Below are 121896 nucleotides of genomic sequence, written 5' to 3'. Positions count from 1 at the left end.
AGTAAGTGTTTACATTAGTCCCTACTGAGTGAACTGAAGAGAAAGTGATAATGGAGCCAACTGTGAAAAGGGTGGTCTTGGGGGTGGGGTGGGAGTATCTACATCCCAGTTCCCCCACCCCAGGTAGCTTATCTGAGCCCAGGCAGGACACCACAACTTGCAAAAACCTTGGAGTGGGAGGAGACTGTGGCTGGTGGCTAACATAAGATGGGGGAGGTGGTGCCTAGTGCACCAGTAATGAGAGACTTAAGGAGCAGCCCCCCCCCAGGAGTGACCCCCTTTTCTCTGAAGCCAGCCCCAGCCTCAGACTGTGTAAGGCCCCTCCATCAGAGCGGAAGCTGGTGACAGGAGACTGCCACCAGCCATAGACAGAGCTGCTGTGCCATGAGAGGGATGCTATATAACTTTTATTTCAGGAAATTAAAGTAGATACAGCAATATACAAAAAAAAAACAATATAAATTTTTACACTATTAAGTATACACTGGAATTTGAATGCAGTGGCCAAGACAGCAGCTTCCAAACCACTGCGTAGGGAGGTTAAGCGATCCAGGGGAGTCCCTAGCTAGGCTAGGATCAGGCTGGGACAGGGACGTGGGGGTTGGGGGGGTTGAATAGTGGGGAGGAAGCAGGCAGGCCCAGGAGGGCTCAAAGGTTCATCTCAGCTCCTCTCAGAACTTTTGCTACAATCAGAGCTAAAAACCAGAGACACATGCTACCTACAAGCCTGGAACTTTATAAGACCTGTTCCAGTGAAGCCCGGATCCTTGCCCCAGGTCCTGTGATGGGAACCGTTAAGCTAATTATGAACTAGAGTATGTGGCTGCAGCAGGGAGAGCTCTGTACCTATCAGCATTTCTAGGTGGGAGGATGAGGATGGGGAGAGGATCCTCACCCTCATAATTCAGAAACTGGTTGATCTGGGCATAAGGAATAGCACTTCACAAAGACCAGTCAACTTGGACAGGTGGTTTGGGGACACACCATCTCACCATGACTGTGAGAGGAGGCCCTCATATCAGACACCACCTCATGCACTGTGAAGTGTTCCAAAAATGTACACTAGATGTGAGCAGTTCTGCTTCATTCAGGGGCCTCAACTGGGGAGGCTGGGTGTCCACTCATGTAGGAAGCAGGCCTGGAGTTTATCAGTGGGCCTTTCAGCTGGGTTAACTGAGTGAAGAGGTGATTACAGGTGCCACGGGAAATCCAGAAACTAGGGCAAGAACCATATTCCCTGAGCTCAACCAGACTCTTGGCTGGGGCCCCACAGTCTGACTCATGTTCCATCTGTAATTCTCTCTTATTGGGGGAGGCGGGGATCTGAGACCAGGATTCCTAAAGCAAACAGGGATACTGGGGAGGGGTTGCCAGGTGGACTGGGGTTAAAGAAAAATAATGATTTCATCCCATATAAGGCACCCACAGAAAAACTCAGTCTCTGAAACAGGAGTTAAGGTCTAAGGACAAAGGGAGTGCAGGTCATAAGCTCCTTTGTCCAGCCTTATCCTCTAATAAGGCCAACAACATGAAAGGGGAAGGTAACTAACTATTAACAAATGTCTAGAATGTTTAAGTTCTCTTTAAACCTTCCTGTTTTGAAACCAAAGGCCAGGCCTCTGGAATCTTTTAAAGGTCAGATATGAAGCCCATTTTAGGGTTTACATAAATTATCAGCCTCAAGAAAGCTGAATGCCTAAAGCACCAAGGATACTAAAACTGAATTTTCTTAAATACAGAAAAGGCTAGGCCAATACAGTGTTTTATGCCCTTATTATTATTATTTTTTAATTTAAAAAGAAACCTAGGGGCACTGAAAGTCCTATGTTCTATTTGGACATTAGCTAGGTTAAAAGTGCAATGCCAGGAGTATGTAGCTAGAGGCAGCCTGTGGCTTTAGCTGACAGAATAGGCAGAGGGCGGCCCCTGGCACTGGAGGCACTTGTCTAACAACTATGGAAAGTCTGAGAAAGAAGGGTGGCGGGGGAGGGGCGACGACATCTCCTTTTTCTCCCTCTCGCCACCCTTCCACATCCCCTGATCACAGTCTCAGCTTTCGCATTCTTATTCACACTTAGATAGAAGCATATCACCCACATACACTCATTTCTCTATTTTAAAAAGTGCCCAGATTGTTCAAAGATAGCAGAAGTAGGAGATTTAAAAAAAAAAAAATCTGGAACCACAAAGTTAGGAGTTTCAGATGATCTGGGGTTTGGCTGGTTAAGGGTTGGTGGAACACAGGCAGGTGCCTCCGTCCTCTCTCTCTGCAGCTTCTGTCCTTGGCTCCTCACATGGGGGAGGTAGCACACTCTGAGGTCAACTCCATGTCGAATGTGAGGGACTCTGCAGGGATAAACAGGGAGAGCTGGTTCAGTCACCTGGCCCCTATGGGAGACGGGAGCCACACCTGAGCCCTTCATTGGACAGAGGCTCGGGCCACACTGCCATCCGGTGCTCTGTCCCTAATGACTAAGACAGTGAGGCTACCCAGGCTTACTCTCTTCCCTAGAGTCTTACCCCTGGAAGGCTTTTGCCTCTTTCCTGCCATACCCCATTCCCAGCCCTTCACATAGCAGCTTCAAACCACAGGTGGCTACTGAGCACTGAGATGGCTCATAACTCAAAAACACTTGGCAGATTTCTTCTAGGTACAAAAAAAAAAAAAAATTAATGGTTTTTTCTTTTTAAAAAATTTTTTAAAATATTTATTTATTTTCCCTTCTGTTGCCCTTGTTTTTTTATTGTTGTGATTATTATTGTTTGTTGTTGCTGTCATTGTCATTGGATAGGACAGAGAGAAATGGAGAGAGGAGGGGAAGACAAGAGAGGAGGAGAGAAAGACAAACACCTGTAGACCCGCTTCACTGCTTGTGAAGCGACTCCCCTGCAGGTGGGGAGCCAGGGGCTTAATCCAGATCTGTATGCTGGTCCTTGTGCTTCACACCATGTGCACTTAACCCACTGCGCCACCGCCCAGCTCCCATTAATGGTTTTTCTGTTTTGAAATGGTAGTATTTTGGATTTGTTGGGTGAGATAAGATAGATGATGTGTAAGGACGAGTTCAAGCCCATGGTCCCCATCTGCAGGGGCAAAGCTTCATGAATGGTGAACCAGTGCTGCAGGTGTCTCTCTTTCTCTCTATTTCCCCTTCCCTTCTCAATTTCTCTCTGTCCTATCAAATAAATAAATTTTAAAATAAGTTAAGAATTTTTTTTTTTAAAAAAAGCTAAAGATGATTACAATGAACTTGACCTGTCCCTCTCTGTTGTCTTTATTGTTTATTTTTGGCTACCAGAAACTGTGGACTTACATATGCGCTGCAGGTTCTGGTCTAGGATCTCCTACCAACCCAGCTCTGGGTTCTGGACCTACAGGGGACTGACCTCCCTGATCAGGGCAGGGACCGCCAACCAAATACTCACCAAACTGCCCTCCTGCTGAGGGCTCAGCACCTTCACCATTATTTCCAAACTGCATCAATGAATCTAAAGTGCGGGGGGACATCGGCAGGTCAATGGTATTGCTGCAGGTCGTTCTGTAGGAAAGGGGAGCAGCAGGAGGGGAAAGGGCCGGGTTGACAAGACACAATGGAGGGGGAAAAAAAAAAACAGAACACACACACACACAAACCATCAAACTCTGGTCTCCAACAGAAAAAAAAAATAATAAAAGCTCAAGCTTCTTAAACACACAAGGTCACTTTGAGCACAAAACATAGCCCAGGGCCTCCCAACCCTTCGCAGGGTCACTCTCACCCAGACTGCTAGGCCCAGGGGTCACCGAGGACATTAGAAATGAAGGCAAAACAGGGAAGGGGAGCCACTTACGGTGTCACACAGATAAACTTGGTCTTCAGGTAAGGGGCAGCACCTGGGAAGAAGAAAGCCGGGGCTTACTGATTGTGACTCCACACTGGGGCAGGGCAGGAGGAAGCCAGCTACTTCACTGGGGCTGATCTGAAGGACACTCCATCCTTGAGTAGAATTGTTTGGAAGTTCACTGCCCCACAGGGCTGCCCTCCCTCATTGTAAACTGTTTATATACCTGGGGAATGGCAGTTTGGAAGTACAAGTCTTCCCACAAAACTTTCCTGAATTCAGATCCATTTCAGGATACCTTTGTCCCACCTGAGTCTAGATGAAGGCCAGTTTCCAGCTCACACTTTGCCTGGATTTGGTAAACATTTCACTACCACTATGTGGTCTGAGGATTGTGTTCTGGCCTGTCAGTAGCTCTGATAACTTCTCTTTGTGCAGAAATGAAGCCTAAGCACCTGGGCACGATCTCCTACTCAGATCCAATGACACTGAACTAACCTGTTTCATTTTTTATTATTTTTTATATATGTCTATGTATTTATTGTTGAATAGAGACAGAGAAAAATCAAGAAGGGAGAGGGAGATAAAGAGGAAAGAGACAGAGAGACACCTGCAGCCCTGCTTAATCACTCGTGAAGCTTTCCCCCTACAGGTGAGGTCCTGGGGCTTGAACCCAGGTCCTTGCACACTCTAATGTGTGTGTTTAAACCTGGTGCATCACCGCCAGGTTCCATTGAACTAACCTGTTTCTAAAATAAGGGTTACATTATCTACCCTGATTAGTGTTAAGCTCCTACTACAGTGTCTTTCGTTTTCTTTTCTTTTCTTTCTTTTAGATAGAGACAGACAAAGAGAAGGGAGAAGGAGAGAGTGAAAGAGGCCACAGCACTACAGCTTCCTTCAATGAAATGGGAGCTGAGCTGGAAACTGGGTTGCACACATGGCAGCACACTATTCAAGGGAGCTATTTTGCTGGACCCTCCATTACATTTTCACATGAGTATCAGTAACTTCACAGTTGGATCACTATCACATACAAAAAGCCTCCGTATTCAGGGATAACGTGTGTGGTCTAATACAATCGGACCCTAGACTAGCAGGCAGGGGGCTGGGCATCCTATGTCTTCAACACCTAACAGACTTGGGGGCTAACACACTTTCTGTCATATGGATAAAGTGAGAGGGGAGGTGCCTACTGTCTAGGGTACCTGCCATTTACAATTCCTGTGCTTCAGTTAGAAATGTAAGAATTGGGAGTTGAGCGGTAGCGCAGGAGGTTAAGCGCACATGATGCGAAGCACAAGGACCGGTGGTGTAAGGATCCTGGTTCAAGGCCCCGGCTCCCCACCTGCAGGGGAGTCGCTTCACAAGCCGTGAAGCAGGTCTGCAGGTGTCTATCTTTCTCTCCTCCTCTCTGTCTTCCCCATCTCTCTCCATTTCTCTCTGTCCTATCCAACAACAATGACATCAACAGTAACTACAACAATACAACAACAAGGGCAAAAAAAGGAAATAAATAAATATAAAAAAAAAAAAGAAATGTAAGAATTGGGGCCTGATAGAGCATGTACACCTGACTACGCACAATGTCCTGGATTTGGAGCTCCAGTGGCGCAATCGGTTAGCGTGCAGTACTTATACCATGTCCTCCATTTGAGTCCTGGCACCACGTGGGTATATCATGGACAAACCAAAAGAGCTCCATGTGCAGTGGAACAGTGCTATGATCCCTATCCATTTTGTCTCTTCTTCCTCTCTCTCAATAAAGAGGTGTAAAAATTGGGTTCAGAGGCTACTCAATGGTATCTCACATCTGCAAAGCCGAAAGCACATATCCCCACCCCTAGAATTGCATTAAAAAAGTAAAGAAAGAAAAGAAAGTAAAAAAAAAAAAAAAGTAATAAGTAAATTGCAGGTGTGAATTGTTTATGCCAAAAGCAGTCAAGGAGCCTCAGAAACAATGGCATGAAAATCTGGGTGAACTTAGAATGTGAAGAACAAGAGGAGCACAGATATAAAGTTTACGGTAGAGAGAAAAACTGAGGGATCAAAAAGGAAGATGAAAATAGAAGGAAAGACTCTGTCAAGTTTAAGGGCTTTCAGCTTGCCCTCTGAGTTTATTTTTGGTCAGGAAATAGAATCATTCAGTGTTGGTCCAAAGAAGCTACCCTTTTGCTTTCTTCTTTATAGTTTACTTAGAGTCTACTGATATGACCCTGCTTTTCTATTTATAACCACTTGATTCTAAACCTAACCATACTGGTCCAGACCTGGAAGGAACTGACATTTCAGACAAAAAAAAAAAAAAAAAATCTGATTTCCCATTGACCAATGTAGCTAAACAAAACAGCTCAGCCTAGGAGATAAGGATTAACCAGCCAATGTCCATGACCAGTGGAGAAGAAAGAACCCCCACCTTGTGCACCTAATTCCACCAGGACCCAAAGCATTTGTCACCAGGAATCTTGTTTTTGTACCATCACAGAAAGGGATGCAAATCTGGAAAACACCAGAGGAAGTCAGACACTATTTCCTTTATCAGAGAGAAGAAGAAAAAAAAGGGACACTCAGAATTAGTAATAGATATAGGTGTACAGGTGTAGGTGTTTCCTTTAGAAAGGAAGTGAAGGCAAGAATGTAGAAAAACTGGGCAAAAATATATAGATATAGATAGTTATAAAGTCAGTGTCTATCTGTGACCATGGGAGAATTACTGCAGTTTCCGATGGAGGGGATAAGGATACAGAACTCCGGTGGTAGGAACATTATGGAATTATATCCCTATTATCTTGTAATTTTGTGAATCACTAAAAAAAATAAAATAGGGGGCCTAGTGGCGGTGTACTGGTTAAGTGTACATAGTACAAAGTGCAAGGATCTGTGCACAAAGACCTGGGTTTGAGCCTCTGCTCCCCACCCTGCAGGGGGTCCACTTCACAAGCAGTAAAGCAGGCCTGCATGTGTCTGTCTTTCTCTCTCCCTCTCAATTTCTCTATGTCCATAAAAAAAAAAAAGCCTCCAGGAGCAGTGTATTTGTAGTGTAGGTACCAAACCCCAGTGATAACCCTGGAGGCAAAAAATATATAAATAAGTATATAAAAAATAGTTTAGCTAAGATGGAACAGTAGAAACAAAAGAGAACTATGACACAATGCCAATTATAGGTTCACAGAAGGTTGTAAATTATGTTACCCTCATGCTTGAGAGTCCAGTGCTTAATCTACTGCACCACCTCCTGGACCACTTTTTTTTTTTTTAAAGATTTTATTTATTAATGAGAAAGATAGGAGGAGAGAAAGAACCAGACATCACTCTGGTACATGTGCTGCCAGGGACTGAACTCAGGACCTCATGCTTGAGAGTCCAGTCCTGGAACTTTAGGGTAGGGCCCACTTTTCTGCATGCTGCTCTCAATTCAAATTAAATAATATTGCATCCGCGGATTACAACCTAATCAACACAATGAGTGCCACCCCAACATGCTTCACTTCAAACTGTGACCAGAGACTTCAGGTGTGGAATGACAACCCTTCAGCTTCATCACTCGGGTGAGACCTTTCCTTTCATAGTATTCTCTAATTCCATTCCAGGTGTTCCACTCCCCAACAAAGTCCCCAAACCTAGATATAGTCCAGGTCCCCTGAGATAGAGCATAGGTTCACCCATGCCCATAAATTAGGGGAAAAATATATACCTGAAAGCAGAAGTACACAAGAGCATGCAGGGAATACCCCCAACACTTCATCTGCACTATTACAGTCTTTATTTAGGTCCATGATTGTTCAACAATTTGTTTGGCTTTGTATGTTAACTCTCTTTTCAGCCACCAGGTTCCGGATGCTGACCAGACTTCCCTGGACAGACGACCCCATCAATGTGTACTGGAGCGCCACTTCCTCAGAGCCCCACCCTACTAGGGAAAGAGAGAGACAGGCTGGGAGTATGGATCGACCAGTCAACGCCCATGTTCAACGGGGAAGCAATTACAGAAGCCAGACCTTCCACCCTCTGCAACCCACAATGACCCTGGGTCCATGCTCCCAGAGAGATAGAGAATGGGAAGGCTATCAGGGGATAGGGGGAGGGGGTGGGATGTGGAGATCGGGTTATGGGAATTGTGCGGAATTGTACCCCTCTTATTCTATGGTTTTGTTAATGTCTCCTTTCTTAAATAAATTTTAAAAATTATGTTACCCAATTTATTAATTTTTTTTCATTAATGAAAGAGAGAAGGGAGAGAGAGAAAAAAAAATCAGAGCATCACTTTGGCATATAAGATGCCGGGGATAGAACTTCAGACCTCATGCTCAATGCTTTATCCACTGTGCCACTCCTGAGCTGCAGGAATAAGCACTTTTAAGAGAAGAATTTCTCTCAAGCCATAATAAAACACTATATGAGCCTCTTGGGAAAAGGAGCAAGGAAGGTAGACAATAAAACCTTCATGATGGAAACAGAGACGGAGCAGCTATAGTCGCAGACCTCTGAGGACTCCCAAGTGGTTCTATACACACCCTGCTCCTCCCTCCAGCCCCAGGACACGGACACACACACACACACACACACAAACACACACACACAAACACACACACCCTGCTCCTCCCTCCAGCCCCAGGACACACACATATACACACACACACACACGTGCCTCTTAGTAATTAGCTCCTTTCTTGTATTTGGCATCTCACCCCTGAGGAAACCCAGGAGGAATGATCATAATAGAGAGCTAACTATAACTAATAATGATCATAACAGAGAGCTAACTAAAACTAGTCAAAGGACCAGCACTTGGACCTAAATGTCCTCTGTAAAAGGAACAAAGAGTAGTGTGACTGACTGATAAACAGATCTCCTAACTGAAGCACAAGGTGGAAAGAGAGATAAGCAGCAGACAGGAAGTGAGAGTTCAGCTCTTCTAAAGTATGAGAAAAACACAATATCAGAACAAAAAAAAAGTATCTTAGCCCAAATCCCCTCTTCCAAGTCTCATTCTTTCCACCCACAAGAATTCCTCAGAGGGAGTTCCTACAAAAAGGTGAGGAGGAAGCTGGTAGGGTTTGTATGATCTGCTAGCACAGATAACAGCTTTTTAAAGTATTTATTTTTATGAAAGAAAGAGAGAAATAGTGAGCAGAGAACTGATAAACTCTGGTAAGTGGTGTTGACAGAATTGAACCTGAGGCATCTGGAAGCTGAGGCGTGTAAGTCCTATGCACTAAAGCTGAGCTACCTCCCCAGCCCCCAAGTTTTTATAGACACTCATGATTCTTGTTTTTTTTTTTATATTTGTTTTATTTATTGAATAGAGACAGAGATAAATCAAGAGGGAAGAAGAGATAGAGAGGGAAAGAGAGACACCTGTAGCACTGCTTCACCACTTGTGAAGCTTCTCTCCCATGGGTGGGTACCAGGGCTTGAACCTGAGTCCTTGCGCACTGTAAAATGTGTGCTCTAACAGCTGTGCCACCACCCAGCCCCAAGGATATATATTTGTTAAGCATCAGGTTAAGCAGGGAAGATAACCTCAGAGAAACAATTTAAAGACCATAGCTATCTCTACAAGTTAAAAAAAGTTAAATTGAGGGCCAAGGAGGTAGCAATGGAGCACATGCTTTTTATGTGTAAAGCCTTGGGTTTGATCCTCAACATACCAGCCAGAAAGACAAAAACAAGAGTATCACAAATGGTGTGTGTGTGTGTGGGGGGGGGTGCTTTAGCTTCTCTTTCTCTTTGGTTTCTTTCATTAAAAAAATAAAAAGTTATATTAAAATAAATAAAAGCAAATCAAAGCAGAGGCTCCTTGTCAGGCTCTGAAGAGAACCCAGAGCATCTGAGCAGCAAATGCTGATGGGAACAAACCAGAACGTTCTGCCCTCCACAGTGGCAATAGCACTGGAGATTATAGGCTTAGTGGAAAATAATTTATGTACAATTTACAAACACATATGCCTTTTCACATTAAAAAAAAAAATCTCTTCGAAGGCACCAATTCCACACCCACCCCAGCAGTTAACGTCATCCCTTTCAGCCTCTACTCTGAAACCTTGTTGCAATTATGCCAACACTCACTTCCTCCAGACAGTCTTTCTTCATCCCACTTGATAGTACTTACACTGCTGGGTGATATGGAAAAGGAAACATGCTAGACGGATGTCTGAGTCTCAAGCCTTCCTTTGCACTATGTGAGGAGCCCTGTGCTAGCTGAGTCTGTCTTCACTTTTTCTTGTGTACAAGCTATTCTCCCTTTAGGCTGGTGTATTCCTTGTAGCTGAGTCCTGTTCTCTCTCTAGCCTCATCAGTCACTCTGAAAGCATTCACTACAAGAGGAGTAACAACGGGTTTTGCAAACATTTACTTATCTGTCCTGCAAGGATCCAACCCCCTCCTTTCCCCCAGAAGTCAGTGTCTGGCATGGAAAATCAACAACTACCTGGGTCAGCTTCAGGATGCTCCTGGCTCTCTGGCCGACAGTACTTTCCGAAGGCCTCTTCCTTAGGAATGTCAGGGTAGAGATAGACCAGTGGAGACACCAGGATATTGGTAGCATCCATGATCTTATAGCCCATGATGATTTCAGCAAACGACATGTTGTTCAGTTGCTGCTTGGTATATGGTTCCACCGACTGGATCTGGGTTTTCCCTGTCATGGGATATGGGAAGGAGACAATGGCACCTGTGGCCAGACAATCTCAGAGAAAACCACGTTTATTTTCCCTTGAGAGAAAGATTGACGCCAACCTAGCAATTGAGATTTTTGTTTCTGTCACTAGGGTTATTGCTGGGGCTCAGTGTTTACACAAGGACGCCACCATTCCTATATATATATATTCCCTTTTGTTGTCCTTGTTGTTTTCTTATTGTTGTTGTAGTTATCGTTGTTGTTACTGATGTCATCGTTGTTAGATAGGACAGAGAGAAACGGAGAGAGGAGGGGATGACAGAGATGGGGAGAGAAAGAGAGACACCTGCAGACCTGCTTCACCTACTATGAAGCGACTCCCCTGCAGGTGGGGAGCCAGGGGCTTGAACTGGGATCCTTATGCCGGTCCTTGTGCTTTGCACCATGGACCCTCCATTCTAATTTTTTAAAAAGATTTTATTCTGTTTGATTGTTTATTAGTTTTTCCTCTTTTAACCTAAGCATGACTCAGCTCTGGCTTATAGGAGTGCCTGAGAATGAACCTGGAACTGCCAAGTCTCAAGTGTGAAAGCTGGCTAAATAAGCCACTATGATACCCCCAGTCCTCTGGCACTGTGGAAATTTTCAACTGGCTTGTGGAGAGGCTACCCAGTTAGGTCACAGGCAATACATTCGAATGACTACTTACACTGGGTATTATTAACAGACATAGGTAAGAAAGAAGATAAAGAACAGAATTTAACTGCAGGGTTCTAGGCAAACAGCCCCTAGTGCAAGCAAAAAAGAATTGGAAAACTGATCCTTCACCTAGAAGTCACTCAAATCAGTGTTTTCTGAACAGAAGAGTGTGAGGCCAGCTCTTCCCACTAGGGGGTAGTAGCTATTTAAAACAGAGAGGCTGTGGTGGCAGCAGCAGCCGCCACCAGGTGGGGTGAGTGAAACCAAGCTTACCGCTGATGTCCTTCTCCACCCAAGTGAAGGTGACGCCTCCTTCTTTGCTGCTCTCACTGAATCTTAGCAAGAAGGTGCCTGGGGGCTTGGTGCTCAAGATGGCCCGCTCTCGTTCCTTACTGATAAAGCCCATTATATACCTAGAGCCAAAGAGGAGCAACAAGGTTTAGGCTTGGTGGGTTCCCAGCACCGGCCTGTGAGACAGTAGAGGACATGCTTCACCTCCACACACACGAGTGTCAACAACCTACCCTTCGTTCCAAAGGGCCAAGATGTACTTTTTCACAAGGTCTATGATATTGTCCAGCCAGACCCAGAAGGAAAAACCCTTTCCAGCCATGTTTTCCTGGAGAAAAGAGTAATAGGAAAACCAAATCCACCACTACCCCCAGTCCCTTCCTCCCTAGGAATGCAATATCTCCCCCCCAAAAAAATACAAAACAAAAAAAAACTTATCTACCCTCAAGCAGAGCTTACTGGCCACCGGGTAGAGAAATGTCTAGGGCCTTAATATTAAATCACTAATAAAATTTTAAAAAAAAGTGTAGGGCCTTCAAACCCAGCAACACCTCTGACAACCTAGCCAAGGAGCGTACCTTCCCACTCCCACTGAACAGCCACAGAGTTAACAAGGCCACTTACTTTGCAAAATTTAGCCCATGTGATCTGACACCCTGAATAGTTCACACCAGGTCCTGAAGGAAAAAAAAATACATTAGTAAGTTTTTCTTTCTTTCTTTCATTAAGCTTGAATCAAAATCTTATTTCTATAAACAGAATACATTCGTGTCCCACAATAGACCAATAAGCCACTGAATTATGAGACTGTGTATGGTTATGCTCACCAGAATGCATATGCATACTCTCTCTCTCTCCCCATGATCTGAACACTACCACCAGTAGCTGTTTGGCCCAGTGCACCCTACTCTCCCAGAGAAGAACAGCGCACACCAATTGAAAGCTAGTGTTAGCGAGTGTTACACTGGTGGTAAAAGCAAATAGAACGACCTGTAGTTTAGTTATCATATAAGACATCCCCAGCTGAGTAGTACTCCATTGTGTATATATACCACAACTTGCTCAGCCACTCATCTGTTGTTGGACACCTGGGTTGCTTCCAGGTTTTGGCTATTACAAATTGTGCTGCCAAGAACATATGTGTACACAGATCTTTTTGGATGGATGTGTTGGGTTCCTTAGGATACTACTCAGCTGTAAAAAATGGTGACTTCACCGTTTTCAGCCAATCTTGGATGGACCTTGAAAAAATCATGTTGAGTGAAATAAGTCAGAAACTGAAGGATGAATATGGGATGATCTCACTCTCAGGCTGAAGTTGAAAAACAAGATTAGAAAAGAAAACACAAGTAGAACCTGAAATGGAATTGGAGTATTACACCAAAGTAAAAGACTCTGGGGAGGCTGGGTGGGTGGGGAGAATACAGGTCCATGAAAGATGATGAATGACATAGTGGGGGTTGTATTGTTAAATGGGAATCTGGGGAATGTTATGCATGTACAAACTATTGTATTTACTGTTGAATGTAAAACATAAAAAAAAGAAAAGAAAAAGAAAATATAGCAGATAATTGTTGAATAATAATAATAATAAAATAAGACATCCCCAAACATGCTTTTATAGAGGAAAACAAAAATTATAAGTAGAGGACCTAGTGGGGGTTGAATTGTTATGTGGAAAAGTGGGAAATGCTATGCATGTATAAACTATTCTATTTTACTGTCAACTGTAAACCATTAATCCCCCAATAAAGAGATAAAAAATTATAAGTCAAATTTATTGCTTATTGACAAGAAGGAAAGTGTGCTACTCTGCTATCCAACACACACTAAAGATATCTTATATCTTTTCAAGGTTATATACAGGAGAGCACCCTGGATTTAGAAGAGTCCTCTATAAAAGTGAAAACAACATACAGTAAAAGCAATCACCAGGGTGCAATTATCCTTTGCACCCCAAACGCTCATCCGGAGGAACCCTGGCCCAGAGCCTTGTTCAGTAACTTTCCTGAGTGAATAGTCCCACTGGCCAGATTCAGGGTAGGAGCGGGAAGGGGGGAAATGCTGACCTAAGAGTTTCTCTGCCAGTGTTGTCAGCTGCTCGATGCTCAGGCCTCGCTTTGTGGTGGAGGAGAATTGCCAGCTTAGCACCTCAGCCACTTGATCCCAGGTCCCAATTGGAGGTTTGGTGAAAAAGTTCACGTTCTGTTGAAAATTAACACATAGGCCCACTGAGATGAGAGGGGAATGAATGAATGAACAGCACTAGGCAGCACCAGCTCGAGGTTGAGAACTCATGAGAGAAGCCAGCCTCCAGGGGACTCGCCGCTTACCTTGGGGTTGTTGGTCAGCATGTTGTACCACAGGATTGACGCCCAGGCATTTGGCATCTGACAGATGTTAGAGATGACCACAACTGGCAAGGAGTGGGTCTGTGGAATAAGGGGAAAATGAGCTGGGGAGACAGAGGGCTTTCATGACCTCAACAATCTCTTGACCCACCTCTCACAGGGTTAGATGTGGTGGAAATCATACCTCTTGCCAAGTCTCTGGGGGGGAGGGGTGTCAGCCCAATGCCCAAGGCAGAGAGCATGCCAGACTGGACTATGGGACTAGTGGCTACTGTCTCAACACATTAAAGAACATACAAATACTGGGGCAGCATGGAATGTTCCTACTCATGACCACAGAATGTGAGTTCAGATCTAGAGGGATGTAGAGGTTATACAGGCTCCTAAGCTAATTATGGGCCCCAGATCACATTAAATCGATGGGATCTACAGTCAACAATATTGATACACCTTTCCCATATTAGGGAGCTACTCTCTTCCTTGATCCAGCTTTCTGGTCCTTTTCCCAGCCATGACATCATCTCCTCAGACAATAACTTGGATCCACCTGCATATCAGATTTCAGGCTCAGGGAAAAAAACCCAAACAAAACACTAGTATAGCTATAGGCCCTATTTTAGTATAACTAAAATATACCTACTAGGTATCTACAAAATGGAGGAACACCCCCCGCCCCCCACAACACTTCATCTGCACTATTCCAGCCTTTAGGTCCATGATTGTGTTTGGCTTTGTATGTTAACTCTCTTTTCAACCATCAGGTTCTAGATGCTAGCAGGATGCTACCAGACATCCCTGGACAGACAACCCCACCAATGTGCCTTGGAGCTCCGCTTCCCCAGAACCCTTCCCCGCTAGGGAAAGAGAGAGACAGGTTAGGAGTATGGATCGACCTGTCAACACCCATGTTCAGTAGGGAAGCAATTACAGAAGCCAGACCTTCCACCTTCTGCATCCCACAATGACCTTGGGTCCATACTCCCAGAGGGTTAAAGAATAGGAAAGCTATCAAGGGAGGGAATGGGATACGGAGGTCTGGTGGTGGAATTGTGTGAAGTTGTACCCCTCTTATCCTATGATTTTGTCAATGTTTCCTTTTTATAAATAAAAAGTTTAAAAAAAAACATACAAAATCTGACTTCCTCAAAGAAGGGCTTTTAGTCTATGGAGTCCCCACCTATACAGCCTTGAAGGCATTTTCCCAGAACTAAAATCATATCCATGCACTAAAAAGAAAGGTTCTAGATATACTTTTTTAAAGCATGCATCTATTCAAGCATGCATCTATTGCCCTCTTTTTTTTTTTTTTCCTCCTCCAGGGTTATTGCTGGGCTCGGTGCCTGCACCATGAATCCACCGCTCCTGGAGGCCATTTTTACCCCCTTTTGTTGCCCTTGTTGTAGCTTCGTTGTGGTTATTATTATTGCCCTTGTTGACGCAATTTGTTGTTGGATAGGACAGAGAGAAATGGAGAGAGGAGGGGAAGACAGAGAAGGGGAGAGAAAGATAGACACCTGCAGACCTGCTTCACCGCCTGTGAAGCGACTCCCCTGCAGGTGGGGAGCCGGGGGCTCAAACCGGGATCCCTACGCCGGTCCCTGCACTTCGCGCCACATGCGCTTAACCCACTGCGCCACCGCCCGACCCCCCCCCCTTTTTTTTTTTAACAGAGTACTGCTCAGCTTTGATGCTGAGGATTGAACCTGAGACTTCTGATGCCTTAGGCATGACTGTCTTTTTGTATTACCATTAGGCTACTCCCCCAGCCCTAATTTATTTACTTCTACTAGGGAATTTTTAAAAATTTTATTTATTATTGGATAAAGATAGAGATTAAGAGGGGAGAGGGAGGTAGAGAGGGAGAGAGACAGACACTTGCAACTCTATTTCACCACTCATGAAACTTCACCCTACCGGTGGGGACCAGAAACCTGAACCTGGGTCCTTGAGCACTTAATCAGGTGTGCTACTGCCTAGCCCCCTACGAGGACTTTGGTAGTGTTTTGTGCCTATAAGAGCCCACCACTCCTGGCAGACTATTTTCTCTCCTTTTTTTCCAGTAGAAGATGAGAGACAGAGATGTTACAGTACCTCTCCACTACCCATGAAGCTTCTTACTGCATGGGTCTCCCATGTGGTGGCTGGGGGCCTGAACCCAGGTCCTTGCACATGGTAAAGTATACATGTATGCTTGTTACATCTTTAATTTAAAGGCCAAAAAAAAGTTGGAAAAAGAGAATGTAAATGCCATGATTTTCTAGATATTAAAAACAATGACTGGCTAATAACTATTTTGTCCAAATTTCATTAAACCAATTTCCAAATACAGAATTTATCAAGTTTACTGAAAGTTTTTTCCCTTTTTGTCGCCACTGAGGCTTTGTCACTTCAAGCTTACTTTTTCAGACAGTCAGAAAGACAAATGGGTAAGGGACAAATACCACACCAAAGCTTCCCCTAGTGCTCTGGGGAACCACACACATGGCAAAGCAGGCACCCGCACAAGCCAGCCATCCTCAGTACTGTGTATCATCTAAGCACTAAAGTAAGGCTTTATTCTTAGATGGAATACTGTGGGTTTTCTTTATTTTTTTTTGGGGGGGGAGAGAAATAAGTAAAAATAAACAATGCTTTGCCAAGAGTCATATTCCACCTTTTGCAGCAAAAGTCAGAACTAGAATTCCATATCCCAAATCCTCCCTATACAGAGGCCTACAATGGATGTTCTCCAAAACTCACCTCTAGGTCGATCTTGAGGCCTTGGTGATACACTTCAGTCTCGAAGGTAATCAGATGCAGCTCCTCAGTCACAATCAGGGAGGCCTACAGTGACGGGGGGGGGGGGGGGCACTCAGTGCTAGAAACAACACTATACTGAGACAGGAATTCCGCTACGCAGCTGCAGACACTGCCAGGGCCATGACTCCGAGCACATGTCCTCTTCACCAGTAAGACTCAGGCCCTCGGTCTGATCTGTTACTGCTTTTATTACAATATTACAGAGATCCAAATCTTGTCTATAAAACTGACAAGGCACAATGAGGAAAAAAACTATGAATACCCATGTACTCACCACCCAGTTTAAGGACTAAGTATATTTACCCACTTCTATTCCTGCTTCTCCAACCCTCAGATGTAACTGCTATTTCATCTTTTGGGGTTTATTATTTCCTAGGTCTTTTTTTCTGTTGGGGGGGCTGGGTGTTGAACCCCAGACCATACAGATTTAAAGCATACACTCTTACTTCTCAGCTGCATTCTCAACCCCTTCCCTAACTTTACATTTTTATCTTCTTGCCTTTTCTTTATTTACCTTTGAACAATGTATATATTTCTGAGTTCTGGGTATTTGTAAGTCTTATTCATATGGAATTATACCCTATGCATTCTTTTGTGACCCACAATTCACATCCCTGTAGTTAGGTGTACCTGTGATTTTATTTTCACAGCTGTATGGTATCCCATTGCATGACTAAACCACAAATCATTCATCCATTCTAGTGTTGAAGGGTCTTTATTCTGGTTACAATCAGGCCAAATCCTTGAGTTTCTCCTGCTGCTATCAATGATGTTTATGTGGTGCCAGGGCTTAAAACTGGGTCCAGGCACCTGGCAAGGCATGAGCTCTAGCAGGTGACCCATCACACACCCCTCCTCTTCCCTATTCTATTTTCTAAGGATAACTACATTCCAGAGAAGAAAGAAGACTGGTTCAGAAAACAAACATTAGATAAAAAGAACAGGGTGTCATAATTTTTTTTTAAAGATAAAAATATTTTTTTTAAAAAAGTAAAATTTAACCAAAACTAAAAGTTTATTCTTGGCACTAAGAATCCAATAAGCTGAATCAATAGAATGCAGAAAATAAGGGTGTTTTTTTTTATTAAAAAAAAAGGCAAGATAGATTTTATTTCTCCCCCTCTTTTTTAATGTTTTGACTGATTTGTTACAACCAACTAACCCACCTCAGTGAGGAAAAACTCATCACCAAAGACTACAGTGTCAGATGTACAAGTAGGAAGGGGAATTTGGAAAGCCCCAGGTATGGTGGGAGCTTCCTCCCTATTGAAGGGGCATGGGCAATCCAGCAAGGGAATTTCCACTCCTTAAGATAACCTGCTAACTCCCAGAACCATCAAGGAAATGCCCCACATTGCAGAACTCCATAGCACAGGCGACTTCTAATTATAATGTTTCCCTGGTGACTTCCTGAAGTGACTGTAGCTCATATAGCAAGTTGAACCTCTCACTCCAGACAATAAAGAGTTTTCTGTTCCCCCTCAAATGAAAACTATCCCAAGTGGTTTTCGTTCCCAATAAAACTTACGTCACAATTGGCTCGGCCTCCGTTCCCGCATCTTTGCTCTCTCAGGGTCTGTGAGGAAAGCAGAGAGCACCTGTCACATAAAGCTAAGCTGTCCCTCTACTGCATGCCCTTGGAGAAGGGCAGTCTGGGCTTCTCCTACATACCAAATGTTTGAATTCTGCAGAGAGGCTGCCATTGTTGGATTCTTCCATATTCATGACTTTGGTGTTTGTGCCCAAAATATTAAATTTACGAGATCTGAAACACAGGAGGAAAATCAATCATGTAAGTGCTGAGTGGCCAGAGGATGAAGATGAAGAAGAACAAAAGGAAGAAGCCTTGAGCTGAACTTACCCTCTGAGAGCTGCCACATCCCCAGAGTCTCTGTGAAAAATAGAGATTAGTGTTAATAAACAGGCCCCATGTTTCTTCAAGTTGCTTTAACCACCAGTTATTTATTCTGATGGAGGAGCTGCTGTGTTCCTGAGAATTTCAGTAAACTATTCAATTACATTTTATATGTGAAATATAACAAACTTGTACATGTCTAAGCATGTAGACACATCTGGTTGCCTACTCATCTTTGACTACCAGTTGTGATTCTGCTGAGGTGTCCTTCCCATAAGTCTGATCATTAAGTTTATCACAGCATAGCACACCCATGGCACCAGAGGGTATGACCTATACTGTCCCAATCACATCAGGAAGGAATTATATCCCAAGTCAGATGTGTGTTCCAGAGCTTCATCAGAGCATAAGTAAACATGTGGCCTTGATAGCTGCACTGAACTGTGCTGCAATTCAGAAGGAAACATTACAATCAGGGGATCCTCATGACAGCAGAAAAGAGAGAAAGAAGATTCTGGGCCTGTAATGATATCAATGAGTCACTGATCTCACCATGAGGAAGTTGCCTTAACTCTTCCAGTTTATTTCCGTGTTACGCTGGATTGCAAGTTTCCTTATTATTCCAGCCACACTGGGATTTCTGTCAAGGTATATTGTGCTCAGCCACTGTTTTTGGACTAAATTTCTGAATATAAAGTGGTTTTTTGTTTGTTTGTTTTGGCCTTTACGGTTACTGCTGGGGCTCGGTGTCTGCAATACCAACCCACTACTCCTGAAGGCTATTTTTCCCATTTTGTTATCCTTGTTGTTGTTACTGTTGCCATTGCTGCTGCTGTTGTTGTTGGATAGGACAGAGAGAAAAGGAGAGAGGAGGGGAAGACAGAGATGGGTAGAGAAAGACAGACACCTGCAGACTGGCTTCACCGCCTGTGAAGTGACCTCCCCTCTGCAGGTGGGGAGCCAGGGGCTTGAACTGGGACCTTTACGCCGGTCCTTGTGCTTCGTGCTATGTGCTCTTAATCCCACTAAACTACCACCCAGCTCCCATATAAAGTGTTTTTAAACACATTTTATTTAGGGGGCCAGGCACAAGGACCTGGGTTTAAGCCCCCAGTCCCTACCTGTGGGAGAAAGCTTTGAGAGTGGTGAGGTAATACTGCAGGTGTCTTTCTCTGCCCTTCTCTATCTCCCCTTCCTTCTCTATTTCTCTGTCTCTAGCCAATAAATAAAGTAAATAAAAACATTTTGAAATATTTTATTTATTTTAATAGAGACAGAAAAAGGGAGGGAAAGGGAAGGTAGGAGGAAAGAGAAAGAAACACCTGAAGCACTGCTCCACCATTTGTGAAGCTTCCCTCCTGCAAGTGGGGTCTGGGTCCTTGATTATTATAATGTGTGTGCTCAGCCAGGTGCACCACCATCCGACCCTGAACAGGCTGTTTGAGATAATCACATCTTAGGCTTTTCTTTTACTTTCTATAATTTCAATATGACTACAGTCCTCTATCACTACATATTCATTTATGCTTTTAGAAAGAACAATAGCTACTATTTGTTATAAGTATATCCCATATCACAAATTAAAACTTCAATCTGTAAATGATTTACCTTTCCATAGATCACATTTTAGAATTTTGTTTTCATTATCAGGAAATTCTCCATCACGTCTAATTTGTTTCCTTTTATTTATTTTTGTACATTCCTATTGTGTTTTATAGCTTTGATGTGTAACTGAGAAATAACAAACTGCACTATTCAAAATGTAAACTTTTATAAGCTCCAAAACACACACACAACACACACAATACACACACACACACACACACACCCTTAGCATGAAACAACCACTGACCAGTTTCGGTCACTAGAGATTCATGTGTATTTCTACAATAGAATCTTATAGAAATGCAAATATATATTATATATATAATATAATATATATATACACACATACATACACACACACACATATTCTTTTCTCTTGGTCTTTCTTCTTTCAGCATAATTCTGAGATTTAATTATGTGCTATTTGTTTCAGCCCATTATTCCCATTATATATACATACACACTAAGTTGTTTTCAGAGCCAGGATCTGCACGATTCTATCACTCCCAGGCTGCCTCTTTCACTCTTTAAATTTTAGACAGGGAAAAATAGAGACAGAGTAGCAAAGTCACCATAGTACTGTTGCACCATTTGTGAAACTTCCCCCAGTGCTCGGTATTCCTTGTGGTGCCAGAACTTAAACCAGGGCATGTCAGGCATAACAAGGTGAGCAACCTACCAGGTGAGTCATCTCCCAGCCCTCTGTTGTGTATTTTTTATGAGAAGGAGAGAGAGCAAAAGAGGCATGGTGAAGAACAAGAAAGGAAAGGGAAAGACATCAGAGAACGGCTCCATTGCTTATGAAGTTATACCTGTCTTTGTCCTTACAGATTCCTCCCTGGACCCTAGTGACCAAAAAGTCTGTGACTGATCTTAACATCCAGCAGGGTAACTTCCTATGGCACATCCTATTATCTTTTTAAAATTCACTTTATTGGGAACAATAATAATTTATAATGTCTTAGTTGTCAAAAGTGTGTAGTTTCTTCTCTCTCTTTGATAGATGTCTGTATTCCTCACCTACTACCTAATGTACAGCTTTCTCCATCATAGTGCACTGGGTATCCAACTCTCTATCTTTCTGCCATTATTTTTTATTTTAATTTTTTAAAATATTTATTTTCCCTTTTGTTGCCCTTGCTGTTTAACATTGTTGTGGTTACTGATGTCGTTGTTGTTGGATAGGACAGAGAGAAACGGAGAGAGGAGGGGAAGACAGAGAGGTGGAGAGAAAAGATAAGACACCTGCAGACCTGCTTCACCGCTTGTGAAGCGACTCCCCTGCAGGTGGGGAGCCGGGGACTCGACCCGGGATCCTTACACTGGTCCTTGCGCTTTGTGCCATCTGCACTTAACCCACTGCGCCACTGCCCAACTCCCTTCTGTCATCATTATTATTATTATTTTATTGGATAGAGACAGAGAAGAAATTGAGTGGGAAGGGAAGACAGAGATGAAGAGAGGGGCCAGGTGGTGGTGCACCTGGTTGAGCGCATTATGTTACAGTGCGAAAGGACCTGGGTTTGAACCCCTGGTCCCCACCTGCAGGAGGAAAGCTTTGCAAGTGGTGAAGCAGTGCTGCAAGTGTCTCTTTCTTTCCCTCTCTATCTCCCCTACCCTCCTGATTTCTGGCTGTCTCTATCCAATAAAGATAATAATAACAACTTTAAAAAAAACAGTCCTCCAGGTGTTTCTCTCCCTCTCTATCCACCCCCACCCCCCGCCCCCAAATTCTGGTTATCTCTATCCAATAAATAAATCACAAAAAATTAAAAAAGAGAGATGGAGAGAGAAAAAGGCACCTGCAGCACTGCTTATGAACCTTCCCCCCTGCACGTGGGGACCAGGGGCTTGAACCTGGGTCCTTGCACACAGTAATGTGTATGCTACCTACTAAGTGCGCCACCACTTGGTCCCCCAACTCTTCAGTAACATTGTGTAAAAGATTTGTTTTGTTTGTAGTGGGAGAAATAGTTTAACTAGTAGAGAATCAGACATGATTCAGATTTTTTCTTTTTTCTTTTTTTGCAACTTGTTGGCTTTATGTTTTCCCCTTTATTGGGGGATTAATGTTTTACATTCGACAGTAAATACAATAGTTTGTACATGGATCACATTTCTCAGTTCTCCACATAACAATATGACCCCCCACTAGGTCCTCTGACTAATTCAGATTCTTGATTTGATCTCCAGCACCAAATGTACCAGTGGTGTTCTGGCTTGTTTCTCCCTTCTCGTTTGCCTCATATGAAACTCTCTCTTTGATGTATAATAAATATATATATTTTTTAATTTTAAGAAAAAAAATTGGAAAGTAGAATGATGGTTGCCAGGACCAGAGGAAAAAGGAATTGAGAAATTTGTTGTTCAATGGACATAGCAGCTTGATTTTGCAAGATGAAAAAGATCTGTAGTGGGTTGGGAAGAAAGCACAGTGGAAAAAGACTTTCATGTCTGAGACACCAAAGGTCCCAGGTTCAAACCACCATAAGCAGAGCTGAGTAATGCTCTGATGTAAATAAACAATCAAACAAACCTAGGGGCTGGGCAGTGGCACACCTGATTGAACACATACATTACTATGTGCAAGGACCTGGGTTCAAACCCCTGGTCCCTACCTGAAGAGGGGAAGCTCCACAAGTGGTGAAGCAGTGCTACATATGTTTCTCTTCCTCTCTCCTTATCTCCTTCTTCCCTCTTATGTCTCTCTGTCCTATCAATAAAACAATAAGAACAACAAAGATCTATAGCTCTGTTGCACAATGTGAATATATTCAACACTACTAAAGTGTATATTCAAATGGCTAAGATGGTGATTTTTGTGTTTCTTTTAAACTTTTTTAAATTTTTAAAATTTTTTTTTTTACTACTTCAATTTATTTTTCCTAATATATAACTTGGAAAGCAAGCAGAGTTTGAAAACTCTTCAACTGCCAGGTAGGCATCTCAGTAGCAGAGTGTAGGACTTGCATACATGAAGTTTTGAGTTCAATTCCAGGTACTGTATATTGTTGTTAAAATTCGTAAGCTCCAGCTGGCTGGGCTAGCTTCACGGGCGGGTAACAGAGAAGCGGAGACAACGGCTGGGCAGGGAAGCTGTATTTCTTTATTCAGGAACAACGATTCATAAACTAAGACAAACTAATCACCAAACAGAACTCTGCTGTCTCTTTGCGGCGGCGCAAGCACTCTCTCTAACTCTGGAACTCAGGAATTTTCTCTCTCTTCCTCTGCCACTCTGGAACTCTGCAACTCTTCAACTGTGGAACTCTCTCTTACTCTGTAACTCTGAAACTCTGGCACTCTGTAACTCTTCAACTCTCCAACTGTGGAACTCTCCAACTCTCTCTCTGGAACTCAGGAACCCTCTCTTACTCTGGAACTCAGGAACTCTCTCTTACTCTGGAACTCAGCAACTCTCTCTTACTCTGCAACTCAGGAACTCTCTCTTACTCTGCAACTCAGGAACTCTGGCGGGGTCCCTAGGGGCGGGGCCAAGTGGGCCCGAAATTAACTGGACTGATCTAATTCTCTTGGCGGGGGAGAACTAGAATCCAATGTAAGGCATACAACAGTATATGCTACAGTAGAGATCTCTATCTTGTCAAAATATTGACTAGATGAAAAAAGTGGCTCAGAAGAGGCACAGTGGATAAAGCACTGAGCTTTTGGGAGTCAGGTGGTAGCACAACGGGTTAAGCGCAGGCAGCGCAAAGCGCAAGAACCAGCATAAGGATCCCGGTTTGACCCCGGCTCCCCACCTGCAGGGGAGTCGCTTCACAGGCGGTGAAGCAGGCCTGCAGGTGTCTGTCTTTCTCTCCCCTTCTGTGTCTTCCCTTCCTCTCTCCATTTCTCTCTGTCCTATCCAACAACGACGAAGACATCAACAATAACTACAACAATAAAACAACAAGGGCAACAAAAGTGAATAAATAAATATTAAAAAAACAATAACTGAGCTTTCATGGGCCCTGAGTTTGATCACAGGTATTTGATATACCAGTATGATGCTCTGGTTCTCTATCATATATCGTTCTTTTAAATAAATGAATAGGGCCAGATGGTGGCGCACATGTTAACATATGCAAGGACACGGGTTTGAGGGCCAGGTTCGAGTCCCTGCTCCCCACCTGCAAAGAGGATGATTCACAAGTGGTGAAGCAAGTGCTACAGGTGTCAGTCTCTCTCCTTCTTTATCTCCCCCTGCCCCCAGCTTCTCTCTGTACTACCAAATGGCTGTGAAAGGAAGGAAGGAAGGAAGGAAGGAAGGAAGGAAGGAAGGAAGGAAGGAAGGAGAAAGGGAGGAAACATTTTTTAAAAGACAGTAAAAATTGGGAGTCCGGCGGTAGCGCAGCGGCTTAAGCACAGGTGGCGCAAAGCGCAAGGACCAGCATAAGGATCCCGGTTCGAGCCCCGGCTCCCCACCTGCAGGGGAGTCGCTTCACAGGTGGTGAAGCACGTCTGCAGGTGTCTTTCTCTCCCCCTCTCTGTCTTCCCCTCCTCTCTCCATTTCTCTCTGTCCTATATAACAATGACGACATCAATAACAACAATTACAACACTAAAAAAAAAGGCAACAAAAGGGAAAATAAACATAAAAAAAAAAGACAGTAAAAATCACCTTTACATTTTGGTTATATTAACTGGGAAGAATCAACAACTTTATAATAAATTTAAGGGGGTCAGGCAGTGGCATACCCAGTTAAGAGCAAACAGTACTAAGTGCAAGCATACAAGCAAGGACCAGGGTTCAAACCCCCATTCCTCACTTGCAGAGGGACAGTTCACTAGCAGTGAAGCAGGTCTGCAGGTGTTTATCTTCCTTTCTCCCTATCTCCTCCATCCCTCTCACTTTCCCTCTGTTCTAGTAAATGAAAAAAGGAAAGAAAAAAAAAAGGCTGCAGGGAGTGGTAGATTCATACTGCTGGCACCCAGGCCCAGTGATAACCCTGGAGGCAAAATAATAATAATAGTAGTAATAATAAATTTAAAACCTACAATCAAGGATTATTTATTTGTTTTCCTCTCCACAGTTATTGCTGGGGCTCGGCACCTACACTACAAATCCACTGCTCCTGGAGGCCATTTTTTCTCCGTTTTCATTGCTCTTGTTGTTATTGCTACTGTTGTTCTGGGAAAGGACAGAGAGAAATGGAGAGCAGGGGGGAAGACAGAGAGGGGGAAAGAAAGATAGACACCTGCAGACCTGCTTCACCACCTGTGAAGCGACCCCCCTAAAGGTGGGGAGCCGGGGCTCAAACTGGGATCCTTGAGCCAGTCCTTGCGCCATGTGCGCTTAACACATTAACGAGCGACCCCCTCAAGGATTATTTCTTTGAATATCCCTTCCTCACTCGAATTGTATGGCTTTTTTCAAAGATATCTCAAACCTTTCATTTTTATATTTATTTTAGCCTCCAGGGTTATCACTAGTGCTCAGTGCTGGCACTAGAAACCCACTGCTCCTGGTGGCCATTTTTTTCTATTTTATCACAGGACAGAAAGAATTTGAGCTGTGGGGGGAGACAGAAAAGGAGAGAGAAAAGATAAGCAGCTGTAGACCTGCTTCACCACTCAGAAAGGGTCCCTTGCAACTGGGAAGTGGGGACTTGAACCAGGTCTTTTGAGCACGATAATACGCGTGTCCAACCCTACTTGAAACCTTTTAAATTTATCACAATATGCTTTTTGTTGTTGTTTATCACTATATTATTTTTTCTGTTAAAAATTCTAATGGGTTAATAACATATGAAGCTATTGATTCCTGTTTATTTATTAAACTAACCACCTTCTTCAAATCCCTTATTTCCTCTGAAATTATTTTCAGCTCATTCTTACGAAAATAATTATATCAGCTACAAACTAGGCTATCTGTGTGCATTTTCTTTTTTTCTAATTTCTTCAAAGAGTGTGTATACTTCAAACTTTGAATGATAATGTTGGGGGCCAGGCGGTGGCACACCTGTTAAGCACTAGTACTAAGTGCAAGGACCTGAGCAAGGATCCGGGTTTAAGCCTCTGACTCTCCACCTACAAAGGGGGAAGCTTCCCAAGCAGTGAAGCAGGTCTTTGGGTGTCTATCTTTCTCTCCCCCCCTCTATCACGCCCACGCCTCTCAATTACTCTCTGTCTTATCTAATAAATGGAAAAAATGGCTGCCAAGAGCAGTGGAGTCATAGTGCTGGCACCGAGCCTCAGCAATAACCCGGGAGGCAAAAATAAATAAATAAATAAATAAAAAGTAATGCTAATTTTTTTTTTTTAGGTCACTGGAGATAGCATAATGGTTATGTCTGAGGACTTAATATCCTAGGTTCAACCCCCCTGAACTGAACTGAGTAGTGCCTTGGTAATAATAATGTGAACTATTCTCAAACTTACTTTAGCACTTTAAATTCTCTTTAAAATATTTATTTTTTTGTAAAACACTAATCCCCCGATAAAGAAATAAAAATATATTTTAATTTTATATGGGAGAGAGGAAGAGAGAAAGAAGGGAGAGGGGGCATTAAGGAAAGAGAAAAGACTAGAGCACTACTCAATTATGACATAAAGTAGTGCCAAGGATTGAGCCTGTGACCTCTGGGGACTTAGGTAAGAAAGTTGGTGTTCTAACAGGTGAACTAGCTCCCTGGTCTGGTACTGTAGTTTTGAAAAGTAGCCTATTAAGTGGTAAAGTGTAGAAGAGTAAAAAGAACCCATTTTAAATTTTGTACAACATACAAAAACTACATTTGTAAGTAAAAATAAATAAAGGAAAGAAGGACTCAAGGTTACAATATGATCATCAACTCAAAACTATACCACCAGCTCTGTGGTTCTGTTCAGTATATTACAGGGCTTTTGAAAATTTTTATTAAAAAAAAAAAGAGCTCTTGATGGAGATAGAATCTGTAAGTTCACATAAAGTCTACTAAAGTTCTCATTAAGAAAGAAAGAAAGAAAGAAAGGAAGAAAGGAAAGAGCTAAAATAAGGTTTACTTACTTGTCAATACACACTTTAATTTTGAGTTGATAATTTAACTCAGGGAATTTGACCAGTAACCTATTTAAAGAAAAAAAGAAGATGAGCAAAGGAAAAAGAAATCCAGTTTTAAAAATCATTAGGAACCCCACCCCCACCCCCCACAGCCATCTAGTTGAAAAAATATAAAATGCATAACTCTTCATTTCTAAAGAAGTGGAAAATTACAATCTCAAGATGCTCTCTCTGCCAGTGTCATTTCTGATCCTCAGTTAAGTATCATCCTTTTAGGGCAAAAGGTACTTAAAACAAACAAACAAATAAACAAACAAAAACAAAAACCCTAACAACTAAGAACTTGGACAAAGTTGTGAGAAATTTACAAAAGGATAATAAAAATCATTTCATGGAAAAATACAACAGGAGCGCAAATTTGGCAGCTGGTATTCTTACTGTTGAACCTGAAACCCTTAGCACATTAAGTTTCTGAAGAGGGAAATTTCTCTACTGAAGGGCAAACCCCGTTTACTTGTTCTGATTTGAGTGTGAAAGTAACACGTTACCCTGTAGCCCTACCACCTACCTTTCCTGTGGCCTTTTAGCTTCAGTATCACTAAGACTCCATCTTTCTCTTAAAATCCTCAGGGAAAAGGGACTCAAAGGACAAAGGTAATCAGCATTGTTTCTTCCCTCTTTTCAGAGAAGAATAAAACACACAAGGCTTAAGAGTTTAAGCCAGGAAATCTAGGAATATGCTCAGGCAACATCAAAATGTTTACTGTTCCTGAGTTTTTGACACAAGAATCAAAGGCCATGTGGACATTATGTCAGTCAATATAGCCCATATTCCTCACGGTACTGCTTGCATGACTAAACAGCAACCCTGACTACCAACTCGCTCTTTTAAAAATATTAATATATACATACATATCTCTATGTATATTACATGTATACGTACACACACACATATATATAATTTATTTTTTAATGAGAGAGATACAGAGAAAGACTAGAATACTGCTCAGCTCTAGATTATGGTGGTACGGGGTATTGAAGCTAGGACATCTGAGCATGAAATCTTTTGCATAAGCATTATGCTATCTCTCCAGCCCCCAGCTCTGCTCTTACCCTAAGAGTATTCCTCAGTATGAAAGTGTTGTGGCCCACCTGACTTTAGTAGTGAACTGAACGCCAGTCTTGATGACCAATGGCCGGTCCGGATGCATGGGCATGCAGGGCTGCCGCTCCACCACGAAGGCGCTTACAAGGGGAAAAGAAGGAGAGTAAGTCACATGCTAGGCAGTGTACCTGTCTTGTCCTGTTCCTCTAAAATGAGCCAGTCTTTCTCTCTTCTTCTTCTTCTTCTTCTTTTTTTTTTTTTGGTGGTGGTGGTAGGTGTGATGAAGAGAAGAAATTCCAAGTTACCTTTTCATCAAGTTTCTAAACAACTCCACGATTCTCTCCTCTAGCATCGGCCGGTGCTGCACAATGGGGTCCCCTTTGTAGGAGACTTTTTGCTGCAGCTCCTCTAGTTTCTTAATTTGTTGGCGTGTCTGAAGTTGGGATTCTGCTAATGAGGTTATCCTGTCCACAAAATAACAAAAGTTAGCAGTCACTGAAGTGAGCATATAGGTGACTTAGAGAATGGGAAAGGAGTATCACAGGTAGAAAGATAGTTGTGTTGGCTGCTGGGTGGTGGCACATTGGCTTGAGTACAAAGAGTTGGTTTTAAGCCTCTGCCCCACCCACAGAGGGGATGCTTCACAAGCAGGGAAGTAGTGCTGAAGGTGTCTTCCTTTCACCTTCCTTATCTCTCTCTCCCCTCTCAATTTCTCTGTCCTATCAAATTAAAACATAACTACTTAATTTTTAAACTATATTAAAAAATAAAGACAACCACACAGTCCCCTATAGTAAGAAAGAAAAATATATTATGACAGAATACATATAGCATAAAACTTACCATTTCTAAGTATATAGTTCAGTGGCACTGAATAAGAATTTTTATTTTGTCTTTTTTAAATATCTCTGAAATTTTACATTTCAAAGAGGGGGGCTAGTCACAGAGGAAGAAGTTTCAAAATTTATACCACTAGGAGGCACTAAAAGAGTTTATCACTGAAAAGTGACAAGCATTAGAAATCCAATATGGAGAAGATGAAAAATGGAATTTGGTGCTCAATTTCTTCATCTTAATTTTCCCTTGCACCAAAATGTAAAGACTAGGGAAATTTAGGTGATCAGAATTCCTAAGGGTTGGGGGTAGATAGCATAATGATTATGCAAATAGACCCTCATGCTTGAGGCTCCAATGTCCTAGGTTCAATCCCCCATACCACCATAAACCAGAGCTGAACAATGCTCTGGTAAAAGTCAAATTAAAAAAAAACTGAATTCCTAAGAAAATAGGTTTGAGCTCGTTCTACCAATCACTATCTGCCTTGCCCAGGTCCCTTCACCAAAGACCTAAGATAGTCCCTTTGAATGACCCTATTAGTCTTTTCAGTATCAAACTTCAGTGACATGTTTCAAAATACTGGTAAGATGCATATAAAAGTGAACAGGGAGACAGGACTGAGTCTATCCCTAGAAAAAGGAAATACTAGTATCTTTCTTTGATAATCCACTATTAGTAAAAAAACCAAAAGACCTCCAAGAGGCCAGGAAGGACTACTGCTGGGAACTCTTGTCAGGCCTCCTTCTGGCATTTAGATACCCCCATTTCCAGAATACAGGCTTCTTGGCTGTCTGATCAGAAAGCATTTGTAACTGCTTTCAGTAAATTAGCAAATATCAGGATGAGCAAGGATATGAACCAACCAGCCAACAAAGGCATTCTCCTACAGTTGCCCTAAATTTCTAATTTCAGGCTCCATGTATCTGGGCTCCTCTTCATGTCAAGTTTCTCCTAGTTTACGCTGTAATTAACATATTTATTATTGGACTTTGCATGTCAGTATAGAAGTGTTCTGGATGAATGAAACTAAATGAGCCCATTATAGAAGAACATATAAAGAATGATGTCACTAATGTAAAAATATATGACTTTCTATCTTTATGTGTACAAACACAATAACAGTTGTCTATAGAGTGATAGTTACCAAGACTTTATAATAACCGAATGATTAAAGACTTCAGGACTAGAGAGGTGGCTCAACAAGTGCGAGGCTCACATGAGATCACCAAGGATAGAGACAAGTACAACTCCACGAATGGTAGAATGATGCTTTGGTGTATCTCACCTCTCATTAAAGAAAAGTCTTTACTTCTGTATTTCAGCTCCCCCCCATAAACAGTATGTGTTATTTTACACTGTTAAAACAACTAAAGGTATTTTTGTTGGTTAAACCAAAAAATTCATTTAAATTATTAAACATTTAAAATATAGCTCTATACAATTGTTGTGTAATGCCAGGGACTTTTGCATGTATGATTCTACAGCTCCTGAGTTTCTGTTTATTTCATTAATTCACTAATTTTTTTTAAGACATAGAGAGAAAAAGTGAGAGGCATCACAGCACTGTTCTACCATCTATGGAGCTTTCCCTGATGTTATGATACTTCAGTGTGGAGCTGGGGCTTGATCCCAGAGTCTCACAAGGTAAGATCCAGATTCCACAGAATGAACTATCTCCCAGCCCCATTTCTATTTCCGAAACTTTTCTAGGGGCTGGAAAGATTGATCACCTGGTAGGGCATCTGCGTTGCCATTCATGTGACCAAGGTTTGAGCCCCAGCATACCATACGAGAGTGCCACTGTGCCAGGGGAGGTTCCAGTACTGTGGTGTCTCTCCCTCTGTGTGTGTCTATTTGTCTCTTTATCTGAAAAAGCTGGTATGGAGCAGTGAAGCTGTGCATGCACAAGGCACTAGTGATGCCAGGAAAAAAACAATTATCTAAATGAAGGAAAAATTCACATTAAATTCTGAGTATGTGAAAAGTCTCTATTTTAGAGATAAAGTACCAGCTCTTTGGGCCTGCAATTTCTACCATGCGTTAGCATAGTTAGCTAGAAAAGACTCCTCTTACCAGTTTTCTAAACGATCTAGGCAGATGTTGGGAGGGCCTCCAATGCAAGCAATCTGTTGCCGCCTCTTCCAGTCAGCCAGCTCTTCATCTGTGAGTGTTTTCTGTACGTACTCCATAGCTGACAAAAGCCCCGCCAACTCACTCACGATGCTCTGGTTGGAAACCAAAACAAAGTCAGAAAACATTTACTCAGATCATCTCTAACCACATTCTCCAATCAGTTCCAGAGAAGGAACTTATTAGAAACCAAGCCAAGTTCTGCCATGAGATGCTGAAATCCCACAGGGAAGCCAGGCGTGCAGGGGAGGCTGAAAAGGCTCTTCAATGCTCTTACTCGACGCATCTGGTCCAGTGCAGTAAGCATCTGTTCCAACTGCTGCATCTTCTGCCTGGTCACTGACTGGTTGTTTCCATTTAGATCTTGCATGTCTGTGGAAGAAGGAAGGTTCTTTGACAATGAGGAATACTCTTGCCCTTAATAACTAGCTCCCTCATATATTAAGGCTACTGAGAACCCGCATACATTCTAAACACAGAATCAAGACAAGCATGCTCTGAAAAGTCTTTTCTAGAGTCAACATCTCCTATATCCACTTGCCTCCTTGACTCTTGAGGGTTTTATAGTTGAAATCGAAGTCATCCTGGAGGTTTTCTACTACTTTCATTTTCTGTTCTAGGTCCTGTTTAAAAACAAAACCAGAAGTAAAAAAGATTTCCCTGGGAAGGGGGAAAAGAAAGTCTCTAAGAAGAACAAAAATAAAGCCAAAGTCACTACAGGAATGCATGCAAGACACACACATGGTGCTCCCAAGAAAAGACTTCCTGTCTGAGTCCTGCTTTACCTGAACTCGCTTCCGAACATCCTGTAGGTGCTGCTCTAGCATCTGCTGCTTCTCCGTTATCACTGCTGCTGTGGGGTGATTGGCTTGGCCTCCTTGCTGCCAAAAATGAAGCCAAGACACAGGTAAGCACAGGAAACATGGAGAGAAAAATAGCTCTGTCCAATTTCTACCCTTATTTGACCTGAGATACTAGTGCCATTATGAGGAGGCGACAGGCAGCATGCCAGGCCTTACCATGGTGTAAAGTGCTATCGGTGTGCTGCCAGCTCTCCTGGAACCTTAATTGTGTGAGAGGCCAGATGGTGGTACAGCGGTAAAGTACATGATACCACGTGTGAAGACTGAAGTTCAAGCCCCCAGTCCCCACCTACAGGGAGGAAGTGTCACAAGTGATGGAATACTGCTGCAGGTAACTCTCTTCCTCTTCCCTGCTCTCTGTTTGTCTCGGGGGGGGGGGGGGCGGAAGCCACCAGAGCAACAGAGGTACTGTGTAGTCTCTGAGTCCCAGTGATAACTCAAATGGTTAAAAAAAAAAAAATCCTCATCTGTGTGCTTGGTTTTTTTTTTTAAATATTTATTCCATTTTGTTACCCTTGTTGTTTTATTGTTGTAGTTATTATTGTTGTTGTTGGATAGGACAGAAAATGGAGAGAGGAGGGGAAGACAGAGAGGAGGAGAGAAAGATAGACACCTGCAGACCTGCTTCACTGCTGTGAAGTGACTCCCATGCAGGTGGGGAGCTGGGGGCTCAAACCGGGATCCTTCCGCTGGTCCTTGAGCTTTGCACCACCTGCACCACCCGCTGCACTACCACCCGACTCCTGCTTTTTTTTTTTTTTTAACCTCTATGTCATGCTATAGACCCACTCTATGTACTGCATTAGGCGACCACAGGTCTGGCTAAGACTTGGCTATTACAACCTTCAAAAAGCTCATTACACAGACCAGGAGATGGCACAGTGGAGGTCTGATTTTGATCCCTGGTATTACTCATGCCAAAGTGATGCCCTGGCTTTCTCCTCCCATGAATAATGTATTTAAAAAATATGAAATAATAAAAAGCCCATAATGGGGCCAGAGAGAAAGCTCACCTGATGAAGTATATGCCTTGCCATGTGCACAGCCCAGGCTTGAGTCTCTGGGGTGGGGGACTGTGATAATGTGCCTGTCCCCCCCACACACACCTTTCTCTCCCTCCCCCATCTCAAAAAGTATACCTGGAATGGTGAAATCACACATGCACAAGCTCCAACAATATACCTATCCACCGCTCCCCTCCCCACCAAAAAAAGAAAGAAAGAAAGAAAAAACACCCTAATTCTACGTAGTATATACTGAATACTTACTTATTTATTTTTAAAGATTTTTTAATCTATTCATGAGAAATGATAGGAGAACCAGACATCACTCTCGTACATGTGCTGCTGGGGATTGAACTCAGGACCTCTTGCTTGAGAGTCCAAAGCCTTATCCACTGGACCACCTCCTGGACCACTATACTGAATGTTTATAAAAATCATAATAATTTATGACAGATATTGAATGCCTACTTAAACATGATGTCTAATACATTTCTGTGTAATAACTAAAAAAGAAACCACTTGTCACAGCAATGAAAATCCACATCAAAAGAAGCTATCAGGGTGGGTGGGTGGGGAGAATACAGGTCCATGAAGGATGATAAATGACATAGTGGGGGTTGTATTGTTAAATGGGAAACTGGAGAATGTTATGCATGTACAAACTATTGTATTTACTGTTGAATGTAAAACATTAATTCCCCAATAAAGAAATAAATTTTTTAAAAAAGAAGAAGCTATCATAAGGGAGTGGGCAGTGATGTACCCAGTTAAGTGCATGTATGACTGACTATGTGCAAGGACCTGGGTTTGAGTCCGCTTCCCACTTGCAGGGGTCACTTCACAAGCAGTGAAGCAAGTACTGCAGGTGTCTCTCTGTCTCTCTCACACCCAGTCTCCCCCACCTCTCTCAATTTCTTTCTGTCCTATCAAATAAAGGAACAAAGAAAAAAAGAAAAGGGGGGGAAATGGTCACTGGGAGTGGTAGATTTGTCATGCAGGCATCGAGCTCCAGTGATAACCCTAGTAGCAGTAAAACAAAGAAAAAAAAAAGCTATCATAGGAGAGGGAGGTTGAAACCTTGAACAAGTCAAAAGCACATGAAAATTTAAAATATTATCTTTTAATCACTGTAATAGGTCATCTTCTTCATGATGATTTAAAAAAAATAAGAGATTAAGACAGAATTGAGAGTTCAGGGAAAACATTATAAACTACTTTCCAAGCTAGATATCTTCAGTTGGCCTTTGTTTTGGCACTGAGTCACAAAATCCCCTGGGCTATATGTTCAGTCGATTTCTCAAATTAATCTCCAGTTAGTAGAGACAGTTCAAGCCCCAGTTGTTGGATCTCTTTATCTCTAATCTCTCAATTCCAAATTGTTTTCTTTATTTTTATTACTGGATAGAGACAGAGAAATAGAGAGGGGAGGGAGAGATAGAGAGAGGGAAAGAGACAGAGAGACACCTGCAGCCCTGCTTCACCACTCGTGAAGCATCCCCCCCGTAGGTGGGGATCAGGGGCTTGAAACTGGGTCCTCGTGCACTGTAATGTGTGTACTTAATCAGGTGCACCACCACCTGGCCCCCCAATCTACCAGAAGTCTCCAGAATATAACTAAACAGTCTGATTTTGGAAAAAGCCATCCTCTCCCTTTTCCATGATTCCCACCTAAAAACTCCCCTAAGTGCTGGGAGGCAACCTCAACCATAATTTTTTTTTCTTGTAGTGAGGCATCTGACTGATGAGTTTGAGAGAACTCTGCACTTGTTGGTTGGTGCCTGCCTCCTCCTACTATTGGCTTCTTAGACACATCTGTAGTAGGAGGGTGGTTGAAGAGGGAAGCAGTTCTAGAGGTCTGTGTTCAATGGGTTTAAGTCTATGCTCTCTGAAGCTCAGCAGACCCAACCTCTCTACCCCTAGATCTTCTGACAAAAGGACGTGCAAAGACTACCCATCCTGTGACTCTTCTTAATAATACTTTAGGTGGTCCAGGAGGTGGCACAATGGATAAAGTGTTGGATTCTCAAGCATGAGGTCCTGAGTTCAATCCCTGGGAGCATGTGTTATCAATCAGAATGATGTCTGGTTCTCTCTCTTCTATCTTTCTCATTAATAAATAGTCATTAAAAATAAAAATACTTTAGTGTTTCATCATGATGTCTCCACCACAGTTCCCAATGGTTTCTGATGAATATTCTTTATTAAGTTTCTTATTTTTTAATCAAGAATAGATAGGCATCAGAAAGTCCCTATGCTGACCAGCCCAAACCATGCTTTATAGCCTTGTTTCACCAACATTACAGCTAATATTTTCTTCTGTTTTCAATTCTCATGTATATTTCTCAACTGGTGTACCCTTAAAGGGGAAAAACATATATGATTCATTATTACTCAGAAAACATACCTCTAATGCTTTCATAAAAGCTGTTGGCTCCTCACAATTTCCAGGTGTCAGTATCTCAACCCAGCACAGACACGTATTTTATATGATCAAAGAACAATTCAAATCTTCCCTTCCTGTGCTTTGGTTACCCCCACACTCCCCACATTTCCCCTCCTGAAGCATATTTTTCTCTTTCTGCCTCCCCACCTGCTGTCTACCCAGTCTGCCATGACATTCCTGTCCAAGCACACCTGAACGCATTCATTCAAGCTCAGTGCAGCTATGTGCTCTCCTATGTCTTTCTCAGCTTCCCTAGGCAAGAATTACTCACATCTTCCTTGTCACTTAAAGAGTGTTTACAGACCTATAATCCGAACCAAGCTGACTGCCCTGGTAACATGAATCACAACTACCCATCTTCCCATCACCTGAAACTTAACTCAGATATTTTATAATACATATCAATAATCTAATCTATGCATTTCACAGAAGTTGTTACTATTATGAATCAGATCTTTCCTTCCAATTACATCACCTGTTGTGTAAGAAAATGACTTTTTGAAAACTGTTTCTCTTGCGACTCTGGAGAAAAACCTACCAATCTATAAATAATTTGTCTCTTGCTTTCCAACATTTATACTATCATTCCTTTTTCTGTCTTTCTGCATTGGCTTGATCCTCCAGAAAAGTATAAGTGGTAGGTGGTATTCTTAGTCTTGTAACTCTTGGCTGTTGTTGATACCAGGATTCTACCATTCCAGGTCAAATAGAGTGGGGGCTGGGCTAGAACCTGGGTCCTGTGCATAATAAAGCAGAGACACTGTCAATTTCTCTCTCTCTCTCTCTCTCTCTCTCTCTCTCTCTCGCCTCCAGGGTTATCACTCAGGCTTGGTGCCTGCACTATGATTCCACTGCTCCTAGAGGCCACTTTTTTTGATGATTCTTGGCTAGGACAGAAATTGAGTGAGATGGAAAGAGAGAGAGGGAGAAAGAAAGACAGACACCTGCAGATCTGCTTAACAGCTTGTGAAGCAACCCCCTGCAGGTGGGGAGCCAAGGGCTCAAATCGGGATCCTTGCACATCCTTCCAAATCGTACTATGTGCACTTAACTGGTGCACCACTGCCTGGCCCCTCCTTCTGACTCTTTTTAATGAGAATACTTTAGAGTTTTACTATTGTGCCATCAATATAGTTATCATCAATTTCTGACATTTTTTGTTGTTGTTTTTCCCTTGTTGCCCTTGTTTTTTTTCTCTTATTGTTGTTGCTATTGTTATTGATGTCGTCATCGTTGGATAGGACAGAGAGAAATGGAGAGAGGAGGGAAGACAGAGGGGTAGAGAAAGATAGACACCTGCAGACCTGCTTCACCACCTGTGAAGTGGGGGGACCGGGGGCTCAAACTGGGATTCTTTTGCCAGTCCTTGGGCTTTGCGCCATGTGCACTTAATCCGCTGCACTACCGCCCGACTCCCATCACTAATATATATATTTTTTAATCTGGAGAACTAGGGAAAAATAGAAACAGGCTGGGTGTATGAATTAACCTTTCAAGGCACATGTCCAGTGGAAAAGCAATTACAGAAGCCAGAACTCCCACCTTCTGCACCCCAAAAACAATGGTCCATACTCCCAGAGGTGGAGAAATGTTAGGGGATAAGATGACCAGAGAGCTCTGGACCCCAATTCCATCAGGACCCAGAGAGAGAGAAAAGAGGAAAAAAGGGAGAATATATGGAAGTAGTAATAGGTGTAAGAGTGACTTAAAAAGGAAGAGAAGGCAGAACCACAGAAAAAATGGGCAAAAAGATAGATAAATTATATGGAGAACAAAGACAACAAAAAAATGCTGTCATTTGCATATATCTAAAATACAAGAAAACATTAATTCAAAGAGATAGATGCATGCCTATGTTTACAGCTGCTTTACCCACAGTTGCTGAGAAAGTGGAAGCAACCTAAAGACCATGAATAGATGACTGGATAGAGAAGTTATGGAACATTATCCTGCAGTCAAAAAAATATCTATATTGTGGGGGGTGGGTGGGCAGTGGCACACCTGGTTGAGAGCACATGTTACTTTGCACATGGACCCAAGTTCAAGTGCCCATTCCCCACCTGCAGGATGGAAGCTTCACAAGCAGTGAAGCAGGGATGCAGGTGTCTATCTTTCTCTCTCCCTATTTCCCTCCCCTCTCAGTTTCTCTGTGTCCTATCAAAGAAGAAAAGGAAAAAAAAAATTTTTTTAAGAGAAAAAAATGGCCATTGGGAGCAGTGGATCTGCAACACCAGTACTGAGCCCCAGAGATAACCCTAGTAGCAATTAGAGAAAAAAACAAACAAAAAAAAAGGTATTGTGGCCCAGGTGATGGTGCACCTGATAAGGCGCACACACTGCAGAGCATAAGGACCCAGGTTCATGCCCCTGCTCTCCACCTGCAGGGGGAACTTCACAAGTGGTGAAGCAGTGCTGTGGATGTCTCTCATCCCTCCATCTTTCTATCTCCCCTTTCCCTTAATTTCTCTGTCTCTATTCAATAAATAAAAAATAATAATAATACAAAGACAGCTTTTCTTCATGACAAAATGGATGGAACTAGAGGTAATTATGCTTAGTGAAGTAAGGAAGGAAGTAAAAGATAACTACTGGATGGTTTCACTCAAAGTAGAATATAGGGAATTGAAACTCATGAACTAGCTAACAAACCAAAAAAAAAAAAAAAAAAGTGACCAAACTTTCTCTAAGACTTTGTGAGAGATGTGTGTGTGTGGGTGGGTGTGGATGTGTGGGTGTGTGGGTGTGGGTGGGTGTGTGTGTGGGGGGGGTGAGTGGGTATGGTGCAAAACACTAGTGGTGCAGTGAAAGATTATAATATTACAATCTTATAATCTTGTAAACTATTATTAAATCAGAAAACCTTTTTAATTTTGGGTTTATTTTTAAAGAATTTATTTATTTATTTATTTATTCATGAGAGAGACAGGAAGAGAAAAAGAACCAGACATCACTTTGGTACATGTGCTGCTGGGGATCGAACTTGGGACCTCATGGTCGAGAATCCAATGCTTTATCCATTGCACCACCTCCCAGACCACAAACCTTTTTTAATTTTGTAATCTAACAAAAGTGACTTTTCTTCAACTTACCAACTTAATAAATTACATACACAGAATTCCTAATGTTGTACTAGCCTTGCATTCCTTGAGTGCAAGTCATGAGTTATGCAGGATGCAAACATCCTAGCCAACTTTTTTAGTTTTTGATACTAGAATTAGTCCAGTCTCATCAAATAAGCAGAAACATTGTCTCTTTTCCTGTACATTCAAGGGGTTTAAATGATGATGGAAAAATCTGTATTACAAACGTTTATTAAAATACTTAAGACTATCAAGTCTGGTGACTGTGTGTGTGTGTGTGTGTGTGTGTGTGTGTGTGTGTGTGTGTGTGTGTGTGTGTGGTGGTATTATTTATTTTTGAAGTCTTTTTTCAGATCCAAGGAGAATCTCATCTCAAGATTGAAGCATGTGCTTTATATATTTGATGCTCTGGATTTAATTCCCAATACCACATGAGACCAACAAAGGCAAAAAAAAAAAAAAGTGAAACTCCATGATGGGGAAGTGATACTTGCTCTCTTTCTTCCACCCATTAAAAAAAAAAAAAAAAAGGGCGGAGGGTAGATAGCATAATAGTTATGCAAACAGCCTCTCATGCCTGAGGCTCCAACATCCTAGGTTCAATCCCCTGCACCAGCATAAGCCAGAACTGAACAGTGTTCTGGCAAAAAAAATTAGTTGTTTTCAGTATACTTTCATAATTTTTTTTTTACTTTCTTTTTTTTTACTCTCATAATTATTAATCTAAGCTTTTTCTTTTTTAGGATATCTTAATAATTTCTATTCATTGCATTACAAAATTGCTTGTTGCTTTTTTTTTTCATTTCTCCTGTACCATAGTATTCATTCAAGTACTCATAACAGCTAACACACTGTAGGATACACACTGTAAAGTATTGTATTCTAGATATAAAGATTTATCTACCATCTATCAATAAGCAATGAGACCGGCGGCATGGAAATGTTCCCCAATGGTACAGTTAATGTTATGTTACCTCTAGTCCCTAAACTGTTTTCTGCTCTCCTGATGCTATTTTCAGACTTAAAAGCAAAAGAGAAATGCATATGTATTTAAATGAGTCAATCCCAAGCCATCTCCAAGTAGCTCCTAAGAACAGAACTTTACCATAGCTCTCTGAGGCAAATGTGAGGTGTCACAGCTTTTGTAAAAAGCAATCCAGAACTATCTATAGAATTAAGTATAGTTTGGCCCAACAATTCCATGCATGGGATTTTATCCTAGTAAAGTCAAAGCAGGAATGTATAAAATACATAGGAAGCATTACAAGTAGTACTTATAGTGGCGGGGGGAAATGAATGAAGTCAATGAATGAAAAATTCCTAGCAAATCTACACTACATATTACATGGCAAATAAACAAGTTAACCTTATGCTATTTGACTTAGAAGGAAATATATATATTGTAAAAGCCAGATGCAGAGAAGCAAATCATTTAAAAGTTTTGTGTGTATTCATAAATATATGTTCTCTACAGTTTATTTGAGCATGAAGAAAGAATTTATACCAGGCTATTAATTTTAGTTTCCTGGAAAGACATAACAGAGGAAGATGCCATTTCAGGGAAAAAAAAGTTTTAATTTTCCTTGTATTTTCTGTACTGTTTAAATTAAGAAAAATTCTTTATATTCTCATGGAGAAAATTATTTTCATTGTACAAAAAAAAAAAAAAAACATGGTCTGGAAGGTGGCATAGCGGACAAGGCATTAAACTCTCAAGCATGAGGTCCTGAGTTTAGTCCCCGCCAGCACATATGCCACAGTAATGTCTGGCTCTCTCTTTCTTCCTATAGTTCTCATTAATAATAATAATAACAACAACAACAACTACCCATTTGTATTCTGGTGTCAATGTACATTCTAATAGTCCTTTGAGAAAAAACAAATCTTTGTTGATTTTAATATAGTCAGAGTGCCTCAAGCACTATAATTTTCCTAGTACCAATGTTCTCTTTTGCCTATTTTAGAGGAAGACAGACACAGACAGAGGAGAGATGCAGCACAGCTGTACCATCCCTGGAGCACCCCTGGCACCATCACTGGTGCTCCTTTGTGATGTTGGGGGCTTGAATCCAGGGTCCCAAGCATGGTAAGAGATGTACCCTACCAGGTTAGTTATTCCTTCGCCCCTTGAGCACATCTTTGTACAAAGCAAGCAAGCATGCCAGAAACAGCATTCCATTTCTGCCCAGGTCTCACCTGTGCAGCAGTGGCTGCAGTTTGGAGGAGACGGGACTCTTCCCACAGGCACCGGGCCACAATTCGAGCAATCTCCATTGGCTTCTCGAGGTATCTGCTCTGTAAGATGGAAAGAGAGAGAGTGAAAAGTAGCAGTAGACTATTAAGACATGAATCAAACTATTCCCACTTCAAGTCAGCATCCTTATAAGTGAAGGGGAATGGTTATAATTATTACATGGCAATATAGGACAAAGGTCACAGGTGCCTGGATGCGATCAATGAAGAAAGGCAGTCAGGGTGAGGTATAATTGCGTGACTGAAGATAAATCTTTGTCAAGGAGTATTTAATTATGGTCAAAACTTTAGCAGTTAGAAGCAAGTCTTTTTTTTTTGGTGGGGGGAATGGTAGCATACATGGTTGAGCACACATATTACAGTGCGCAAGGACCCAAGTTCAAACCCCTGGTCCCCATCAATAGGGGGAAGCTTCAGGACCAGGGAAGCAGTGCTGCAGGTATGTTTCTCTCCCACTCTATTTTCTATCAAATAAATATTTTTTAAAACTCTGTATGTTAAATATATATAATTAATTTAAAAATAAAATACTAGAAAAAAGTCATTTTTTAGAATCTGGGGAGACAGCATAATGGTTATGTACATAACTTTCATGCCTGAAGCACCAGAGGTCCCAGGCTCAATCCCTGGTGCCACCATAAACTGAAGTGAAGCAGTGCTCTGGAAATATATATTCACACAAACATACAAGTCATTTTCTTATGAGTTCTTGTTATGAACATGTTACTAACGTGCCAAGGTAGTATATAATTCACATGACAATAAAATTACTACCTTAATAAAATAAGTGAATTTCAGGTAAAGATACCCAGGAATGAGTACAGAGAGATTTGAGGGGCTAATTGTTTCACTTTAGATTTAATGTATAAGTTAGATCCTCTAGTCATATGACAAAACTACTTTCAGAAAAAAAGGCTAAAATATCCTGCAGGTTCAGTTCTCCCCGTCCAGCTTCTCATCAGACCTGAAGGAACTGCTTGATTCTTCGGAGATTGTGCTGATAGAGAACATTTGATTCTTGTAGGAAGCGGCTATACTGCTGGTCAATCTCACCCAAGAGATTATGAAACACCAAAGTGGCATGTGATTCTTTGCTGGCTGCATATGCCCTGGAAAAAGAAAGAAAAGTAAAGAATGATTCTGAGGGAGTCAGGTGCAGTGGGTTAAGCGCAGGTGGCACAAAGTGGAAGGACCAGCATAAGGATCCTGGTTCGAGCCACCGGCTCCCCACCTACAGGGGAGTCGCTTGTCTCCCCTTCGCTGTCTTCCCCTCCTCTCTCCACTTCTCTCTGTCCTATCCAACAACGACATCAGTAACTACAACAATAAAACAACAAGGGCAACAAAAGGGAATAAATAAATATTTTTAAAAATCATTCTTTAAAAAAAATGATTCTGAAATCTATACACACAGCGAGAAAATTCGTCTTCAAGAAAGAAAGCAATAGACACAAATGACACTTTAACCCACATGATTCATATTGCTCAATACATATCATCAATTTAATATTACTACCCACTATGATAGCATAGAAACATTGAAGTGAAGTGGGACAGATAAGCTGTTTTGTTTTAAATTCACAGTCAACTATGAGATTAGATGATAAATTTCAAATAAGCAATCCCAGGCTAAGATGGCCTATCTCCCAACATCTCTGAATCACTTCCCTTAGTCCTTCACTAACATTTGGAAAAGCTAAGTCAGAAGTCAAAATTAATAGGTGGGATAGACTTCCAGAGGCAGGGCTACAGAGAGTAACAACAGCTGTGTCTCTCGCCTTTCCCTGGTCAACTAGGAATAACAAAGATCACCTGAGAACACAAGACGACAAGACTTGAAATACTTTGGGAACTCACCAAGTCATGGGCTAGAAGTGAGTAATTAAGCTAAAAAATCTACTTGTAGTTAATAAGCCCACAGGCTCCCATAGCCTACAGGGAAGATAAAGAATAAAAGAGGGTTTAACAGCTTCACCTCAAGAACTGAGACAACATTGAAACAACTGTGAACTCTTTAAGTACCTTACATAGAGACACAAGTCAATCCAGGCAAGTGTGATTAGTGGATTGAAAAAGTACTGAGCGAGGGACCTCATAACACATCATATACAATGGTTAAACCAAGAAGAAACATTGGAGAAATGAACCAGGACAAAAGCCCAGATTAAAAAAAAAAACCCAAAGGTAGAAGGAGAGAAGAATGAGGACAAGATCCAACACTAATTGAGGCATTAGTCACAAGAGTGAGGGAAGCATTTGAAAGTAATATAATCAGAAATGGGGAAACAGCTAGTGAGATTCTGAAAGAAAACACTATCTCCAGGTAATCAGAGAGCGGAAAGCTGAAATAGCTGAGCTAAGAGCACAACTAGCTGAACAAGCTAATACTATATCAGAACAGAGTAACAAAATAGCTCAGCTACAGAAAATAACAGAGGGGAGAGAGAATAGAATTGAGGCAGAAAACAGAATTAGCAAGGCTGAAGATGAATTAGAGAAAACTAAGAAAGAAGTAAGAGATCTCAAAAAGAGATTAAGAAATACTGGAGGGGGTCGGGCGGTAGCGCAACAGGTTAGGCGCATGTGGCGCAAAGCTCAAGGACCAGCGTAAGGACCCCAGTTCGAGCCCCCGGCTCCCCACATGCAGGGGAATCACTTCACAGGCAGTGAAGCAGGTCTGCAGGTGTCTATCTTTCTTTCCCCCTCTCCGTCTTACCCTCCTCTCTCCTTTTCTCTCTATCCTATTCAACAACGAACGACATCAACAACAATAAGAACCGCAACAAGGCTACTACAACAAGGGCAACAAAAGGAGAAAAAAATGGCCTTCAGGAGCAGTGGATTCATGATGCAAGCACTGAACCCCAGCAATAACCCTGGAGGCCAAAAAAAAAAAAATACTGAAAACAACAACAGAGACATATGGGATGACTTCAAAAGAATATACGCATTATTGGCTTACAGAGGAAGAAAGAGAAGGAAGGGAAGAAAGCATTCTACAGGACATAATAGCTGAGAACTTCCTAATCTAGACAACATTAAAGACATTAAAGGTTCAAGCTCAAAAGGTCCCAAAAGAATTAACCCAGAATTAAAGGCACTAAGACACATCATATTTATAATTAAAATAAAGGATAAAGAAAGGATCTTGAAGGCTGCAAAAGAAAAAAAAAGTCACCTACAGAGGAAACCCCATAAGATTAGCAGCAGATTTCTCCAAATACTAAACGCCAGAAGAGAATGGTAAGACATATACTGACTGCTCAATGAGAAAAGCTTTCAACCAAGAATACTGTATCCTGCTTGACTGTCATTTAGACTAGATGGAGGCATAAAAACCTTCTCAGACAAGCAACAGTTGAAGGAATCAACTATCACCAAGCCTGCCCTGAAAGAAGTTCTGAAAGATCTCTTATTAAAAAAAAAAAAATCACATCATGGGGGGTTGGGCGGTGGCGCAGCAGGTTAAGTGCACGTGGTGCAAAGCGCAAGGACTGGTGTAAGGATCCCAGTTCGAGCCCCAGGCTCCCCACCTGCAGGGGAGTTGCTTCACAAGCGGTGAAGAAGGTCTGCAGGTGTCTTTCTCTCCTCCTCTGTCTTCCCCTCCTCTCTCCATTTCTCTCTGTCCTATCCAACAATGAACAACATCAACAATAACAATAATAACAAGGCTACAACAACAAGGGCAACAAAGGGGGATAAGTAGCCCCCAGGAGCAGTGGATTCATGGTGTAGGCACTGAGCCCCAACAATAACCCTGAAGGCAAAAAGAAAAAAAAATCACATCATGGGTCTGGGTGGTGGCACGCCCAGTTGAGCACATGTATTACAATGTGCAAGGACCTGGGTTCAAGTCTCCGTTCCCCACCTGCAGGGGGAAAGCTTTGTGAGTGGTGAAGCAATGCTGCAGGTGTCTGTTTCTCTCCCTCTCTATCACCCTCTTAATTTCTGGCTGTTTTTATACAATAAATAAAGATAATTAAAAAATTTTAATCACATCATCGTAAATATGCCATATATCAGAACACTCTAAAATTTTAGACTACTGACATTAAAATATCTTCAGTCTATAATATCAATAAATGTCAATGGACTGAATTCACCTGTTAAGACATAGAGTAGGAAGATGGATCAGAAAACACAACCCAACCATATGTTGTCTGCAGGAATCCCACCTAACTCAACAAGACAAACAGACTAAAGTGAAAGGATAGAAAGTTACCATAGAAGCCAATGGACAACAAAAAAGGGCAGGAACAGCTATTCTCAGTCTGATACAATAGACCTTAAAATAAACAAAATTTTAAAAGGTAGGGATGGACATTACATAATGCTCAGAGAATCAATAAACCAAGAGGACTTAACAATTATTCACATCTATCGCCCAATGAGAGTCCATCTAGATAAATCAACATCTATGGAAAGGACTACAGCAATAAATTAATAGCAACACAATAACAGTAGGGAATTTCAACACCCTTTAGATGTTAGACCAGAAACCAACAAATACTTAGAGGAAAATATTGGCAGAACTATTTTTCACATAAATTTTAAAGGCATCTTCAATGAAATGAATCCAATTACAAAGAAGACTAAATAAAAAATGAACCAATGAGACTATAACAATTTGCAAAGCTTCTGTACAGCAAAAGAAATCACCACCCAAACAAAGAATAACCAAAATAACAAAAAAACAAATGACCCCATTCAAAAATGAGGAGAGGATATGAACAGAATATTCATCATAGAAGAGATACAAAAGACCAGACATGTGAAAAAAAATGTTCCAAGTCATTGTCAGAGAAGTGCAAATAAAGACAACAATGAGATACCACTTCACTCCTATGAGAATGTCATAGGTCAGAAAAAGTAGCAGCAACAAATGTTGGAGAGGTTGTGGGGACAAAGGGAGACTCCTACACTGCTGGTGGGAATGTAAATTGATTTAACCACTGTGGAAAGCAGTCTGGAGAACTCACAGAAGGCTAGAAGTGGCCCCCATAGGACCTTGCCCTCAACTTGGATCAACAACAGTAGAGAATGTTCCATCCTCCGAAGGGAAGATGGACAACATACTCTATGCTACACCTGAGGAAGATGGGTCGATACTGGGGCAAAATGGTATGTTCCTACTCATGACCACAGAATGTGAGCTCAGATCTAGAGGGATGCAGAGGTCACACAGGCTCCTAAGCTAATTATGGGCCCCAGATTACATCAAATCGATGGGGTTTACAGTCAACAATACTTATACCCCTTTCCCATATTAGGGAGCTACTCTCTTCCCTGATCCAGCTTTCTGGTCCTTTTCCCAGCCATGACATCATCTCCTCAGACAATAAATAGGATCCACCTGCATATCAGATTTCAGGCTCAGGCAAAAAAAAAAAAAAAAATCAAACACTAGTATAGCTACAGGACCTTTGAAATATAACTAAAATATGCCTACTAGCTATCTACAAAATGGAGAACCCCCCAACACTTCATCTGCACTACTCCAGCCTTTAGTTCCATGATTGGTCAACAATTTGTTTGGCTTTGCATGTTAACTCTCTTTTCAGCCACCAGGTTCCAGATGCTAGCAGGATGCTACCAGATATCCTTGGACAGACAACCCCAACAATGTGCCTTGGAGCTCCGCTTCCCCAGATCCCTTACCCACTAGAGGAAGAGAGAGATAGGCTGGGAGTACGGATCAATCTGTCAACACCCATGTTCAGTGGGGAAGCAATTACAGAAGCCAGACCTTCAACCTTCTGCATCCCACAATGATCTTGGGTCCATACTCCCAGAGGGATAAAGAACAGGAAAGCTATCAAGGGAGGAGAAGGGATACGGAGGTCTGGTGGTGGGAATTGTGCGAAGTTGTATCCCTCTTATCCTATGGTTTTGTCAATGTTTCCTTTTTATAAATAAAAAATTAAATAATAATAATAATAAAGAAGGCTAAAAGTGGACCTACCCTATGACCCTGCAATTCCTCTCCTGGGGATATATCCTAAGGAACCCAACACACCCATCCAAAAGGATTTGTATATACCTATCTTTATAGCAGCATAATTTGTAATAGCCAAAACCTGGAAGCAACCCACGTGTCCACAACAGACGAGTGGCTGAGTAAATTGTGGTATATATACAGGATGGAAATACTATTTAGCTATTAAAAATGGTAAACTTTTGGGAGTCGGGCAGTAGCACAGTGGGTTAAGCGCACGTGGCACAAAGCGCAAGGATCGGCACAAGGATCCCAGTTCAAGCCCTGGCTCTCCACCTGCAGGGGGGTCACTTCAAAAGTGGTGAAGCAGGTCTGCAGGTATCTATCTTTCTCTCTCTCTGTCTTCCTCCCCTCTCCATTTCTGTCTGTCCTATGCAACAATGACAGCAACAATAATAACTAAAACAATAAAACAAAAGGGAATAATAAATAAATATTAAGAAAAATAAGTGAAGACCCCATCTTGGATGGAACCTGAAGGAATCATGTTAAGTGAGACAAGTCAGAAACAGAAGGATGAATATGGGAAGACCTCACTCAGACAGAAATAAAAAAACAAGATCAAAATGGAAAACACTAAGCAGAACTTGGACTGGAGTTCGTAAAATAAAGTCCATTTATTGAAAATAAAAAAGAAATTAATAGGTAGACCTGACTAAGTGAAAGTGAAAGCTGTTGGAACTCTGTCATTGTCTCCTTAACAAATGAACCTATAACTCTTATTTGTATCTATTTTCTTCAATTAAATGGAATTACAAATTGGATACAAGCTTTGAACCATGACACAATTACTACTCAGTAAAAACTATATTTACCAGATGTACATAAAGTATCAGAATGCACAGAGGGATGCTGAGTGCACATTACCATGCACTAGGACCCAGGGTTCAAGCTCCTGGTCCCCACCTGCAAGGGAAAAGTTTCACCAGTGGTGAAGCAGTGCTGCAGGTGTCTCTCTCTCCCTATCTCCTTCTCTCTCAATTTACACCTCTCTCCAAAATAAATAAATAAATAAATGAAACTATCTTTAAGGGGCCAGGTGGTGGTGCACCTGGTTGAACACACACGTTACAATGCACAAGGACCAAGGTTAAAGTCCCCGCTCCCCACCTGCAAGGGGATAGCTTCACACGTGGTGAAGCAGTGCTGCAGGTGTCTCTTTCTCCCTCTCTATTGCCCCTTCCCTCTCAGTTTCTGGCTGTCTCTATCCAATAAATAAAGATAATTGTCTTTCAAAAGAGCGTTGGGCAGTAGCGCAGCAGGTTAAGTGCACGTGGCATGAAGCACAAGGACTGGCATAAGGATACTGGTTTGAGCCCTCGGCTCCCCACCTGCAGGGTAGATTCACAGGTGGTGAAGCAGGTCTGCAGGTGTCTATCTTTCTCTCCCCCTCTGTCTTCCCCTCCTCTCTCCATTTCTCTCTGTCCTATCCAACAATGACAACATCAATAACTACAACAATACAAAACAACAAGGGCAATGAAAGGGAATAAATACATTTTTTTTAAATGTGACCTTACTTATAAAAAAAAAAAAAAAAAGGAATATATAGAGGATCTCACCAAGTAAATGAGATCTAAATCTATCTTCAGAACACTTGCAACCAAGCAGGATATTTGAATGTACTGAAAGGCAGTTGCCCAGATGAGTTTTTTTTTTTTTTAATTATCTTTATTTATTTGTTGGATAGAGACAGAGAGAAACTGAGGTGGAGAGGATATAGAGGGCGAGAGCCACCTGAAGCCCTGCTTCACTACTCACATAGATTCCCCCTGCAGGTGGGGACTGGGCGGCTTGACCCTGGTCCTTGCTCACTGTAACACGTGTGCTCAATGAAGTGTGCCACCACCCAGTCCCCTCAAATGCCATTCCATAGTAAGAAATGTTTTATAAGGCAAGTATGAAAAAAAAAGGCAAGTATTTCCTTACCTCCTGTTCTCTTTTACTTGTACCTGTACGTTTTTGATAAGCTAGAAAAGTACTAAGCTAGAATAGCTCTTGATTCAAAGGAAGGCATAACATAAAAAAAGGGGGGGAGGGTTTCTTAAGAAGAACTTACCAATCTTGACTCTCAATCCAAGGGGCCAGAAACTGCCGCAGCTCCATGGGGAAGCTGTCACTGTACAGCTGATGAAGCTGCTCCAGGTACCGGGTGTCCAGCTGTTGAAGCTGATTCCACTGGGCCATCCTGCTTCACTTAGGGGGTCCCAACTATAAAGTAAAGCATCCATTTGGTCACTACAAATCCCAGCAGAGGCAAACAATCTAAACATACCCCCATCTGCCCAACACAAGCACCAGGTCTAATAATTAGGAATAAAATATACTTTGGCACCTGAGGATTTGGCTCAATAGGTAGAACACAGAATTTGCATGCCTGAGGCTTCCAGTTCAATCCCTAGTGCTATATATATGCCAGAGTGGTACTCTGCTCCCTCTGTTTCTCTTTTTAAAAAAAATTCCTTTTATGAAAAGATACCATGGAACACTTCCTGGCATGTTTTCACTAGTTTACAACGATGCACATACATTCACACTCCCTTCATCTAGAGCCAAATAACTTCTAAACTGGGGTGACAACATGGCACGATGTCAAATTCTAGAATTCATTATCTACCAGAAGTATGTAAAAATTAAACATTACTTAACTTCTAGATATCATTTCCACATCTATAAAATAGAGATCACCGGGAGTCAGGCAGTAGCGCAGTGGGTTAAGGGCAGGTGGCGCAAAGCACAAGGACTGGCCTTAGAATCCCAGTTCAAGCCTCCAGCTCCCCACCTTCAGGGGAGTCACTTCACAAGTGGTGAAGCAGGTCTGCAGGTGTCTTTCTCTCTCTCTCTCTCTCTCTGTCTTCCCCTCTGAGTCTCTCCACTTTTCTGTCCTATCCAACAACAATGACATCAATGACAAGAATAAAACAACAAAGGCAACAAAAGGGAATAAATATATATATTTTAAAAAGCAGAGATCACCATTCTCATCTCTCAAGAATGCTGGGAAAGCATTTCCAGATAATATATATTCCAGGTAATAGTATTTACAGATCAGTGCCTCATCAACATTTCTTCCCACACTACATCTCTATAAGGTGAGCTGGCTCTAGGGTTATCTCTGGGGCTCAGTGCCTGCACCACAAATCCACTACTCCTAGAGGTCATTTTTCCCATTTTGTTGTTGTTATTGTTGTCATTGCTGTTGTTGTTGGACAGGACAGAGAGAAACAAAAAGAGGAGAGGAAGACAGAGAGGGGGAGAGGAAAGACACCTGCAGACCTGCTTTTCCCCTTGTAAGGCTACCCCCTGCAGGTGGGGAGCCAGGGGCTCAAACTTGGATCCTTGCACAGGTCCTTGCGCTTCATGTGCTCTTAATCCCACTGTGCTACCACCTGGCCCCCTCAACTTTACTTTTTTCTGACTCACTTGAGATGTGGAAATTAATGCATCAGGATCAAGTGAAAAATCTGCTGCATAGGCTAAAGGCTGTTGTGCCATCTCCTGGGTTCAGTTAATCTTTTTCTATAAAATTAAAGCACAAAAAAATGTCTCAAATTGAAACCGAGAATATATTTTCATGATAAAGTGCATACCTTCCATGCACAAGGCCCTGCATTTGATCCTTGGTACCAGAGCACAGCAGATAGCATCAACTGCACTATCACCTAGGCCACAGTACTACATATATCCTTCAGAGGTCATTAATCAAATTGTCCAGGAAAACCACTGCCTCCTCCCTAGCTTTGTGTAACTGTTTCATGGGGGGGGGAGAGGGGTAAGAATTCACTTTTATATTCTTTGTTTTATTTTATTTTTCTTATATTTGATAGGACAGAGATAAATTAATTAAGAAGAGAGGGGGAGACAGGCAAGGGGAGAGACACCTGCAGCCCTGTTCAACCATTGGTGAAGCTTCCCACCTACTACAGGTGGGGATCAGGGGCTTAATCTCAGGTCCTTGAGTATGGTTCAGGGTGCGCTCAACCAGGTGCGCCACCACCCAGTCCCCACTTTTATATTTCTTAATGTTTTATTTTCATTATCTATTTATTCCTAATGAGAGAGGGGGGAGAGGAAGTAGAGAGAGGAAGGAGAGGAGACAGAAAAGCAGAGAGATAGAGAGAGAGAAGTCAGAGCATTGTTCAACTCTAGCTTATGGCAGTGCTGGGGATTGGACCTGGTACCTTGGAGCCTCAGGCACGAAAGTCTTTGCAGAACCATTATGCTATCTCTCCAGCCCAAATTTCTGAATGCTGGTTTTTTTTTAAATTACAACTTAATCTAATGAAAACCACTACATCTAATTCAAGTATTTTTTAATAATTTTTTTCATATTTAATTTATTTATGTATTCCCTTTTATTGTCCTTGTTGTTTTTTTATTGCTGTTATTATTGTTGTTACTGATGTCATCATTGCTGGATGGGACAGATAGAAATGGAGAGGGGAGGGGAGTTGGGCTGTAGCGCAGCGGGTTAAGCGCAGGTGGCGCAAAGCACAAGGACCGGCATAAGGATCCCGGTTCGAACCCCGGCTCCCCACCTGCAGGGGAGTCACTTCACAGGCGGTGAAGCAGGTCTGCAGGTGTCTATCTTTCTCTCCTCCTCTCTGTCTTCCCCTCCTTTCTCCATTTCTCTCTGTCCTATCCAACAATGACAACAACAATAATAATAACTACAACAATAAAAACAAGGGCAACAAAAGGGAATAAATAAATAAAATAAATATTAAAAAAAAAAAGAAATGGAGAGGGGAGGGGAAGACAGAGGGGGGAGGGGAAGATAGATACCTGCAGACCTGCTTCACCGCCTGTGAAGCGACTTCCCTGAAGGTGTAGAACCGGGGGCTTGAACCAGGATCCTTACAGCGGTCCTTGTGCTTTGCATCACGTGCGCTTAACCCACTGTGCTACCGCCCAACTCCCTCAAGTATTTTTTTAATCTGTGGACTGAATGACCATGTCACTGAATCCCAGAATTCTGACAGTGACTCATGCAACAATTTGAGCACCATTACAGGTGAAGAAGAAAGAAGTCATTCTCTTCATTCCACCTAGCAGCTGGCTTAGGGCATGACACAGGGCTTAATTCTTTCAAGGTGTCTATAAAATACAGATGAACAGAAAGTAGATGTTAATATACAAAAGAATGTTAAGTGTGCGGTTTTGTTAATGTTTTCTTTTTTTTAAATAAAAAAAAAAAAGAAGAATGTTAAGTGTGGTTTTGTTTCCTACATCTGAAGAGAAAAAGAAAAAACGGAACAGCAAGTTACCAAAGACTTTGTGGACTTTTCAAAACAGGAGTTTCTCAACCCCTTGGGGATAGTTTACCAACAAGTCATAAGGCAAACAACTGTTTTCTAATGGGGAAATTATTACTGTAAAGATTACTAAAAAAAAAAAAAAATTCCTTTTTGTCCAAAGCCACAGTTGTTGCTCACATACTTCAATCCAAAGAAATCAAGAGACTGCATTGAGAATTACTAGTCAAAAGTACTTGCGAAAGAAAAGGGGACTTGTTACATTATTTCAAGGGTTGTTGTTGCTGTTTTTTGGTTTTGTTTGTCTAGTAAGAAAAAATATATATACTTTGCATCCATGCACCAGGAAATAAGGGAGGTGAGGCACAAAAAGCAGATGCATGCAGTAATCCTGAACAGAAAATAATCTAAAGAACATTTCGGTTCCTCCTAAATCCAATACTTTAGTCACTGTACCACCTCCTGGACTGCTATCTTTTCTCTTTTCATTGGGACTTCTTTGAGTGTTAGCCACACTCCATGTTAGAAATACCTACATTTTAAATAGAGCACACCTGTATTTTATTTGTAGCCTGCACTAATCTCCTCTGCACCATGTATTGCACTGGGGAAAACTCCACAGATGGTGAAGCAGTGCTGGGGTGTCTCTCTTCTCTCTGTTGCTCCCTCTCTGCTTTCTCTCAAGTTGAAAATTGGGTTAGGGAGCCTACTCAGTGGTATCACACATGCAACAGGCCCTGGGTTCATTCTCCTGTGCTATATATAAAATAAACAAAGCATAAAACCAAAAGAACTATACAGAGATCTAATCTTCATCTTGCCTTTTTCATTTTTATTTTCTAGGGCCAGCTGGTGGCACATCTGGTTGAGCACACATGTTCCAATGTACAAGGATCTAGGCTCAAGCTTCCATTCTCCACCTGCAGAGGGAGAAACTTCACAAGTAGAGAAAGAAGCAGTGCTTCAAGTGTCTGTCTCTCTCCATCTCTATCTCCCCCTTTACTCTCAGTTTCTCTGTCTCTTTCCAATAAATAATAATAAAATAATTTTTTTTTTTTACTTTTAAATGTGGCTTTAGGGAATGAACCCAGGGCCTTTTGCATGAGCAACCCTGATTAGCACCCTCTCTGGCCTGACTTCTCTGTGGGGAAGGACAGCAAGAGATAGAGAGAGGAGAGATATGGATCACTCCTCCACCATCCATAGGGTTTCCCTGGCACAGTCCATTTATCCAGCTATCTCTGAGAAAAAGACTCTGAAAACTATGGATTAAAAGTCCTTAGCATTATTTCAAATATAATAATGCTAAGGACTTTAAATAAGTCATCTTCCACCCTTGAGATGGGCACCATCTCTGATCATAAATGTTTCTGATTAGAGAAGCAAGAGCTAACAAAATAATTTCCTCTAAATTGAAAGTAGCACAACTAAACACACTCTCATTTACTGAGCCCCAGTAATAACCCTGGTGAGTGAATATATATGAAAGAGAGAGAAAGGGAAAAAAGAGAGAGAGAGAGAGAACCACAGCATGACTCTGGCATAATGTGATAATGTGATGCTGGAGACTGAACTCAGGACCTCATGATTGAAGCTCCAACACAACCTCCAGGGCCACCCTTTCACCATTTCTTATCCCAAATCAATTTCCTCAATGCTCTGGGAAATTTAGAATAATCCATCAGATTAGCTAGTATTCATAATCAAGCCATCTTTCACTACTAGATAAAATACATGCATTTGAATGTCCCTTCATATCATCTCCTGAAGCAGTAAGTTAGGAGTGCTGTGACTTGGTGTGTGCCTGTAAAGCAGGACAGAGAGGTTGGGTGGTGAAACAGTCAAGTATCTCCACACATATTTCAGTCAAGGTTAGCTCTGAGATCTAAAAAGACTAAAGGTGAAAATACTAAGTGATAACCAAAGTGAAAAGAAAAAAATAAAAAGGGAGAAACTTGTTTTAAAAATAGTCCAAATAATTAATGATTATTGCTAATATTTATAAAGCACTTACTGGAGTGCCCCTGTTTTAATTATTCGTCATGTATTTATTTGTTCATTTCACCATTATAATCCTGTGAGATATACTCATTTTTGGCCCCACTTTACCGAGGAAGAAACTGATGCAGAGAATTCTAAGTGATTCTAAGACCATACAGGCATGGAGCTGGAATCCTAACCCAGAGTTTATTTTCAGAAGTCCTGCTGCAAGACATTATGTTAGAATGGGAGGCCTCATTGATTTTTAAGTATGAGTTAAGGGAGTTGGGCGGTAGCACGGCGGATTAAGCGCACGTGGCACAAAGCACAAGGGCTGGCATAAGGATCCCGGTTCGAGCCCCCGACTCCCCAGCTGCAGGGGAGTTGCTTCACAGGCGGTGAAGCAGATCTCTAGGTGTCTATCTTTTTCTTCCCCTCTCTGACTTCCCCTCCTCTCTCCATTTCTCTCTGTCCTATCCAACAATACCGACATCAATAACAACAATGAGAACTACAACAACAATAAAAACAAGGGCAACAAAAAGGAAATAAATAAATATTTAAAAAAAAAAAAAAACCTCAGCTAAGTATGAGTTAAGTAGTATACTAAGTCAGTGTGAGCCCATGCTATTTCAGTAGTTATGTAGTATACTAAGTCAGTGTGAGCCCATACTATTTCAGTAGATATGTCTAGTGTTTGGATCAAAGGGTCTATAAACTTCACTGTAACTGGCCTCTATCTGGAATGACATTCTAATTGTACTTCAATTTAAAAGGTGCACTAAAACACAAATATATTCAGGGAGGGGCAATCAGGATGTGAGGTGACCAAGAACTTGAAAGAAGTGCCCAGTAAGGAGAAAGCTTGAAGAATAAGTAGGGGTATGAGATAAAAAAAATTAGGTACAGGAAAATTAGTCCTTCAGGTATTGGAGATTTATCCATGGGAGAGTACTTCACTCCAAAACCAGAATCAGTTTTCTCATAAAGATATTCCCAAACTTTGTTTTCTGCAGTAACCACCCCTCTATATGAGATTTCCCACCCTAACTTCAGATTAGAATCACCAAGGCAGAAATTTTAAAATAAGATAGAGATGACTAGGAACCATACCAGGTGCCAAACAAAACTCATGAAGGGTGGGATTTCAGTATTTAAAAGTTCCTTGAGTGATACTAATCTGTGGCCAGAGTGAGAGCCTTGGCGTAAGAGCAGAGATCAGGCTCAACCACGTGCGCTTAATCCGCTGCGCTACTGCCAGACTCCCGAAGAAAGTTCTTTTATAAATCACATTAAGATGCATGGGCTCGGGAGTTGGGCGCTAGTGCAGCAAGGTGCAAAGTGCACAAGGTGCAAAGTGCAAGGACCAGCATAAGGATCCCGGTTCGAGCCCCCGGCTCCCCACCTGTAGGGGAGTCGCTTCACAAGAGGTGAGGCAGGTCTGTAGGTATCTCTCTTTCTCTCCCCCTCTGTCTTCCCCTCCTCTCTCCATTTCTCTCTGTCCTATCCAACAACGACATCAATAACAGCAACAATAATAACTACAAGGGCAACAAAAGGGAATAAATAAATAAAAAGATATTTAAAAAATGCATGGGCTCTTCAGGGTTTAAGCCCCAGGTCCCCACCTGTAGGGGGCATTTGCTCAAATGGTGAAATAGTGCTACTGGTGCCTCTCTCTTCCTCCCCCCCCCATTGATTTCTGTCTCTATGAGAGAAAGAGGGGGGCAAAAGGGGAGTCACTAGGAACAGTGAAGTTGTGCAGGCACTGAGCCCCAGCAATAACTCTGATTGGGTATTAAAAAAAAAAAAAAAAGAAATAAAGTATGAGTTTTCTTCCAAGGTGTGAAGAAGTTTTGAAGCTTAAGTAGACTAGTAGCAATTACATGCATATTTCAGAAGGCTTCCTTAGGATGCGATAATCAAGGTGGAAAGATGGTGGTGGCCTGAACATGGATCAAAGCATATTAAGTGCTTTGTAATAGGTATTTCCCAAAGATATTAAAAAGGAATCTATGACAGGCAAAGGCAGGGTGACTCAGAGAAAGGGGGGGACTAAGGGACAACCTCTCAGTTCCTGTTGCATCTGGTCTTCAAATGAAGGTTGGATGCTCACCCTGAGATATGTCACAGCCGTAATTTCAACACTGGGAAGACAACTAGGGTTAAATAGTCTCTAGAGGGGGTCGGGCGGTGGCGCAGTGGGTTAAGCGTACGTGGTGCAAAGCGCAGGGACCGGCGTAAGGCTCCCGGTTCGAGCCCCCGGCTCCCCACCTGCAGTGGAGTCGCTTCACAGGGGGTGAAGCAGGTATGCAGGTGTCTATCTTTCTCTCCCCCTCTCTCTCTGTCTTCCCCTCCTCTCTCCATTTCTCTCTGTCCTATCCAACAACAAAGCAACGTCAACAATGGCAATAATAACCGCAAGGAGGCTGCAACAACTACGGCAACAAAAAAGGGGGGAAAATGGCCTCCAGGAGTGGTGGATTCATGGTGCAGGCACCGAGCCCAGCAATAACCCTGGAGGGAAATAAAGAGAAAAAAAAAAAGTCTCTAGAGAGACTAAACCAGTCAGTTTCATGCCTGAGGCTCTGAGGTGCCAGGTTCAATCTCCAATAAAAAAGAAAAAGAGAACAGAAAGAAGGGAGGAAAAAAAAAAAAAAGACTAATCAGTTTATAATAATTATCATGTGTGATTCCCCCACCTCATTAAAGTCACTGCAGTTCGGGTAGAGGCTAGATAGAATAATGGTTATGCAAAAGATTTTCATGCCTGAGGCTCCAAAGTCCCAGGTTCAATCCCCCCCCCACCATAAACCAGAGCTGAGCAGTGCTCTAGGAAAAAAAAAAAAAAAAAAAGATACTGTAATCCAAGAATAAATGCTGAGAAAAAAGTAGTAATTTTATACTTAACTAAAAGATTTGGACTCCTGCTGACAAAGTCAAAAAGAATCCAAGGCAAAAGGAAATCTTGCTATTCTTCTCCATGAAACTCCACTGCTGTGGCCAAGGGAAGTGACTCAGTAGACAGGGCATAGGACTTCATGCGTGAGGCCCTGGGTCCAATCCCCAGCACTGCACATTCCAGAGCAGAGCAGGGCTCTGATGTTTCTCTCATTTGCTCTAGTTCTCACTCACTCATAAAAGCAAAAACAGGGGGAGTCGGGCTGTAGCGCAGCAGGTTAAGCGCAGGTGGCGCAAAGCACAAGGACCGGCATAAGGATCCCGGTTCGAACCCCGGCTCCCCACCTGCAGGGGAGTCGCTTCACAGGCGGTGAAGCAGATCTACAGGTGTCTATCTTTCTCTCCCCCTCTGTCTTCCCCTCCTCTCTCCATTTCTCTCTGTCCTATCCAACAACGACAACAACAATAACAACTACAACAATAAAACAACAAGGGCAACAAAAGGGAATAAATAAATAAAATAAATATTTTTAAAAATTATTTTAAAAAAAGCAAAAACAGATTTTTAAAAAACAAAAACTCATATGCTGACTCTGCACTGTTCTTCAGCTAAAAAAAAAAAATGGAATTCTAAGACAGAGAAGTATGCTTAGAAGCTGGATCCTCAGGCCAAGTGATGAGACTTAAACCCCAGCTCCACAACATTTGTATCTGTGAGTTACTGCCCAGTCATATGCCCTCTTTATGCCTCAATTTGCTCATCTGTATAAAGGGGAGAAGACAGAGCACTTATGTCACAGGGTCATGCTATGAACTTGATGAACGGGGCCAGGTGGTGGTGCACCTGGTTAAGTGCACACATTACAATGCGCAAGGAAGCAAGTTCAAGCTCCTGGTCCCCACCTGTAGAGGAAAAGCTTCACAAGTGGTGAAGCAGTACTAGATATCTCTCTCCCTCTTTTTTTAAAAATATAAAATTTTATAAATATAAAATTTATAAATATAAATTAAAAATATAAAATTTTTAATTTTTTATATTTATTTATTTTCCCTTTTGTTGCCCTTGTTGCTTTTTATTGTTGTTGTTGTTATTGATGCTGTAGTTGTTAGGACAGAGAGAAATGGAGGGGGTGGGAGGTAGAGAGGGGGGAGAAAGATAGACACCTGCAGACCTGTGTCACCGCTTGTGAACCGACTCCCTGCAAGTGGGGAGCCAGGGGCTCAAACCAGGATCATTACACCGGTCCCTGCGCTTTGTGTCATGTGTGCTTAACCAGCTGCGACACCGCCCGACTCCCTCTCTCTCTCCCTTCCTCTTCTCACTTTCTCTGGCTCTATCCAATAATAAATAAATAAACATATATATTTCTTTTTTTTCTTTAGTATTTATTTATTCTCTTTTGTTGCCCTTGTTGTTTTATTGTTGTAGTTATTGATGTCGTCATTGTTGGATAGGACAGAGAGAAACGGAGAGAGGAGGGGAAGGCAGAGAGGGGGAGAGAAAGACAGACACCCACAGACCTGCTTCACTGCCTGTGAAGCGACTCCCCTGCAGGTGGGGAGCCAGGGCTCGAACCGGGATCCTTCCGCCGGCCCTTGCGCTTGGTGCCACATACGCTTAACCCACTGAACTACCGCCCGACTCCCAAACATATATATTTCTTTAAATAACTTAATGAGCTAATGCACCTGGCCAACCACTTTGGACACCACTGCCACACGGTATATGTATTTGTGTTATTAAATAGATCATGACTTTTCCAACAACCCAATATTACTCTGGTCCTGGAGCGGACTCCTTAACTGCACTGGTAACCCCCCCCCCATCCCCACTCAAATGCCAGCTCTGCCAAAGCACCACCCCTAGGACCCAGCAAAGTAGCCTCACTCAGAGTATGTGGTCAATATGTGCGTACTGAATGAATAATCACTGGTATGTATCTCAGCTACAGAGCAAGCCATGTCCTACCAAACTCCAAAAGAAGTCTTCTGAGGAAACAGAGCAACTCTTTCAGTTTTGTTATTTGAAAATTTTCAAGGATGGTCCATCAGTGACCCTTTCGATAAGAATAAAATCATCTGGGGCCCTAATCGGGGAGTCCTGAGATTCCCAAACAGACATGATGGACCTAGACCTCAAATAAATCCCTCTCTCCATTGTTACCGGTCATCTCTATCAGGAACAACACAATAAAACCCCTTTGTGGGCCCCCATAGGACCTTGCCTCAACTTGGATCAACAATGGTAGAGAATGTTCTATCCTCCAAAGGAGAATGGACAATATACTCTATGCTACACCTGAGGAAGATGGATCCTGATACTGGGGCAGCTTGGAACGTTCCTGGTTCCTAGGAAAACAAGATCAGCTCCTCCTGAATAATGTGATACAGAATTTGGAGGGGTTTGAGAGAAGCAAAGCAACCTTCCAGTGAGGTCTAAAAACTGATGACTCACCCACACTAGAATCAGAATAAAACTGCCAACTTTAAAAAATATATATTTATTTATTCATTTTCCCTTTTGTTGCCCTTGTTGTTTTATTGTTGTTGTTGCTGTTGTTGTTATTGATGTCATTGTTGCTGGATAAGACAGCAAGAAATGGAGAGAGGAGGGGAAGACAGAGAGGGAGAGAGAAAGACAGACACCTGCAGACCTGCTTCACCACCTGGAAGCAACTCCCCTGCAGGTGGGGAGCCAGGGGCTTGAAGCGGGATCCTTAATGCCAGTCCTTGTGCTTTGTGCCACATGTGCTTAACCCACTGCACTACTGCCCAACTCCTGACTGCCAACTTTTTAAAACAAAAGGCATATAACCTTGGAGACACAATTTGCTGGCTAGGAGACAAATGTAATGTCAAAATTTCCAGGCTTGAGGGCAGTTGAAGTGAGAGGGCAAGCTGCTGGGAAAAGCTTATGGATACTGTTAGCTTTGGCCAAAATTCAAATGCATCCACTGAGGTTGACTGTCATGCATATTATTACTATTCTTTTTTATTTATTTTTATTTTTTAAATCTTTATATTTACTTAATGGACAGAAAGCCAGAAATTGAGAGGAAAGGGATAACAGAGAAGAGAGACACCTGCAGCCTTGCTTCACCACTTGCAAAGGTTTCCCCATGCAGATGGGGACCAGGGGCTCGAACCCTGGTCCTTGTGTATTGCAACATGTATACTCAACCAGGTGTGCCACCGCCTGCCCCCTATTTTTATTTTATTTTATTTTATTTTATTTATTATTTACCAGAGCACTGCTCAGCTCTGGCTTATGCCTGGGATTGAACCTGGGACTTAGGAGTCTCAGGCCTTTGCATAGACATTACGAGAACTACCCCTGTAGTTATTGAGGGGTTTTTGTTTGTGTTGTTTTGTTTTTGCCTCCAGGGTTATCAGTAGGGCTCATGCCTGCACAGGAATCCACTGCTCTTGGAGGTTTTTTTTTTTTCCTTTGTTTTTGTTGTTATCTCTGTTGCTGCTGTTGGATAGGACAGACAGAAAACAATAGACGAGGAGAAGGCAGAGATGGGGAAAGAGAGAGACTCAACGCAGACCCACTTTACCACTTGAGAAGCAACCCCCCTGCAGGTGGGGGAGTTGCTCAAACCAGGATCCTTGCGCTAGTTGCATCACTTCACACCATGTGTGCCCAACCCAGTGTGAGACTGCCCGGCCCTCTGTTATTGCTGTTCTTTTTTTTTTTGGCCTCCAGGGTTATCCCTTGGGCTGGGTGCCTGCACTACAAATCCACTGCTCCTGAAGGCCATTTCCCCCATTTTGTTGCCCTTGTTGCCTTGTTATTATTGTTACTGTTGTTGGATAGGACAGAGAGAAATCAAAAGAGGAGGGGAAGACAGAGAAGGGGAAAGAAAGATAGATACCTTCAGGCCTAGAACCAGGATTCTTACACTGGTCCTTGGGATTTGGACCATGTGCGCTTAACCTGCTGTGCCACCGACCGGCCCCCATGTTATTGCTGTTCTAAGCAGACAGCTGAACCAATGTAGAGAAAAGAAACTTGGAAGGGAGTCGGGGGGTAGCACAGTGGGTTAAGCACATTGTGGTGCAAAGCACAAGGACCTGTGTAAGGATCCCGGTTCAAGCCCCTGGCTCCCCACCTGCAGGGGAGTCGCTTCACAGGCGGTGAAGCAGGTCTGCAGGTGTCTATCTTTCTCTCCCCCTCTCTGTCTTCCCCTCCTCTCTCCATTTCTCTCTGTCCTACCCAATAACAATGACATCAATAACAATAATAATAACTACAACAAGAAAACAACATGGGCAACAAAAGGGAACAAATAAATAAATAAATATCTTTAAAAAAAAAAGAAAAAGAAAAGAAACTTGGAAAATTCTGAATCTCTGGGAAGGTGATTTAACAGGTAAAGTATATGGTTTGCAGGTATAGCAGTCCCAGGTTAATCCCCAGCACTACATATGATAGAGTACTAGAAAAAAAATGACTCCTTGGGAGTCGGGCTGTAGCACAGCGGGTTAAGCGCAGGTGGCGCAAAGCACAAGGACCGGCATAAGGATCCCGGTTCGAACCCCAGCTTCCCACCTGCAGGGGAGTCGCTTCACAGGCGGTGAAGCAGGTCTGCAGGTGTCTGTCTTTCTCCTCTCTGTCTTCCCCTCCTGTCTCCATTTCTCTCTGTCCTATCCAACAACGACAACAACAATAATAACTACAACAATAAAACAACAAGGGCAACAAAAGGGAATAAATAAATAAAATAAATGAAGGGAAAAAAATGACTCCTCTTTCTCTTTCTCTAAACAAATTCTGAATCTCAAAGTCATAGATCATAATATAGATTAACATAATTACAGAAGAGAAGGAAGAACCTTTTCCTAAATTTATTCATGTCACTTTGCTCCTAGGAGATATCAGACAAAGCATAGTGGTTTACTCATTAGACCTTCATGCCTAAGGTTTCTGGGTCCCAGGTTCAATCCCCATAAGCCAGAGCTAAGCAGTCCTCTGGTTGAAATTTTTGAAAAAAGAAGAATACTAAAGAAGTTCTAGTCACGGGGGTGGGGGGCAGACAGTAATATACCCCGTTAAGCACACATATCAGCAAGTGCAAGGATCCAGGTTCAAGCCCCTGCTACCTACCTGCAGGAGGGACACTTCACAAGTGGTAAAGCGGGTCTACAGGTGTCTCTCTCCTTCTCTAACCCCCTCCTCTCAATTTCTCACTGTCCTGTCAAATAAAAGAGAAAGAGAAAAAAAATGGCTGCCAGGTACAGTGGATACGTAGTGCTGGCACCAAGCCCCAGAAATAACCCTGATGGAAGAAATAATAATAATAATAATAAAAGAAATTCTAGTCACTTAGCATGGCGCAATGTATAACTGGGCCTGAGAATCCATGTCTATGACTTGTGTGCTAAAACTCCTTCCTTCAAAGTAACAATTGTTTGGGAATAGTACTTCCAATTCAAAGATCATTCATTTGTAGTGGTTGTGAAACAGAACCCCTAATTCTGACACCCCTCACATTGAGTGGAGGGGCACTTTATCACCTCCCCTTGAATCTGCTCCAACCAGCAAAGTATGATGGAAATGTCCATATGTAATTTCCACAGCTATAATGCTTCCAGCTGATTCTGTAGAAGGCTAATGCTCCAGGGAGTCTGGTGGTAGCACAGCGAGTTAAGCGCACGTGGCACAAAGCACAAGGACCTGCGTAAGGATCCTGGTTCGAGGCCCCGGCTCTCCACCTACAGGGGAGTCGCTTCACAAGCGGTGAAGCAGGTCTGTAGGTGTCTACCTTTCTCTCTCCCTTTGTCTTCCCCTCCTCTCTCCATTTCTCTCTGTTCTATGCAACTACAACAACATCAATAACAACAATAATAACTACAACAATAAAACAAGGGCAACAAAAGGGAAAATATTTTTTAAAAATTAAAAAAAACAAAAGAAGGCTAATGCTCCTGAACCCAGTGGCTATTCTCTGAGAAGAAACCCAAAGCAGAAGGAGAGGAGCCCTGGCTGCACCTAGTCTACACGCTCAGCTGAGGTCAGCCCTTGAATCCTCCCGGTCCAGGCATTAGGTATGTGAGTGAACCAGCCTTCAGATGACAACTCCACCTAGACGTTCAAGTCTTCCCAGCTGAGGTCCCAGATATTACTAAGCAAAGATAGATTAAAGATAGATAAGTCATTCCTGCTGAGCCTATCTGAATTCCTATGCACAGAATCCAGAAATGCAAGAAGACAGTAGTTGCCTTACACTACTAGTTTAAGGTGGTTTACTGCACTTGGTGACTAGAATAACTTTATCACTAACACAGTGAAGAAATATAATCTTTGAGAGAGTCCAAGTTCAATGAGAAAATGTGGTAGCTATACAGGGAAAAACTTTGCTATTGAAACTACTTTAGGGAGTTGGGTGATGGCGCAGCAGGTTAAGAGTATGTGGTACAAAACGAAAGGACCAGCATAAGGACCCCGGTTCGAGCCCCCGGCTCTCCACCTGCAGGGGAGTCACTTCACAGACAGTGAAGCAGGTCTGCAGGTGTCTCTCTTTCTCTCCCCCTCTGTCTTCCCCTCCTCTCTCCATTTCTCTCTATCCTATCCAACAACAATAATAATAACCACAACAATAAAACAAGAGCAACAAAAAGGGAATAAATATTTTTTTAAAAAACTACTTTAATAGTAAACCTTTTATCTTCTCTATGTATTCAGTGTGTGTGTGTGTGTGTGTGTGTATTCACTTTCTAGATGGCTTACCCAAACTCACTCTTTCAAAATAACACCTAAGAGCTGGGTGGTGGAAAACCCGGTTAAGCACTCATACTACTAAGTGCAAGAAGCTGTGCAAGGATCCAGGTTTGAGCTCCCAATTCCCCACCTGCAAAGGGGGATGTTTCACAAGTGGTGAAGCAGGTCTGCAGGTGTCTGTCTTTCTCTATCCCATTCTATTTTCCCATCCTCTCTCAGTTTCTCTCTGTCCTATCCAAGAAAATGGAAAAAATGACCACCAGGAGCCATGGATTAAAAATAATGGCACCCAAGTCCCAGCAGTAACCCTAGAGACAAAAAAACAAACATCTGCACACAAATTCCAAATTTCTCTCTCTAGCATTATGCCTCATCATAAATGTCAGAGTTCTACATCCAGTTGTCTACTCAAAAGCTCCATTTCAACAACAAACAAGCATCTCCAACTTAATGTATGCCTTTTTTTAGTAACCTCTTCCAAGGGCCAAGGCAGTAGATCAGCAGCAGAGTGCATGTCTTACATGCCTAATATCCTGGTATGGCATACAATGACTATTCTCTCTCTCTCTCTCTCTCTCTCTCTCTCTCTCAATAAACAAAACAAAAAAATTCTTCATAAAGATTTTATTTTTTTAATACTTGTATTTATTGGATAGAAGCACAAAGAAACTGAACAGAAGAAGAGAAGAGACTGAACTCTTTTACCAGCAACACTGTTTGAGGGCTTGCAAAGCTTTCCCCCAGCAGGTAGGGACCAAGAGTTGAAACATGATCCTTGGACATTGTAACATGTGTGATCAGCCAGGTGTGCCATTAAAATTATTTTATTTCTGTATTTTTTAAATGATAGACAATACCCTAGAGCTCTGGTTTATAACTGTGTTAAAGATTAAACCTGGGAGTTCAGAGCCTCAGGCATGAGAATCTTTTTGCTTAACCATTATGCTATCTTCCCAGCAAGAAAAAGAAAAAAAGACTTCAGACTTCTAGCCAGCTTCCTCTCCACTCTTCCCCATTTCCCCATTTTAGCAAATGACAATTCCATTCTTGCATGTGCTCAGGCTAAAATCGTTAACATCTCCTACTTCCTCCCTCTGCTCTCCCACATCCAATTCATTAGCAAATCCTTTACTTTAAAAATATATCTACACAGCTAGGAATGTGAGCACTTCTAACCCCCTTCCACTGCTACAATTGTAATCTAAACCATCACCATCTCAAGACTACTATACACAACTTCTAAGTCCTTATGATGCCTTTACCCTTGTCCCTTGACAGTCTAGCCCTCAACAATCCTTTCAAAATGTGTCAGATCTTTTCACTTCTCTGCTCAAAACCCACAGGAATACTCATGAGAACGGCATAAAATTTCTGGTTAAATGTTGTCCTAAAGCCTAAAGCCAGAGCAATAGTTACAAACGCACAAAGATGTCAATAAAACTCTGAAATCTGGGAAACGGTCGGTAAAACAGCAGTTTAAACACACATGGCGCAAAGCGCAAGGCCCGGCTTGAGGATCCTGGTTCAAGTCCCAGGCTCCCCACCTGCAGGTGGGTAGCTTCACAGATGGTGAAGCAGGTCTGAAGATGTCTGTCTTTCTCTCCCCCGTCTCCCCTCCTCTCCATTTCTCTCTGTCCTGTCCAACAACAACACAGCAATAACAACAGTGATAATAGACACAACAAAGATAAAAACAACAAGGGCAACAAAAGGGAAAAAATAGCCTCCAGGAACAGTGGATGTGTAGCGCAGGCACCAAGCCCCAGCAATAACCCTGGAGGCAAAAAAAAAAAAAAAAAACTCTGAAATCTGGGAAGCAGCAAGGTGACACTAACCTAGCAGGACATAGGAAGCTGTTTGTCTGGAGACAACCAAGGGCAAACTTGGGGATCTCAGGCACAGTTAGAAGCAAAAGTTACTAAACTAAAACACAGAGATTGTGCAAGAAGTTACGTACATCAACACCCAGAATTCTGGCAGCCAGCCCCCTCCATTGTCCCACAGTGAAACTCAACTAAGAACTATAGCCCTTCTGAAGGATACTTCCAACATAAAGGAGAGATGAAACAGGAATAAGAATAAAGAAATGCTGGGAGTCAGGCGGTAGCACAGCGGGTTAAGCGCATGTGGCGCAAAGTGCAAGGACCAGCGTAAGGATCCTGGTTCGAGCCCTCAGCTCCCCCACCTGTAGGGGAGTCGCTTCACAGGTGGTGAAGCAGGTCTGCAGGTGTCTATCTTTCTCTCCCCCTCTGTCTTCCCCTCCTCTCTCCATTTCTCTCTGTCCTATCCAACAACAATGTCAGGCATCAATAACAACAATAAAACAAGGACAACAAAAGGGAATAAATAAATAAATATTTTTTAAAAAAAGAAGAACTAAAAAAAATTTTTTTAAAAAGAATAAAGAAATGCTCACTGGAAAACAAAACAAAAATGAGTTGTTGAGGAACTTAAATAAATGGGTTAAAAAATAAAGCCGATGAAACCCCACAGAACATAATAAAAACAAATCCCTAGAATGTAATAAAAACAAAAAAGATGGAAAACAGAAGCAGAGAGGAAACAAAACTCATGATCTATCCAGAAGACCTAATATCTAAGCAAATAAGGAATATGAATTTCCCGTTCCAGATTGGAAGAGACCCAATTCAGTAACAGTAATAGGCCTACACTAAGACACAGCCTGTGAAACTTTCACAACAGTGTGAGTAAAGAAGTTACACAAGATTCCACAGAAAAGACAAGGTTTCTTGAAGAGGATCAGAAATCATAAAAGCATAGACTTTCAATACAAACACTGAAGGACTTCAAGTCAACTGAGCTTACAATAGTTTTTAAAAATAATGAGCAAGTGATCCAATCCCTATCAAAATGATCACTCAAGGGGTCTGGGTGGTAGCACACCTGGTTGAGTGCACGTTACAAAGCACACGGACCCAGGTGCCAGCCCCCGGTCCCCATTTTCAAGGGGAAAGCTTTGCAAGTGGTGAAGCAGTGCTGCAGGTGTCTCTCTGTCACTCTCCCTCACTATTTCCCCCTTCCCTCTCGATTTCTGTCTCTCTCTATCCAATAAATAAAGGTAATTTTTAAAAATGACCACTTAAATGTAGAGAACATGTATTTCAAGAACTCAAAAAAATTACTTTTCATGAACTTTTTCTTACTATCTTTTATAGAATTATTTGCTTCAGCAAAAGAAGCAATGAAGTCAGGGGCCAGGCAGTGGTGCACCTGGTTAAGTGCACACATCCAGTGTGCAAGGACCTGGGTTCAAGCCCCTGGACCCCCCACCTGCAGGGGGAAAGCTTCACAAGTGGTGAAGCAGGGCTGCAGGTCTCTCTCCCTCCTCTCAATTTCTGTTTCTATACAATAATAAATAAATAGTAAAATATTTTTAAAAGTAAAGTCAGAAAGAGAAAGATACGGAATCTAGGAAAGAGAATCTAACATATACAGTGGTAAAAGGAAATCCAAATAATAACAGGATTGAGTTAGGGATGCAGGGAAGTTATTCAGAAAATAACAAGTAGGTTGCCAATATCAATGTATTTAAGCATCTGAAATAGCAGCCAAGCATTTGAGAGAACTACTTGAACAACTGAAGGAAACTGAGCAATAGGTATAATGAGACTAAGTAAAAATCTTAAATAAAAATATTGACAGGAAGTCAGGTGGCAGTGCAGTGGGTTAAGCGCACATGGTGCAAAGCGCAAGGACCTGCATAAGGATCCCGGTTCGAGCCCACAGCTCCCCACTTGCAGGGGAGTCGCTTCACAGGCGGTGAAGTAAGTCTGCAAGTGTCTTTCCCCCGCTCTGCCTGCCCCTCCTCTCTCCATTTCTCCCAGTCCCATCTAACAATGACAGCATCAATAACAACAACAATAAATGCAACAATAATAATGAAAACAAGGGCAACAAAAGGGAAAATAAATGAATAAATATTAAAAATTAAAAAAAATAAAATTAAAATATTGACTCAGGAGTTGGGCGGTAGAGCAGCGGGTTAAGCACACATGGCACAAAGCGCAAAGACGGGCATAAGGATCCTGGTTGGAGCCCCCGGCTCCCCCAGCTCTAGGGGAGTCGCTTCACAGGCGGTAAAGCAGGTCTGCAGGAGTCTATCTTTCTCTTCCCCTCTCTGTCTTCCCCTCCTCTCTCCATTTCTCTCTGTCCTATCCAACAATAACAACATCAGTAACAACAACGATCCTTCCTAGCCGACTGAATCCACATGGATCCCAGTCACTTTCAAAGCCACCAACAAGCAGCTCCTGACAGCTTTCAAGCTGTTGGTCCTGCTCTTCGAGTCCTCCAACTTAATGTTGAGGGGCTGTCCTTTGCCAAACGCGTTCTTATTGGTCAATTGGCGATACAGCATCAGGCAGATGTTATCTGCCTACAAGAAACACATATATCAGTCGATGAAGCTGCTCGATTCACCATCAGTGGATTCCATTTAATATGCTATAATCTCCATCCTAAACACGGCCGAGCCATCTACGCCAAATCATGTCTTGCGGATGTTTACCATACGGCCTCTTTGACCTTCTACGACTCCATTACTATTGGAACTATTCAGCTCGTCAACGTATATAAGCCTCCCAGTGCCTCATGGGATAATGAGGTCCTGCCTAGCCCGAATCACCCAGCCGTTTACGTTGGAGACTTTAATAGTCATCACCAAGACTGGGGATATTCCTCCACTCGTGCTGACGGCTCTATCTTAGCCGACAGGGCTTCAGCGAATGACCTCTCCCTATTATACGATCCCAAACAGCCAGGCTCTTTTCATAGTGCTAGATGGAATAAAGACTCGTCACCCGACCTGTGCTGGATTAGCACAGTCAACGGCCAAGCCTTTCCCGCTACGAGACAAGTTCTCAAGATCTTCCCGCACAGTCATCACCGCCCAGCTATCATCCACATTGGTCTCCAGCTCCCAGTGATTCTGTGCTCGAAGAAACTAAGATGGAACTTTCGGAAAGCAAACTGGCGTCTGTTCAGTGATCTTACCAACAAATCTATTCCTGCAATTCCAATTAACTCTATCCCCTCTGAAGATTCCTACAGGCGCTTCCGCCAAGCCATCTTCAAAGCAGCTTCCCAAGCTATTCCTCGTGGGAGACGTGCTAACTATACTATACGCCTTGTCTTGATGCTGAATGCGAGCAACTACTAAAGCAGTATGATGAGTCGGGCGACCCAGATGTGGCTGACCATCTCATTGCCTCCCTGGATGCAGCACGCCAAGCCCGCTGGCAACAACTCACGGAAAGTCTGAACTTCACCCACTCAAGTAGGAAGGCCTGGAAGCTTCTTCACAGACCGGGTGCCGGTAGCCAACCCCCTCCCGTCTCCCATCCTCCCGTATCTCCAAACTCAGTGGCCAGTCACCTAACTCAAGTTGGACGTGCTAAGATCGACCCAGTCTGGAAAAGAGAAATTTCCCACGAGTGGTCATCCCACTTCTGGTTATCTTGTCCATCTCCAAAACTCTCTCCCTTTACACTGTCTGAACTGGAAGACGCTTTGAAGAGGGTTAAACCGGGAACAGCTGCTGGCTATGATAACATCACCCCAGAACTCATTCTTAACCTGGGTCCCGCGGCAAAGAAGTGGCTCGCTTCATTCCTGTCCCACATCTTGGAATCTGAGTCTATGCCCAAAGTTTGGCATCGTGCGAAGATAATAGCGGTTTTGAAACCAAAGAAAGACCCAACACTGGCCGCCAGCTATAGACCAATTTCTCTCCTTTCCGTGTGTTACAAACTCCTTGAGAGGCTGCTTCTGTCACGTATTTCTCCTCTTACAGAGAAATTCCTATCACCCGCCCAAGCTGGTTTCCGCCCAGGAAGATCTACCTGCGAACAAGCCCTGGCCCTCTCAACTTACATTGAAAATGGATTCCAGAAGAATTTAAAGACGGGTGCTGTCTTTGTTGATCTCACAGCAGCCTATGACACGGTCTGGCACCGTGGTCTCCTAGTCAAGATCTCAAGATGCCTGCCTCCATGGGTGGCCAAAACTGTATCGTTTCTTCTCCAAAACAGAAGATTCCGGGTGCATCTGGGTGACAAGTCTAGCAGATGGAGACTTGTCTCAAGTGGCCTCCCCTAGGGCTCTGTTCTGGCTCCTACGCTATTTAATATTTACATCAATGACCTCCCAGAAACTTCTTCAAGGAAGTTCATCTACGCCGATGACATCTGCTGTGCAACTCAGGCATCAAAGTTCTACATCCTTGAGGAAACACTCACGAAAGACATGTCTCTGATATCTGATTACTGTAAAAAATGGCGACTAATCCCTAGCACTGCAAAAACGGTATCATCTGTTTTCCATCTACACCATGCCTCGGCCTTGCTTGAGCTTAATGTGCAGCTTGGCGATACGAGAATCCGGCATGAAGCCCAGCCAGTCTATCTTGGCGTTACTCTCGATCGCACTCTGTCATTTCACAAACATCTCATAAAAACTGCAGCAAAGGTGGGCGCGAGGAATAACATCATTGCAAGACTGGCCAGCTCCTCATGGGGCACGAGCGCTTCCACACTACGATCATCATCATCTCTGGCATTATGCTATTCCACTGCAGAATACTGTGCCCCAGTATGGTTCCGTAGCCCCCATGTCCACTTGGTCGATTCCAAATTATATTCCATGAGGATAATTTCTGGAACCATCCATTCCACCCCGGTTCCATGGCTGCCAGTTCTTAGCAACATCACCCCGCCAGATATTCGTCGGGATGCCGCATCATCTAAGTTCATTTCCCACGTCTATGCTCGACCAGACCTGCCAATATACGCGGATATCTTCGCCCACCCTGTCCAACGCTTGATGTCTCGTCACCCAATCTGGTCCCCTATGCCTACACTGAACTTCTCTGTTCCAGACTCTTGGAAACAGAGTTGGCAGTCAGCTGAGGTAAAGAACAAACACCTCATCACAGACCCCTGCAAGCGTCAACCCGGCTTTGACCTATGATCGGGCCCTCCTCAATAGCTATCGAACGGGCCATGGCCGGTGCGCCGCTATGTTCCATCGCTGGGGAGCCAGAGACGACCCGAACTGCCCCTGCGGCTCCAGACAGACTATGACCCACATAGTCAACGACTGCCACCTCTCCAGATTCAAAGGAGGTCTCGAAACTTTACATCAGGCTCAACCTGGCGCTGTTGACTGGCTACGGAAGAAGGGCAAACGCTAGAAGAAGAAGTAACAACAACTACAACAATAAAGCCACAAGGGCAACAAAAGGGAGTACATAAATATTATTTTTTCAAATTGGATTTATAAATATAAATATATTGACTCTAGAGGGTCAGGTGGTAGCACACCTTTTTAAGTGCACACATTGCCATGCTCAAGGACCCAGGTTTGAGCTCCTATTCCCCATCTGCAAGGAGGGAGCATCATGAGTGGTGAAGCAGTACTGCAGGTGTTTTTCGTTCTCTTTCCTATCTCCCTCTTTTCTCTTAATTTCTGACTCTATCTAATAAGAATAAATATTTTAAAGTGTTAAATGATTTACATATATTATATTATATTACATTATAATCATGGCAGTAAGTACCCAAGGAAAAAGCTCAGTTCTTGGTTGCCTCTGAAAAGCAATGCTTAGAAATGAGAAAGGCTGAGGCCGGGTGGTGGCACACCCAGTTGAACATACATTACCATGAACAAGGAGGACCTTGGTTAAGCCCCCAGCCCCCACCTTAAAAGGAGCACTTCAGGAGTGGTGAAGCAGGTCTGAAGGTGTCTGTCTCCCTCTCTACTGCCCACTCCCCCTCTCAACATATCTCTGTCCTATCAAATAAAATAGAAAAAAAGAGAGGAAAAAAAAAAAAAAAAGGAAAAAGTGGCTGCCTGGAGTTGTAGACTCACAGTGCCAGCACCAAGCCAGTGCTAGGCCTGGCAGCAATAAAACAGTTTAAAATCAAGAAAGAAGAAGTGACAGGACAGAAAATTGTCAAGTTCAGTATATCCTTTCAGTACTTTTTTCCCACCAGGGTTTATCAATGGTGCTCAGCCTACATGATTCTACATGATTCCAGCAGCTTTATCTTTTCTTCTTTCCTCTAGATCCAGGGTGAGAGACAGAAAGAGTGAGAAAAGACAAGAAAGAGCGAGAAAAGACAAGAAAGAGAGACACCATAGCCTTGCTTGCCATTAGTGAAAATGCCCTGATGCAGCTGCTCTCACATGGTGGCCATGCGCCCAAGCCCTGACACAGGGTGAGATGTGCAATCTACCAGGTGAGCCGCCTGCCAATCCCCACCTTCCAGCATTTCATTAAAGTTTGAGTACACAATATAATTTGGTCAAAATAATATTGGAAGTGGGGTCAAGAATCACTCCACTCTGAAACATTCAGTGGTAGGGATCGAACATGGAGCTTCAGGCACACAAGTCTTGTGTTCTCTCTGCTGAGATGTCTCCCCCAGTCGCCCACAATATTTTATTTCTAAATTGTTTCTTGTTAGGAAACTGTGAGGGCTCACAAAGCACCCTGCATTCCTGACACTATGGCCTATCTACATAACCATTGTTTTGCCTGAAAGATCCCCACCCATTCCATTCCTTTTATCTATCTGCTTTCTACCCTCAAGACCCTCCCTGCCTACAGAGTAGTATTAATTCTACCAGTTAAAACCCTCGCAACAGTTGCTAAGGAAGTTTCTACCTTCCCAGCCCCCTTTTGCCTTTCTCCGCCCCTTTCCTAGCCATTTCCATTTCCGACTTGCCACTTCTGGGTCTGCCCTTTAAAAGCCTTGGCTCTCTGATCAATAAAGATTTGCATTGCCTCGTCACCATGTGTTTGGTTCCTGAGTCAGCTCCCTCCTGTCACTGAGTGAGGAGCAGCCCAGGATGGCTCCGGTGGAGTTCTTTCCAACCCAGAGAGTACGCACCTGGGAAGAGGCACCCCCACGCTAGTTCGGCAGTTTCTAAGCATTTATTGAATAAAAAAATTAAAATAGTTTTAAATGAAATACCTAGTACTAAAATAAAATTTAGGCAGCATCATTTTATATCCTTTTTGGAGAAATCTTAACTCACTTGTTCATTTATTCTTGCAAAAATGAAAAACACCCAGACTAGAACCAAGGGCAAGGAATAGAGTGGAGATTACAGAAGACTAGTTCCTGCCCTGTCTCAGCAAAAGAATATATGTGTATATATTTTAGGAAGTAAATTAGTAAAGTAGGAAATAAACTAGAAAGAGACATCACTTTTGATCAGAGGAATAAGGATGCTAGAAGTTGAGTGGTCAGGCTTGGCTAGCTCTCTCAGAGTAATGTAAAGCCTGTGCCCAGAGATAAGCAGACAAAGCACAGTGACTTTTTGGCCAGTTAAACTATTCTGAATGCTACTATAATAGATGATATGTATAACTGCACATTTGTCAAAATCTACATGATGTGAATGAACTTTACACATAGAGTGAACTTTCATGTAAATTATAGATGTTTACTCATAATGTACAGCTAGTAGTTTATTAATCTTAACGAATGTACCACATTAATGCGAGATCTTGGTAATTGGAGACAGGAGGGGGCCAATAGGAAGTGTGCTCAATTTTCTCTATAAGCCTTAACCTGCTCTTTAAAAAAAGAGAGAGAGAGAGAGAGAGAGAGAGAGAAAGAAAGAAAGAAAGAAAGAAAGAAAGAAAGAAAGAAAGAAAGAAAGCTCTAGGGGGCTGGGAGATGGATTCAGCTGGTAGATTGCACACTTTCTCACATATGAAGGCCCAGGTTTGAGCCTCCAGTCACTACATGAGAATACTAGCATAGTGGAAGCTTCATCAGGTGCTACAGTGTCTCTTTAAAAAAAGGGAGGGGGGCAGGTGGTGGCACACCTGGTTAAGTGCACACACTACAGTGTGCAATGACCTGGGTCCGAGCCCCTGATACCCACTTGCAGGGGGGAAGCTTCATGAGTGGTGAAGCAGGGCTGCAGGTGTTTCTCTGTCTGTCTCCCTCTCTAGCTCCTTCTCCCCTCTCAATTTCTCTGTTTCTATCCAAAAAATTAATTAATTAATTAATTAAATATATAAATACAAAAGTTCCACTAGAGCAGAGGAATAGTGCAGGTGCAGACTCCCAGCAATAACTCTGGTGGCATAAAAATAAAAAATAAGGTATATTACTGAGGCAACTGAAACGAAGGAACTTGTAAAATAAATAGTAACCAAACTGTCTCTCAGATTTGAGAAGAACTATCGTGATTATCAGACTTTGGTGGTGGTTATAGTGAAAACACACCCCTAAAATTTTCTTTAATAACATGTATCTCTAAAATTTACAAATTTGTAAACCAGTGTTAAATCACTAATAAAGAAAAGAAGTCAGGGGCCAAGCGGTGGTGCACCTGGTTAAGCACACACATTACAGTGCACAAGTATCCAAGTTCAAGCCCCTGGTCCCCACCTGCATGGGTCAACCTTCATGAGTGGTGAAGCAGGAATGCAGGAGGTCTCTCTCTGTCTCTCTCCCTATCTTTCTTCCTCCCCTCTCAATTTCTCCCTGTCTCTATCCAATAATAAATAAATAAAACTGTTTTTTAAAATATAAACAAATTTTATTTTTTTATTTTATTTTATTTTATTTTTTTTATTGTTGTAGTTATTATTGATGTCGTCGTTGTTGGATAGGACAGAGAGAAATGGAGAGAGGAGGGGAAGACAGAGAGGAGGAGAGAAAGATAGACACCTGCAGACCTGCTTCACCGCCTGTGAAGCGACTCCCCTGCAGGTGGGGAGCCGGGGTTCGAACCGAGATCCTTATGCCAGTCCTTGTGCTTTGCGCCACCTGCGCTTAACCTGCTGCGCTACAGCCCGACTCCCAACAAATTTTATTTTTAAAGAAAAATCTGTTGTGGTCTGGGAGATGGCACAGTGGATAAAGCACTGACTCTCAAGCATGAGGTTCTGATTGAATTTCTGGAAGCACATGTACCAGAGTGATGTCTGGTTCATTCTCCTCCAATCTTTCACATGAATAAATAAATAAAAGTACACACACATACACACTAGTGGTAGAGTGTCAGGCTTGCATGCCTGAGTTTCCTGATTCCATACCCAATGCTGTGTGTGAGAGTGGTGCTCTGGCTTGTTTCTATCACTGCCTTCACAACTGGTGAAGCAGGTCTGCAGGTGTCTATCTTTCTCTCCCCCTCTGTCCTCCCCTCCTCTCTCAATCCTATGCAACAATAACATCAATGGCAACAATAACAATAATAACAACAACAACAAGGGCAACAAAATGGGAAAAAAATGGCCTCCAGGAGCAGTGGATTCGTAGTGCAGGCACCAAGCCCCAGCGATAACCCTGGAGGCAAAATAATAATAATAAAGTCAGGCAGGGGAGATAGCATAATGGTTATGCAAAAGACTTTCGTGCTTGAGATTCTGAAGCCCCTCCCCTCCCCCCCCAATACCATCATAAACCAGAGCTGAGCAATACTTTGGTAATATATATATATATATATATATACATATATACATATAATAACTTCAGGGGCCAGGTAGTGGTGCACCTGGTTAAGTGCACACATTACAATGCACAAAGGCCATTGTATAAAGTAGGGGCCAGGCAGTGACATACCTGGTTGAGCACATGTGTTACTATGCTCAAAGGCCTAGCTGCAAACCCCTAGTCCCCATTTGCAGGGGGAAGCTTCACAAGTAGTAAAGTAATGCTGCAGGTATCTCTCTCCATATCTTTCCATTTCTCTCTGGCCCTATCTAATATGCATATAAATAAATAAATATACAATTAAGTCTATTGATTTCAATGTATGAATGGAGCTGTATAAAATATTTTTTAATATAAATCTGACCCAAAAGGTTTAAGTTATTTTCAAGATGGAAAATGAGATATCTTCCAATTAAATACGTTTTCCTATGAAAGCCTTGTCAAAATAAATATATTTGAAGAGAGAGAGAGAGAGAGACTTCATTGCATATCATAGTTGTGCATGATTGTAAGCACTCTTCAGAGGATAGCTGGTCTTAACCATTAGTACCAACACAAGAGAAAGTTAAAGAAAAGGGTCCATTACTCATAAAGCTACAATCCAACAATGTGAGATAATAGTTACAATTTAGAAAAAGAACAAATATTCAGAAAATAATAAAGAACTTAGAAAGATTATTCTATCTGCATTGTGGGTAGCATATGACTGAATTTCTTTTTAAAAAATGTTTTTACTATGTTTATTGGATAGGGACAGCCAGAAATGAAGAGGGAAGGGGGCATAAGGAAGGAGAGAGGGAGAGAGACAGAGAGACACCTGCAACACTGCTTCACTACTTGCAAAGCTTTCCCCCTGCAGGTGGGGACTGGGGGCGCAAATCCAGGTCCTTATTCATTGTAACGTGTGCACTCAACCAGGTGCACCACCACCTGGCCCCACTTATGACTGAAATTCTAAACATCACACCCAAAAGGAACTTTACCTGAAGCATAAATTCACATAGAACTTTCCAGTCACTCACCCAACCAAACAGAACCTTGTGGTGGCCAAGACACTTTAAGAATCCCATTAAGCAGGTGGATATTTCTATTTTACAGAGAAGGACAGAAATATTAAATAACCACACAGATAGTGGTTGAGCCGGAACACAAACTTAAGAGTCAGAGTCAAATGATCTGTGTCTTATCTCTGTTACAGATCTCCAACAACAACAAAGTTCTAAGCAATTAAAAGGGGGAAAAAGTGACAGCTTTACTTACTTTACATGTACTAAATAAAAGTCAATGCTAGTGGGTCTGCCAGGTGTTTAACCCAGGTTTGAACCTGGCTCCAAGTACACTGAGAGAAACTCAGTGTAGTATGTCTTTCTCTCTTCCTCTGTCCCTATTTGAAAAAGTTGGCTGGAGCAGTGAAGTCCCAGCAGCAACAATAACAACAAAATTATTATAAACAAATGTCTGAAATGGAGCACCACTTGTAGAATATAAAGATAATTGTTTGGGCCGGGTGGCGGCACACCTGGTTGAGTGCACATGCTACAATGTGTAAGGACCCGAGTTTGAGCCCCCAGTCCCCACCTGCAAGAGGAAAGCTTTACGAGTGGTGAAGCAGGGCTGCAGGTGTCTCTCTCCCTCTCTATTTCCCCTTTTCCATTTGATGTCTGACTGTCCCTATCCAATAAATAAATAAAGACAAAAAAGTTTCTTAAAAAAAGGTAACTGTAGGGAGTCGGGCAGCAGCGCAGTGGGTTAAGCACACGTGGTGCAAAGCGCAAGGACTGGTGTAAAGATCCCAGTTCGAGCCCCAGGCTCCCCACCTGCAGGGGAGTCACTTCACAAGCAGCGAAGCAAGTCTGCAGGTGTCTATCTTTCTCTCCCCCTCTGTCTTCCCCTCCTCTCTCCATTTCTCTCTGTCCTATCCAACAACGACAACAATAATAACTACAACAATAAAAAACAATAAGGGCAATAAATAAAATAAGCAACAATAATAACTACAAAAACAATAAGGGCAATAAAAAAGAGAATAAATAAGTTAAATTTTTTTTTAAAAAAGGTAATTGTTTAACAGTATTTACTAGAATATCTTTAGAAATTAGTAGTCAGAAACCACCTAAATTGTTCATAAACAATCCAACAATGTGAGATAATAGTTACAACTTAGAAAAAGAACAAATATTTAGAAAATAATAAAGAACTTAGAAAGAAAGTTTATTCTATCTGTATTATGGGTAGCATATGACTGAATTTCTTTTAAAATTTTTTTGTACAGGGGTCGGGCAGTGGCGCAGTGGGTTAAGCGCATGTGGCACAAAGCGCAGGGACCGGCTTAAGGATCCTGGTTCAAGCCCCCAGCTCCCCACCTGCTGGGGAGTCATTTCACAGGCGGTGAAGCAAGTCTGCAGCTGTCTATCTTTCTCTCCCGCTCTCTGTCTTCCCCTCCTCTCTCCATTTCTCTCTGTCCTACCCAACAATGAACAACATCAATAATGGCAATAATAATAACCACAATGAGGCTACAACAACAAGGGCAACAAAAAGGGGATGGGAAAATGGCTCCAGGAGCGGTGGATTCATGGTGCAGGCACCAAGCCCAGCAATAACCCTGGAGGGGAAAAAAAATTTTTTTTTACTATGTTTATTGGATAGGTACAGCCAGAAATTAAGAGGAAAGGGGGCATAGGGAGGGAAAGAGGGAGAGAGACAGAGAGACACCTGCAACACTGCTTCACTACTTAATATCACAGACAGAGCAAAATCAAGTCATGATTCTTTTAATAGTTATCATCCATCCTTGATTAATACTCAGATCCATAAATATCAAGGGGAATAAACAGAATAAAAGGAATCTCCAAATCATTTTCCCTTGGTAGAATATGTGTCTATTCTACCATTTAACCTCTACCTTAGAAACAATGATTTATAAACCCTGTGGACGTGGCTTTACTAATATGAAGTAGACTTTATGGTTTCTGATCCTTTTGAGTATGCTTCAAACCAAGGTCCACCAGCATCAGAATTCCTTGCTGCCTTTCAAAATTACCTTAGAGTTGGGAAAAAGAGCATAATAATTTAACAAAAGACTTTCGTGCCAGGTGCCAGCTCACACACAGAGCTCACAAGAATGCCCCAGGACTCCATCTCAGAGTTCATCACTGGGGCTCAATACTTGTCTGATTCCACTGTTCCTGGTGACTATTGTTTTTTTGGTTTGGTTTTTGATAGTGAGAGACAAAGAGGAGGGCAGAGAGAAAAAAAGAAGCACAGACACCTGCAGCACTACTGTACCACTTGTGAAGCCTTCTCTCCTGCAGGTGGGGATAATCCCCAGTATTATCCCTATGGAAGGGATAATAATTGAATCTAGAAATGGTATGAGTCTTCTTCTTCCTCTTCTTCTTCTTCTTTTTAAATTTTATTTCAGGGACTCCTCAATTACTCTAGGCATCTTTCAGCCTCTATAACATATTACCTCATTCATTTCTTTTTTTAAAAAGAATCTATTTATTTATTTATTCCTTTTTGTTGCCCTTGTTTTCTTCTTGTAGTTACTGATGTCGTTGTGGTCGGATAGGACAGAGAGAAATGGAGAGAGGAGGGGAAGACAGACGGGGAGAAAAAGACAGACACCTGCAAATCCGCTTCACCACCTGTGAAGCAACTACCCTGCAGATGGGGAGCCGGGGGCTCGAACTGGGATCCTTATGCTGGTCCCTGCGCTTCATGCCATGTGTGCTTAGCCCGCTACGGCTACTGCCCGACTCCCTACCTCATTTATTACTTGAAGATTTCTGTTCTTGGCACACTGCTATTTTCCTAACTTTTTTTTTTTTTTGCCTCCAGAATTATCTCTGGGGTTCTGAATCCCCTGCTCCTGGAGGCTATTTTTCCCCTTTTGTTGCCCTTATTGTTTATTGTTGTTATTATTGTTGCCACTGATGTTGTTGCTGGATAGGAGAGAGAAATCAAGAGAAGAGAGGAAGACAGAGGGGGAGAGAAAGATAGACACCTGCAGACCTGCTTCACTGTTTGTGAAGCGACCCCCTACAAGTGGGGGCGCCAGGGGCTCGAACCAGGATCCTTATACTGGTCCTTGTGCTTTGCGCCATGTGCACTTAACTTTCTGCACCACTGTCAGGCTCCCCTTCTTCTTCTTCTTTTTTTTTTTTTGCCTCTAGGGCTCGGTGCCTACACTACGAATTCACTGCTCCTGGAAGCCATTGTTTCCATTTTGTTGCCCTTGTTATTGCTGTTGTTGGCTAGAAGAGAGAAATCGAGAGAGGAGGGGAAGACAGAGAGGGGTAGAGAAAGACACCTGCAGACCTGCTTCACCACCTGTGAAGCAACCCCCCTGCAGGTGGGGAGCTGAGGGCTCGAACCTCTATCCTTTTGCCAGTCCTTGTGCTTCGTGCCATGTGCACTTAACCCAGTGCTCTACCAACCGGCCCCTAGTCTTCTCTCTCTCTCTCTTTTTTTTTTCTTCCAGGGTATTGCTGGGGATTGGTGCCTGCACTACAAATCTACTGCTTCTGGCAGCCATCTTTTTCTATTGTTCTTGTTCTTGGATAGGACAGAAGAAAAACTGAGAAGAGGAGGGGAAGAGAGGGAGAAAGATAGACACCTGCAGACCTGCCAACCAAGATCCCTCTGCGGTTGTGCCATGTGCTACCACCCAGCCCCCCAAATATTTTTTAATGACTGACACTTAGCTTCAGAATGCTTTAGTTATTCCGCCTGCCTCTGAAAAAGAGTGAGCATCCTAATTATGTTTTTTTTGGTTAATGTTAAAATAAATCTGCTTTCCAGATACATACTGATAAAAAGAGGCCCAAATAAAAAGCTTTTTTTTTTTTTAAAGCAAATGCAGTCCAAGATTAAAGTTTTACTGTGACTAAGCCACAAACAGGAAGAAAAAATTTCAAAGGCTGACCGTTTTAATGCTGTCTTAATGCAACATTGCACTTTGGTTTACAGGAGTGGTAATTATATAGTTAACATCTGGGTTTTGAGGATTACATTTGGGTAAACAAGGCAAGAGAAAGGAAGCACAAAAGAAATATTCAGGCTTCGTCAGGAAAAGTTTTCACACAAAAAAAACCAAAAACAATATTAACATTGGAAAAAAATATAAAACGTGCATTTTTAGGAAGTACGTACTCAAGTTCAGACTTACACGCTCCAACTCTCATAACAAGAATGAGAGATCAGGATACCGCAAACTAATAAAATCAATCAACAAAGCTGGAAAACAGGTGGTTAGCACCAGACAAGGCAGGATTTTCCTAAACGAGGCTCACCTTCGCTAATCTAAATCAGTTTTCAGAAATGGCGCCTACAGAAACTACCCAAATATCCCCTAATAATTTGCACTCCTCCACAGTAGGGAAGCCGTCTACTTACCAGAAGGGTCACTTTCTCTTTCAAGCTCTGCGGGTTTCCTCCCGCCCCATCTTACACCAAGAAAAAAAAAAAAGCAATGATGAGGGGTTTTTTTCCCCAAAACTGGATAGTAAGTGTGAAAGAATCAGTTTCACAGGGAACATGAGAGTGTTCTTAATCATAAGCTAGTCTGAATACAGATCAGTTTGCAAAGGAAAAGTTACACAGTAGTGAAAAACACAAGCCTGTACATAGACACACATACAGGCATAGATAGATAGGAAGGAAAACAACCCCACTGTGGAGCACGTAGCTAATCACCTCACAGCCTCAGAAAGGTCACTGCCTCACTCACCCTCTAACTGTACAGTCCCCTTTCTTTGCCTGACTCAAAATAAGGTTCCTCCTGTCGGCTTCCTGAAACATACTTAACTCCTCTACCCCTCAACCTTCAATATTATCTGCACTTTTTCTGTCATAAAGCACTCCAAGGAACTGCTCAGATTTCTTAATGGCAGTAAATATTTAACATGTTGAATAAATGGGCCATAAGCAGAGGTTTTGGAAGATGCAAAAAGACATGGATACTTGTATAAACAGGAATTTATGGTTTGCCTTGCCAATCTATTCCTTTTATGTGAAATTTCCATCTCCCGGACTACAATGTAAATACTTGTGGTTCCTGTTCATTTCGTTTTTTTCCTATTAGGTCACAATCTCCCAGTGACTCCTGTGAGTCATAACATGCCTGACACTGTAGTTAGATACTGCAGTTTTAGAAAATAATTGGATTATGGTGCCCAGGAGGGAGCACACCCCGTTGAGTACACACAGTAAGTAAGTACTGTGCACAAGAACCCAGGTTCGAGCTCCTGTTCTCCACCTGCACCGGGGAAGCTAAAGCAGGTCTGCACAGTTGTCTCTCTTTCTTTCTCCTTATCTCTCCCTCCCCTCTCAATTTCTCTCTGTCCTAAGTAATAAAAAAGAAAGAAAGGAGAAAAGAAAAGAAAAAGAAAAAAAAAGGAAGAGGAAAAAATGGCCTCTAGAAGCAGTGGATTCATCATGCAGACACCAAGCCCCAGAGACAGCTCTGGTGGGGGAAAAAAAATCAATAAAACCAGATTATTAGCACTTAAATTTCAGCTATCAACCAGACCCTATGTAAAATACTTTGATACTTCTATCTTGTTTAATAGTCACAACCTACAACATACTGAAACACAGAGATGTTAAAGCAACTGACCAAAATCTATGAGCTGGGGAATCTGGGATTAAAACCCAACAAGTATGACCTCATAGCCTATTCTTTTAGCTGTTATAGCAACTTTGGACCACAAAACCCTCAAACAGAGCACTTAAGCATTTTGACATTATAATAACAGTTACCAAAGAAAAGCTCAAAACACATGTTCTTTGTCCAACATAGTTAGAAATCAGGTAAAGCCCAGCAATTAGAGATGGTGATAGCAGAATTAGAGACAGTGATAGCTGGAAGGAAAGTCTGATGATCCAAGCCTGAAGTTATGGGGAGAGGGGTGTCAGGTTTGTCTTCCCTCTTCTACTTTTAATAGGCTGTTATAAAAGAATTTGCAGGGGCCAGGCAGTGGCACAACCAGTACATGCATACATTACCATGCACATGGGCCTGAGTTAAACCTTTCAGTCTCACTCAGCAGGGTAGACACTTCACAAGTACTGAAGCAATGCTGCAGGTGTCTCTCCTCTCTCCCTGTCTTAGCTCCCCTTTCCTCACGCTCTCATTTTTTAAATATACATTTTATTTACCTTGGTTAGACACACACACCAGAGCACTGCTTAGCTCTGGCTTAAGGTGGTGCTGGCGACTGAACTGGGACCTCAGAGGCTCAGGAATGGATGGGCATAACTATTATGCTACCTCCCCAGCACTCCCCTTTCCCTATCAATTTCTCTCTGATTCTATTTTTTTAAAAAATGGCTACCAGTGGCAGTATATATATATATATATATATATATATACTCTACAAGTTTAATTTTTATAATAGCACATGATGCTTGTAACAGGAAAAAAACAACTTACTACAAATATTGTTAAATCATTATTTTTTAATTTATGCTATGACAGAGATAAGAGCACCTCTTTAGCAATGTGCAGTGGTGAGGATCAAAATCAGGTCAGGGTCTCATATGTGTAAGTCTTGTCCTCTACTTGTTGAGCCTCCTCCCTGGTAGGAAAACAACTTGTTTTAATGCTATGAGACCAATTATTAACAGAAGGAATGAGCTGTAAGTCGTCAGCCTCCTTTCCCCTGAACCCTCCTAGATTAAGAACTACCACTTAGGGGTTGGGGAAATAGCATAATGATTATAAAAAAAAAAACCTTTTTTTAAAATATTTATTTATGTTCCCTTTTTGTTGCCCTTGTTTTTTATAGTTGTTGTAGTTATTGTTGTTCTTATTGATGTCATCGTTGTTAAATAGGACAGAGAGAAATGGAGAGAGGAGGGGAAGACAGAGAGGGGAGAGAAAGAAAGACACCTGCAGACCTGCTTCACCACCTGTGAAGCAACTCCCCTGCAGGTGGGGAGCCAGGGGCTTGAACCAGGATCCTTATGCTGGTCCTTGGGCTTTGTGCCACGTGCGCTTAACCCGCTGCGCTACCGCCCGACTCCTGGCAAAAAAAAAACTTCTATGCCTGAGGCACTGAATGCCAAGGTTCAATCCCCAACAGCATCATAAACCAGAACTGAATAAAACACTGGGAGTGCTGGGAAAAAGATAACACAGACTGTCACTGAGAACCTCCTAATACACTGTGCAGTTTTAACCCTCAGGCCTGAATATGCAACTGTTCACCACTCAACTTTGTCGTAAAGAATTCCTCCTCATCCTACAAAAACCTACATGTGCAAACCCCTCTGTGATAATGCCTTTCTCTCACCTTTGAAGAGAATTCATTTCTGTTCTTTTGTTTAATAATTTAGATTTATGGAGTTTTTACTGTGTGTTAAGTGTTGTGATAAATATCTTTACTTCATTATCTCACTGCATCTTCAACAGCCATAAGTACTACTATCCTCTCCTTTGCATTTTTTTAATTGGGGGGAATTAATGGTTTATAGTACATGCAGTTGTTGATATGTGTAAAATTTCTCAGGTGGGGGCAACAGCATAATGGTTATGCAAATAAACTCTCATGCCTGAGGCTTCAAAGTGCCAGGTTCAATCCCCTGCACCACCATATGCCAGAGCTGAGCAGTACTCTGGTGTTTCTCTCTGTCTCTTTCTGCATCTTTCTCAAAAATAAATAAATAAATAAAATATTTAATAAAATTTATCAATTTTCTGCAAGACACTCTCACCCCCAGCCTAGCTGCACCCCCCACACCCGCAAAGTCCTTTACTTTAGTGCAACACACCAAACCCAGTCCAAGTTCTACTTTGTGTTTCCCCTTTGTTTTTTGTTTATTTATTTTGTTTAATCTATTTGTTTTATCTATTCACTTTTTTTTTTATATACCAGAGCACTGCTCAGTTCTGATTGGGGGGGACGATGCAGTGAGGGGGACTAGACCTGGGACTTTAGAGCCTTAAGCTGGTGAGTCTCTTTGCACAACCATTATGCTATCTCTCCTGCCATTTATTTATTTTCTATAGAGGTAGAGAGAAATTGAGAGGGAAAGGGGAGGTAGAAAGGAAGAAAGAGAAATATATACAACACTGCTTTACCACATGTGAACTTCCCTGCTGCAGGTGGTAGCCAGGGGCTTGAACCATGTACCTTGCCTGCTATAACATGCGTGCTCTACCAAATGTGCCACCACCAGGCCCCCTGCCATATATAGTCAGTTTTATTTTATTTTATTTATTTGTTACCATAGTTATTTCTGGGACTCAGTGCCTGCACACAAACCCACCACTCCCAAAGACCTCCCCCCCACTTCCTCCTTTATTTGATTGGACAAAGAGAAATGGGGAGTGGTGGGGAGAGAGAAAGAGAGCACCTGTAGCACCAATTCACCACTTGTGAAGCTTCCCTGTGTAGGTAATTCCCTGGGGGATTGAACCTCCTGATGTCAGTTCAACCAGATGCACCACTGCCCTGCCCCCCAGATTTATTTATTAATTAATGAGAGGGAAACAAAGAACCAGAACACCAGGAAATGAACTCAGGAACTCTTACTTGAGAGTCTAATGCTTTATCCACTGTGCCACCTTCCAGGTTACTGTCCTCACCTTTGGCAGACAAGATAGCAAGGCTCAAATTCAGACTAGGAAGTGGCAGATCTGGATCTCCAGACTCTGATCCTTAAAACCACTATGCTGTCATCTCCTCTACCCTGAATCTATAGATACCACACTTACCTTAGTCCCTACACCAATTTCACCTCCGTGAAAACAAGCATCATTATTTCATTATCCTTGGATCCTGCCAAAAATAATAATGTGCTTTCAATATGCAGTGCTTGTTGACCCAACTTGAGTTAAATGAAGGTGGTGGCACACCTAGTTGAACACACACATTATCATGCACAAGGGTCTAGGTTCGAGCCCTGCAGAGAGGAAGCCTCATTAACAGTGAAGCAGTGCTGCAAAGTGTCTCTCTTTCTCTCTATATCTCCTCCACCCTTTGAATTTCTATCTTTATCCAATAAGAAATATTTTTAAAAGAGCTAAACAAGAACCAATCATTATAGAAATCCACTCTTCCAGTGGTCCGGGAGGTGGCACAGTGGATAAAGCATCAGACTCTCAAGTATGAGGTCCTGAGTTCAATCCCCGGCAGCACATGTACCAGAGTAATGTCTGGCTCTTTTTCTCTCTCCTCTTACCTTTCTCATAAATAAATAATTAATTAATTTTTTTTTAAAAAAAGAAAGAAATCCACTCTTCCATGTTTTCTTCCTTATAGTTCAATGTACCACAGATAGGCCTCTGGTAATTGTGGCTAAAGTGTACCACACACAGTAAGCCAAGCTTCCTAGCAACCAATATGTAACCACAACATTACTTTTTTTTTCACCATCACTGAAACAACCCAGTGAAGTTCCAGTGAGATAACACCAAACCTATGTCTAGGGACACCAGGAGTTCTTCAGGATCACAGAATGTTGCTCAAGTTTTTTCTTTATGAAAGATCCAAAAGTTACAGGAAACTTGTTAAATATGAAAGATGGAAAATATGAGTGGTTATCTGGAACCAATAAAAAATACTCAAAAAAAATTTTTTCATCCCAAATATCAAATCTGATTAAGTCAGGAACATTTCTTTAAGTGTTGGCCCAGCTGATAAGGTCAGCATCAATGCTGAATCCACAGGGCAGAGTCCATATGCATTGATTTCTCTGCATTTTAATTAGTGCTAGCCATGTGCCTCACACAGGGTAAACACTCCATTATTAAACACCAGTGCTCAGCTCCCAAAATACTTAAGGTTCTCCTAAAAGAGAGTTGACAAAGCTGAATTTCCTTGGTTTTGCATCTAAATAAGCCCCCTTTTTTTTGCCTCCAGGGTTACTGCCAGGGCTCTGCCACGAATCCACTGCTCCTGGAGACCATTTTTTCCCCTTTTGTTGCCCTTGGTGTTTTTTTTTTATCATTGTTGTGGCTATTGTTGTTGTTGTTGCTGTTGTTGGATCGGACAGAGAGAAATGAAGAGAGGAGAGGAAGATAGAGAGGGGGGGAGAAAGAAAGACACCTGCAGACCTGCTTCACTGCCTGTGAAGCGACTCCAAAGCAGGTGGGGAGCTGGGGGCCCAAACCCGGATCCTTATGCCGGTCCTTGCGCTTTGTGCCACGTGCGCTTAATCTGCTGGACTACCACCCGACTCCCCTAAAAAAGTCTTTTTTTTTTTTTGTGCCTTTTTTTTTTTTCCTCCAGGGTTATTGCTGGGCTCGGTGCCTGCACCATGAATCCACCGCTCCTGGAGGCCATTTTTCCCCCTTTTTGTTGCCCTTGTTGTTGTAGCCTCATTGTGGTTATTATTATTGCCATCATTGATGTTGTTTGTTGTTGGATAGGACAGAGAGAAATGGAGAGAGGAGGGGAAGACAGAGAGGGGGAGAGAAAGACAGACACCTGCAGACCTGCTTCACTGTCTGTGAAGCGAGCGACTCCCCTGCAGGTGGGGAGCCAGGGGCTCGAACCGGGATCCTTACGCCGGTTCCTGCACTCTGCACCACATGCGCTTAACCCACTGCGCCACCGCCCGACCCCCAAATAAGTCTTTTAAACATAGGCCTTCTCCCCTACTTACCGTCCTAATCCACCAAGATTAATCCATCCAGGACTGATCTACCATACCTCCTCATCCCCAAATTCTTTATACCTACCAAATTACAACTCTTTAAGATCTAAATCAATTCAAATCTCTCCTCCCACTTTTTTTTTTTGGGGGGGTGTCATGGATCAAACCCTGGGCTTCATCCATATGAAGCATGTGCTCAACCACTGAGCTACACTCCCAGCCCTAGTCTATTCTTTGGCAACATTTCCTAAACAGACAGGCCTCCTAATCACTCTTTGCTCTGAAGACCTTTCACACTCAGCACAACACTGTTTAATAGAACTTTCTATTGTCAATATAATGGAAATGTTCTGAATCTGTGCTATACTTTTAAAAACATAGCAAGTCACCTTGCAGGACTGCAAAGGCTTAATGTCTCATCATCACTCTGAGGTCAATATGTCACATGAATAAGCATGTATTTACTCTTTTCACCAGGGCACTGTTCAGCTGGGGCTTATGGTGGTGGAGGGGATTGAACCTGGGACTTTTTACATAATCATTATGCTATCTACCCCCACCTTGGTGTCTTATTCTTTATAGCAATAGACAGAGTTGCACAAAGCAAATACCAAATTTACACTACCTCCCAGAAAGCCAGATAAGATTTAAAAAAAAAAAAGTGATAAATACAGTATCTGGGCTGATGATCTCTCTCTACCCCATCTATCTCATCCTGAATGTCAAGACATGCAGAGGAAGGAAGAAGCAGCTTTCTAGACACAAATGACCTCTGGTCAAGCCACAAAGCACTTTGGTTTAAATGACATTTAGGCTCTTCACCTACAAGCCTGACTACACAAGTATCTCTTTCTATTAGCAAATAGCTAAATTCAGATGACAAACCATGCCAACTAAAAATTTAGATACTTTCCAAGATATATAGCTAGAAAAACAGCCCAAGTTGGCTGGGGAATATAGTGCAGTTGGTAGAGCACCAGAATTGCATGCCTGAGGTTCCTCTCATATGAAACTAACTCATATTAAATAAAGTAGAGAATCAGATAGAGAGGGAGTGAGAGACCATAGCAGCAATGCTTCCGTCAGCCTGGCGTGGGCCTGGCACAAACCTGAGTCCTACACAGAGCAAAGCAGCACAAGACCCAAGTGAGCTATTTTGCCAACCCAAAATATATATATTTTTAATATTTATTTCCTTTTTTGTTGCCCATATTGTTTTTATTGTTGTTGCAGCTATTGTTGTTGATGTTGTTGTTGTTGGATAGGACAGAGAGAAATGAAGAGGAGGGGAAGACAGAAAGGAGAGAAAGACACCTGCAGACCTGCTTCACTGCCTGTGAAGCGAACCCCCTGCAGGTGGGGAGCCGGGGGCTTGAACCGGGATCCTTACACTGGTCCTTGCGCTTTGTGCCACGTGTGCTTAACTCGCTGCGCTATCCCCCCAGCTCCCCCAAAATATTTTTTAAAAAGAAAGGTTTTGTTAAATATATTTTATTAGTTTATCATTTCAATAAAAGAAAGATACAGAGAGAGAAATCAGAGCACTGCTCAACTCTGGCTTACAGCAGTACTGGGAATTGAACTTGGGACCTCAAAGTCTCAGGCATGAGAGTCTTTTGCAGAAGCATTATGTTATCTCCCCAGCTCAAGGAAAGAATATTAACCTAATCCTATTTGTACTTTCTTTTACCTATTTATTAAATATTTTCTTTATAGCCTATTAGTGGTATTTCCCTGTTCAGGTATGTGTAAATTCACTGGCACTTCTCCCAGTATAGACTCATAGTAAATCAGGTCGTAACACTTAAGCATAACTATTAAAACACACACACACATACACACTATACAGAAGAGAGGAGTTCGGCCACTATGGCACTCCGCTGCCTTCTGCAAGTGCCTTATTCCATAAGCCCCAATTTCTCGTGGGCAAAATTGATCCTTTGTAGGGTAAGTCACAGAAACATGTTTCTAAGATTTACAGCCTGGGAGACAAAGGATTGGACTTTCAAAGATAAGGTCCTGAATTCAATCCCTAGCATCACATATGGCAAAATGATGCTCTAGTTCTCTCCCATAGGCCAACCAACACTGTTAACAAATAGAGCTTTAAAAAATAAATAAGTTGCATGTATAAACTATTGTATTTACTATTGAATGTAAAACATTAATTCCCCAATAAAGAAATAAATTTTTAAAAATAATAATAAATAAATAAATAAGTTGGGGGCCAGGCAGTAGCACAAAGAAGGACACAGGGAGCCTGGTTTGAGCCCCTGGCTCACCACCTGCAGGGGGGTCACTTCACAGGTGGGGAGGCAGATCTGCATGTGTCTTTCTCTCCCCCTGTCTTCCCCTTTCTCTCTCCGTTTCTCTCTGTCCTATCCAACAATGATATCAATAACAACAACAATAATAAATACAACAACGATAAAACAACAAGGGCAACAAAAAGGAAAAAGAAATAGCTTCCAGGAGCAGTGGATTTGTGGTACAGCCACCGAGTCTGGGCAATAACCCTGGAGGCAAATAAATAAATAAGTGGGAGTCCGGCGGTAGCATAGTGGGTTAAGCACAAGTGGCACAAAGCCCAAGGACCAGTGTAAGGATCATGGTTCAAGCCCCCAGCTCCCCACCTGCAGGGGAGTTGCTTCACAGGCAGTGAAGCAGGTCTGCAGGTGTCTTTCTCTCCCCCTCTGTCTTCCCCTCTTCTCTCCATTTCTCTCTGTCCTATCCAACAACGACGACTACAATAATAACTACAACAATAAAAAACAAGAGCAACAAAAGGGAATAAATAAATAAATTTTTAAATATTAAAATAAATAAATAAGGAGCCTGGTGGTGGCACACAGACCCAGGTTCAAGCCCCAGGCCCCCACCTGTAGGGGGAGAGTTTCATGAGCAGTGAAGCAGGACTGCAGGTGGGTGTCTCTCTTCATCTTCCTCTTTATTTTACCCTCCCCTCTCAATTTCTCTGTCCTATCAAGTAAAAATTTTTTAAAAATTAAGAAATGGCTGCCAGGAGCAGTGGTTTCATAGTATAGGCACTGAGCCTCAATTGTAACCTTGGTGGCAATTTAAAAAAATTAAGTAAAAATAAATAAAGATACAAGATTCATGAATTTACTAGTGGTTCCTTATAATGGCTGTACTAACAAGTACAGACAAACATCTACACAAAGCTTTTTTTGGGGGGAGGGTATTGTTTTTAGTAATGTAGCCTTCTTTCCCCCACCCCACTATGCAAATGTCTAAGCAGCTTGGCACATGTAATAAAGGATATACATTTGTTGATGCAGACATACTTAAAATAAAACAGAAAACTGGCTAAGGGTCAGAGAGATGTACAGCATCAGAGCACTTGCATATGGGGGAGTCCCAGATTTGATCCCCAGCATCACCAACAGTCAGAGCTGAGAGATGCTCTGCTCAAAAAGAAAATTGGCTGAGTCAAGTCAGAGCACAATCTAATTTCATAAGCAAGAATGAAATTATTTACTGTTCTGATTTAAAAATGACAACCACGCAGAATAAAGATACCCTTTTGATATACACACAATAAAAGTCTGCAGGTACACACTATGTACATTTGTTATTCGAGAAAAAGCGAGTCACCACCACCCACCTACTTGATAGAGCACAGAAGGATGCGTATTAAACAAGGAAAAGGCGATTTGGGTTATGACTTGAATTTTGCTAATTTAAGTCCAACCACGTTCCCCCCCCCCCCCGCCCCAACACAGGTAAAGTTTGCACACATGGCTTGCCAAGGCCAGTCTGTCTTTGTTTCCTTCTCTTCGGCATTTACCCAAGATCTTGGCTCAGAGACAGAAACTCCCACTCTCGATTGGTTCATTCTGTCCTATGCAATTAAGCAATACCACAATCCAGTAAAGGCAAGGGCTCAATTATTTATCTGCTGGCCGAGTTTACCAAGTGTTTATAAAAGAACAATGTCAAGGAGAAAGAAAAGGCTTCCTTTATTCTAGAGCTCGGTTAAAAGCGATCGTGTGTTTCTAGAGAGAGGGAAACACGCTTCACGGGGAAGGAATTTAGAAAGAGTACAAGACTGTCAATTTCCCTACAGGAAACTCGATTCTTATGCAACAAGCCTCCCCTCAGCCAATCAGAGGCTGCAGGGGAGACACCTATTCCCACCTTCGAAGGGCGCCGCCGACTCCCGGGGGAGCGGGAAGCGGCCGGGCTGAGCGGGTGGCCCAGGCGCGACTGGGAGGAGCCCCCAGCCCCCGCCCCGCGGTCTCCGCCGGCGTGACAGTCACTCCCGCGGCCCGACGGCCCCGAGCCTCTGGGAGCAGGAAGTCGGGATGGGGGTGGGGGCTGCCCCTGACTCCTGTCACTCCCACCAGGGTACCCTCGCCCCGTGTCCTCCTCCTCGGACCCAGTCTCTCCTCCTCGGCGGCTCTTTCCCCGGAGAACGAAACTTCCAGCGTCCCCCACAGGCCCGCTCCTGTCATCCCGAGTTGTCCCTCCTAAACACAGTCCGCGTCTCCCCAGCTCCCTCAGCCCTACTGAAGTTTCTACCCGCGACTCCCCCAAACAGCCCGGAGGGTTCCAGACACTCCTGCGCAACCCCCCCCGTGGCCCCACCCTTCGCCCCCTTCACCTGTTTCTCCGGCGGAGGCCCGACGGGTCCGGGGCTGCACTTGCGCCTGGGTGCGGGCCGCGGGGCTCCCTCGGGCCTTAGGGCCTCTCCTCGCAAACGAGAGGACAGAGCGCCGGGTCGGGGTGCTAGTCAAGGATCGAGCTCGGGGTCGCTGCCTCCGCGCGACGAAGAAACCCCAGGCTGCCCCCCCCTCCCGAAGTATCCGCCGCAGCTCCGGAAACCGCTGAATTACAGCCCCTCCAGCCAATCCCCGCCCAGTCTCGGCCCGGCCGGGACTCGCCGCTCCTGCATAATTCATGAGACGGCCAGTTTTCCCCGCCACCCAGAGGCCCTGCACTGTGCGCACAGCTCCCGAAGCCCCGCCCACCGACCAATAAGACGAGCCTGTAGCAGAGGAGGCGTAGCCATAGGCCGATTGGGAACGCCCCCATTCTGGCTGTTCCGCTGACTCGGAGCCCCTCCCTCCGGAACAGCTGGGGAAAGAGCAGAGGCCTTGGGCACAAAAGGCCAGAGGGAGGAGGGAAAATAACCGGAATGTCCTGCTGAAAACTCAGCTGAGTTCCTGGCAGTGTGTGACGTCACGACACTTTAAATGCCCCTGATGCGGCTCTATCCTGCCTGTGTTCCCTCTTCCCGGCCCTTGGTACCACGTGGGGGCGAGGTTGGGAGCAATTTACCACGTGGGAATCAGTCACTTAGTCCCCAGGTGCTGCCACAGCTTCCCGGGGCCCACCATCTGAATAAGGTTTCTGGGGACGGCAAAAAAAGAACATGGGTGACTCCTACCTGCTTTGAACTTAAGTTGCTGCGTGAGTCGAGACACACATACACCCGGAAACATGACGTGGAAAGAAAGTAATTACTAGAATGCGTGGGGAGAGGGTAGTGGATTTAACTCTGTTCTGCGTTCTGTTGCTTCGGTCTTTCAAACGCCACCGGCCCGCTATTGGCCGGGGCTCAAGAGTACAGAGAAGACAGTACAAATAAAGACTGACACATCTACACAATATTTTAATGTCAAAATACGTGACGTGACTTTTTTTTTCCTAGTTCACCTAGTCTACTTCAAACGCACGACTTACCGCACTGAAGCCAGTAGTTTATAGGAAATGTAGACATTTTACCTTGCATAACAGAGGATGTGTTTTGCATAATGGCGTGATTTGTGCGTCCTGATGCTATCAGAATTTTTTTAAATAACATCTATTAATAATTGTGGGTTTGGGATACACAGAGGTATAAAAAGGAAATCTAAAAAGGGCCCTACTACCTCATCCACTCAAATAACCTTTGTGACAGTTTTTTTTTTAATGAAACTAATACATGTTCATGGTTAGAAAATGTTAGTTCAGAAAAATAAAGTGAAGATCTGCACCCTTCCCTCATCAGTCCCTCTCCCCAAGGACAGCTATTCTTATTAATTTCTGGTGAGAAAAATCAATGTCTCTTAACCTGTTGGCAGTCACAGATCCTCCTGAGAGTCTGCTTGGAGACTGGGTTCTAGCCCTAAAGATACACAGCACAAACCTACAAATTCTCAGCCTTGCCCGGGAACCTGACATCCAGTCAAAGACTCCAAACTTGAAGCATTGTTACACCTTATTATGTGCAAGAGAGGGGTGAAAGCATCAATAAATAGGGCAACTAGTTAGGGTCACTGGAGGTGGGATTGAAAGTTTCTCCCTATAAACCAGCCCAGTATGGAAATTACTGTATTTATTCATCTGGTGTCTGTATGTCTTGATCATTCTGTTTGTCTTTACCTTCACTCCCACCTTCCACCTCACCTAAACTCTGTCTTAGCCTCCACAGTCACACAAGGCCTAATATTTCTTATTCACTGCTTATAAAAGCTAGATAAGCATAACCTCTTTTCTTCCTCACAGTAATTATGCTTAACAGAAAGGATGACTATATTATTTACTGGTAGGACAATAAGGGCAAAATAATATGATAATCTCAAGAGCATAGAGATATTTTGAGGTATACCAAGTAGTTCAGTCAATGTTGTGGTATGTTGTTTTGCTTTGTTGCCACCAAGGTTAGCTATAGGATTTAGTGCCTACATCATTCCACTGTTCCATACCACTGTTCTGGGCAGAGTTTTGCTTTTTTGTTTGTTTGTTTTGTTTTGTTTTGTTTTGTTTTGTTTTACCAGAGCATTGCGTAGCTTTGGCTTATGGTGGTTCAGGGACCTGTGATTTCAGAACCTCAGACTTTTGCATAACCATTATACTATCTTTCCACCACTCTGTTAATTTTTACCAGACCACTATCCAGCTATGATGTATGGTGGTGCTGGATATTAAGCCGGGGACTTTTGGTGTCTCAAGCATGAAAATCTTTTTTTTTTTTTTTTGTCACCAGGGTTATTGCTGGGTCTCAGTGCCTGCACAACAAATCCATGGCTCCTGGTAACCATTTTTACCTTTTTTTTTTTTAATTTGACAGGACAGAGAGAAATTGAGAGGGGAGGGGAGACAGAGGGAAAGAGAGATAGACAGCTGCAGATCTGCTTCACTGCTTGTGAAGTGGGCACCTTGCTGGTGGGAAGCAAGGGCTTGAACCTGGATCCTTGTGAATAGTAACATATGCACTTAATCATGTACACCACCACCTGGCCCCCATGAAAGTCTTTTTGTAATACCATTATGCTATCTCCCCAGCTGACCCCCATTTTATTTTTAAATTTCCACCAGGGTTACTGCTGTAGCTCAGTCCTCCCAGCACTACAAATCCAATGCTCCTGGTGACCATTTTTTTCTTTTCTTTTCTGTTTTCTATTTTATTTGGTAGGATAGAAACTGAAAGGGGAATATATATATATGGAGAGAGAGAGAGAACTACAGACCTACTTCACCACTTATGAAGCATCCCTCCTGCAGGTAAAGAGTTGGGGTTTGAACCTAAGTCCTAGCACTTGGTAATGTGTTCACTCAACCATGTATGCCACTGCCTGGACCTCCCCCCCATTTAAAAAAAATTTATATTTATTTATTTTCCCTTTTGTTGCCCTTGTTGTTTTTTATTGTTGTAGTAGTTATTATTGTTGTTATTGATGTCGTCTTTGTTAGATAGGACAGAGAGAAATGCAGAGAGGAGGGGAAGACAGAGGGGGAGAGAAAGACAGCACCTGCAGACCTGCTTCACTGCCTGTGAAGTGACACCCCTGCAGGTGGGGAGCCAGTTCCCCCCCATTTAAAAATTTTTTTTTTATAATCAGAGCATTGCTCATCTCTGGCTTATGGTGGTATAAATAATTGAACCTGGGACTATGGAGCCTCGGGCATGAGAGTCTCTTTGCATAACCATTATGCTATCTACCCTGCTATTTTTTAAAGATATATTTTTAATATTTATTAGTTTATTATTTATTCCCTTTTGTTGTTCTTGTTGTTTTATTGTTGTAGTTATTATTGATGTCGTTGCTGTTGGATAGGACAGAGAGAAATGGAGAGAGGAGGGGAAGACAGAGGGGGAGATAAAGACACCTGCAGACCTGCTTCACCCACCACCTGTGAAGCGACTCCCCCCGCAGGTGGGGAGCTGGGGGCTCGAATCAGGATCCTTACGCAGGTCCTTGCACTTTGTGCCACGTGCGCTTAACCCGCTGTGCTACCGCCCGACTCCCAGCCCTGCTATTTTTATTTATAGAGGGTGAAAGACAGAGATGGAGATGGAGAAGGAGAGATACCTGCAGCACTGCTCTACCATTCATGAAGCTTTCTCCCTGTAGGTGGGAGTATGGAGCTTGAACCCAGGCTTTTGTTCATGGTAGAGTGTGCATTCTACCAGGTGAACCATTGTCTGGTTCTCTGAGCCCAGATTCAGGGTTTTGTAATCTAGATCCCATAATAGTCCTTCCACTCAAACCCTGTTATCTCCTGATAGACCTCAGTATATAGTCTTTGTTTCCCTCATGCTCTTTACTCCCAATCACACAAAAGAATCTCCTGCTAAAAAACATCTCTCCAAAGGTCACGAGATAGCTCACCCAACAAAGTGTGCACCTCACCTGCCTAAGGTCTCAGATTCAGGCCCCCAACAGGGCATCCCCTGTTCCATGGATGGTGATGTCATGCTATGGTGCTGTGGTACCTTTCCCATTCTCTGTCTTTTTCCCTGTTTCTGTTTATCTAAAAGGAAAAAGGTTGGCCTGGGACTGAGAGTTAAGTAAAATAGGGGCTGGGATATGTAAACAAAATTAACACTTTAAAAAAAAATAGGGGCCGGGAGATAACTCACCCAGTAGAGTATGTGCCTTAATATGTTCAAGGTCCTAGGTTTAAGACTCAGCAACACATGGTAGTACTATAGATGGCACTGGGAAAGCTCATGGATAGTGGAGTGATACTATGATGTCTCTCCTCTCTCTCCCTCTTCTTCCCCTCTCCCTTTATCCTCCCTTAAAAAGGGGGGGTCAGGCAGTAGCACAGCGGATTGAGCACATGTGGCGCAAAGCACAAGGACCAGCGTAAGAATCCCAGTTTGAGGCCCCAGCTCCCCACCTGCATGGGGAGTTGCTTCACAAGCGGTAAATCAGGTGTCTTTCTTTCTCTCCCCCTCTCTATCTCCCTTTCTCTCTCCATTTCTCTCTTTCCTATCCAACACAACATCAGTGGCAACAATAACAATAATAATGACAACAACAAGGGCAACAAAAGCAGGAAAAAATGACCTCCAGGAGCAGTGGATTTGTAGTGCAGGTACCGAGCCCCAGCAAAATAACCCTGGAGGCAAAAAACTAAGTCCTTTCCAGCAGGCAAGATAGAGGGTACCTAGAGGGCACCTGCTTTGCAATATATGCAACCCTGGTTCAAGCCCCCAACATCACATGGGAGTAACATGCACAAGGAAACTTGATGAGTGGTAGAGCAGTGCTATGGTGCCTTTCTTCACTCTGTCTCTCTTCATTCTCTCTCTCTTTTCCCCCCTCTATCTCTAACCACTATTGAAAAGAGAAAAGGACAAAAAAATTTCAATAGTGAACATGAAATCACACAGACACAAAAAAGCCCTGGCAGCAAAACTAACAAAAACAAAAACATCTCCAGCCTAGTCCCAGTCCCTGGCTTTTCTCCACACTACTTAATCACCCTTGGCTTAGAGAGAGTAGATTTCACTCACTTGAGACAGTGATTTTTTTTTCTTGGTAGTAATTGTTAGTCATTACACCAGGTCCCCTGCATTGCTTGCTACTGTGGTCTATTTACATAATCATTGTTTTGCCTGAGACCCATCCTACCTGCAGGGTATTGGTTTAATCCCCACTGGTTAGATGGAAACTTGCTACCTTCACGCTCTTTTCTTCTCTCCACCTCTCTCCTAGCCACTTCCTTTTCTGACCTGCCACTTCCATTTCAAAAGATATAAAGGTATTTTCTCTGATCAATAAAGGCATTGCATTGCGTTCCCACTCAGCCACGAGTTCCTCGTTGCCGGACTAGCTTCACGAGTGGGAGACAGACGACCAGATACTCATGGCTGAGCTGTATGCAGTATCTCTTTATTCATGCGGAACGCAGCACAATCTAAGCCATCTAAAAGTAAACTAAATATAATCACAATCCTGTCCTTATATATACTTGCCAAGTAGGGTGTAAACAGGATGTCACGTAGAGAGGGTGGAGCAAAAAGAGATTGGTGAAAATCAGGGTGTGAAAAGGAGAGGGGGCCGAGTAGGCGAGAATTCTACCACTGAACTACCAATGCCCTGGAGGGAGGGTGGTGCTTAGTTAACAGTGGTTTATGTTAATAGACCGCAGCTTTAAGTGGGATCAAACCAATGCCATGCAGGCATGCCGGTGCTTAGTTAACAGTGGTTATGTAAACAGAACACAGTGTTAAGCAGGGGGGATTAAACCAAATGAAACAGAAGGGGTTTTTAGAAGCAGAATTAGAAGCATACCAACACCTCGTCTCTCTCTCTCTCTCTGGCGAAGCTAGTCTGGCATTTTGGCTCATGAACATGGCACCTAACCCACCCAGTCCCCAGATAAGTATACACCACTTGGCTCTCTGCAGCCTCATGTTTAACGAAGGTACTGCAGTTCCTTTTCTCCCTCTTCTTATTTCTCTGAGACCCCTCTGCCATGGGTGACCTTCCTCCTTATGAAGAGGTTTCCCAAACCCTCTACTCTTTTTTTCTTTATACAGTTTTTTATATCTCTGGGACATTTTGCTCTGGGCCGCACCTTGGATCCTCTTGACCATGGTCACAGCTTTCAGGGGATATGTAGGGCACCCTCCCAAAAGACTAAGGGACCTTGAGTCTGAGATCCAAGAGTTAAGAGACATGGTCATTGCACTTTTCAGCATGCTTTCTAGAGAAAGCAAAGCCTGTCCTGATCCTGACCCACCCTAAGCCCTCTGCATTTTGCCACAAGGCTCCCGTTTTGGCAGACATGTGTCCAGCTTCTCTGGCAGCCGCCGCAGCCACTTCTCTGCCATCCACCGACACCACTTATCTGGTGGCTTCCACTTCCGTGATTCCTCCCCCCACCACTACACCACTATCAGACACTGATATACCTTTGCTGGCTTCACGATGGAGCTTTTCCTCTGGAGCAAGTGCACACATTCCCAGTAAACGTTGCCCCCAATAAACAGAGACCTCAGGTGTGGTACCCGTATTCCTCCACAGAACTTCAGGACCTTCATCAGGCAATTAAGGAGGATGGTATTCATGCTTCATGGACCCATTTTACAAGGCCTTCTCTAGAACCTTAATATGCCACAAGACTGGAGGGACGTAGCTCGCTCTATGCTCCCAGGCCCACTCTTCCTTCAATGGGAGGCATTTTTTAAAGATGCATGTTTACAGCAATCCCAGAGAAATAGCCAGAATCATCCCGAGTGGGATTCTGAGGCTCTGTTTGGAACGGGTCATTTGGAAACTGGAATTCAACAAGCAGAGGCCAAGTTTCCACCTGGTTATTTTGATCAGGTATGCCTTTGTGCATTACAAGCATGGGAGAGGTTAACACCACCCATGGGAGCAGCCTCAGCCCCCATTCTCTCCCTTTGCCAAGAACCTGATGAATCCCTAGCTCAATTCATTACCAGGGTCCAATCAAGTTTGGAGAGAAAGATTTATAATCCTGACACCCCTTTTCTCCTCCTGCATTCTATTGTCTGGCATGGCATGCTTCTGGACTTCCGTCTGGCATGCCTCAGCCTTAAAAACAAACACCCAGACACCTGGATTTTAGTGACACAGTGTTGTTAAAAATTCGGCGGCTCTAGCTGGCCGGGCTAGCTTCACGGGCGGGTAACAGAGACGCAGAGACAATGGCTGGGCAGGGAAGCTGTATTTCTTTATTCAGGAACAACTATTCATAAACTAAACCAAACTAATCACCAAACAGAACTCTGCTGCCTCTTTGCCGCGGCGCAAGCACTCTCGAACTCTGCAACTCTCCAACTCTGGAACTCTGGAACTCTGGAACTCTGGCCCTCTCTCGGGGTTCCTTGGGGTGGGGCCAAGCGGGCCCAGAAACTAACTGGACTGATCCAATTCTCTTGGCGGGGGAGAACTAGAGCAACCCAATGTAAAGCATACAACAACACAGGAGGTTAGATCAAGCTCATGTCAGGCACCCATTATGACACAGGCCTATGCAACTACCCTATATAAGTGAAAGGGGGCTTGCTTTCAGTGCAGTCGCCAAGGGCACTGGAATAACCAATGTCCAGAAAATAAGCCGCGACCCCACTTCCAGTCAGGGAGCCAGAGACCCCAAACGTCTTGTCCTAAATACCAGAAAGGTTTTCATTGGAGGAGAGATTGTTGGTCAAATTTTCATAGAAATGGCACACCCCAGCTGAATGTAGATTTAAACAGGGATTTAAACTAGGCGCGGGGCATCCCTCAGAGGGAGTCAAGCGGGTCGCCCTCTCGGCGCCACACCTTTCTTCCATAAACAAAAGCCCAGCCCGGGACCCAACCCATTGCTCCACCCACTACGCCATGTAACAATAGCAGATGGTGAGCAGGAGGAGCAGGAGGAGGAGCGTGAAGTGTGTGGGAACTCCCAGCATAAAAATAGCCGGCTGGAGCAAGTGAATAGTACAGATTCAGAGCCTGAGATTTTGTGGACCACCCCTGTTTTAGAAAGGGATCACCCCACTATGACAGTAAGGATTGGTAATATTCCTTTTAAGTGCTTGATTGATACTGGAGCAGACAAGACAATTTTAAGGCAAGCAGAGTTTCCCCATAGTTGGGAACTCCTTCCAGGACCATGTTTACATGGTGTTGGAGGTTTGATGCAAGATTTCCTCACACGAGATTTGCTTTGTGGGAAGACCCAGAAGGGACTACCGGACACTTTCATCCTTTGATAGCTGATATTAGCACCAATTTATTGAGCAGAGACTTGCTGGAATCTCTTGATGTAGTAATATCCTCATATGCCTCTGCAGGGCACCACACTCCCTCCTGTGAGACTTCTAGATCTGACCAGCATCCTCAATACTAACTGCCACTGTTTGTAACAGAACTCCCCACTTAGACTGGCTTTCTAATGAGCCTGTCTGGGTAGAGCAGTGGCCTTTGCCTAGGGAGATGCTAGAAATTTTAAAAGAGCTCGTCTGAGAGCAGTTGTCCTTGGGACACATTCGTCATTCCCAGAACCCATGGAATACTCCTGTCTTTGTGATTGATTAAAAAGTGCTCGGGGAAATGGTGCCTCCTCCAAGATCTCCATGTGGTTAATAAAACCATGCAGGTTTGGGGCTTCCCCCAAAGGGGTTTGCCTCTTGCTTCTGTGATTCCTGTGGGAATTCCAATGCATTAAAATGCATTAATTCCTTGCATTAAAAGCTGTACCTAAGGGAGTCGGGCTGTAGTGCAGCGGGTTAAGCGCAGGTGGTGCAAAGCACAAGGACCGGCATAAGGATCCCGGTTCAAACCCCGGCTCCCCACCTGCAGGGGAGTCGCTTCACAGGCGGTGAAGCAGGTCTGCAGGTGTCTATCTTTCTCTCCTCCTCTCTGTCTTCCCCTCCTCTCTCCATTTCTCTCTGTCCTATCCAACAACGACAACAACAATAATAACTACAACAATAAAAACAACAAGGGCAACAAAAGGGAATAAATAAATAAAATAAATATTTAAAAAAAAAAAAAAAAGCTGTACCTAAATCCTTCAACCTTTTTTCTGACAGTGTGTATACTGTTAACTTACTTCCATGGCTCGCTCGTTCTTATGTGAGAATTGATGACAACCCACTTTCTCCTCTCTTAATTCAAATTGCCTCTATGCTCTGTTCTCAAACTCAACCACTGTATGTTCAACACCTTCATTCCCACAGCCCTCTTCCTGGACCCTGTCCGAAGGGAATGCTGTGGCTGACCACCTTTCCTCCACAGAAATTCTCCTAGCCTCTGTCTACAGACTTTCATTCTCTAACCCATGTTAATCTTAAAGGCCTTTGAGCTCGATTTCCTGATATTCCTCTGGCACAGTTGAAACATATTCTTGCTACATGCTCCTCCTGTGCAGGTCTAATCAAGACATCTGCTGTTCATACTCTTGGGGTTAACCCCCTAGGTTTAAAAGCCAACGCTCTTTGGCAGATTGATGTCACCCACTTACCCAACTTTGGCAAACAAAAATATGTGTTTGTCTCAATTGATACCTTCTCTAAGTTTATGTGGGCTACAGCTCAGATAGGCGAAAGCTCAAAAAAGCTTATAAGCCATATGCTTCCTGTTTTGCTGTAGTGGGCATACCTCTTCAACTTAAAACTGACAATGAAGGGGGCCAGGTGGTGGCGCACCTGGTTGAGCACATGTATTACAATGTGCAAGGACCCGGGTTTGAGCCCCTGGTCCCCACCTGCAGGGGGAAAAGCTTTACAAGTAGTGAAGCAGGGCTGCAGGTGTCTCTCTGTCTCTCTACCTCTCTATCACCCCCCACCCTCTTGATTTCTGGCTCTCTATCCAATAAATAAAGATAAAAAAAACTGACAATAGGTCTGCTTTTACCAGCAAACCATTTAAAGATTTTTGTTCCCTCTGGAACATTACTCATACTACAGGCATTCCCTATAATCCCCAAGGACAAGGCATTGTCGAGAGGGCCCATCAAACCCTGAAGGCACAATTAAATTAAGAAAAAGGGGGAATATATACCCCCAATATCCAGCTGGCAAAAGCCTTAACTACTTTAAATCTCTTTAATATTTACAAAAACTCGATCCAACCTCCTATTATTCTTCATTGGCAAATACCATCCACCCTCCCAGCTATTAAGGTCAAATGGAAAGACCCACTCGATAAAATTTGGAAAAGGCCTAACCCCCATTGACCATGGGGAGGGGTTTTGCATGCATTTTTCCGCAGAATAATTCAAAACCTGTCTGTCTGGCAATACCCACATGATGGTGCTGCTATATCTGAGGAACAAGAAACACTGCAAGAGGACTGGCTGCAGGACGCACCACAGTACCCATAATATGACATGGAGGAATCTGAAAAACCTGGTTCACAGAGCCCTCTCCCCCTTCTCTGAATATCTTATACTATGACTGCCCAGTTGTGTTTTGTGAGTGAATGAGTTGAGTGACTAAAAAAAAATTTTTGAGTGAGTTGCGTGACCAAAATTTTTCATATGACCCATTTTGCTCAGAGTACTCTGAAACTTAATTGACTTTATATAAAATGCTGGACACAGCCATGGTTTCTGGAGACGTCCAGAAACAGTCCAAAAAACTTGTTTTTTTTTTCTCTTTGATTTTTTTTTTAAAGTCTTGGTATACATGTGAAACGTTTAGTCTTAAACTGTCTGAGTAAAGATGGTTCAACTAAGACAATACAGCTCTAAATTCGTGTTTGAAATGATATGTCTTTGTAACAAAAGTTTTTCTCCTCCTGTGTGTTATAAACTACATGTTTATGTGTGTGCTTCAAGTTTGGTGAACATTAACTTAACGGTTAAAAGTGTAACTTTGAAGCTATATTCTCACTAGGCAGAGTTAAATGAAGGAGTTTTCAACACGATTCTTATAAAGTGATTACAGCTATGTCAAGCCTTCACATGAAGAAGCATCTGCTCATATGGAATCCCCAGAAATCCATTTGGAACCCTGTCCTCTGACATTGCCCACAAGATGGCATGACTACAGCAGCCCCCCAAAACCCATGATGTGACCTAACACGATCTGAAGAACCTGATTCACAGACTCCAGGACAACTTTCTTACTGCCTTTCTCTCACCCATCGCTGTCTGCCTTTTCTGCTTCTGCTTTGCCTATCATGTTTTGGCAACTCCAGCTCACTCTCTACAGAGAAGCAAAGTTCCAGTGGCTGTCCTCCCCTATCGAGACAGACGTGTGGCATTTCTTCCCCTGGTTGTTGGCATTGGACTGACACTTCTTTCGGACTTGCTGATACACCATTCGACACTCCCTTTACACTGCTGGACTTCTCGAGAACTGACTGTAGTAGTCCATGGACCTTGCAGCCAGCTGTCTCAGGACTTTTCAACACCAGATTACCCCTCGGCCTATCAGGCCCCCACTCCTCTGCCTATCAGGCAGCGCCCCCTTTCTGCCCATCAGGCAGCCCCTCTCCACCTACCAGGCCTCTCTTCAGTCTCATGCTGTCCCTTGCTACTCTTACTTATCGCTCCCTGTCTTATTCCAGTTCTTTTAAAAACGCCTGCATGATATCATTTAGGTTTCTGCCCAATAGGTTTCTGTTCACCCCTACACTAGTATTCCTCTGTCAGAGATGGAGTGTTTTACAGACATTGACCCATTTAAATATGGCCATTGGAAAGAGGGCAATGTCAGGAAATTGTGAGGATGTGGTTGAGCTTAGAAGGGCTTGAACCTGAGGGGTGCATCCAATCCTGTTAGTCTCTCTAGAGACCGAGAAGTTGAGCAAGGAGGGACAGTAGTACCTCAAAGGTGTGCCTCCTCCAATCAGACTCCCTGCTTCACAAAGCGCCACACATTCCTGATACTATGGCCATTAGATAATGTCGGGCTGCGCCGCAGAAAAGAGAGAGAGGAGATCCGGAGCAAAGAGGAAACACAAATCTTTATTTGCGCTGGCACCTCAGAGTTGGGTGCGAGAGAAACAGGTTGGGCCATGTGGAGGTAGCGAAAATGGCCGCCTCACGCAGTAACCTTTCCTGCGTCTAAACACCGAAGTGAAGCACCGGCAAGAGAGAGAGGTGCGGAAGGAGAAGGGCTTTTATAGGAGTAGCTTTTGCGAGAATGGGAAGGGGGAGGAGTAACCATAGCTATTATCCACCAGAGTTTCTTATCTCATCCCTTCCATTGGAAGCTTTCCTATTCTTTATCCCTCTGGGAGCATGGGCCCACAATTATTATGGGGTGTAGAAGGTGGAAGGTCTGGCTTCTGTAATTGCTTCTCTGCTGGACATGGGCATTAGCAGGTCAATCCATGCTCCCAGCCTGTTTCTATCTTTCCCTAGTTGGGTAGGAGTTTGGGGAGGTGAGGTTCCAGGGCACATCGATGAAGTCATATATCCAGTGAAGTTAGATTGATGTCATGGTAGCATCTGCAATGTGGTGTCTGAAAAAGCATTAAGATATAAAGCAAGGGAGTCGGGCAGTAGTGCAGTGGGTTAAGCGCACATGGCACGAAGCACAAGGACTGGCATAAGGATCCGGGTTTGAGACCCCAGCTCCCCACCTGCAGGGGAGTCGCTTCACAAGCAGTGAAGCAGGTCTGCTGGTGTCTATCTTTCTCTCCCCCTCTCTGTCTTCCCCTCCTTTCTCTGTTTATTTATTTCCTTTTGTTGCCCTTTTTGTTTTATTGTTGTAGTTACTAATGTCGTCATTGTTGGATAGGACAGCGAGAAATAGAGAGAGAAGGGGAAGACAGAGAGGGAGAGAGAAAGACAGACACCTGCAGACCTGCTTCACTGCTTGTGAAGCCACTCCCCTGCAGGTGGGGAGCCAGGGGCTTTAACTGGGATCCTTACTCCGGTCCTTGCACTTTGCGCCACATGCGCTTAACTGCCTCTCTCCATTTCTCTCTGTCCTATCTAATGACGACAACATCAATAACTACAACAATAGAAAAAGGACAACAAAAAAGGAAAATAAATATTAAAAAATTTTAAATTTATAAAGCAGAACAGATTGTTTAATAGTCAAGAATTTAAAGATTTGGGGTCTCCATTGTGGAAAAAGCTTGGTATATTCCAAGGGGCCCATGACTTTACTAATTTTTGCCTGAGCCTGACATATAATATGCAGGTAGACCAAAGGCACTGTCTGAGGAGATGGTGTCAAAGTTGGAAATAGGACTAGAAAGCTGGATCAGGGAAGAGAGTAGCTCCTAAATATGGGAAAAATATATAAATATCCTTGTGGTCCGGGAGGTGGTGCAGTTGATAGGGCATCGGATTCTTGAGCATGAGTTTCTGAGTTCAATTCCTGGCAGCACATGTACCAGGGTGATGCCTGGTTCTTTCTCTCTCCTCCTATGTTTCTCATTAATAAATAAAATGTTAAAAAAATAAAATATTAAAATAAATAAATATATCCTTAACTGAAAAAAACTATCAATTTGATCTGGGGCCCATATTCATCACAGGAGCCTGTGCAACCTCTGCATTCCTGCAGGTCTGAGCTTGCATTCCATAGTCATGGCTAGGAACATTCTAGGCTGCACTCATTGCTGGACACGTCTTCCTCAAGTGGCAGAGTATTTTGGCCCAACCTCCCTTCAGAGAATGGTGCAGCCCCCACCATTGTTGACACATGTTGAGGACAAGGTCCTATAGAGGTCCACAAGAGGGTCCACTATGCTGTTCCTGATGGAGATGATCAGCGACAGTGGGGAGAAGCATCTGCCAGAGGTCCAGGCCTATCATGTCTATGTGGGAATCCCAGGACTCCTGACTAGGACCCTGGACGATGGGGTAGCCCAGTAGTGGTCAAAAGAGCCATCATTAAAGTATGCCAGTGTCTTGCCCCTATGCAGCTTTTGTAGTCTTTACCTTGTTTGACAAAGTTAGCCTTGGAGTGATTGAGGGAAGTGAAACAGGAAGTAGGTGAGGAGGGTATCTAGGTCTAAGTAGAAACTATTTGATTAAGTACTTTATGGTACCTAATTTTTAAAAAGTGTCTTTTTGGGAGTCGGGCGGTAGCACAGTGGGTTAAGCGCAGGTGATGCAAAGCACAAGGACCGGCCTAAGGATCCTGGTTCGAGCCCCCGGATCCTCACCTTCAGGGGAGTTGCTTCACAAGCGGTGAAGCAGGTCTGCAGGTGTCTATTTTCTCTCCCCCTCTGTCTTTCCCTTCTCTCTACATTTCTCTTTGTCCTATACAACAACGACGACATCAATAACAACAACAATAAGAACTACAACAATAAAACAAGGGCAACAAAAGGGAATAAATAAGTTTTGGTTTTTTTTTACCAGAGCACTGCTCAGCTCTGGCTTATGGTGGTGCAGGGGATTGAACCTGGGATTTTGCAATCTCAGGCATGAAAGTCTCTTTGCATAACCATTATGCTATCTACCCCTGGCCCTATAAGTTTTTTTTTTAAAGTAGGAGTCGGGTGGTAGCGCAGCAGGTTAAGCACAGTTGGTGCAAAGTGCAAGGACCGGCATAAGGAGCCCCCGACTCCCCACCTGCAGGGGAGTCACTTCACAGGTGGTGAAACAGGACTGCAGGTGTCTATCTTTCTCTCCCCCTCTCTGCCTTCCCCTCCTCTCTCCATTTCTCTCTGTCCTATCCAACAACGACGACATCAATAACAACAATAATAACTACAACAATAAAACAACAAGGGCAACAAAAAGAATAAATAAAATTTTTAAGTGTATTTTTTAGGTCTCATGCCTGGGACTCCAAAGTTCCAGGTTCAATCCCCCACACCACCATAAGCCAGTGCTCATCAGTGCTCTGGTTAAAAAAAAAAAAAAAAAAGGTCATATTCCAGTACCTGAGTGACTCACCTGTAACATAGTGGAAATGATCCTTCATGGCTGCGTGTCTTCCAAAGTGCAATCATAAAAGGTCATATTGTCTATTTGTATGAAATCCCCATGTTGTGAAGAAGCCCAAGAAATAAGTAAAGTCACATCAAGATGTTCTACCAACAGTCTAGCTAAGACTCAACTGAGAGCAAGCATCAGCTGTAAGGAAGCCAGCTACCACAGTTCCCAGTCCCTAGCTTTCAGCTCACCCAAAGAAGGCCAAATAGAGCTTAGGTTAACTATTTATTTATTTGCCTCCAGGGTTATTGCTGGGGCTTGGTGCCTGCACTAGGAATCCACTGCTCCTGGAGGCTATTTTTCCCATTTTGTTGCCCTTGTTGTTCTTGTTGTAGTTGTTATTGTTGTCATAGTTGTTGTTGTATAAGACAGAAAGAAATGGAGAGAGGAGGGAAAGACAGAGAGGAGAAAGACACCTGCAGACCTACTGCACCGCTTGCAAAGCGACCTCCTGCATGTGGGGAGCCGGGGGCTCCAACCGGGATCCTTACTCTGGCCCTTGTGCTTTGCGCCATGTGCGCTTAACCCGCTGTGCTATTGCCCGACTCCCGAGGTTAACTATTTTTACTGAGATTTTCCACAGACTACAAGTTCATGAGCAAAATTGTCATTTATTAAAGCACTAAGTTTTTTTGGGTGTTTTGTTACATAGCAATAGGTAGCCAGGAAGTTTCCTGCCCTTCAGAAACTCAATAATAGGCTGATCAGACTCTATAAAACTCTAGAAACATTTATCCTACTTCCCCTAGAAAATTTTCATTGTGGGGGCCGGGCGTAGTAGCGCAGCTGGTTAAGCGCACATGACAAGAAGCTCAAGGACAGGTGTAAGGATCCCCATCTGCAAGGGGATCCCTTCACAAGCAGTGAAGCAGGTCTGTGGGTGTCTTTCTCTCCCCCTTCTGTCTTCCTTTCCTCTCTCGATTTCTCTCTGTCCTATCCAACAACAGCAATAGCAACAAGAGCAACAAAAATGGGAAAAATGGCTTCCAGGAGCAGTGGATTCGTAGTGTAGGCACGGAGCCTCAGTGATAACCCTGGAGGCAAAAAAGAAAAAGAAAAGGAAAAGAAAAAGGAAAGAAAAGAAAAAGAAAAAATAAAATTCTCATTTGCGGGACCAGGTGGTGGTGCACCTGACTGAGTGCACATGTTACAGTGCACAAAGACCCAGGTTTGATCCCCCAGTCTCCACCTGTATGTGTAAAGTTTTACAAGTGGTGAAGCAGTGGTACAGGTGTCTCTCTGTTTCTCTCCCTCTCTATCACTCCTTCCCCTCTCAATTTCTGCCTTTGTCCAATAAATAAATAAAGTTATTAAAAGGAAAATTTCCATCCGCTCCCTCCTTACTGAGGAATTGGCAGTTAAACTTTAAATCAAGAAGGTATGGATGGCAAAGAAAGGATTTAGAGAAGAACTTTGGATGTGCTAAGTGATAGTAAGTTACAAAAGTGACCAGAAGGGGTCAACTCCCAGTCACTTAAATCACAGAGTAGAGCAAGTCTGTGTGGCATGAACTTAGACCTCTACTGTTTATTTATTTGTTTTTTTTTTATTATTTTATTTTATCAGAGCACTAGTCAATTCTGGCTTATGGTGTGGTGCCAAGGGTTGAATCTAGGACCCTGGAGTTTCAGGCATGCAATAAAGTATTTTGCATAACCATTCTGCTGTCTCCCCCAACCTGGACCTCTACTTTCTCTCTGCAAAATACAAAACATGACTCTGACCTTGATAAGTTTGCATTTACAGTACTTTATGTAAAAATAATACATATTTTGATTATCCAGGATGTCAAAAATATGTATTTACTTCTGAAAAATGTTTGATATATATATATAGAGAGAGAGAGAGAAAGAGAGAGAGAGGTTTTAAAACTTTTTTGGGGAGTTGGGCGGTAGCTCATCGGGTTAAGCACACGTGGTAGAGCGCAAGGAACAGCTTAGGATCCCAGTTCGAGCCCCCCGACTCCCCACCTGAATGGGGGGGTCGCTTCACAGGCAGTGAAGCGGGTCTGCAGGTGTCTGTTTTTCTCTCCCCCTCTCTGTCTTCCCCTCCTCTTTCCATTTCTCTCTGTCCTATCCAACAACAATGACATCAATAAGAACAACAATAATAACCACAATAATAAAACAAGGGCAACAAAGGGGAAAATAAATATTTTTAAAAAATTAAAAAAAAATTTGTTTGTCTTCATTCACAGTTCCTGGCTCTGAGCTACCCTTGGACTTTATGTGTCAGAGAAGAGAGTGTTGTGTCTTTTATTTTATTCATGAAGGTAACTTTGGGGGAAGCACTCAGGGATGGGATTTGGTTTTGTTTGTTTTGTTTGCCTCCGGGGTTATTGCTGGGGCTCAGTGCCCACACTATGAATCCACTGCTCCTGGAGGTAGTTTTTTCCTTTTGTTGCCCTTGTTGTTTATCGCTGTTATTATTGTTGTTGTCATTGTTATTGGATAGGACAGAGAGAAATGGAGAGAGGAGGGGAAGACAGAGATGGGGAGAGAAAGACAGACACCTGCAGACCTGCTTCACTGCTTGTGAAGCAACTCCCTTGCAGATGGAGAGCCGGGGGCTAGAACCGGGATCCTTAAGCCCGTCCTTGTGCTTCGCTCCATGTATGCTTAACCCATTGCGCTACTGCCCGACCCAATCGTTATCGAACAGGCCATGGCCGGTGCGCCGCTATGTTCCATCGCTGGGGAGTCAGAGACTACCCGAACTGCCCCTGCAGCTACAGACAGACTATGACCCACATAGTCAACGACTGCCACCTCTCCAGATTCAAAGGAGGTCTCGAAACTTTACATCAGGCTCAACCTGACGCTGTTGACTGGCTACAGAAGAAGGGCAAACGCTAGAAGAACTGCCCGACCCGGGGATGTGGTTTCAGGGGAAACCAGCCTTGTGATTAGGTGTTTGGCACTCCCAGTCCTACCTCCTAATCTACCAGGAGGGAAGAGGGGCTATAGGTCAAGTTTACTTGCAATGGTCAATGAGCTAATCAGTCATGTTTGTGTAAGAAAGCTTCCAAAAGAGGAAAGCTGAGAAGATAGCACAGTGGGTTACAGATTAGATTTTCATTCTTGAAACTCTTAGGTCCCAGGTTCTATCCCCAGCACTACCATGAGTCACAGCTGAGTAGTGCTCTATAAAGAGAAGGGAGGGGAGGAGACGGGGGAAAGTGGAGGGGAAGAGGGGGAGGAGACGGGGGAGAGTGGAGGGGAAGAGGGGGAGGGGAGGGGAGGGGAGGGGAGGGGAGGGGAGGAGAGGAGAGGAGAGGAGAGGAGAGGAGAGGAGAGGAGAGGAGAGGAGAGGAGAGGAGAGGAGAGGAGAGGAGAGGAGAGGAGAGGAGAGGAGAGGAGAGGAGAGGAGAGGATTTCAGAGAGCTTCCAGGTGGGTGAACACGTGGAAATTTGAGGATTATGTGCCTGGAGAGGTCATGGAAACTCCTCACTTGCTTGTTGCTTTGCAAAGGCTGGGTTATCATGAGTAAATGGGTTTCTAGGAGTGTATTCTGAAGGTCTTGGGCTTATAGCTAGTCAGTTAGAAGCTAATACACCTTTAGTGCATAACTGACGGTCAGAAGCCTGGAGTTTGTGTCATGGTGTCTGAAGTAGAGGGTGTTTTGGTAATCTGAACCCTTTACCTGTGTCGTCTCATACTGCTGGTTGGAAATTGGGTCCAGGAAACCCATGATGTAGCATTAAAGTGTGTTTGATTGGAAGATATTTTTCAAGTTAACTGTGCATCATGGTAGACAAGAGCCAAGTCCCGGCATGATTTACTGTTCCACTGTCCTTGTGATCCTGGGCCAATGCTTAATCTCTTTGAACCTCAGTTTCTTTCTTTCTTTTTCTTTTTTTTAAATATTTATTTACTTATTTTCCCTTTTGTTGTCCTTGTACATTGTAACATATGCGCTCAGCCAGGTGTACCACCACCCAGGTTCAAGCCTCAGTTTCTTCATCTATGAAATAGGGAGTTTACTTCCTTTTTTAAAATATTTATTTATTCCCTTTTGTTGCCCTTGTTATTTTATTGTTGTAGTTATTATTGTTGTTGTTATTGATGTTGTTGTTGGATAGGACAGAGAGAAATGGAGAGAGGAGGGGAAGACGGGGGTGGGGGGGAGAAAGTTAGACTCCTGCAGACCTACTTCACCGCTTGTGAAGCGACTCCCCTGCAGGTGGGGAGCCGGGAGCTCTAACGGGATCCTTACCGCCCAACTCCCTGAAATAGGGAGTTTCCTATCCTGTAGGATGTGACGATTAAATGAGTTAACTTGCAAAGCATCCAATAGATCATTTGGCACGTGGCAATCTTACTGCATCTATTATCTATTATTATTTTATATCACCAAAAATAAAAAGGTATAGTCTGAGAGGTGGCACAACGAGTAAGGTATGAGGTCCCAGGTACATCACATGTATCAGAGTGGACCTCTGGTTCCTTTCTCTGCAATTTCTCTTAATAATAAGTAAATACAAAAATCTTTTTAAAAATTGGGGTGAGTGTTGGGGAGATAGCATAATGGCTATGCAAAAAGACTTTCATGCTTGAGGCACCAAAGGTCTCAGGTTCAATCCCTAGCACCACCATAAGCCAGAGCTGAGCAGTGATGTGGTGTTAAAAAAAAAAAAATGCAGTGAGAGATACCAAATCAGGAAGGAAACTGAGATGCCTCCCAAATTCCAATAAAAAGTGTAAGAGCCAAACTTTGAGAAGGAGGAAGGCAATTCCAGAAAACTCCGGAACACCTTATCTTATCTCTGCGCTTCCCCTAGCACGACATGACTTGAGGATGCAACTGAAAATGTTCAGACTCAGGCTGTTGGTTCAAAATTATAATTTACAGCGGCCAGGCAGTGGCACATGCAGTTGAGTGCACATACTATGGTGGGCAAGGCCCAGCTCCGCACCTGTAGGGGGACAGCTATATGAGTAGTGAAGTAGGTTTGCAGGTGTCTCTGTTCCCCTCCTTCTTTACCTCCCACTCCCCTCTCAATTTCTCTGACCTAGCAAATGAAGAAAAAAGGAAAATATGGCTGCCAAGAGTGGTGGATTTGTGTGCAGCAACCAAGCCCCAGTGATAACCTTGGTGGCAAAAAATAAGCAAATCTAATTTACAAAAAAAAAAAATCTAATTTACATCTAAATAGGGTTTCATTGGCTCAAATATCCAGTTTTGACAAAGCAGCTGTGATTTGATAGAGGTCCTGATGACAAACCCCAGCAGTGACAAAGCCCTGGAGGCAAGGGCAAGGGCTTTTCTGAGCAAGGGGACATTGATATGCACCAGAGCCACCTGAGCCATTTATGAAAGTGCCCCAAACCCCACAAGCTGCTATCCCTCCCTAACCACCACATGGTCTACTTTGCAGCCCCCCACTCTTATCCATCCCTAAAGGAGTCCCATCCTGCCTTTAGTTCTAAATTTTATCATATTTTCTCTCTCTCTCTCTCTCTCTCTCCCCTTTGTAAGTTTATCTATTCTAAGCATTACAAGGGGGAGCTACTTCACAGGCAGTGAAGCAGGTCTGCAGGTGACTATCTTTCTCTCTCCTTTTCTGTTTTCCCCTCCTCTCTCCATTTCTCTCTGTCCTATCCAACAACAACAACAATAATAACAATAAAAAGAAAGAAAGCAACAAGGGCAACAAAAGGGAAAAAAAAAGAATTATCATATAATACTGGAATGGGTCCCTACATTACATGATTTTGTCCTCCTGGCCATAGATTATTAAATCTAGGGTGAACACTGATGTGAACTGGCTTAATCATAATCTATCAGGAGTTTGGAATTTTTAAGTACATGTACAGAGTCTGGGAATCCTTCAAGCTTAATTCCATTATTGCCAGCTCTTTAGAGGAGATCATCCATCAAATTGCTCTCAGAAGTTCCTGGAGGCCCCCTGATTCCTCCTCCTCCTAACCTCATTATTCCTTGGAGCTCCTGGGATAGCTGACAATCTTCCATTGTAAATTCTTTCTTTTTTCCCTCTGGGCCAATGCCCTTTTCTTATACTTTCAACTAAGTAGCATTAACCAATTCAATCATATCTGAGAAACTTTTAGATGCTAGCAGCACAAAAATCAAGTAAGATACTATCTCTGGAACTGAGAAATTTTACACGTGTACCAACAACTGTATTTACCCCCAATAAAAAATTAAAAAATAAAATATACTGTCTCTACCTTCCAGCAACATCAATTTTAAGTCCTGCCCATTGTTTAGAACTGAAGCTTAAAAGCCCCCTGCTTCCTCTCAGGTCTTCCCATATTCCCCAGACAAATTTAGTCCCTCTCCTGTGAATTGCCATCCCATTTTCCTTCCCCTCTCTTAGAGTCATCTCTTGGAGCTATTTTGAACAACTTCCTCTCTCACTAATTGCAAAGCCTTTAAAACAAAGGGCTAGCTGTGTTATCTTTTTAGTCTCCTGGCTCCTAGAACAGTATCACAAACATCATTGGAGGGGGTGGGGAGCACTGGTTTGTGAGCCCATCATCCTTCTGCTTTCTGTTGATAAAAGCACCCACCCTTTCCTTTGGGAATTCAGCCTTCCTTCACTCTCAATTTCATCCTTCAGGCAGGTTCTAGAAGAGGTACATGACTTAGATTCGGTGATTCAAAACGTCTTATTTTTATTTTTATTTATTTATTTATTCCCTTTTGTTGCTCTTGTTGTTTTTTATTGTTGTAGTTATTATTATTGTCATTGTTGTTGGATTAGACAGAGAGAAATCAAGAGAGGAGGGGAAGACAGAGAGGAGGAGAGAAAGACACCTGAAGACCTGCTTCACCACCTGTGAAGCGACTCCCCTGCAGGTGGGGAGCCGGGGGCTCGAACCAGGATCCTTACGCCGGTCCTTGTGCTTTGCACCACATGCGCTTAACCCGATGCACTACTGCCTGACTCCCGATTCAAAACATCTTTGCCAACACATGAGGAAAGTCTGAATAAAAACTAACACATAGTCTCCGGTGGTAGCGCAGCGGGTTAAGCGCAGGTGGCGCAAAGCGCGGGGACCAGAGTAAGGATCCTGGTTCAAGCCCCGGCTCCCCACCTGCAGGGGAGTCTCTTCACAGGCGGTGAAGCAGGTCTGCAGGTGTCTGTCTTTCTCTCCCCCTCTCTGTCTTCCCCTCCTCTATTTCTCTCTGTCCTATCCAACAACATCAACGACAATAACTACAACAACAGAATAGCAAGGACAACAAAAGGGAAAATAAATAATAATAAAAAAACTAACACATACTTCAATGAAAGAGAGAAAAATAAGCACTAGAGCTCTGCTCTGCTTAAGCATATGCAGTATTAGGAATTGAGCCTGGTAATAAAAATCTGATTTTTTCCTTTTTTCTCTATTATTTTTATTTGACAAAGCAGAGAGAAATTAAGAAGAGAAGGGGAGATAGATGGGGAGAGAGGAATGAATTTCAGAACCTCATGCATGTGTTATCCTGCTGAGTTACCTCCGAGCCCCAGTATTCTCATTCTTTCTATTTAGAGAGAGAGCACAGACATCTCAGCATCACTCCATTATCCACGGAGCTCCCACTGGTGCTGTCTACGGTGTTCCCCTGTGGTTCTGGGGCTTGGTCCCAGAGCTTCGTGAATTGTAAGCTAGGTGGTCTACTAAGCGAGCTAGCTCCCAACTGAAAAAATCTGATCAATACTGAAACAAAGACAGAAAGGAAAAAGGAGGTGGGAGGAAAATTTTTTTTTTTTTTTCCTCCAGAGTTATCGATGGTGCTCAGTGCCAGCACTATGAATCCACTGCTCCTGGGGGCAATTTTTTTTTTAACATTTTATTGAATAGGACACAGAGAAATTGAGAGAGGAGGGTAAGATAGAGAGGGAGAAAGACTCCTGCAGACCTTCACTGTTTGTGAAGTGACCCCCAACCCCCGCAGGTAGGGAACCAGGAACTGGGGTCCTTGAGCAGGTCTTAGCACTTAGTACTATGTGTGCTTAACGCAGTGTGCTACCACAAAGACCCCAAAAGTAATATTCTTTTAAAAATATTTAATTGTGTGGTCCGGGAGATGGCACAGTAGATAAAGCATTGGACTCTCAAGCATGAGGTCCTAAGTTTGATCCCCGGCTGCACATGTACCAGAGTGATGTCTGGTTCTTTCTTTCTCTCTCTTCCTTTTTTTAAAAAAATATTTATTTGTTTATTTGTTTGTTTATAACAGGGACAGAAAGAGAAAGAACCAGATATCAGTCTGATACATGTGCTGCCAGGGATCGAACTCAAGACCTCATGCTTGAGAGTCCAACACCTTATCCACTGCACCACCTCCTGGACCACTTTCTCTCTCTTCCTATGCCTCTCACTGATAAGTAAATAAAATGTTTAAAAAATGAAAAAATGTTTATTATGAGGGAAAGAGAACAACTGAGAAGGGAGAGAGAGATATTAGAAGACTGATCAGCTCTGGCTTATTGTGGCATGCTGGAGATTGAGTCTGGGCCTTGAGCCCTCAAGCATACTAATACTTCTCTTTAACACACTGAACTATTTCCCACTCAAAAAATATATATTTTTTTTAATTAAAAAAATGTATTATGCAATTTCCCCCTTTTGTTGCCCTTGTTTATCATCGTTGTTTTTGTTATTGCTGTCGTTGTTGTTGGGTAGGACAGAGAGAAATGGAGATAGGAGGGGAAGACAGAGAGGGGGAGAGAAAGATAGACACCTGCAGACCTGCTTCACCGCTTGTGAAGGGAGAGGGGCTCCTGCAGGTGGGGAGCTGGGGGCTCGAACCGGGATCCTTACGTGGTCTTTGCGCTTTGTGCCATCGCCAGCTCCCCCCTACTGCATTGCTTGATGCTGTGGTCTATTTACATAATCATTGTTTTGTCTGAGACCCGCCCTGCCTGCAGGGCATTGGTTTAATCCCCACTGGTTAGATGGAAGCTTGCTACTTTCAAGCTCTTTTCTCCTCTCCACCCCCCATCCTACCCATTTCCTTTTCTGACCTGCCACTTCCGCTTCAGAAGATATAAAGGCAGATCAATAAAGGCATTATGGCACTGCATACCTGCCCAGCCAGGAGAGTTCCTGGTTCCTCTGCCAAGTTGCTGAGTAAGCAGCAGCCTAGCTTGGCTCCGGTTGAGTTCTCTCCATCCCAGAGAGCACGTGCCCAGGAAGAAACACCCTCAGGTTAGCCCAGCACATCTGCGCTTAACCCACTGTGCCACCGCCTGGCTCCCCAAAAGATATATTTCTTTTGATATTTCATCAAAACTTGATGAAATATCAAAAGACCTAATAGAGGGAAGATTTTCTCTCTTTCTCACCCTTCCTTCCTTCCTTGCTTCCTTCCTTATCTTAATTTAGTGAGAGTGAGAGATACAGAGAGAATGACCAGAGCACTGCTCAGCTCTGGCTTATGGTGGTGCTGGAGACTGAATCTAGAACCTAAGATCCTGGAGCATGAAAGATTTTCGCATACCCATTATGCTGTCTCCTTAGCTAGAGAGAAGTTTTCAATTGTATCAATTCTTTCTCTTTCCTTCCAGTTATTATTATTATTATTATTTTATTTATTTATTTTGCCTCCAGGATTATTGCTGGGGCTCAGTGCCTGCACCATGAATCCACTGCTCCTGGAGGCCATTTTCTCCCCCTTTTGTTGCCCCTGTTGTTGTAGCCTTGTTGTGGTTATTATTGCTACTGTTGATGCTGATGTCGTTCGTTGTTGGATAGGATAGAGAGAAATCGGGAGAGGAGAGGAAGACAGAGAAGGGAGAGAAAAACACCTGAAGATCTACTTCACTGCCGGTGAAGCAACTCCCCTGCAGGTGTGGCGCAGGGGGCTCAAATGGGGATCCTTATACTGGTCCTTGCGCTTTGTGCCATGTGCGCTTAAACTGCTGTGCTACCACCCGACCCCCAATTATTATTTTAAAGGTTACCTTTTTTTTAAAAACAATTTTCTTTTTTAATTTATTTTATTTTAGTTGATATTTATTTATTCTCTTTTGTTGTCTTTGTTCTTTTAATGTTGTAGTTATTATTGTTGTTGTTGATGTCGTCATTGTTAGATAGGACAGAGAGAAATGAAGGGAGAAGGGGAAGATGGAGGAGGGAGAGAAAGAGAGACACCTGCAGACCTGCTTCACCACCTGTGAAGAAATTCCCCTATAGGTAGGGAGTGGAGGGCTTGAACCGGGATCCTTAAGGCTGGTACTTGCACTTTGCGCCACTTGCGCTTAACCCGCTGTGCTACTGCTCGACTCCCCATTTTTAAATTTTTAAAAAATATTTATTATTCCCTTTTGTTGCCTTTGTTGTTTTATTGTTGTAGTTATTATTGATGTCGTTGTTGTTGGGTAGGACAGAGAGAAAGGGAGAGAGGAGGGGAAGACAGAGAGAGGGAGAGAAAGATAGACACCTGCAGACTAGCTTCACCGCTTGTGAAGTGACTCCCCTGCAGATGGGGAGCCAGGAGCTTGAACCTAGCTCCTTTTGCTGGTCCTTGCGCTTTGCGCCACATGTGCTTAATCCACTGCACTACTGCCCAACTCCCTTTTATCATTTTTTATTATTTTTAATATTTATTTTCCCTTTTGTTGCCCTTGTTTTTCATTGTTTTTGTAGTTATTGTTGATGATGTCGTCATTGTTAGATAGGACAGAGAGAAATGGAGAGAGGAGGGGAAGAGAGAGGGGGAGAGAAAGACAGACACCTGCAGACCTGCTTCACCGCCTGTGAAGCGACTTCCCTGCAGGTGGGGAGCCGAAGGCTCCTTACGCCAGTCCTTGCGCTTTGCGCCATGTGAGCTTAACCCGCTGCGCTACCGTCCGACTCCCAACAAATTTCTTTTTTAAAATTATCTTTATTTATTTGATAGAGACAGTCAGATATTGAGAGGGAAGGGGGGAGTAGGGGGGAAGAGACACAGGGAGACACTTACAGCACTGCTTTACCACCTGCAAAGTTTCCCCATGGCTCGAACCTGAATCTTTGTGCATTGTAACATGTGCTCTCAATGCAGTGCACCACCACCCAGCCCCTAAAGGTTACCTTCTTGTATCCAGGTGTGTGTTTTTCGAAGTTTTTTAAAATTATATTTATTTATTTATTTATTTACAGCCAGAAATTGAAAGGGAAGGGGTTAGTAGGGAGAGAGACACCTGCTACACTGCTTCACCACCTACAAAGCTTTCCCCCTGCAGGTGGGGACTGGGGGCTTGAACCTGTGCTTTGTAACATGTGCACTCAACCTGGTGTGTCACCACCAGGCCCCTCTCCTGCTGGTTTTCAGCTTTGATTTTGTTTCGTTTTCTGCTGAAGTCTGAGTTAAGTCTCTAACTTGCAGTGGTAAGTACTCTAATATACTCATTCAATATGTTTATTTACATAAAGTTCTTTGGGAGGACTGAGGGGGAGATACTTTGTATAACTGAGGAAGAGCTTGAAAGGTGATTAGTTTAAGAGGGAAGTGAAAAGGGAGAGGGAACATCTTGAGCACAGGCCTAAAGTGTGTGATCTATTTCTGGCCAGCAGAGCTGAGCACTGCTCTGGTAAAAATAAAAAATAAAATAAAGGAAAAAAAATTAAGCAAGAGTATTTTTTGATTCTGTGAGACATTCTGGAGCTGTGACCCTCTACTGTGATGTAAAGGAGGAATGTTATAGTGCAGGGGCCAGCAGAAAAGTGACTCCAGATAATTAGGACTCCTCTTAGCAAGGAGTTAAGGAATGTATAGTAAAGAAACTCAGCTGGTGGGTGCTGGGCTGTGGCGCAGCGGGTTAAGCGTACGTACATGACACGAAGCACAAGGGACCAGCCTAAGGATCCCGGTTCGAGCCCCCGGCTCCCCACCTGCAGAGGGGTCACTTCACAGGCAGTGAAGTAGGCCTGCAGGTGTCTAGCTTTCTCTCTCAGTCCTATCTAACAACAATACTACTAACAACAATAATGATAACAGCAATTATAAACAACAAGGGCAGGCAATAAAAGCCCCCAGGAGCAGTGGATTTATGGTGCAGGCACAAGCCTCAGCGATAACCCTGGAGGCAAAAAAAAAAGAAAAAAAAAAGAAACTCAGTTGGGTGGGCCAGGTGGTGGCTCAGTAGGTTAAATGCACACGAGTAGTGAAGCAGGTCTGCAGGTGTCTGTCTTTCCCTCCCCATCTCTGTCTTCCCCTCCTCTCTCCATTTCTCTCTGTCCTAACAACAACGACAACAATAACAACAGGGGAACAGAATGGGGAAAAAATGGCCTCCAAGAGCAGTGTATTTGGAGCTTCAGGAATGAGAGTCTGTTTACATAAACATTATGCTATCTGCCCTCCCGCCCTGAAGCAGTGGATTTTTAGTGCAGGCACCAAGTCCCAGCAATAACCCTGGAGGCAAAAAAGAAAAAAGAAAAGAAAAGAAACTCAGTTGATACTGAAAGTGTGCACACTACAGCCTAGGAGGCTCCCAGCAGGTAAGGACTTATAAGTAAGTATGAGGTCCTGTGTTTGAACCCCAGTATCAAATACTATCAGAGTGATATATTCTCTCTGTCTGTCTCTCTCTCTCTTTCATCTTTCACAAGTAAATCTTTGGACACTGGTACACCCAGTTAAACACAGACATTACCATGCAGGAGGACCCTCCACCTGCAGGGGGGAACTTCACCAGCAGTGAAGCAGTTGTGCAGGTGTCTCTCTATCTCCCTCTCCATTTCTATCTGTCTTATCAAATAAAAGTTAAAAGAAGGATAAATGGCTGCTAGAAGTCGTGGGTTCATCATGCAGGCACCAAGTCCCAGCAGTAACCCTGGTGGCAATAATAAATAAATGAAACTTTTTCAGTGTGACAACCAGTGGTGGTTTGTGAAAGGAGACACTAGGATTCTTACTGCTGTGGGTAAGACAGGTACAAAAGGATCTTGTGGGGGCCAGGTGGTGCTGCACCTGGTTGAGTGCATATGTTACAATGCACAAGGATCCAGGTTCAAGCCCCTGGACCCCACTCACAAGGGCGAAAGCTTCACAAGTGGTGAAGTAGGGCTGCAGATGTCTCTTTCCCTCTATCTCCCCCTCCCCTCTCGATTTCTGGCTGTCTCTATCCAATAAATAAAGATAATAAAAAGAATTTTTCAGAAGAAACTTGTGTTCTAGGGCCTTTCTTGTCTTCCTGTGGGTGTATGATTCCATAGTCGGAGTCTTTCCTTTTTCTGGTTTTTCTTTTTATTTATTTATTTATTTATTTTTCCCTTTTGTTGCCCTTTTTATTGTTGTTGTAGTTATTATTGATGTTGTCATTGTTGGATAGGACAGAGAGAAATGGAGAGAGGAGGGGAAGACAGAGAGAGGGAGATAAAGATAGACACCTGCAGACCTGCTTCATCACCTATGAAGCGACTCCCCTACAGGTGGGGAGCCGGGGGCTCGAACCGGGATCATTTCGCCAGTCCTTGTGCTTTGTGCCATGTGCGCTTAACCCGCTGCACTACCACCCGACTCCCTTGGTTTTTCTTTTTAAAGACTTGATTCCTTATGAGTAAGAAATAAAAGATACAGATAGAGAAAAAGTGAACGCCAGAGGATAGCTCTACGACTCTGACATGTTCCTTACCACTGCTACCCTCACCCATGGCTATAGCCAGGCTCTTGATGTCATTCCCTGCTGCTTGCAGTTACACATCTGGATCAAAGAGGAAGAAGGATCCTCCGTAAGTCTTTCCTGGCAGGAGGGGAATTTTCTGACTCCCAGGCTCTGAGTTTTCAGCATTAGTTTCCATTTCTTTTGGTTGGAAGCCAATCCTCTTGGGGGAATTTGGAGCTCAGGACTGTGCTGTACTTGCTGCTAGGGGTGAGGGAAACAAGATCAAAGGAATATTTGAGGCAGTGGGATAATATCCCAGAAATTATATCACTTTTTAAATCAGGGAACCCCTCCCAAAGTGATTCCTATCCAGATAGATGTCACTCAATGGTTTCAGTTCACTGTTCTATGAAAACCCTAACTTATAAACAAGTGGGAACAGGCTGCTCATAGAGACCAGAGACTGCACAGTTAAATAGACGCCACTAAGACATTGTAGGAGAGAATTTAATACGCTGTGTGAGTGGCAATGTAACATGCACTGGAATCATCCATGTCATGCAAGCTTCTGAGTCAGTCTCTGATATTTCTTTCCTTGTGGCCACCTCTTCTAGGGCTGTGAATCAGAAAGGGATATATATATATTATATATATATATAATTTTTTTATCAGAACACTGTTCAGTTCTGGCTTATGGTGGTGTGGGGGGATTGAACCTGGGATGTTGGAGCCTCAGGCATGAGAGCCTCTTTGCATAACCATTAAGCTATCTACCCTCCACCCCAGAAATGGATATTTGGGGGAAGCTCTGTTTGAGTATATTAACAGGGTCTGGAAGGCTAATGTCCTGACAACAGAGAAGTAGACCCTGGGGTTACAGGCCTTAACAGTGACATAAACAGACTGTGGAGTTAGGTTGCCTGGCTTAGGATCCCTGCTCTGGATTTCTTCATCTTCTACCATTTTCAGTGGAAATGACAATAATGCCTACCAGGTAACTGAGGTATATTTAAACCAACAGTCCAATCCCTCTCTCCTATATGGCTGCCTTTGGAGAACACAACCCAACACAGATCCTTTAAGAAAAGCAGATTTATTGGTCGGGCTGCTCACCAGGACACAGCGACTCAAGAGGCTCCCCAGAGCCTGCAGGAAAACTGTATGTGCCCACAATCAGGCCCCTTCAGCCCATCAGCACCAAGGGGCTGTGTCCCACTACTCCCGTTTTCCCTCAGCTGATATGTCTCCAACCATTCATAGGAGAGAAGGGAACCAAGAAAAGTAAAGGGGGGTGTGGGGTGGGCAGAGCAAAGCTTTCATACTGTAAAAAAGAAAAAAAAAATTAAAGGCTTGTGTCCCTAGTTACCCTCCATCCACCCCCTTAAAAAATTAGCTATAGTTCTAAAAAAAAAGAGCAAAGCAGAGAAGGCAAGGCAAAAGGAGGTTGTAGGAGAAGGTGGAAGCCTTCAATCCTCTTTAGGTTGTGACTTGAGGGGAGGATACTTGTCCTTGCTTCTGACAAACCACCTTTATTGGGCAGGAACAAGGAGACTGATGTGTCCTGAGGAGAATATGGTTAGTGGACCCCAGAAACCAGACCTCTGGATTGATCTCGACTCACCTCTTCCTCCCACCCCCAAGAGTCAGGAAAGGAACCCACAAGGGCAAGGAAACCAATGTTTGGCAAAGTATTCAGCTTTATGATACCAAGTCTAAGGAAAGAACTAGAGAAAAAAACTGCCGGGAGCAATGCTGAATTGCTCTACAGGCAGGGTTACTATACTCTCCCTCTCACCCCTCCAGCTCTCAGCCCAGTGGCCTGGCCATTAGCACTTGGCTCTCTTTCCAGTCCACCCTTCTTCCTAACTCTCAAGTCTCTGAAGCCTAGTGCTGCCCCCTTCTGGGAATTTACTTTTCTGGGCTTTGAGAACAGGGCTGCCCCTAAGAACGCCACCCAGATCCCACCAGAGGGATCAGGTGAAATTTAACTCTCTTCTCTTCGTATCATCGCTTTCTCACACTGTCCTCCTTCCTTATTCTGAAAATGGCACTTCCGTCCTCTGA

At 43.1% G+C, this 121896-nt stretch overlaps 2 protein-coding genes across 9 annotated transcripts in view; both read right to left on the bottom strand.

Annotated features, from left to right (window-relative positions):
- Positions 1 to 388: 388 nt before the first annotated feature.
- On the bottom strand, positions 389 to 91602 carry STAT3 (signal transducer and activator of transcription 3). Of its 8 annotated transcripts, XM_060203489.1 has the most exons (25): positions 91299 to 91602; positions 61977 to 62064; positions 48790 to 48941; positions 41700 to 41844; positions 40679 to 40777; positions 31878 to 31973; positions 31634 to 31715; positions 31370 to 31464; positions 31036 to 31187; positions 28431 to 28589; positions 28173 to 28265; positions 27027 to 27086; positions 18443 to 18472; positions 18253 to 18346; positions 18110 to 18157; positions 16522 to 16605; positions 13765 to 13863; positions 13501 to 13636; positions 12056 to 12108; positions 11665 to 11759; positions 11414 to 11553; positions 10250 to 10462; positions 3832 to 3874; positions 3427 to 3539; positions 389 to 2346 (listed from the first exon to the last, which is right to left on the bottom strand). In XM_060203489.1, the coding sequence occupies exons 3-25, from the start codon at positions 48915 to 48917 to the stop codon at positions 2291 to 2293; spliced, it is 2313 nt and encodes a 770-aa protein (XP_060059472.1). In that variant the 5' UTR covers positions 48918 to 48941; positions 61977 to 62064; positions 91299 to 91602; the 3' UTR covers positions 389 to 2290. The 8 variants fall into 8 exon arrangements, with proteins under 8 accessions (XP_060059472.1, XP_007535064.1, XP_007535063.1 ...); XM_007535002.3 differs by lacking the exon at positions 61977 to 62064 and having other exon boundaries at positions 3427 to 3489; XM_007535001.3 differs by lacking the exon at positions 61977 to 62064 and having other exon boundaries at positions 10253 to 10462.
- Positions 91603 to 120909: 29307 nt separating this feature from the next.
- Positions 120910 to 121896, bottom strand: part of CAVIN1 (caveolae associated protein 1) — a gene marked incomplete at its 5' end in the record, with an annotated part of 14983 nt that continues 13996 nt past the window's right edge. Inside the window, one exon of the mRNA XM_007535003.3 lies at positions 120910 to 121896. This exon is cut by the window's right edge and continues 1391 nt beyond it.

Source organism: Erinaceus europaeus, chromosome 12 (assembly GCF_950295315.1).
Source record: "Erinaceus europaeus chromosome 12, mEriEur2.1, whole genome shotgun sequence".
Taxonomy (NCBI): Eukaryota; Metazoa; Chordata; class Mammalia; order Eulipotyphla; family Erinaceidae; genus Erinaceus; species Erinaceus europaeus.
Note: the sequence above shows the minus strand (reverse complement) of the source record. Positions and strands in the feature narration are given on the sequence as shown.

What these genes read in the sequence shown, in the direction of transcription:
- STAT3 (XM_060203489.1), bottom strand. Translation starts at nt 48,917, where the DNA reads ATGGCCCAGTGGAATCAGCTTCAACAGCTGGACACCCGGTACCTGGAG. An exon ending in TGGATTGAGAGTCAAGATTG is followed by an intron (nt 41,845 to 48,789) that starts GTAAGTTCTTCT and finishes TTCTTTTTCCAG; the next exon opens with GGCATATGCAGCCAGCAAAG. An exon ending in CTGCAGAATTCAAACATTTG is followed by an intron (nt 18,158 to 18,252) that starts GTATGTAGGAGA and finishes CTTTCCTCACAG; the next exon opens with ACCCTGAGAGAGCAAAGATG.